Source organism: Oncorhynchus mykiss, chromosome 7, assembly GCF_013265735.2.
Source record: "Oncorhynchus mykiss isolate Arlee chromosome 7, USDA_OmykA_1.1, whole genome shotgun sequence".
Classification (NCBI taxonomy): Eukaryota; Metazoa; Chordata; class Actinopteri; order Salmoniformes; family Salmonidae; genus Oncorhynchus; species Oncorhynchus mykiss.
The window spans coordinates 50,454,088-50,598,266 of NC_048571.1; the positions used below are offsets into that span (position 1 = coordinate 50,454,088).

At 44.0% G+C, this 144,179-nt stretch overlaps 1 protein-coding gene and 1 pseudogene across 7 annotated transcripts in view; one reads left to right on the top strand and one right to left on the bottom strand.

Annotated features, from left to right (window-relative positions):
- Positions 1–55,385: 55,385 nt before the first annotated feature.
- Positions 55,386–86,498, bottom strand: LOC110528963 (annotated as a pseudogene).
- Positions 86,499–143,104: 56,606 nt separating this feature from the next.
- Positions 143,105–144,179, top strand: part of magi1b (membrane associated guanylate kinase, WW and PDZ domain containing 1b) — a 201,436-nt gene continuing 200,361 nt past the window's right edge. For all 7 annotated transcript variants that reach the window (XM_036983448.1, XM_036983452.1, XM_036983450.1 and 4 more), the window contains exon 1: positions 143,105–143,946. In XM_036983448.1, coding sequence (XP_036839343.1) covers positions 143,649–143,946 — 298 coding nt within the window. In that variant the 5' untranslated portion in view covers positions 143,105–143,648. The remainder of the gene's footprint in view (positions 143,947–144,179) is intronic.

Sequence of the window (144,179 nt, forward strand, 5' to 3'; positions counted from 1 at the left end):
ATGCAGCACGCAACAGGATGTTTTGTGCTGGTCAAGGGCAGTCAAGTCTGGAGAACCAAGGGCTATATCTGTTATTAGTTCTAACTTCTTTGAATGGATGACCAAAAAGCTCAAATTTAGTCTCGTCTGACCAGAGTACCTTCTTCCATATGTCTGGGGAATCTCCCACATGCATTTCTGCAAACACCAAATGTGTTTACTTATTTCTTCTTTCAGCAATGGCTTTTTTCTGGCCACTCTTCCATAAAGCCCAGCTCTGTGGAGTGTACAGCTTAAAATGGTCCCATGGACAGATACTCCAATCTCCGCTGTGGAGCTTTGCAGCTCCTTCATGGTAATCTTTGGTCTCATGGTTGCCTCTCTGACTAACGCCCTCCTTGCCTGGTCCGTGAGTTTTGATGGCGGCCCTCTCTTGTCAGGTTTGTTGTGGTGCCGTATTCTTTAAATGTTTTATTAATGGATTTAATGGTGCTCTGTGGGATGTTCAAAGCTAAGGATATTTTTTTATTACCCAACCCTGATCTGTACTTCTCCACAACTTTGTCCCTGACCTGTTTGGAGAGCTCCTTGGTCTTCATAGTGTCGCTTGCTTGGTGGTGCCCCTTGCTTGGTGATGTTGCAGACTCTAGGGCCTTTCAGAACAGGACTTTATTAACTAATTATGTGAATTCTGAAGGTAATTGGTTGCACCAGATCTTATTTAGGGGCTTCATAGCAAAGGGGGTGAATACATATACACACACCACTTTTCTGTTTTTGAATTTTTTGAAACAATACATTTCTTAAATTTCAATTCACCAATTTGGACTATTTTGTGTATGTCCATTACATGAAATCCAAATAAAAAAATCTATTTAAATTACAGGTTGTAATGCAACAAAATAGGAAAAATGCCTAGGGGGATGAATACTTTTGCAAGGCACTGTATTTAACCCAATTTTTGGGGTAGGCACAAAACTAACGTCATACTTCAACAAAAAAACGGTACCGGATACCTTCAGACGAGTCCCATGACAGAAAAACATGAGTGTTCCCTTTGCTTGGTAAAGCTCCACCTTATCTCAGATCAATGGTCACCATAACAACACCCACCCGTAGCACGCGCTCTAGCAGGTATATCTCACTGGTCATCCCCAAAACCAACTCCTCCTTGGGCCGCCTTTTCTTCCAGTTCTCTGCTGCCAATGACTGGAACGAATTGCAAAAATCGCTGAAGTTGGAGACTTATATCTCCCTCACTAACTTTAAGCATCAGCTGAGCAGCTTACCGATCGCTGCAGCTGTACACAGCCCATCTGTAAATAGCCCATCCAATCTACCTACCTCATCCCCATCGTTTTAATGTACTTTTTTGCTCTTTTGCACACCTGTATTTCTACTTGCACATCATCTGCACATCTATCACTCCAGTGTTAATTTGCTAAATTGTAATTACTTCGCTACTATGGCCTATTTATTGCCTTACCTCCTCACGCCATTTTCACACACTGTATATAGACTTTTTCTGTTGTATTATTGACTGTATGTTTGTTTATTCCATGTGTAACTCTGTGTTGTTGTATGTGTCGCACTGCTTTGCTTTATCTTGGCCAGGTCACAGTTGTAAATGAGAACTTGTTCTCAACTAGCCTACTTGGTTAAATAAAGGGGAAATAAAATAAAATAAAAATTGGGCATGATTTTGAAAGAAACACACCTGCCTACATAAGGTCCCACAGTTGACAGTGCAAATCAGAGCAGAAACCATACAATGAAGTCCAAGGAAGTGTTCCTAGAACTCTGAGATATAATTGTGATGAGGCATATATCGGGGGAAAGGGTATAAAACAGTGTTGAACGTTTCCAAGAGCACAGTGGTCTCCGTCATTTGGAAATAAAAAAATGATGGAACTACTCAGACTCTGCCTAGAGCTGGCTGTCCGACCAAACTGTACAACCGGGAAAGAAGGACACATTGACTTCTCTGACCGAATTACAGAGTTCCTTCACTCAGATGGAAGAACCTGCCAGAAGGACAGCAGTCTCTACAGCACTTCACCATTCTGGGCTTTATGGGAGAGTAGCCTGACGGAAGCGATTCCTGAGAAATAGGCAGATGACAGCATGCCTGGAGGGACATGAAACATTTGAGAGCATAAGGCAAAATATTATGTGAGACAAAATGTTTACTCTTTGGCCTGAATGCAAAGCACTATGTCTAGAGAAAACCAGGCACAGCTCATCACCCATCTAACACCATCTCTACCGTGAAGCATGATGGTGGCACTATCATGCTATGGGATGCTTTTCAGTGGAAGGGACTGGGAGACTGGTAAAAATAGATGGAACAACGAATGGAGCCAAATACAGGCAAATCCTTGATGAGAACCTGCTTCAGAGTGCAAACGACCTTAGACTGGGGTTTACATTCCAACAGGACAATGACCCAAAGCATACAGCCAAAGCAACACTGGAATGGCTTCAGAACAGGAATGTGAAAGTCCTTGAGTGGTCCAGCCAAAGCCCAGACTTGAATCCCTCATCGGTGTGAATTTTCATGTACTGTAAATGAGATATTTCTGTATTTCATTTTCAATATATTTGCTAAAATATCAAAAACCATGTTGCTTTCACATTGTCATGATGGTATTGTGTGTAGATGGGTCAGATAAATGATATTTAATCCATTTTGAATTCAGGCTGTAACAACAAAATGTGGAATAAGTCAAGTGGTATGAATAGTTTCTGAAGGCTCTGTAGGTCATGAGAAGAGGAGTGGACTTGGTGAACTCAGGTTGCCATTCTTTTGTCTGTGTTTCGGCTTCATTCTGGTTGTGGTGGGGAGGTCCTGGCTGTTGTTGTGTTTTGGTTAGTGTGGTGAGGTTTGTAACATTGGTCTAACCCAGTTGTAAGGTACACAGGCAGGGCTCGACAGGGCTCTGGGGCACTGCAGACAGATGGAAGCACTTTATGGCTTCACTAGACTGCAATTGGGCCTATTACCATAATTATAGCTTTAAAGCCTCAGCAATTTGTAGCAGGCATGCTCCGGCGAAACTGCCAAGGCTTTTGCCCTATGGAATCACGGCCCTGCATTTCCCCCCTTCGGTTTTCCCAAAGAGACTGTGTATATCACTATCAGGGTAATGGATTTGTGGAATTCCTTCATGTTGTACGGATTATTGTGCTTGCTCCCTCAGCTGTACAGAAAACCTCCCACTGCAGATGGCTTATGAGTAAATTAAGATAATCAGTTGGAGGAGAAGGGAAGGAAAAAATACCAGAAAAAGATAAACAAAATATCAAAGAGGGGAAACATCAAAGAATAGTCTTTGAATTAGGGGTGGGTTGCCATGGCAGCTGGAAGGCTTAGGGTAGAGACTTTCCTACAGGGCATCCTTCTTGACTACTGGAAATCTGCTCTAGAGAAATATGGCGGCTTCATGAGCATCAGAAGAGCCATGCAGTGAGCCCACCCCATCCCTGATCTTCTCTCTCCCCAGCCGTGTGTGTTTAAGGAACCACCCTTGGGTTATTAAAAAGCCAGTTAATGTTGAATCAGAACCTCTTAACAACATAATTGCACTCTGATTAGATTCCATTACTACAGCCTATTAAAAATATATATTTGATAGTGCCTGAGAGAGGAGGGGAGAGAGAGAAGGAGAGAGAGGGAGAGAGTGTGTTTATGGCCCTGTCCCAAACCAAATCTGCTATTAACATCAAGGCCTGTAGATCTTAACTAAATGATGGCTGCTCATATACAAACTGGCCTATTATTCACAGGGCTGTTTGGTTTAGGGCTGGCAGCCCAGCACTCCCTCCTGACCTGGCCTTTTCTTTAGGAGAAGTCATAAACACATCACACATTCAGCTCCACACAAACCTTACCGTTGGCCCCACTAATGTCTTAATCAATAAGACTATTCAGACAAGTTATGTTTCTCGGAAAGCTCTTATTTCTCCTTTTTCAGGTTTCTTCTCTGGATTTATGTCCCCTCGCTAGTGTTCCTACCATCAGGCAAACCTGATTATGCAAGGAACGGTAGGACTTTAAATCAGATAATGCAAAGTCAGACATTTTTAACAGGCTAAGATAAATGGTTTATGAAATGAAAAACACATTTGTCATTCAGCAATAGAGACCCTTTTTGAAATGTGTGCATAGGAACAGAAGGCTCCACCAGCCGAGCTCTCAGGTTCCCCCAGAACGGCAGCGTGTGATGGGCCATACTCAACCTGTCAAGCCCCTACTCTTCCACACATCTAGCATCACCAGTGGAATGTTTCTACTCGCTACACTAGTCCCAGCCTGAGAGAGAGAGAACAGAGAAGGAGAGAGAGAGAGAAAGTGAGAGAGAGAATGAACAAATAGAGGTGTAATGATGGATGGATGGATATTCTTCTCCACTTTGTGCCACTTGGACAGACACCCTGTGTAGTTTCTCTCTTCCGCCTTCCCTTGTCTCTCTCGTCCCATCTTTACCTTCACTGACATCTGTGGCAGCACAGGTGACACCCATAACCAACCACCACCCCCCACCCACACCCCACCTGTTGCAGTTTTATGCCAGAGGTCTTGATTGGATTGGATTGGGTTGGGTGAGGAGTTGGGTGAAGAGTGGAGAGAGGCTGAGAAGTGGTTTTAACCGTGAGGAAGGGAAGGACTAGCGAGAGCAAAGAGGATGGAGGGAGTAAAGACAGGAGAGGAGTGTGTGTGTGATGTGTGTGTGTGATATGCCCAGCAGTAATAGTTTTGCCCCTAATTATTTGTGAAATCACAGGGGAATCCTGTGGATTCCTACATCTGATTTGTCTCATTCTCCCCTGTTTCTATTGGAGGGCCTGAGAAGAAACCCCTCTCTCCTTTACTTGTCCCACAAGTCTTCCTTTCCCTCGGCCACAGACAGCCCACTCAGAACAGGCCTTAGCTCTTATTCCCTCTGTCCTTTCCTCTGACTCACGTCCCCTCATTACATTTGTTACTAGGTGTATTTGCTGCATCTAGGGACCTGCTGTACACTCTTAGACAAAAGGGTTCTTCGACTGTCCCCATAGGATAACCCATTTTGGTTCCAGGTAGAGCTCTTTTTGGTTCCAGGTAGAACTATTTTGAGTTCCATGTAGAACCATCTGTGTAAAAGGTTCTACATGGAACTCAAAAGGGTTCTACCTGGAATCGAAAAGGGTTCTTCAAAGGGTTCTCCAATGGGGACAACCAAAGAACCCTTTTAGGTTCTAGATATAACCTTTATTTTCTAAGAGTGTACTGTAGCAGTGGGGTTCACTGCTGGATATGTACCATCTCTATGGCTTCTGTTGTTCCTCCCCTCCTCCAGTTCCCTTAACCCATGTAGTATACATAGACAGGTCAGTCAGACAGTTAGTCATGGGTGAAGGTGGGACCTGTTATAGCAGTAGGCTCCAGAGGCAGGGATGTGCCAGGCTCAGTCTGGGGACCTGTTATAGCAGTAGGCTCCAGAGGCAGGGATGTGCCAGGCTCAGACTGGGTGACCTATTATAGCAGTAGGCTCCAGAGGCAGGAATGTGCCAGGCTCAGACTGGGGACCTGTTATAGCAGTAGGCTCCAGAGGCAGGGATGTGCCAGGCTCAGACTGGGGACCTGTTAGAGCAGTAGGCTCCAGAGGCAGGGATGTGCCAGGCTCAGACTGGGGACCTGTTATAGCAGTAGCAGTGGGTACAGGTTTCAGTGGGCACAGTGCTATGTGTGCCAGGCTGTGGGCAGTGCAGCGTGGTAAGAGTCCTGTTCTGTGTTTTTACAGGTTCAGTTGGCCACTGAGGAATAGTCTGAGACTTCTCTCTGAGCCAGCATCCAGCAGGCCTACCCCTGTCCCAACCAACATTGCCCTGGCCTGGCCTTGGCTCTGCAAAACACAGCTCTTTCATTCTGCCAACCAACCAGCCACGGAAATAACTTTTCATCTACAACAGGAGGAAACTAATGTGACAAGCTCCAACACCGCCATATCCCATCAACACCACTCCTCCCCTCCTCCCCTACTTGTCTCTCCCCCCATGCCTCAGTCCTGTCTGGGCTTGTGCAACAGGCATGCAAGGCCAGGGTGAGGGAGAGAAGGGAAATGAACTACTTTGGGGGATCATATATGGCTTTTTATAGAGGCTATGAACATGCTACACTGTGTGTGTGTTTTAGCACTTGTCAGAAACATGCACGGGTCTAACAACCAGCTAATATTACATCAATGAAAGCCAAAGTGACCTCACCCCTAACTTTATAACCCCTGCTAAAACATGTTTATGGCAAATGTTATGACACATTATGCAGCATCTTCACACAAGAGCCACGTCAAACCAACTGAAGTGTTACAGAGTACAAAGTAGTACGGAACAGTCTGTCTTATCCAAGGACACAGAGGGGGCGGGGAGGCTGGGGGGTGCACCTGAACTCACAACACCCCCACTAACATGACACAGAGAGACACTAACCAGTCAGGGCAGTCAGACAAACACAGGAGCTAGCAGAGTAAACGCCTGGAGAGAAACCCAGGACAGGACAAGCAGAGCAGAGCCCAGCACACAGAGCCCAGCGCACAGAGCGCTAGGCTAACACAATGACACTAGCCTTCTGTTCCTGCTCTCTCGGAGAGAGATGAGAGGCCTGTCTGCTCTGTCCGATCCAATGGAAACTACTCTGGCCTGTCCAGATGTCTTACAGCTAACATTAAATTATCCACACAAACATGTCCACGGAACACTGTCCATTCAACACTGGGCTGTGGGGAACACAGAGGGAATGTGCGTGTCACCACTGTCCCCGAGTAACCCTACTCTGTTCCATTCTTCATGGGAGTGCATCTCTGCTGAGCTTTGACTACATTAAGGAACTGCAGTTCACTGTGGGGCTTTCCATCTGAGGCATCACTCAGTACAGACAGACAGACAGACAGACAGACAGACAGACAGACAGACAGACAGACAGACAGACAGACAGACAGACAGACAGACAGACAGACAGACAGACAGACAGACAGACAGACAGACAGACAGACAGACAGACAGACAGACAGACAGACAGACAGACAGACAGACAGACAGACAGACAGACAGACAGACAGACAGACAGACAGACACACACACACACACACACACACACACACACACACACGTGTCCAGGGGATTAGTGACGAACACTTCTATTCCAGCGCATAACTTACACACACATATACACAAAATGAGTGCACTGCAAACATTTCTGTTCTCTAATACATAAAAGCTCTCTTATGGCCTCCCTATGCAATATTACCAGAATTGACATCAATCTAATATTTGGCTACCTTTCATGATTCAATAGGATACATTGAGACTCTCAAAACATGTTTTTCCCCAATACAGGCCCATCCCCATTCCTGGACCAGATGCACTTCTCCTCCAGCTCCACTGTCACAATGAGGCCCACGCCTCACTAAACACACACTGTCTGTCTCAGTCTGTCAGTAGCACCCCTCTCCTCCCATCCGAGTTGTTACCCCACTCATCTCCCCCTCTACCCAAACCCAGGCCAAGTTGGAGGCCCTGTATGCTGAAGGTTCCAAGGATGTCCCCATTAAGAGGAGAGGAGGGGAGAAGAGTTGCAAAACCCCCTTAACCCCCTCAGTGTGCCTCTGTCTGACTGACTATCCTCCAGTCTACGCTAAATAGCAACTGGTGTCAGTTAACAGGGACATATGGGAAACTGAAGAGCAGTGAGGGAGAGGAGCTGACTGACGCTTGGCCATGTAAATGTCATGCATGTAAATGCTATAGGAGGTTTCCAATAACCGTTTCTGAATGCACGGGGACGTTCACCATTGTTTTAAGCACTGTATGGAGAATTAGTATGGATTTGACTAGCTGGGAGTGCGTTGCAGACTTCTTTGGCTTCATTTTCGCCAGTGTAAAGAAGCTTTATTTGCCCAACCCTCACCAAGGATACTGTAGACTCTATGTTAATAAAACATACTGGATACTACTTTATCCTCATGGTATCCATGCAAATCTGATACATTTGGGCTCTTGAACTGGCATAAAATCACATGAATGCACCCACATTACGATCAAGGTTAAATGCAAATCAGTCAATTAAAGTGAATTTAGCTCAACCCAACTTAGTAGTTTGGAAATGAAGCTGTCGTTTCAACAGGCGGGTCATAGGTAAGAGACAGTGCCATTATGGGTCTCTTACCCTTTAACACAAGTAGAGGAATTAACAGTACCAGTCAAAAGTTTGGACACACCTTCTCATTCAAGGGTTTTTCTTTATTTTCACTATTTTCTACATTGTAGAATAATAGTGAAGACATCAAAACTATGAAATAACACATATGGAATAACAATGTAGTAACCAAAAATGTGTTAAACAAGTCAAATATATTTTATATTTGAGATTCTACAAAGTAGCCACCCTTGGCCTTGATAACAGATTTACACACTATTGGCATTCTCTCCACCCGCTTCACGAGGTAGTCAACTGGAATGCATTTCAATTAACAGATGTTCTTTGTTAAAAGTTGATTTGTGAAATGTCTTTTTAATGCATTTGAGCCAATCAGTTGTGTTGTGACAGGGTAGGGGTGATATACAGAAGATATCCCTATTTGGTAAAAGACCAAGTCCATATTATGGCAAGAACAGTTCAAATAAGCAAAGAGAAACAACAGGCCATCATTACTTTAAGACATGAAGGTCAGTCATTCTGGAAAATTTCAAGAACTTTGAAAGTTTCTTCAAGTGCAGTCGCAAAAACCATCAAGCGCTATGATGAAACTGGCTCTCATGAGGACCGCCAAAGGAAAACAAGACCCAGAGTTACCTCTGCTGCAGAGGATAAGTTCATTAAAGTTAACTGCACCTCAGATTGCAGCCCAAATAAATGCTTCACAGAGTTCAAGTAACTGTTCAGAGCAGACTGTGTGAATCAGGCCGTCATGGTCGAATTGCTGCAAAGAAACCACTACTAAAGGACAACAATAATAAGAAGAGACTTGCTTGGGCCAAGAAACATGAGCAATGGACATTAGACCAGTGGAAATCTGTCCGTTGGTCTGATGAGTCCAAATGTGCGATTTTTGGTTCCAACCGCCGTGTCTTTGTGAGACACAGAGTAGGTGTGGTTCCCACCGTGAAGCTTGGAGGGGGAGATGTGATGGTGTGGGGGTACTTCACTGTCTGTGATTTATTTAGAATTCAAGGCATACTTAACCATCATGGCTACCACAGCATTCTGCAGCGTTATGCCATCCCATCTGGTTTGCTCATAGTGGGACTATCATTTGTTTTTCAACAGGACAATGACCCAACACACCTCCAGGCTATGTTAGGGCTACTTGACCAAGGAGAGTAATGGAGTGCTGCATCAGATGACCTGGCCTCCACAATCACCTGACCTCAACCCAATTGAGATGGTTTGGGATGAGTTGGACCGCAGAGTGAAGGAAAAGCAGCCAACAAGTGCTCAACCCCTTCAAGACTGTTGGAAGAGCATTCCTCCTGAAGCTGGTTGAAAAAATGCAAAGAGTGTACAAAGCTGTCTTCAAGGCAAATGGGGCTACTTTGAAGAATCTAAAATCTCTAATATATCATCATAATACATCATAGTTTTGATGTCTTCACCATTATTCTACAACGTAGAAAATAGTGAAAGAAAGAAAAACCCTTGAATGAGTAGGTGTGTCCAATCTTTTGACTGGTACTGTATGTTGACTGGAACACACATACTTTATAAGGCTTGATATTGGGAAGTGGACTGAAACCTGGGCATCCCACTTGGTCCTATGTCTGTTGTGCAGGGAAAACAACTCAACTCAGAGCTTGTGCTGTCTCCTCCTCTCTCATCCTGGCTTGCTCTCTCCTCTCTCCCCAATCTCCTTCTTTTCTACCTCCTCCTCTCCAGAGGTGGAAAAAGTACCATACTTGAGTAAAAGTATAGATACCCTAATAGAAAGTTATTCAAGTAAAAGTGTAAGTCAGCCGGTAAAGTACTACTTGAGCAAAAGTCTAAAAGTATTAGGTTTTAAATATACTTACATATCAAAGTAAATGTAATTGCTGAAATATACTTAAGTATCAAAAGTAAAAGTACAAGTATAAATAATAAAATAATCCTTATATTAAGCAAAGCAGATGGCACCATTTTCTTGTTTTTAAAATGTATGGACAGCCAGGGTCACACTCCCACACTCAGACATGACTTACAGATAGCCAGGGTCACACTCCCACACTCAGACATGACTTACAGATAGCCAGGGTCACACTCCCACACTCAGACATGACTTACAGATAGCCTGGGTCACACTCCCACACTCAGACATGACTTACAGATAGCCAGGGTCACACTCCCACACTCAGACATGACTTACAGATAGCCAGGGTCACACTCCCACACTCAGACATGACTTACAGATAGCCAGGGTCACACTCCCACACTCAGACATGACTTACAGATAGCCAGGGTCACACTCCCACACTCAGACATGACTTACAGATAGCCAGGGTCACACTCCCACACTCAGACATGACTTACAGATAGCCAGGGTCACACTCCCACACTCAGACATGACTTACAGATAGCCAGGGTCACACTCCCACACTCAGACATGACTTACAGATAGCCAGGGTCACACTCCCACACTCAGACATAACTTACAGATAGCCAGGGTCACACTCCCACACTCAGACATGACTTACAGATAGCCAGGGTCACACTCCCACACTCAGACATGACTTACAGATAGCCAGGGTCACACTCCCACACTCAGACATGACTTACAGATAGCCAGGGTCACACTCCCACACTCAGACATGACTTACAGATAGCCAGGGTCACACTCCCACACTCAGACATGACTTACAGATAGCCAGGGTCACACTCCCACACTCAGACATGACTTACAGATAGCCAGGGTCACACTCCCACACTCAGACATAACTTACAGATAGCCAGGGTCACACTCCCACACTCAGACATGACTTACAGATAGCCAGGGTCACACTCCCACACTCAAGACACTATTTACAAAAGATGCCTTTGTGTTTAGTGAGTGCACCAGGCCAGAGGCAGTAGGGATGACCACGTGTTATCTTAATGTGTACTTGAATTGGATCATTTTCCTGTCCTGCTAAGAATTCAAAATGTAACTCGTACTTTTGGTTGTCAGGGAAAATCTATGTAAAAAATACAATATTGTATTTAGGAATGTAGTGAAGTTAAAGTAAAGGTTGTCAAAAATATAAATAGTAAAGTACAGATACCCCCCCCAAAAAACTGAAGTAGTACTTAAAAGTATGTTTACTTAAGTACTTTACACTACTGCTCCTCTCTTATTCCCTCTTTACTTCTGGCTTGCTCCTCGCCTCTCCCTCTACCCCCCTTATCCCCAGTGTGTGTTAGCACCAGGTGGGGTGGCTTATGTCCATGTCTCTGGTCCTCAGGGTGCAGTGTCCTCAGCCCCAACCCAACCCACAGCTCCCATCAATCTGCTTTCTGTCTGGCCTGTCACACATACCGGTGCTCAAGAGTTATGGCCCAACACTCTCTGTCTTTCTCTCTAACTCTCTGTGTCTGTCTCCCTCTTTGTATCTGTATCGGTCTCTCTCTCTGTTACTCATGCACTCTCTCACACTCTCCACCGCTCTCTCCCTCTCGTTTTCCCTCTTTCGTTCCACCTCCCTCTCTCTGCTACAGGCCTCACTGCTCAGGGGGTCAGACAGCTGCACAGGCACCAGTCCCAAGGGCAGGCCCTTCTCCCCCTCTCATGGTCTCTCCTCTCTTCTTCTCCTCCTCTCCTCCTGTCCTCTGGGCCCCTGATGCTCATCTGTTCTGAGACACAACACTGAAACCTAGCCTTGTAAGTGTGGAGCACTTACTGACGGTCTGAGTCAATCGACCAATAACTCTACCCCTATCTACAGCAAAAACAATCAATCAAACCAGTGCCTTATCTTTTTTCTACAGTTCTTTTATTTTCAGACCTGTGCCACAAGTGAAAGACTGTGCCAACTGAGGCAACCTGTGTGGAATTCTTCAGGAATGTGGCTTCAGTAAACTTTCTATATTCCTGGCCTTCTACCATCCAACCTCCCCTCCATCCCTCTCTCTCTGCCTTTCCCAAAGCAGCATATAATCCTCTGCACCTGCAAAAGCTCCACACACTGCAGCCTGCCAAAAAAAGGGTGTGTGACCTTGCCTCCATGACCACTGAGGCTGAGAGCGAGAGAGAAAGAGAGAGAGAGAGAGAGAGAGAGAGAGAAAGACAGCAAATGAAGGAGAAAGAGTTAAAGAGAGAGAGGGTTGGTTATAAGAGTTATCAGGCGCATTAAAAACATCTCAAACCTCATCGGAATCGGCCTGGGGCTGGGAACCAAACGGCGCAGCTATTTTTGTGTACTCTTCTCCGTCTTTGGAGTGATGTAATTCACTCTTTTCCCAAGCACATTACAGGACAAGAAAGAGAGGGGGAAGGAGAAAGGGGAAGACATGAAAAAAGTCCCAGAGACGAGGACTGCAGTAAAGGTCCCCAGAATTCCCCAGCTCAGCAGAAAAGGCCTGGCTGATGAAGTTATACTGTTCTCATAATATGAGAACATAATCATTTATTTGGAGAAGAGAAGCTAAGCACTTATATTATCATGTTAATGGATGTTAAGTCTCATCCAAGTCGAGAGGGAACAGAATGGAGCCAGCTGAAGAGAACTGTCTGGAGTCTATGCTATCTTGCCAGAGTTACGAAACAACATTTGTTCAATATTCACCATGGAGCTTATGGATTTGGATGAGCTCAGGCCTCTGTGTTCCATATTTCTGTGTTGATGCTCAAATAGTGTAACATGAGGCGCTAGCTGGGCCAACGGCCTATAAAACAGGTTGAACTGGAACCTAACTAATACCTCACCCCTAGCTAATTACACAATACCTCAACCCTAGCTAAGTACACAATACCTCACCCCTAGCTAATTACACAATACCTCAACCCTAGCTAATTACACAATACCTCACCCCTAGCTAATTACACAATACCTCACCCCTAGCTAATTACACAATACCTCACCCCTAGCTAATTAAACAATACCTCAACCCTAGCTAATTACACAATACCTCACCCCTAGCTAATTACACAATACCTCAACCCTAGCTAATTACACAATACCTCACCCCTAGCTAATTACACAATACCTCACCCCTAGCTAATTACACAATACCTCACCCCTAGCTAATTACACAATACCTCACCCCTAGCTAATTACACAATACCTCAACCCTAGCTAATTACACAATACCTCACCCCTAGCTAATTACACAATACCTCACCCCTAGCTAATTACACAATACCTCACCCTTAGCTAATTACACAATACCTCACCCCTAGCTAATTACACAATACCTCACCCCCAGCTAATTACGCAATACCTCACCCCTAGCTAATTACACAATACCTCACCCCTAGCTAATTATACAATACCTCACCTCTAGCTAATTACACAACCTATACTTGTCTTCTTTGGGGTTGCTGTAAAACAACAATCATTCCCTCCTCAAAACTGGTGGGCTGAATGCTGTTGGATTGTGTTGGATTCTGGTGTAGAGTTCTGGTTGTCGTTGGGCTGCAGGTTCTGCCCGAGGACAACAGCTAATTCCTGGTCCTTCTTGAAAACACATTGTGATAGTTTGGTTGCTCTAGAATAAATGAAGCAGGGATGATTGCTGCAATTGAGGAACAGCATGGAATAATTACAAATATGAATTTCCATGCAAACTTAATCTCTAGCATACATGTCCTCTTTATAACACGTACACACACACACACACACACACACACACACACACACACACACACACACACACACACACACACACACACACACATACACATACACATACACATACACATACACATACACATACACACACACATACACGCACACACACACACACACACACACACACACACACACACACACACACACACACACACACACACACACACACACACACACACACACACACACACACACGTACACACATACAGTACACACTCAAATCAAATACACACACAAGTACAGAAACCCCAAAACACCCTTTCACAGTGTGGAGAGCTGGGAGAGCTGTCAGGTACAGTATATGGTTGGCGTGCGTCATGTGTATTCCATTAGGTTGCAGATTAAACGGGATACTTTGTTTTTCACATCAAAGGCCTGTATGTGTGGTGGGAAGCCTCTCAACTCTCTCTCTTCTTCTTCATGAATAACGATTAGAGGTAAATCTGCCTGGTCATGGAGAAAATGGAGAATAGACCTACCTCATTCTCATTCTCCTCTATGTGTGTGTGTGAGTGTGCGCTCGTGTGCGTGTTAGACTTATGTGGTGTGTTTCAGTCTCATGGTTTTAGTAATGATTACATACTACGTCAGTGATAATAAGCTGTGTTGGTTTGGTGGGCCATGGGAGGAAGACACGACATGTGTGTGTTGGTGATTTTTTGGTGGTCAGAGGACATGCCGTGTGGGTTTGGTGATTGCTCTGGTTAATTTGTTGAGTGAATACGATTTACAGGGGGCTAAATCCTAACTTGGGAAATGTGTGCAAGTTTGACCGAAAATCATGCAATGATGTGAGATATTGACGTGAGATATTAGCATGAAAGTTTGAGTTGTGTGTACATTTCTCAGTATAGATTGATCCCAAAGTGTGAAAGTGGAATGAATCCCGGCTCTGCTGATCTGTACTGTGTGCTGGTTGGGTGATGTGTGAGGAGCTATTGGAGTCTGCTGACAGCTGTTCTGTGCTGGCTGTGCTGCTGGCTCCGTATGAAACAGAAATAAAAGGCTGTAACACAGCACATTTCTACCCCCGGAGCAGATGTGGAGCTCAGGGTGAGAATGCCACACACAGACACACACATAGAAACTCACATAGTCTCATGGCTCTCCCAACAGCCAAAAAATGCCTATAAATGTTAGCTAGCTATTCATTTTATTTTTCTTGAGTTTCACTCTATTGTCCACTCTACGTTTTTTGTGTTTTTTTTTTTTCAGGCCAGGGATCTCAAGGAGAGACTGCAATTTACCCATGCGGTTAGGGGAGAGGAGAGGGTGAGAGGCAAGAGGAGATAAGAGAGGATGGGAGAGGAGAGCGAAAAGGTGGAGAAGGGCCAGATTCCAGAGCTGGCCTGTCCAGTAGAACTCTTCCCTGACGACTGTGTGCAGATGGCCTGGAGTGCAGGCCTTTGAGAGGGTGACAAAGAGGGACTTGTGATACGTCTAACTCTGGAGGACTTCCGTCCCCTGCTCCCCCCACAGCTGTGTAGCCCACTGTCCCCCCTCCACCTCCTGATCCGTCCACGCTGTGCTGCCCGTTTGGGCCTAATGTTAACGGAACGTTCTGAAGCCCACACCCGGAGACATGATGTCACCCTCACTAATGCTGTCTTTTCAAAGAGAAATGGCTTTTGTGTGTCCAGGGCCAGACAATGGAGATGAGGAAGAGAGAGAGAGAGGGAGAGAGAGACGGTTGACCATGCTAGAAGTGGATGACTAATTACAGCTCCATTTGATTGTAGCCGTGGTGAACCCATTAAACGAGGGTGTAATTTCCTATTTTGTATTGTCCAGGAGATATGGCCTAGTAGGGCCGACTCAGCTGTAAATGTGTCAGAACATAAGCAGCCTATTCTGACTTTACTGCACCATCATTACAGGGACAAATTACAGCACAAAGAGAAAGAGAGGAGGATTACATACCTTTACACACTCCCAGTGGAGCTGGACCAGAGAGAATGGGATCGGAAAATAAAGAACAACAGAAATGTGATAAATACAGCCTGTCATTATCAATCAATATGTCATATTTATAACAACTCTTTCAGATCATCTGGAAGACAAGGAAATGTCAGACCAAAAGCCTATCAAACAACTTGGTAAGAATGACAAGACTATTCTTGTCAACTAAATGAACAATGTAGGTAGAGAGATGGAGGGGTAGAGAGATGGAGGGGTAGAGGGATAGAGGTAGGGTGGAGAGAGGTAGGGTGGATAGATGGAGGGGTAGAGAGATGGAGAGGTAGAGAGATGGAGGGGTAGAGAGATGGAGGGGTAGAGAGATGGAGAGGTAGAGAGATGGAGGGGTAGAGAGATGGAGGGGTAGAGAGATAGATGTAGGGTGGAGAGAGGTAGGGTGGATAGATGGAGGGGTAGAGAGATGGAGGGGTAGAGAGATAGAGGTAGGGTGGAGAGAGGTAGGGTGGATAGATGGAGGGGTAGGTAGAGAGATGGAGGGGTAGAGAGATGGAGGGGTAGAGAGATAGAGGTAGGGTGGATAGATGGAGGGGTAGAGAGATGGAGGGGTAGAGAGATAGATGTAGGGTGGAGAGAGGTAGGGTGGATAAATGGAGGGGTAAAGAGATAGAGGTAGGGTGGAGAGAGGTAGGGTGGATAGATGGAGGGGTGGAGATGGAGGGGTCGAGAGATGGAGGGGTAGAGAGATGGAGGGGTAGAGAGATGGAGGTAGGGTGGAGAGAGGTAGGGTGGATAGATGGATGGGTAGAGAGATGGAGGTAGGCTGGAGAGATGGAGGGGTAGAGAGATAGAAGTAGGGTGGATAGATGGAGGGGTGGAGATGGAGGGGTAGAGAGATGGAGGGGTAGAGAGATGTAGGGGTAGAGAGATGGATAGGTACAGAGATGGAGGGGTAGAGAGATGGATGGATAGATGGAGGGGTGGAGAGATTTCGTTATGGTGGAGATATAGAGGGGTGGAGAGATGGAGGTAGGGTGGAGGGAGGTAGGATGGATAGATGGAGGTAGGGTGGGGAGATGGAGGGGTAGAGAGACAGAGGGTTAGAGAGATGGAGGTAGGGTGGAGAGATGGAGGGGTAGAGAGATTTAGGGGTAGAGAGACGGAGGGTTAGAGAGATGGAGGTAGGGTGGAGAGATGGAGGGGTAGAGAGATGGAGGGGTAGAGAGATGGAGGGGTCGAGAGATGGAAGGGTAGAGAGATGGAAGGGTAGAGAAATGGAGGTAGGGTGGAGAGACGGAGGGGTAGAGAGATGGAGGTAGGGCTGTGAGATGGAGGGGTGGAGAGATGGAGGTAGGGTGGAGAGATGGAGGTAGAGTGGAGAGAGGGAGTGGGGGAGATGGAGGTAGGGTGGAGAGATGTTGGTAGGGTGGAGAGATGGAGTGGGGGAGATGGAGGTAGGATGGAGAGATGGAGGGGGGAGATGGAGGTAGGGTGGAGAGATGGAGGGGTAGATAGATGTAGGTAGAAAAAGTGTATAGCCAGTCCCTGGTTTCTGAGGATCCTCTACCATAATCCCTCTCTCATTCTCTCTTCTACTACTCCTCTTTCTCTCACATGCACACACACTCTCTCCCTCTATCTGCCGTTTCTCCCTCTGTAGCGATGATTCATAAATGAGAGCGCTGTGGTCTGGAGCTCAGGGATAGACTGATGAAAGAAGAGGAAAGTGACGGAGGGCTGCAACTGGAAGCGCACCATCAGCTAACACAGGAAGTTACAGGGAGAGGAAGTCACTGTCTACTGGACGGGGAGCGGACACTCTAAATTCCGCCCCCATTGATCCTAGCAACAACAGGAGCCTTCATTCAGTTGGCCTCACATGTCTCTGAAGCTCAATTACCAAGACAAACTCATCCTAACCTAATAGTGTCTGGGTCTGGGCAGACGTACACCAACCTAACCCTCCTCTGGTCCTGCTTCTGCTGCTTCTCTGGAGGACAGCCTCACTTAGCTCTTTACAGGCTACTTTTAGATACAAAACAGCTTAACCAAATCATAGGTTCTCTCTCTGTCAGGCAGCACTTTTCTCTCTCTCCATCGTTGCTTCCCTCTCAGCTTGGCAGACAGTGTTTGTTATGAGGAACATACTCACCCAAGCCGTGCTATGAGCTTCATGGCAAGCAGAGAGTGTTGGTGTCCAAGTTTAGAGGATCACTCTAACAGACTCCTGTCTTTTATTAGAGTTGAGATGAATTCAACCTTTTCAGACTGCTGCTAGAGAGATGGCTTCTGAGAAGCCCCTGATCCATCCACCGCTGATTTATGCATCAATTGTTTTACACCTCTGGCTGAGATGCAGCGTTTGTGTGTGTGTGTGTGTGTGTCAGTGCAACTGGCAGAGATGGAGTGCCTGAAAGCCACATATGGTCAGATTTATATTGATAAGCCATTTATAGTGATGGGAGGGCTGAGTGAGGAGATTTTTCACATACTACTGACACTCCTATGAGGGAGAGAGGGATTTTATGTGAGTGTGTGTGTGTGTGTGTGTGTGTGTGTGTGTGTGTGTGTGTGTGTGTGTGTGTGTGTGTGTGTGTGTGTGTGTGTGTGTGTGTGTGTGTGTGTGTGTGTGTGTGTCTCCAACGAATGCTGATATAGAGCCACATCCAGCTGTGTATCAGCCAAGGCTGATATAGGGGCAGATAGCTGAAGTGTGATGATAAGGAGGTAAACCCAGTGATTGAGAGGGGGTTAACTGATCTGAGTAGCGTGGCAGGTGACTGACTCAACTGAGATATGGCTCATAACTCATGATGCCATCGTATTGCATTGAACAGGTGTGCGGGTGACTAAGTTAACCCAAGAGAGAGAGAATTAGAGGGAAAGAGAGAGAGAATGAGAGAGAAAGAGAGAGAGAGATTGAGAAAGAGAGAGAAAGAGAGAGAGATTGAGAATGAGAGAGAAAGAGAGAGATTGAGAAAGAGAGAGAAAGAGAGAGAGATTGAGAAAGAGAGAGAAAGAGAGAGAGATTGAGAAAGAGAGAGAAAGAGAGAGAGATTGAGAAAGAGAGAGAAAGAGAGTGAGAATGAGAGAGAAAAAGAGAGAGATTGAGAAAGAGAGAGAAAGAGAGTGAGAATGTGAGAGAAAAAGAGAGAGATTGAGAAAGAGAGAGAAAGAGAGTGAGAATGAGAGAGAAAAAGAGAGAGATTGAGAAAGAGAGAGAAAGAGAGTGAGAATGAGAGAGAAAGAGAGAGCGATTGAGAAAGAGCAAGCAGTTATTTTCCTCCCTCTGTCTCAGACTGGTGCAGCAAGTCCTGTCCCCTCCAGGCAGCCATACTAATATTCCCAGAGTTCAGAGGGCCAAGCCACAAATCTGCTCGGCACATGGAAGGAGAGGCGCGCCAGCACGTATAAAAGGCACATACCTCCAGTGCTTACTCTGCCCCGCGGGCCCCCAGCTCCGGCCCCGCCTCATATAACGGCCCAGCAGAGAGAGAGCAGGGTGTTCAACTCCGTAAAGCCTGCCTGCCTCTGAGGCCAGTGGGCCGGGTCAGGTCAGACAGGGCCAGGGGGGACCAGACAGAGAGGACCAGAGACGGACCAGGCGTGTCACGACTCTGGCCATGCATGATAACACAACGCCACACAGCCAGTTCCAGTAAAACCACTGAGGAAGAGACAGGGGAAATGGCTGTATTGAGTAGGCCTGACACAGCCTGCTGCCCAGCACATAAAACAAGTGCTTAAACAAATAGGCTACCCAGCCATGAGCTAATTCAACACGTCAAATAGGGAGACGGGCAGAAGAGGGACTAGAGTATGGACCAGCAGACTGTGTGGTGAACAGAACACATTGTAGATTTAATAAGAGGATGTGATAAAGCAGCAGAGAGGCAGGCCTCTGTTGGACCTAGTGAAACATATTGAGGTGTTTTCTTCCACTGCCTGCCACAGTTTGTTTGGTTAAGTACACAAGGGGCATAAAGACATGAAACCATGGGAGAACTAAGCCACTGAGTCACAGTAAGACTAGTCTGACTAAGACAAAAATACATATTAACACGTTGTGTTTTGTGGTCTGCACTTGGAGGACAGATTCCAACGACCGGAGAGGTAGAGCGAGAGACAAGGAGAGAGTGAGAGGGATCAGCCTTGTTGACTCCTTTAAATGGTTTGCAACGCAAACACGTTTTCCATTCCTTTAATACATGCGAGTGACACCAGAGTAGGGGATATTTCCCCACCATCATTCCGTTTGCATGACAGCTCAGAGCCAACCTCTGCTCCCAGGCCCCACACACATCTGTGTCATTCAGCCTCGGGGGACACCAAACACATCACAATGAGTCACATGGCCCCGCTGGTGTGTGTGTGTGTGTGTGTGTGTGTGTGTGTGTGTGTGTGTGTGTGTGTGTGTGTGTGTGTGTGTGTGTGTGTGTGTGTGTGTGTGTGTGTGTGTGTGTGTGTGTGTGTGTGTGTGTGTGTGTGTGTGTGTGTGTGTGTGAAGACCGTAACATTACCATTTGGAGAGACTGTCAAGTACTTTATCATTGAGAGACAGAGATTCCCTTTCCTGTGTCACACTCCTTTGCACTCAAGGATGTGTGTGTGTGTGTGTGTGTATGTGTGTGTGTGTGTGTGTGTGTGTGTGTGTGTGTGTGTGTGTGTGTGTGTGTGTGTGTGTGTGTGTGTGTGTGTGTGTGTGTGTGTGTGTGTGTGTGTGTGTGTGTGTGTGTGTGTATGTGTGTGTGTGTGTGTGTGTGTGTGTGTGTGTGTGTGTGTGTATGTGTGTGTGTGTGTGTGTGTGTGTGTGTGTGTTGTCCTAAGTGTATTAGTATTCAGAGATGCTTCAGGCCGTCACAGGCCCTTAGCCACTCACTCGACGGCAGGAAAAACACATGTCAAAATACATTTAAATTGAGCCTGATTGCAGGGCCTGCAGTTGGCTGCATTTTGACAAACGACTTTAATAGGTCAGGCTTCAGTCCCTGCATACTGATGAGCATCTGGATAGCTGGAGAAAGAAAAGGGGGGAGAATCTAACTATCTCTGTCTACTACTGTACAGGACAGCAACAGCCAGCACTAACTACAGTCGCTAAGAGTAGACAAACTTCCAGAATTTGTAGGAAAACTATTTTTATTTGATTATGTTCTCTTTGCACGACGTCTTCTGCATTCTTTAGGACTCAGGCGATTCCGGTCTATTGGATCATACATTGATCAGACTTTGTAGATGACGCATGGGCTTTTTCCTCTCTTTCCTCAATCAGATTCAGACAGACACCTCTGGGCTCAGACAAAGCTGGAGGGTTGGTGATGGAGCACTCTCCCTTTTACACATTTTAACAACCTGTCGCCAGTCTGCAGAGCTGGGCCTTTTACGGCTCCATTCAAACTGAGGCCTGTCTCTGTTTCTGTCCATCTGTGCTCATCAGGCTGGATGGATGGGGAAAGGAACTGCTAGACGAGACAGGGAATCTGTGACATTTCAAGGAAGAGAGAAGAATCTCAAGGAGAGACAGGGACTCAAACGCATACTATAGTCAGGACAGGACAGGACAGAAGGCTGTGAGGTTCTTCACTTCCTGGTAAGAGGATAGGGCAGAACTTCAAAAGGTACTTGGTGTGAACAGGGCAGGTCCGTGCTGTTCTGCCGCCCTAGTAGAGACCATAAAATGCTGCCCCCCGCAAAACTAGAATAGTTCCAGTAAGCAAAATAACGTTGAAAAGACATCTAAAATACATATTTTCCCACAACGTTGAAAAGTTATATTTTCCAAATGTTGAAAAATACTTATTCAGGTACATTTTTGGTTCTGAATGAAAGTTGAAAAGACTAGGAGACAGAAGAGAGAATAGGAGACAGACTGTGGCTGGGGAGAGAGAGAGGCAGCAGGAACAGATGGGACTCCAATGGTTTAGTGATCAGCTTGGTCTCAATCAGTAGGAAGAGAGAGCAGAGCACCATGGGCCATGTGAAGACCTACTGTATGTGAGGACTGGAGAGAGAGAGCGAGAGAGAGAGAGAGAGACAGAGACAGAGAGAGACAGAGAGGGACAGAGACAGAGAGACAGAGAGAGAGAACGAGAGAGAGAGAGACAGTCCACATGTATTACTGGCTAATGCAACCAGACTGCACACTGGATCCACTGGCCACCAGCCACACCACATATACAGTAGGCTGTACACTACATACAACACACACACACACACACACACACACACACACACACACACACACACACACACACACACACACACACACACACACACACACACACATACACACACACACACACACACACACACACACACACACACACACACACACACACACACACACACACACACACACACACACACACACTTTGTTGTGTCAAATTTGTGGGTCTTGTCATGTAGGGCTCCCTTGAAAAAGAGACTTTGGTCTCAATGGGACTCCCTGCCTAAATAAAGTTAAATGTTGTTTTTTTTACACAAACAACAGCTATACACACGTGTACACACTAGACCTCCGCTGGCCTGGAGGAATAGCTACGCTAAACGTGGGGGCGTGGCCCACTCAAACCACATGCCTAAATAAAACAGGAACATAATACGTTGTTGTTTTTTCATGCATGTGGTCTTGTGTGGTCCACACCCCCATGTTTTGCATAAAAGTCTATGGATACACATTGGCAAGCACAGTTGCACACAACAATATGCCTCATGCAAATCAGCAGACTTCATGAGGAAACATTAGTGGCACGTCATAGGGAGTGATAGATATACCACTCTGTAACAAAGAGCCTTTAATTTGTTAGGGTATAAATCACTCCAGCAGGTAATTACGTTGGACATCTTTCACTTTTATCGTGCAAACAGATCAACCTCAATAAAACTTAGTGACAACCAAGTCAGACCAGTTTGTCTGTCGACTGATTCATGACCTTTTTAGATAGGCCTTACCGTGAGTCACTCTCTCTCTCTCTCTCTCTCTCTCTCTCTCGCTCTCTCTCTCTCTCTCTCTCTCTCTCTCTCTCTCTCTCTCGCTTACGTGTACATACACACATCACTGCACAGGCATGTTCCCCGCTAAGTGCCATTGTAATAGTGCATCATGAAGATAAGGGGGTCAATGTACACTGCCTTCCAAAGCACACACAATAGGCCAAGAACCTCTGAGTTTGAGTAGGGGCTATTTTCCTGAAATAACCCGAATCTGAATGATCTAGAGATTGGGAATATAAATGTTTGATATCAGGCTATGGCTGTAAAGTAGTCCATAAATGTTGTAACTGAATAGATTCATTTATTGAATATAAACAAAACTGCACAGTCAAAACCACATACCTGTACCTACCATTCACTACCAATGTAGGTCTATAGACCGAGGGGCTGTTGAGAATAATTCTGTCATCAACTCCTATCTATAAATAAATAAACAAACTCTTATATGTCACCAAACATCAAACAACTTCCTGTGTGCATGTATGTATGCTGTATGTAAATGTACATGACCTAATGTCACACCTCCATATGAGAGGAACAAGTCCGGGCTGAATCACCAAGCATTCTCCAGGCTGGCCAAACATATGAGCACATCGACCCAGGACCAGGAGAGCCTGCTAGAGCCTGGTCGTATAAGCACCCCTCAGGGACAGGGCCTCTAAATAAATTAAATACAGCCAATCAATAGGGGGAGTCTGATACCGGAGCTCTGGACACACAGGTGGCCTAACACTTCATAAGACAGAAGCCTGGGGGGGGGGAGAGGGCGAAGGCCGGAGGCAGATAGATAGAGACAGAGAGGAAGAGAGAGAGAGAGAGAAAGAGAGAGAGAGAGAGAAGGGGGTGGAGAGGGGGGGGGGGGGGGGGGGGGCTGCTCTCCTGACAGTAATATACTCAGTGGCTGGGAAGCCAAACCTGCTTGCTCTCTCTCTCTTTCTCTCTCTCCTACAGAAAACAGACGTCCATACACTCCGCTGTACAAACACACACCTTCTGTAGAACTGTGCTTGCACTACCACGCATACCTACCCACACACACACACACACACACACACACACACACAAAAGTGTGAATGCACTTCCTGAAGAATTCCACCCGACAGCCTTTGAATGGCACGGCCCGTCGGCACAGAGTGTGTGTGTTTAAACAAGCCAAACAAGGGCAAGCGCTCCAGCACACCGTGCTCCAACCAGACAATCACAAGCCAGCTGGCCCGGCATCCCATCAGCCAGAGTTAGTGGAGTTGGAGGACAATAATATTCCCAACAAATGAAGACTTGTTGTGAGCTCTGGCCAGGGGGAAGGAGGAGGGCTTGAATCAGCATGCTGGCAAACATTCAAGAGAGCAATTCTATCGACACGAGAGAAATTACTCCCAGAAACAGCCCATAATATTGACGTTGTGTGGCTCTTTGCCTGTCCGGTGTACTGAGGCGTTTGAGGGGACGCCTGATACACTACCAGAAGAAGGCAGAGAAAAGAGACAATCCACTCCCTTATCAACAAAGCACTTGCGTTTGAGGCTGTTGCTCCACAACCTCCAGTGAACCATGCAGTCAGCAGCAGGTTGTTGCTAATGTGAGACTTGGTGAAACACTCACATTCTGCATCTGATTGCACATGAGCTAAAAATGGATATTCCCATCTTTAAATGACAAAAATCCTCAACACAGGTGAAAAACTAGGTTACACACACTGACCTATAGAGTACGGTAATCAGTGGTTAAATTGGGATTTGGGGGGGGTGGGGGGGTTCCTAGTCCAAGGGCGCGCAAGCACATAGCAACACTGGATGGGAGACAAAAGACACATCTCCTTCAAATGTTGATATTTGGTTATGTTGACAACCAAACACAATTCAGTTACACTTTTGTTAACTTGTCGACAAGTTAACAAATGATACGTTTGATTCACGTCTCCACCTAAACCGAAAAAGTTAAAGAACAGGTTTAAGCCAGTGGCTCACATGAAACTATCCAAGCATTATATATCCTTTAAATGTTGATATTTGGTTGCGTTGTCAACCAGGCAACAATTCAATAATACTTTTCTCATAGAGTAAATAGCCTAAAGTTAAGACTATCTTACAAACTGATTAAACAGTATTTATTCAGCTTTAAAATGAGTAGCACAACCATGGGCACATTTTGAGGTTAGCCTCATGTAACCATAAATGTCTTCTTACGGAATCATAGAAAGTGTGCATGTTCAAGACAGCACGCAGAGGTCGCAGGTCTGTGGAGAGCTTCACAATTGCTGCGCAGAATCTCGAACAGCAATGATCACTTGCACTTTGTACTTTCAATGTGATCTCATCTGCAATCCAGGTCATTTGGTTGTGCTATTAGATGAAGCACAGTGATAACACATTATGTTGTTGTACTCTATAAATACAAAAATATTTGACATTGTATTCCCATCTTTTAGATGGTGAAAAGCATAGTGATAACACATTTAGATGGTGAAAAGCATAGTGATAACACATTTGGTAATTCAACAAACTTCTGGCTGTTTTTTTGAGTGGCTGATTAAAGGATGAAATCGCCTTGATCTGCATCTCAAATATTAACCCCAAATCCCATGTTGGAATGACATGGTGTGTCCAGCGGGTAGCAACATATTGATAATGACTCGAATGTCCCCAAAGCAACGTTCCACTGGCACTCAGCCAACAAAGGATCATGCACTGTGAATATAATGCAGGTCTATCTGTTACACCTGACCAGTGTGAGCCTACATTTAGCCCCGGTCCTCCCCACACACTCAACCCCATCGGCGCCATAGACGAGCGCCAGCGAGCATAACTCACGCTGCTGCTAAACACTCCAGGTCTAATATTGTATATTTGACTCATTTCTTGGATTTGAGAGTTGAACGCTGCCTAGTTACACTAGAAAGCTCCGTGATCCTCCTCTTTCAGCAGTGGCCTAAAAACTGCTTTCAAATGTGTGCTTTCCCACTACTGCGTTACGAATGTTGCACAGTAACTGGGCATGTGGAGCATAATTCTCACCCTACGCGGCTCTCACCATTTGAATGCTCCTCGAGAGGAATTTTATGTTCTTGCATAAAATACTGCAGGCTAAACAACTGAATAGGTCAACTATTCTACTATGGGTTTGTCTTATTTAGCTGTTGCTTACTCTTGCTTTTGGCTGTGGAAAATGAAATGTGGACTACAATTTTTCATTAGATAATTCAAATAACCAAAGGTATTCAACGCTGCCTGACTCTCATTTTGGATCATGCCGGTACGGGTGTCGAACACGGCCCAATTTAACCCCTGACAGTAGTAACAGACAGTCAGCTCACACTCACTCAAAATTGAAGGGTTTTCTAGGCATGCAGGCAAAGCACCTTTCACTGCAGTGCCAATGATGTCAGAGGGAGTCTGTTAGGTAGCCAATTAATTATCCTGTGGTATGGCACACGATGCCCTCTGGGACAACCAATTAGGTGCTGACAGCTAGGAAGAGATCTACAGCCGCCTGAAGGCCTGGATGGGCTGGGGCAGCATGGAGGTGAGGATAGAGGGCTGGGGCTGCATGGAGGTGAGGATAGAGGGCTGGGGCTGCATGGAGGTGAGGATAGAGGGCTGTGGCTGCATGGAGGTGAGGATAGAGGGCTGGGGCTGCATGGAGGTGAGGATAGAGGGCTGGGGCTGCATGGAGGTGAGGATAGAGGGCTGTGGCTGCATGGAGGTGAGGATAGAGGGCTGAGGCTGCATGGAGGTGAGGATAGAGGGCTGGGGCTGCATGGAGGTGAGGATAGAGGGTTGGGGCTACATGACATTGAGGCTGGGTAAGGTTAAGAGCATTGAAGTAAGTAGGAAAGTAAGTAAGACAGGGGTTTAGGCGATAAGGTAGAGTGACCTAGGGGAAGAGTGAGAGGTTGGAGGGAGAGGGGGATGAGGGGCTGAATGAGAAGATATCAATGGAGGAATTGAAGGCCTGGAGACAAGGAGAGTAGGGAAAGTAGAAGGGTAGAGAGCTGAGAAAGAATCTCAGGGTTACACAGTAAAGGTGTGAGTGGTTATGAAGGAGAAGGGTTGGGGGAGAGGTGCCAGGTAGAGGGACACTGAGGTGAGGGGCCAGGGAGAGGGAAATTGAGGTGAGAGATTATACTGCTCAGTCCAGTAGAACAAGTAATTTCACCTCTGTCAACTTTACACAAAGACAGGCAGAGCCCTCTGGCTTGGCGCTTCCCCCTCAAACACACAGCAGAGTGCAATGTGGGAGCCAAGCCCAGAGCCATGACACACAGAGCAGAAACATTCTAACCCACAAATCACTACCTTCAGGGAGATCCAGCTGTTAGACACACACACACACTGCATCTCTTCCAGAGGTGTAAAACCTGTGCATAAATCAGCTGTGGGTCAGGGCTTCTCTGAAGTCATCTCTCTTACAGCGGTCTGGAAAGGTTGGGTTCATCTCAATGCTATTAAAGGACACGTATCTGTTATAGTGGTCATCTAAACGTTCTCTCCACTACAGTACAGAGCTTATGGGAATCAGATAAGCTCAGGACAGCTGGCAATAGCAGAGCTTCAGAAGGAGAGCTCAGGTCTGATTGGCAGTGACAGTATGAACCCACAAATTGCATGGACCTAATCACTCCTCAACAAGCCTGTTCAAAACTCCCTCAGAAACAGGCTGAAACAGCATGATGAAATCACTGACTGAATGGATGGATGGATAGATAGATAGATGGATACATGGATGGATGGATGGAAGGAAGGACAATGGATGGATGGATAGAGCAATCATTTACCTTTCAGTATTGAAGCAGATGCTCTACTAGCCTAGCTACAATGTTACAGGACACTATGAATGCTCCAGGGAAGAAGATGGAGTCAGCCTTTCACTGGTTCCACAGCCAGTGGGGTGTGGTGAGAAAGGCTGTGTTACTTACATAGTCAATGTTTTATTTTTTCTTCTCCATTCGACATAAAAATAATTACATCATTGTCTGACCCCTGACCCCTATGGGCTGTTCCAGATGTTTCCAGATGGCGGTCAGCTGTTAGCCGAGCTTTTAGCTGAGCTAAACTAAACAGACATGTCAGCAGTGCTTTGCTCTCCCAGGCCAGGCCAAGCTGGTGGGGGCCCACAGGGCCAGAGAAGAGGGACCAGGGCTCTCAGCCTGCAGCAGGTGCCACCATCTGGCCAATGTCACAGCACTATAGCCTCTAGAGAACAACTAGGCCAGGGGTTCTCATAGTGGGGCACGCAGAGGTTTAACAGATTAAACTCATTTTGGCCAAGGGATCCGTGGAACAAGTTTAGAGGGTATATTACAATACAATACAATGTAATATTATATACAATTTATGTTCTGAACACTGGGCAACATGGGCCTGGGAGGATCACTGGGATATTGGTATCCACAGTGCTCCACCAATTATACATTTTTCAACTTAATACTTATTGTATAGATTTTTTTGCATAAATGCACTGTAATTTAAAGCTAGAATCCTTAGTTGCTACATCCATTTTTGGTATGGAATAGCATGATACACCCAATGATTCGTAGAGAATATAACTTATGAGCATAGTTCAACTGTTATACCCCATCAGAACCCGAAATATAAGCTTGTTTTACGCCAATGTTTGTAAACAATGTAGATGGTTAAAACTATAATGTTGATATCATGGATGGTCAGTCCTTGCATCCATAGCTCTGTCTATGAATTTGAGAGTGGTTATTTCTCCAGGCTCATTCCTTCAGCTTTTTTAAAAACCAAAACAGAGGAGTGTGGAATTGCAGGAAATTAGCTTGAAAACTGCTACATTTTATCACTGACACCAAGAGGTGGGTCTTTAAAATGTTCCTTCCCAGGCCCTGAGACTTGGTTCCTCTGGCTATGCACTGCCGAAGTAAAACTCCTTCAATAATATTTCTATCTCACTCGAGTTATAAGGGGTCCCTGATGAATTTGCTATCACAAAGGTCTCCCTGGACACACAATGTTGGAGAACCCCTGAACTAGGTTACACATCCATGCTTCAGAAATACAGGAGCTTACTTCCAGAAAAGAATTTCAGAAAAATATTACCCTAACCCTAGACCTGACCTTAACCTTAACCTAACCCCTTATTCTAAACCTGAACCTAACAATAACCTTAGCAAGAAATTCCTTATCAACAGATAGTTTGTGGATAGTATGACCATCTGTAGAGTATCTACAGATGCACTATCCACACTATCTAAATAAAGTGTGACCTATTCTAGATTGGATTATTCTATGTTATTAATTTTCAAATCCATGCAGTAAAAATGTTCTTTGAACGGTGCCCAGGCAAGAACACACTGTTAATCAATTTGACATTGAATTGGCTGAAATTGAAACAGATGGCCATGTGATGATGAGAAGGATGAGAGCAAGCAGGATGATAGAGGGAGGAGAGAGGAGTGTAACTAAGCAGTTTCCCCTCATGAAAGAGTGGTTGCGCTGTTAAACGAGTGTGAGGTTAACCTCTAATTACAGGGTGCTCCCTCCCAACGTCTCTCTACAGTGATAGAGATTTACAGTATTTATCCTCTGCTCTCCCATCCCATCCCCCCATCCTCAGGTGATAAAGCCCTGGCATGGTGGAAATTGATTCCTTCAGCCTCTATGTCTGTATAGCTTATATGACCCGATTCAGAAAATTAGGTGTATGTTGCAAGTCACAAATTCACAGGAGAGCTGTTTGAACATAAAAAAATATTTTTTTTATCAAAATGCATTTTTTTGGCAGAAATGCCTCTTTGAACATGTGAACATTCATGTGCTTTAATATCACACTTGCCATCTGTAAATACGAATAAAATGGTTAAATTACGAGCCTAGTTGATTTAGCCGAAGAAAAAGTGAGCAACCTTCCCGCTAGCTATGATTGGCTGAGATAATGAGTGTGCTGGACATGCTGAGAGAGGAGTTTGGATTGGCCTACCATATAGCACGCGTCTGTCTATTGGAGCTGGTCAGTATGTTTAGGTAATCGTGTTTAACACGGCTTTTAAAAAAAAATGTATTGCGTAGTAAAACTGCATAAACCTAATGTCAAGTTGAAGTGTACTGTTAGCTAGCTAGCTAACGTTAGCTGGTTGGCTTGCTAACTAATGTTACGTAATGCGTTGGGATCCATTGTTTACCTATCTACCTACATTTTTTAACAAAAGACTCTCGTCTTAGTGTGCCAGAGCGCAGAAGAGCTGATGCCTTTTTGAACGCTCAACACACTCGTTGAATATGTCCGGTGTCAGTAAACATTGGCAACAAAGTGTAAATCAATTGTTGCCAGCAGCACAGGTACAGTCAGCAACTCTCTGGATAACGTGAAAAAGCCTAAGCAGCTCTGCTAGGGCAAGTGAACCGGTCAGATTGGGGTGTTCTCTCATTATGCGTCTGGAAGTAGCTAGCCAATGTTAGCTTGGGTGCTTGACTGTAGTTCAGAGCTTTCAGAACAACCCTACTTATTGGCCAACGCTCTAAACGCCAAACCACAGATAAAGCGATAGGGCGAGTAATGTTCAGTGAGCTGTTCTCTCTCTCTTAGAGTTAGACCAACCCTTAAAGAGATGGGTGGGGCTAAGGCTTAAAAGAGGGTGTGAACAATGCTGAATGGGTGTAGACAAAGAAGGGCTCTCCAATAGTAGTACCAAAACATTGAAAGACGGTTTTCTCAAAAGTGAGTTTACATGTTGATCAACTTTCAAAGGAAAATTACTTTCCCATTGTTTCCTCAACTGTAGTGTATGATATACCATTCTGTATCTCTGAGTCTCTAATTTTATCCAATGTAAAAAAACAGAAATTCAAATGTTACTACCTAAGACCGAATCCAGGTGGTGAGTCACATATTGCTTTCTTCTTTCTTGACCCCCCCCCTCCAGTCTCTCCTACTCTCCCCCCTCTCTCCTCTATATCCCCCACCACTCTCCTACCCTCTCCCCCTGTTCTCATTCTCTTGACCTCCCCCCTCCAGTCTCTCCTACTCTCCCCCCTCTCTCCTCTATATCCCCCACCACTCTCCTACCCTCTCCCCCTGTTCTCATTCTCTTGACCTCCCCCCTCCAGTCTCTCCTACTCTCCCCCCTCTCTCCTCTATATCCCCCACCACTCTCCTACCCTCTCCCCCTGTTCTCATTCTCTTGAACCCCTCCCCCCCCTCCAGTCTCTCCTACTCTCCCCCCTCTCTCCTCTATATCCCCCACCACTCTCCTACCCTCTCCCCCTGTTCTCATTCTCTTGACCGCACTCCAGTCTCTCCTACTCTCCCCCCTCTCTCCTCTATATCCCCCACCACTCTCCTACCCTCTCCCCCTGTTCTCATTCTCTTGACCGCACTCCAGTCTCTCCTACTCTCCCCCCTCTAGATCCCTCCCCCGCTCTCTGATTCTCTGGGTTCCTCACCAGGCCCACGGTCCTTATTGGAAACACATGTGTGGGGCCCGGATAGTTTTCTGCTTCGATTGAGCTAATCACGCAGAAAATTGTGGGAAGCAAACATAGCCCCGAGACCTGGAGAGATATGCTCATTACAGACCGCTAACGGCAGCCATGTTGGTCACATCCACACCACCGACCCTGACAACAATGATCAGCTCAAACATAACTGTCTCCTAGCCTTGGATAATAGAATAATAGATATAAAAAACCATGTCAGAGTGGGAGTATTTGTTGTGAATCCCTGTGTCCTGTGTGTGTCTGCTACAAACAGATTCCCTCTGGCCTAAAGGCCTGGGTCTGATGAACACTGACATCCAGCTAGGGTGTCCCTGCAGCTTCTCTGAAAGATCAAATGCCTGAGAAATCGTTCAGATCTGGGCAACAATCATAAATGGGTGAAAAGCAATAATCACTGCATTCTCTTTAGTTTGGGTTTAATACCCATCAATGGGTAGTAAGACACATAGTGCAGGCTAATGTAGAGTACATGTAAAGTACATAATTTTCTATGCTCTCATCGTGGTCAAATACAACTGTCATCTTTGAATGTCAATAAGCCTAAATAGAACACCGTGAACACTGCCAATGCACATAACTACAGCAGTGATGCAATAGGCACAAATATTAATCAGTGTTTGGTTATCCTAGCACATGAAGTACCTCTCTAGAAGGACAGCAACGTTGATCAAGTCAGTCCTCACACAATCACCCCACATAATTCACTAATACTGCTGATACTGAAGCAGGCCCAGCCCTTCAGAGAGTCCATTACATCAACACACGAGCACAAACACGTGTGACAGGCCCTGACCCAGTCTGGGACTGCTTTATGAATCACTTCCCTGATGGGGAATACTCTGCAGCAAAGTAAGAGACACATAACCATGAGATGTATGATCCATGGGTGCCTGTGGCTCAACCTCCTATGGATCATCATGCTCTTCTCCTCATCCAGCTGAACACAACCGTGTCCTGTCTCCCAGCCAATGATAAGACTCTGGGCCTTGGCCCTGTGTAAGGGGTGTCTGTCTGTCTCCATCCTGCCTGTGTACTCATCCAGAGTCCACCTCCTCATCCAAGTCTATTAGTCACCAGTACCTTTGCTTGTTGTTCTAGCGGAGGCCACAAGGCTTGTTCTCAGATATGCACCGGGAGCTGTAGAGGAGTACCTGCCAAACTGCATCCCACTGGGAGTGTGTGTGAGGGGAGTGTGTGTGTGTATGGCACATAGCACACAGACCCTCGTCCATAGTCCTGCCAAACACATTAACCAGAGAGATGAATGACAAAAAGAGAGAGAGATATGCCTACATAAACAGATATCATAAACTCTCATCTCTAACCATGGCAAAACTAGGCCAATAATATCCAATGTGAGGGGTCTGAGTGAGACAGGCACAATTAGCCCCATTCTACCACTCAGCTGGAGAGCAGTTTATGTGACTGTATCATGATGTGTGTTGTCATGTTAATAAATCACGTCCACTGATAGGGACGACTTCATGTTCATGACACAGAAAACCATTCAGGAGTTTAGCACAGACTTCTAGAGTCTGTTAATGGGTTAGGCTACCAACAGAACTCTGTTAATGGGTTAGGCTACCAACAGAACTATGTTAATGGGTTAGGCTAACGACAGAAGTCTGTTAATGGGTTAGGCTACTAACAGAACTCTGTTAATTAATGGGTTAGGCTATCAACAGAAGTCTGTTAAATGGGTTAGGCTACCAACAGAACTCTGTTAATGGGTTAGGCTACCAACAGAAGTCTGTTAATGGGTTAGGCTACCGACAGAAGTCTGTTAAATGGGTTAGGCTACCAACAGAACTCTGTTAATGGGTTAGGCTACCAACAGAAGTCTGTTAATGGGTTAGGCTACCGACAGAAGTCTGTTAAATGGGTTAGGCTACCAACAGAACTCTGTTAATGGGTTAGGCTACCAACAGAAGTCTGTTAATGGGTTAGGCTACCAACAGAACTCTGTTAATGGGTTAGGCTACCAACAGAAGTCTGTTAATGGGTTAGGCTACCGACACAACTCTGTTAATGGGTTAGGCTACCAACAGAAGTCTGTTAATGGGTTAGGCTACTGCCAGAACTCTGTTAATGGGTTAGGCTACTGACAGAAGTCTGTTAATTGGTTAGGCTACCAACAGAAGTCTGTTAATGGGTTAGGCTACCAACAGAAGTCTGTTAATGGGTTAGGCTACTGACAGAAGTCTGTTAATGGGTTAGGCTACCAACAGAAGACGAAAGGTTTCAACAAGACATCCTTTAATTGTTAAAACAAAATGAGTATTCCTGAGACCAGTTCATTTCAATGTGTACTACAGGCTATAACTTTCAGTCCAGAAAGTGAGTTAGTAAAGGCTTTGCAAATTCCATCATTCTGACCATGCAATTCCATTCTATGTTTTATCCAATGATGCCTTTTTATGATGTCTCTGATCTCATTCTATTTGCCTACTTAGTGTGGTTTCGGATGCTCTTTCAACATCGATAGCTTCATGTCTACTCCCTCAACAAATACATTGGTACACATGGTTAGTGGGTATAAACATGGGGTGCTAATCCAGGTGGTGATGGTGAGTCAGCTCAGGCAAACGGCTCCAGTGGGGGGTGGATTATCAGACAGAGCTGGTCCCAGCAGGGTGGAGGTTCTAAGGGAAATGAGGAGGTTGTAGTGTGAAGGTTGGTTCCTGCTTGCCTGGTAGGAGCAGCATGCAACAGCTGTGTCTCCTCTCCCTCAGCCTGTCTGCACGGGTAATACCAGCTCCAAATATGTGCTGACACCAGATACCTCCCCAAACACACATGGTCGCCTCACCCCACAAACACCCTACACCTCTACCATCCACACTCTCCTCTTTCTCTCTCTCTCTCTCTCTCTCTCTCTCTCTCTCTCACACACACACACACATCATACGCACACACAACACACTGACCTCTACACACACAGCCAGGTCAGGCCAAAGGTCAAGCACACAAAGGTCAACAGGGCCTATTAAATAGACCAGGCCTCCAACGCTAATTGATACCATTTTGTGACTAAACAGAGCAATGTACAAGCAGATGTGAAACCATAACACTCCATCTTCTAAACAACAACATCAAGTTACATTTCCCTACGGTTACATGTGTACCAGCCTCATCTCACTTTTTCGGACTGTAGATATTGACGTTAGTGAGGGGAACCCGGGACTAGATATACAGTCCAACCGTCCAGCAGTAAACAACAGCAAGTGCAGAGTAAATCTTCCCTGGCTCACATACTCTCTCCACATACTCTCTCTCACATACTCTCTCTTCGCTCTGTGCCAGCGAGTGCCAGATATGGATGAGGGTATATAAACACTAGCCCATATGGATCACTGAGCACAGGAACAGAAAACTGCATGATTGTCTCCTCTCTTTTCTTGTATTCTTCTCCTCACCTCTTTTCTCGAAATGTGCCACACGGACAAACATGGATTCTCTCCAAAGAGCCACAGAAGGGTCATGTCTGTCATACGCTTGTTTAGGGACTTCATTTCAATCATAACAAAAGTGGAAATATAACACCATTGTTAGTGTACCAAATCGGACACGCATACATAAGACATGCATCAGTACACACACACACACACTCACTACCATACGTTCCACCTGTTTGCAGCACAATCCAGTGTGACGAAGGCAGAGCAGGAAGGTAAACGACAGAGTAATTCAAACAAATTGGGCGTGGGTTTAGACCTGGGCCTCAGGGGCCAAAGGCCCTCTCATGTCAACAGTGTTTGAGGGAGAAAATGAGGGAGAGGGCTTGAGCAAAGGGGGGGAGCACGAGAGGGAAAAGAGAGGAGTTATTTCTGTAGTCAAAGTTACCCTTTTTACATGTTAAACTGTATTTACTTTGGTGACAACTTCTAGTTACATTTGAGTTATTTCAGAGAGACACAAGACGGAGAGAGGGGAACAGAACAGAGAGGAGTGGAGGTGTTTGTTAAGACTGGTTGCTCTCTCTGAGCTGGTTGCCAGCTCCTGTCTGCTGAGGCATAGAGAGAAAGAGAGCAAAAGAGAGAGAGAGGCTGGCTGTAGGTTGTCTGTCAGTTCAGTGCTTTCAGGCGGCTGTTCCAGCCCTGTGTTGTTGGGAGGAGGACCGTTGAAACATAAATCATCCCACTTTTGTTCCTGTCAGACAGACGCACCAAAGATAGGTCACTCACTCTCTCACTCTCTCTACAAATATTAGCTTTTTGGATCTCTCTCCCTTTCTCTCTGTCACTCTTTCTCTCCAACAGCAACTCTCTAGAGCAGAAGTAGACCCCACAGTGGGGTTAGAGATGTGGGGAGAGAAAGAGGGGGAAGAGAGAAAGAAAGAAGGAAAGAATGAAAGACAGAGACCGGGACAGCGAGTGAGCAAGAGAGAGAAAGAGAGGGAGAGAAGGGGAGAGGGAGAGAGAGAGAAAGAGTGTGGAGTTGTGCTTGATGGCTGGAGAGGATAACACAGCTCCGTCAATCCACCTTATCAGAGCAATGACTGTCTGCTTCACTTACACAGCCCTTCCTCAGCGCAAACTAGCAAATTACTAAATCACTATCAAATAACATAAGTGACGTTCATCACACAAAAATAAATTGAAGCAGTCTAGATCAACTCCTAGATCAAATATTACGCTTCAGGCCAAGAGTGTATGGGCACTCCATCCAAAATGTCCACTATTGTCATGCAGAAAAAAGTTTAGCAATTTCATTAGGATGATTGGTACTCATAATGTCATAAGCCAGTTCGGAGAGGAAAGAGAGGGCTTGTGTACAGAGCAGCAATACATAAATAGAAAATACATACATAACACTTGACTTTTCTGAGGAAAAATGTTCTAAGTTCAAATGTGATATAGGATTGTCTCACCTAGCTACCTTAAGATGAATACTCCAAATGTATATCGCTCTGGATAAGAGTGTCTGCTAAATAACTCAAATGTTCATGTAAAATGGAACAGAAGAGTCTGAGTGGAATACTCTCCGTCTAGTGATGAAGAGAAGCAGTACTCTGAACAGAGGTGGTGAAGAGAGAACATCAAAAACCACCCAAACTGAGGAACATGCCAAAGTACATAAACAAAAGACCAAAGCAAGGGCTTAATTAGAAGTATTTAGCACATACATTTACATGCTACTGACTGTGGTGATTTACTGGGCTTTACAATGAATCACTGATCTAAATGCACAACAAATGCACTTAACAGCCTACTGCATAGGAATCCTAAATAATGACTCACCACAACTTATATTTAGATGAAAGTAAGTGCTTTTTTTTTTGCACAGACAAATCAAAATCACTTTGCTTGAGCTGGATTTCTCATTGAAGGCTATTTCATACTGGATCTGTCTGAAACTTAAATGACACCTCAGCTTTACAAAGATAAACCATGTAATAGTTCATTAAGAAAGTATACATCAAATATACAGTGCCAGTCAAAAGTTTGGACACACCTACTCATTCAAGGGTTTTTTTTTATTGGACTATTTTCTACATTGTATGAAATAACACATATGGAATCATGTAGTAACCAAATAGGCAAAGAGGAAGGAGAGTCCATCATTACTTTAAGACATGAAGGTCAGTCAACCCAGAAAATGCCAAGGACTTTCAAGAAAGTTTCTTCAAGTGCAGTTGGAAAAAAACATTAAGAGCTATGATGAAACTGGCTCTCACGAAGACCGCATCAAGAAAGGAAGACTCAGAACTATCTCTGCTGCAGAGGATAAGTTCATTAGTGTCACGTCCTGACCTTAGTTCCTTTGTTATGTTTCTTGTTTAGGTTGGTCAGGGCGTGAGTTGGGGTGGGCATTCTATGTGTTGTTCTAGTTTTGGTTTTCTATGTGTTTGGCCTGGCTGTTACGGTGCGTGAATGAGGACCCAAAAGCGAATCAACTTAAACAGAGCTTCTTTAATTACCAAACATAGGTAGGCTCAGATGGACCGGCAGATTCCGACAGGACAGGACAAGGTTACAGCAAACATGACGACAGTCTGGTTCAGGCATGAATGACACAAACAAACAAGAATCCGACAAGGACAGGAGCAGAAACAGAGAGAGATATAGGGACCTAATCAGAGGGAAAAAGGGAACAGGTGGGGAACGGGGTGAATGGGTAGTTAGAGGAGACAAGGGACAGCTGGGGGAAAGCGGGGGAGAAAAGGTAACCTAACACGACCAGCAGAGGGAGACAGGGTGAAGGGAAAGGACAGAGACAAGACAACATGACAGTACATGACAGTACCCCCCCACTCACCGAGCGCCTCCTGGCGCACTCGAGGAGGAAACCTGGCGGCAATGGAGGAAATCATCAATCAGAGCACGGTCCAGCACGTCCCGAGAGGGAACCCAACTCCTCTCCTCAGGACCGTACCCCTCCCAGTCAACTAGGTACTGATGACCACGGCCCCGAGGACGCATGTCCAAGATTTTACGGACCCTGTAGATAGGTGCGCCCTCGACAAGGATGGGGGGGGGGGGGGGGAAGACGAGCGGGGGCGCGAAGAACGGGCTTAACACAGGAGACATGGAAGACCGGGTGGACGCGACGAAGATATCGCGGAAGAAGAAGTCGCACTGCGACAGGATTAATGACCTGAGAGATACGGAATGGACCAATGAACCGCGGGGTCAACTTGCGAGAAGCCGTCTTAAGGGGAAGGTTCTGAGTGGAGAGCCAAACTCTCTGACCGCGACAATATCTAGGGCTCTTAGTTCTACGCTTATTAGCAGCTCTCACCGTCTGCGCCCTATAACGGCAAAGTGCAGACCTGACCCTCTTCCAGGTGCGCTCGCAACGTTGGACAAAAGCCTGAGCGGAGGGGACGCTGGACTCGGCGAACTGAGATGAGAACAACGGAGGCTGGTACCCGAGGCTACTCTGAAAAGGAGATAGCCCGGTCGCAGACGAAGGAAGCGAGTTGTGGGCGTATTCTGCCCAGGGGAGCTGTTCTGACCAAGACGCAGGGTTGCGAAAAGAAAGACTGCGTAAGATGCGACCAATAGTCTGATTGGCCCGTTCTGCTTGACCGTTAGACTGGGGGTGAAAGCCGGAAGAGAGACTGACGGAAGCCCCAATCAAACGGCAAAACTCCCTCCAAAATTGAGACGTGAATTGCGGACCTCTGTCCGAAACGACGTCTGACGGAAGGCCATGAATTCTGAAAACATTCTCGATGATGATTTGTGCCGTCTCTTTAGCAGAAGGAAGCTTAGCAAGGGGAATGAAATGAGCCGCCTTAGAGAACCTATCGACAACCGTAAGAATAACAGTCTTCCCCGCTGACGAAGGCAGTCCGGTGACAAAATCTAAGGCGATGTGAGACCACGGTCGAGAGGGAATAGGAAGCGGCCTGAGACGGCCGGCAGGAGGAGAGTTACCGGACTTAGTCTGCGCGCAGACCGAACAAGCAGCCACGAAACGACGCGTGTCATGCTCCCGGGTGGGCCACCAGAAACGCTGGCGAATGGAAGCAAGCGTACCCCGAACGCCAGGGTGGCCGGCTAACTTGGCAGAGTGAGCCCACTGAAGAACGGCCAGACGAGTAGGAACGGGAACGAACAGAAGGTTCCTAGGACAAGCGCGCGGCGACGGAGTTTGAGTGAGTGCTTGCTTTACCTGCCTCTCAATTCCCCAGACAGTCAACCCGACAACACGCCCCTCAGGGAGAATCCCCTCGGGGTCAGTGGAGGCTACTGAAGAACTGAAGAGACGAGACAAAGCATCAGGCTTGGTGTTCTTAGAGCCCGGACGATAAGAAATCACGAACTCGAAACGAGCGAAAAACAGCGCCCAACGCGCCTGACGCGCATTAAGTCGTTTGGCAGAACGGATGTACTCAAGGTTCCTATGGTCAGTCCAAACGACAAAAGGAACGGTCGCCCCCTCCAACCACTGTCGCCATTCGCCTAGGGCTAACCGGATGGCGAGCAGTTCGCGGTTACCCACATCATAGTTACGTTCCGACGGCGACAGGCGATGAGAAAAATACGCGCATGGGTGGACCTTGTCGTCAGAGAGGGAGCGCTGAGAAAGGATGGCTCCCACTCCCACCTCTGACGCGTCAACCTCGACAACGAACTGTCTAGAGACGTCAGGTGTAACAAGGATAGGAGCGGATGTAAAACGATTCTTGAGGAGATCAAAAGCTCCCTGGGCGGAAACGGACCACTTAAAGCACGTCTTGACAGAAGTAAGGGCTGTGAGAGGAGCTGCCACCTGACCGAAATTACGGATGAAACGACGATAGAAGTTCGCGAAGCCGAGAAAGCGCTGCAGCTCGACGCGTGACTTAGGGACGGGCCAATCAATGACAGCTTGGACCTTAGCGGGATCCATCTTAATGCCTTCAGCGGAAATAACAGAACCGAGAAATGTGACGGAGGAGGCATGAAAAGTGCACTTCTCAGCCTTCACAAAAAGACAATTCTCTAAAAGGCGCTGGAGGACACGTCGAACGTGCTGAACATGAATCTGGAGTGACGGTGAAAAAATCAGGATATCGTCAAGGTAAACGAAAACAAAGATGTTCAGCATGTCTCTCAGGACATCATTGACTAATGCCTGAAAGACAGCTGGAGCGTTAGCGAGGCCGAAAGGAAGAACCCGGTATTCAAAGTGCCCTAACGGAGTGTTAAACGCCGTCTTCCACTCGTCCCCCTCCCTGATGCGCACGAGATGGTAAGCGTTACGAAGGTCCAACTTAGTGAAAAACCTGGCTCCCTGCAGGATCTCGAAGGCTGAAGACATAAGAGGAAGCGGATAACGATTCTTCACTGTTATGTCATTCAGCCCTCGATAATCTATGCAGGGGCGCAGAGACCCGTCCTTCTTCTTGACAAAAAAAAACCCCGCTCCGGCGGGAGAGGAGGAGGGGACTATGGTACCGGCGTCAAGAGCTACAGACAAATAATCTTCGAGAGCCTTACGTTCGGGAGCCGACAGAGAGTATAGTCTACCCCGGGGGGGGGTGGTTCCCGGAAGGAGATCAATACTACAATCATACGACCGGTGTGGAGGAAGAGAGGTGGCCCTGGACCGACTGAACACCGTGCGCAGATCGTGATATTCCTCCGGCACCCCTGTCAAATCACCAGGCTCCTCCTGTGAAGAAGAGACAGAGGAAACAGGAGGGATAGCAGACATTAAACATTTCACATGACAAGAGACGTTCCAGGAGAGGATAGAATTACTAGACCAATTAATGGAAGGATTATGACAAACTAGCCAGGGATGGCCCAAAACAACAGGTGTAAAAGGTGAACGAAAAATTAAAAAAGAAATGGTTTCACTATGATTACCAGAAACAGTGAGGGTTAAAGGTAGCGTCTCACGCTGAATCCTGGGGAGAGGACTACCATCCAGGGCGAACAAGGCCGTGGGCTCCTTTAACTGTCTGAGAGGAATGTCATGTTCCCGAGCCCAGGTCTCGTCCATAAAACAGCCCTCCGCCCCAGAGTCTATTAAGGCACTGCAGGAAGCTGACGAACCGGTCCAGCGTAGATGGACCGACAAGGTAGTGCAGGATCTTGAAGGAGAGACAGGAGTAGTAGCGCTCACCAGTAGCCCTCCGCTTACTGACGAGCTCTGGCCTTTTACTGGACATGAAGTGACAAAATGACCAGCGGAACCGCAATAGAGACAGAGGCGGTTGGTGATTCTCCGTTCCCTCTCCTCAGTCGAGATGCGGATACCTCCCAGCTGCATGGACTCAGCACCCGAGCCGGCAGAGGAAGATGGTAGTGATGCGGAGAGGGAGGCGACGGAGAGCGCGAGCTCCTTTCCACGAGCTCGGTGACGAAGATCAACCCGTCGCTCAATGCGAATAGCGAGTTCAATCAAGGAATCCACGCTGGAAGGAACCTCCCGGGAGAGAATCTCATCCTTTACCTCTGCGCGGAAACCCTCCAGAAGACGAGCGAGCAAGGCCGGCTCGTTCCAGCCACTGGAGACAGCAAGAGTGCGAAACTCAATAGAGTAGTCTGTTATGGATCGATTGCCTTGACATAGGGAAGACAGGGCCCTGGAAGCCTCCTCCCCAAAAACAGATCGATCAAAAACCCGTATCATCTCCTCCTTAAAGTCTTGATACTGGTTAGTACACTCAGCCCTTGCCTCCCAGATTGCCGTGCCCCACTCACGAGCCCGTCCAATAAGGAGAGATATGACGTAGGCGACACGAGCAGTGCTCCTGGAGTAAGTGTTGGGCTGGAGAGAAAACACAATATCACACTGGGTGAGGAACGAGCGGCATTCAGTGGGCTCCCCAGAGTAACACGGCGGGTTATTGATTCTGGGCTCCGGAGATTCGAAAGCCCTGGAAGTGGCCGGTGGATCGAGGCGGAGATGGTGAACCTGTTCTGTGAGGTTGGAGACTTGGGTGGCCAGGGTCTCAACGGCATGTCGAGCAGCAGACAATTCCTGCTTGTGTCTGCCTAGCATCGCTCCCTGGATCTCGACGGCTGAGTGGAGAGGATCCGAAGTCGCTGGGTCCATTCTTGGTCGGATTCTTCTGTTACGGTGCGTGAATGAGGACCCAAAAGCGAATCAACTTAAACAGAGCTTCTTTAATTACCAAACATAGGTAGGCTCAGATGGACCGGCAGATTCCGACAGGACAGGACAAGGTTACAGCAAACATGACGACAGTCTGGTTCAGGCATGAATGACACAAACAAACAAGAATCCGACAAGGACAGGAGCAGAAACAGAGAGAGATATAGGGACCTAATCAGAGGGAAAAAGGGAACAGGTGGGGAACGGGGTGAATGGGTAGTTAGAGGAGACAAGGGACAGCTGGGGGAAAGCGGGGGAGAAAAGGTAACCTAACACGACCAGCAGAGGGAGACAGGGTGAAGGGAAAGGACAGAGACAAGACAACATGACAGTACATGACACTGGCATGGTTCTCAATCAGAGGCAGCTGTCAATCGTTGTCTTTGATTGAGAATCATACTTAGGTAGTCTGTTTCTCCCCAGTTGATTTGTGGGTAGTTGTTTTGTGTGTTTGCACCTTACAGGACTGTTTCGTTCACTCTCTTTGTTGTTTTGTTATTCAGTGTTCAGTTGATTTATTAAATATTAACATGGACACCTACCACGCTGCGCATTGGTCCGATCTTGACTACTCTTCCTCAGATTAGAGTTAACTGCACCTCAGATTGCAGCCCAAATAAATGCTTCACAGAGTTCAAGTAACAGACACATCTCAACATCAACTTTTCAGAGGAGACTGCGTGAATCAGGCCTTCATGGTCAAATTGCTGCAAAGAAAACACTACTAAAGAACACCAATAAGAAGAAGAGACTTGCTTGGTCCATGAAACACGAGCAACGGACATTAGACATGTGGAAATCTGTCCAAATTTGAGATTTTTGGTTCCAACCTCCGTGTCTTTGTGAGGCGCAGAGTAGGTGAATGGATGATCTCTGCATGTGTGGTTCCCACCGTGAAGCATGGAGAAAGTGGTGTGATGGTGTAGTGGTGACACTGTCAGGGATTCATTTAGAATTCAAGGTACACTTAACCATCATGGCTACCACAGCATTCTGCAGCGTTATGCCATCCCATCTGGTTTGCGCTTAGTGGGACTGTCATTTGTTTTTCAACAGGACAATGACCCAACACACCTCCAGGCTGTATAAGGGCTTTTTGACCAAGGAGAGTAATGGAGTGCTGCATCAGATGACCTGGCCTCCACAATCACCTGACCTCAACCCAATTGAGATGGTTTGGGATGAGTTGGAACGCAGAGTGAAGGAAAAGCAGCCAACAAGTGCTCAGCATAAGTGGGAACTCCTTCAAGACTGTTGGAAAAGCATTCTTCCTGAAGCTGGTTGAAAGAATGCAAAGAGTGGGCAAAGCTGTCTTCAAGGCAAATGGGGCTACTTTGAAGAACCTAAAATCTAGAATATATTTAGATTTGTTTAAAACTTTTTTAGTTACTACATGATGTGTTATTTCATAGTTTTAATGTCTTCACTATTATTCTACAATGTAGAACATAGTAAAAATAAAGAAAAACCCTAGAATGAGTAGGTCCATACTTTTGACTGGTACTGTATATATATAATATATAAATAAGAAAGCTGATGTGCTACCTAACATAATCATGCCAGTTGTGAATCAGTTCTCCACCACTCCTTATTTGTGTAACCCCTCATCCTGGACACGGCCACACTCCCTTCCTGCCGTAACCTGTGAGATCTTTGCTATCAGAAATCCCTTCTGAAGGATCCTTAATGAATCTACATCATAGAGAGGACCCCTAGATGGCAGTGCTGGGGGAGCGCCGCTCAAGCTAAATAAAGTTATCTTGACAGGGTCGCCGAGCAGGATGAGACAGCGGATAGCCGGCTGAGAAAATGAATTACCTTCCTGACACACGTCAAAGCCAATCGCGAGGAGGATCCTAGGCGCTCCTCTGCCTCTCTCCCCGCCTGTTTCATCTGGCCCTTAGTATGCACAGAGGCCGGGCACCAGCCTCCAAATGTATTCATTTATTCACATCCCCTTGGAGAAATCAGAGAGCCTTGTTGTCCTTTTTTCCCTCCCTGTCCAGATGGAATTTGTGTGAATAACATCGGTTTAGTGAGGCAGAAAATAAGAACAGGCTAGCACAGCAGTAGGGGACTATATTACCCCAAAAAAGAGACAGAAAAAACGAGTGTCACCTTCATATACAACTTTTCTTCCCTCTCTCTGTTTCTTTCTCAATCTATTGAAAATGAGAAAGAAGAAGAAAGAAAACCTGTGGTGGAGATAAATGCGAGGTGTGCAACGTGCCTGAATCCAGGAGACATTACCTCTGCAGGGGCAATTAACCAGCAGATAATGAATCAAAGAGCGAGAGGGAGCAGAGTGGGCACTCCATTACAAAGGTGAGCCTTCATCAAGGGGACTGCTTCAATGTTCAATCTCTGCTTTTTTTCTCCTCATTTTGTTTTGCATTTATAACATCTCTAATTACTTGAATTAATCAAGCGATTCAAACAGATGGAACTGGTCTCGGTTAAGTAATTGTGCAAAATGAAACAGAGAAAAAAACAAGAGTTCAGTGTTTCCATCCACTTCCCTCTCTGCCCAGGGGGATTTAGAACACTTTCAGACGAATAATGGGAGAAAATAAAACCATCTTTCACGCAGTTATCATGAATGAATCAATTCTGAATAGTCTCATTCTACAAGTACAGTACCTGACATGTTATGGTGGTATTGGCTGCATACATACAAGCATACTGGTACACCTGCCAAAGAACATATCAAGAGGAGTCCATGATCTTGCCAATGATGTTTGATGGAGGCTAATGCAACGTGAAAGCTTTGATGCACTTTTGTTCAAGTCAGTGTAGAAGGGAAGGTGTGTGTGGTAGAATAGACCTACCTCTCTGTGTACCGCACTCCCGTAGCCCCTGGACAAGCCTCTGTACAGAGACAAGATAGGTGTTATATCTACTTAGGACACACGCGCACACCCACAAACACTGTCTGGATACACACACACATGCATGGAACACATGGAGAGAATGGAAAAAGAAATGTGCTGGCGTTGATGGGTCGTGGTGTAGACTAACCTCTTCTCTGAGGGTGGCCAGCAGCACCTGGGAGGTGTTGGAGGACAGCAAGGCCTGAGTCCTCTGCTTCACCTCCTCAGTAGGCACCCTGATCAGACATGGGACCTAGAGGAGGAACATAGGACATCACAACACCCAGAACAGATCATACACACAAAAACACACACACACAAAAACACACACACATGTAACGAACAGTTAAACTCATAAGACAACAGATGAGAAATGCAATTGTTATCTATTCCCCTGCACTGTATGTTTGATTTAGATTAAGAGAAAACTGTTCAACAGTAAGCTACCAGACAGCAAAGGGGAATAGACTACCTGGTGTTTGTGTTAGTATAGGCCTGCTGCTCCTTTGAAACATTTTAATGACCCAGCCCTGACCTGTGTGACTGACAAACCAACTCTTAATCACATGACACCTGAGCAGCAGGTAAACAGGTCACTGTCACTGCCTCATTTCCCATCTGTGTCCCTCTGCAAAACACACATACCCCTTCGGCCCACCACCCCTCATACCTCCAGATACAAATGCCAACACAGACCCCATGTGTCAACAGAAATATGGAGTGCAAACAACTTCTCAAAATGGACATGAATATTTATGGCTGCTGCCTCCTGCTCGGTTAAGGCTGGGCTCCTCCGATTGATTTCCCATTAATGCTGCATGGGGCGGAAATACTGGGGAGCACCGGTAACAGGAAGCAATCTCCCAGACTGAGGGAGGTGAGGAGCCCCCCGCACCGTACCCCTGACTCCCCTGGATGCGAGACGGCTGTCGTTACCATCACCGAGGCAATCTCACTCCGCAGAGGGGAATGTGGCACTGAGGTGGCAGTGGCACCCTGGAGATTACTGGTAGGCTGGTAGGACATCCTCAACTCTAAGCCCTGTCAGCCCTCTCTGGTCTAGGACAGGCTCTACCTGGGATAGAGCACAGCAGCACCTTGGGACACATCCCTGGTCTTCTGCCCTCTTCGTGGCACACTGACTGTGAGCACACACACACTGCTGCTCTATATTCCACCTCCCCACTCCACCCCTCTGCCAGAGCAGGTCATTACATGTAATGTATGTATAGACTAGACATGGGGGATGGAGAGTAGAGAGAGGGTGACCACCGGTGTCTGAGAGATGGAGAATTCAGTTTGTCTGGGAACAAATCTCGTTGCACAGCTAGTCATTTTACTGTTCCTGTGGAATGAATTGAGACCAGTAGTTGCCAACTTGTCTAAGATGATTTTCAAGGTCACCCAAATATGTGAGACCAGCATGTGGTAAAGTTTGGTTAAGATATCATTCTAACAGGTCCTGGTGAACTAACTATTTCACTTAATCTGAATCTTAGATCGAGGTTAGAAGGATAATGCCTATGGCTCTGAAATGTTATTCCAAACAAGACACAAACCAACAAACCATTGTTCCAGATCCTAACTACACAGAAATAACCTAGGTGTCTAATTGTGAATGTGGCCTTTGTCTACTGTAGGGGTGTTACCCTCCTGCAGGTTTTCGCTCCAACCCCAGTTGTAACTAACCTAGTTCAGCTTATCAACCAGATAATTATTAGAAGTAAGTGTCCTAGATTAGGGTTGGAGTGAAAACCTACAGGACGGTAGCTCTCCAGGAACAGGGCTGGAGAGCCCTGGACAGTACGCAGAGGGAAGTTTCTCTGTTCTCCATCCAAAGCATGGTGCAACAGTGCCACCCAGTGGTGAGATAGAGCACCAGCCACCATTTGTCTGCTATCCAACCTGACAGGATCCATTTCCAAGATTTAATTTACTCTCCCTTTGGCTGGGTTAACATTTATCATACATTGTACATCATGTTTCCCCCACGTAATTCTCCAAAGGATCAGAATTATGCTGCTAAATGGATACAAAAGTGGCTATGACAAGTAATTCCTGATTTAATTGAATCGGGGGCTGGGAATGGTGGCGGGCACTCTCTCACATCAGCTCACGGGAGGCTGCGGAATGAGACAAAGATGATACCAAATCAATTAGGGACAATGTTAATTTGGGAGTAATTTAAGAACTGCTATAGGGAGAGGTGTGGAGAGGAGAGGAGGAGAGGGCGAGTGCATGGACCAGACGATTTCAGAGGATGGGTTTGTGAAAGCACTATCTGAGACCAGACCCATGAGTGATGGGGGAGGGACAGCGGAGGCAGATTTAGGTGTCACCCACTGGGTTGTTTAGGACTGGCTTGTTACCTCATGTTTAGAGGGAGGAGCGTGGGCATGTGATAGACATGTGTTCCCCCTCCCCACCTCACTCCCCATCTCCCTCAGACTGGCTTGTTAGGCTAATTGTATGATAAATCCAATGTCAGCATCTTTTACACTCCCTGCGCCATTTATCTTTATTTACAAGCAATTTGGAGTGTGTGGCCGTAATAAGAGTCAGCATGTGATCGGAACCCGTGTTTCCTCTGGCCTCCCTGACTGTCTCCCTGCCTTACTGGCTGCCTGCCTGCCTGCCTGGTTGCCTGCTGTTGTAAATCCTAATGACAACTGCTTTCAGTTCCACTCTGCCGCCAAACAATAACAGAGCCCACACTCAATCACAGGGAAATGGTTGCGGAAGGAACAGGGGACATTAACGCAGTTTCACGGCACCAATCAGCACACAGGCAAATCAATCCAGGACTCCATTTGTTAACTCCCTCCATCCCCCCGTCTCTTCCTCTATCTCTCCGGCTCCCTGCCAGTTAATCCCCTGCCCACTGTCCTGTGGCCAATCAAGATTACTGACACACGCCACAAAGAGCCACAGGTAGAATAACTGAGGGCTTAGACAATGGGAATGGGCAAGACTCCAGAGAGCAGATAAGAACTATTTCATTAATTTGTAATTCAACATTTTTGGCATTGCCACCTCTAAAAGACAATCCTCAACCTCACAGAGAGAGAACTGGCTAGAAAGCAAAAGGGCTGAGTCAACACATATGGAGCAGCCTCAGGCCTGAGCAAAGAGACAGGCTTAATGTGATGTGGGATGAAATAACAAACAGATGGAATAACTAAACAGGCCCATCTAAAAGGTACATTTTGCAGCACTAGGGATCTTGCAGAAAAAAACACACCATAACAGTGACCATCTGGCCAGTGAAAGACATGAGTACAGTGCCTTCAGAAAGTGTTCACACCCCTTGAATTGTTCCACATTCTGTTGTCTTACAAAGTGGGGAATAAAATGGATTGAATTGTATTTTTTTTTTTGTCCGTGACCTTCACAAAATACTCTGTAATGTCAACATGGAAGAATATATATTTTTCTATGAATGATTAGATAAGTATTCAACCCCTGAGTCAATACATGTTAGAATCACCTTTGACACTGTTTCAGCTGTGAGGCTTTCTGGGTAAGGCTTGCACACCTGGATTGTACAACATTTGCATTAATTATTCAATTATTCAAGCTGTCAAGTTGGTTGTTGATCATTGCCAGACAGCCATTTTCAAGTCTTGCCTTAGATGTCCTAGCCAAATTAAGTCAAAACTGTAACTTGGCCACTCAGGAACATTCAATGTCATCTTGGTAAGCAACTTCAATGTATATTTGGCCTTGTGTTTTAAGTTATTGTCCTGCTATTATTAAGTTATTGTCCTGCTGAAAAGTGAATTTGTCTCCCAGTGTCTGAACCAGGTTTTCCTCTAGGATTTTGCCTGTGCTTAACTCTATTCCGTTTCTTTTTTATCCTAAAAAACTCCCTAGTCCTTGCTGATGACAAGCATTCCCATAACATGATGTAGCCACCACCATACTTTAAAATATGAACAGTGGTACTCAGTGAAGTGTTGTGTTGGATTTGCTCCAAACATAACGCTTTCTTTGGCATTTTTTTTGTTGCAGTTTTACTTTAGTGCCTTATTGCAAACAGGATGCATGTTTTGGAATATTTGTATTCTGTACAGGCTTCCTTCTTTTCACTCTGACAATTAGGTTAGTATTGTGGAGTAACTACAATGCTGTTGATCCATCCTTAGTTTTCCCCAATCACACAGCTGCTTTAAAGTCACCATTGGCCTCATGGTGAAATCCCTAAGTGGTTTCCTTCCTCTCCGGCACCTGAGTTAGAAAGGATGCCTTTATCTGTGTAGTGACTGGGTGTATTGATACACCACCTGAAGTGTAATTAATTACTTCACCATGCACCTATCTACCAATAGGTGCCCTTCTTTGCGAGGCATTGGAAAACCTCCCTGGTCTTTGTGGTTGAATCTGTGTTTGAAATTCACTGCTTGACTGAGGGACATTATAGATAATTGGATTTAGTGGGGTACAAAGATGAGGCAGTAATTAAAAAATCATGTTAAACACTATTATTGCACACAGAGTGAGTCCATGCAAGTTTTTATGTGACTTGTTAAGCACATTTTTCCCTGAACGTATTTAGGCTTGTCATAACAAAGGGGTTGAATAAAATGTCAAAAAACCTATTTCCACTTTGACATCATTGTGTGTAGGCCAGTGACACAACATCTCAATGTAATAGATGTTTATTTCAGGCTGTAACACAACCAAATGTACAAAAGGTCAAGGGGTGTGAACACTTTCTGAAGGCTCTGTAATTCAGTAGGCCATAAAGGGCAACTTATCTTCTTCCATACTCTCACTTTAGCCATCCCCAAATACACATTTCAGTCTAATTTTCATAAGACCATCACTGGCAATCCACACAAAAAATTGAAATTATTTTAGAATCAGGAAGACAACCAAAAGAACATTCCGGAGCATCCCTGATCACCTCAACTGCCCAGCAGTGCATCCAACAGGAAGTCAGAAATCTACCAGAATATCCATCATAGCCCATCTCCTATGGGTAGTAATACCTGTGCCTGCATAAAAAAACACATCTCGGTTCTGAAATTCTGCAGATCTGTTTTCTTTTGAACCTGTGAGGGGGCTCCTGCCTCTTGGGAGCAGTCCTGCAGAAACACATCAGTAAGAGACGGCACTGGGCAATTTCTACACAGGACGACCAACAGGCATAGGCTGGGTGGTCATATTACAAATGGCTGAGCCAATCTCCTTCTGACACCACGCATTTTGATCATACGTCCAATTTGAAGCACAACTCCATTTGATGCTAGGTGAGGCGAGGTGAGGAGGGAGGGAGGGCGAGGAAGAGGAGGGAGAGATGAGGGTGATGCGATACAAAGTTGTAGTTAAAGACCCCCAATAAATCACAGGCTCCCGCCTCTTCTCTTTTGTGAGGCGATGCATGGATTATTCCAGGCCGTGCCAGCCAGATGCCAGTACCACCCCGTCCCGAACCCCTTGCATGGCACACTGTATTTTCCAGTACATCCTCCAGGAGACAGGGTTTATAAATGCAAGTAAGCCGCTCCCTCCGCTTGACAAATGAGCTTTCAGGGCATGTGTCTGGCGAATGGGAATGAAGATAAATGTGATATAATGGCTGGATAACAACCTGCTAGTCCCTGACAGACACCATCAGCTCCACCATTCTTTATAGGAAGGACAGTCACGCTGCAGTCACTAAAACAATGGACCTGGAGCTTCTCCTCTCCCCCTCTCACATTCTCTCCTTCCTCCTTTCTGTCTTTGACCTATTCTTTCTTTGCTTCCTACCTTTTTCTGATACAAAGGTTGCGAGAAGGCCTAGTGTGTAGCGTGTTTGTGGTAATTCGGAACAAACCTCAGGAAAACATGGCCACTCATGATTCCCCCATGATGACGTGGATCGCAAAACTTGAACTACAGAACAATCTTCTGTGGCAAATCGTGATTGAATTCTGATTGTGTCAAATGAAGCATGATATTCACAGAGAGAGTATTATTCACATTGTGAGGTTAGAGGCTCATCATTGCTTTACACCTGTGCAGAGCCTCTGGTCCAAAATATTTCAACCTGAGTCCCCTGGGGTTTGACTGGGACCAAATGACACCTAATTTCTGGCGTTTGTGAAAGGTCCCGTGGTCAGGCCATACCTGCGGCCAGCTGCTCACAGAGAATCAGTAAGCAGGAGCGAGAGAGGAAAAGAGAGCCAAAGAGCAAAAGAAAGAGAGAGCAAAAGAGACAGCAAAAGAGAGAGTGAAAGAGAGAGAGAGAAAATGCAAGAAACTGGCATCTGTGCCTGCCTGACACCAGACAGGAGTAAAGGAAGGTTAAGGTAATGTGGATAAGGGGGGGAGAACATAATGGCATTCTGGTGTTTTCATTTGTGGTGACGAGGCGGGCCTGATTTGTATTCACACACTGCAGGTAGAGGGAGACACAGAAGATGGGCAGAGATGGGGCCTGATGACCTGTCACTCTGTGTGTGTGTGTGTGTGTGTGTGTGTGTGTGTGTGTGTGTGTGTGTGTGTGTGTGTGTGTGTGTGTGTGTGTGTGTGTGTGTGTGTGTGTGTGTGTGTGCGTGCGTGTGTGTGTGTGTGTGTGTGTGTGTGTGTGTGCGTGCGTGTGCGTGGACATGTTTAACTATACCAGAAGTCCCCACAAGAATAGCAAACAAACAACATTTTGACCAACTGGGGACATTTTGTTAGTCCCCACAAGGTCAAATTCCATTTCTAGGGGGTTTCGGGTTAAGGTTAGAATTAGTTTTAGGCTTAGGGTTATGAGTTAGGGTTAGCTTTTAAGGTTAGGGTAAGAGTACGGGTTAGGGGTTAGGGATTAGGGAAAATAGGATTTTGAATGGGACTGAATTGTGTCCCCCCACAATGTTAGTTGTATGAGACTGTGTGTGTCTGTGATCTATTTTCGGGTGGTGTTAAGGCGGTGTTAGTGTCAAACGCATGTTAGTTTGTAATTTCGTCATGTAAACTGCACTCTGGCATTTTCCAGCCCTAACGCCTGGTTTTAGTGGTAATGCAGTTAGTTATGGCGGACAGTGGAAACGCAGCCTATCCAACAGTGACGCACACTGACCATGTGCGCATGGATCAAGAGTAGCCTAATGTGCATTTGGTATCTGTATACTTCGCATTTAGAAACATAAAATGTTATGTTTTTCCCCCATAGCCTCCCTTCCTCTCAATTATGGCTTTTTTTGTCTGCCCAATGCAATGGCGAAGTAGTCAAGACTGTCGATAAAAGGGTTTGGCTCCTGATACAGCTTGGAAATAAACATTATTTATCAAATGAACTAACTATGTTTAATTCTTTCCCGATTGAATGAATTATCATCTTCGTGTTGAGATTCAAAGTTTCAACCACTTTAAGACGTCTTTCTGGTCTGATGTGTTCATTCTTAACCCATCATTTTATACAGTTCATTCAAATGGGAGGTTCCCTCATGCTGACACGCTCTCTGACCTTACTCAAGGGGGAGGTGACTACTTACTTGTACTAAGTTATAGAAACAATTTCCTCATATAGGTTCTAAAATCACATCCCACTCTTAACAGAAACACTTTCATCATTTTTTATATTTCATGGGCAAAGCATCGGATGGACACTTCACACACACAGTGTATTTACAGGACGTTTTACAGTAAATGACATCACAAAATAACAACCAAACCGACATCTTTTTGGTCACCTCTGCCCATTCTCCACGTTCTATGTTAGAAATATTTTTCCAGTATGTTAGAGTTCTGGTGGGAAAATGTCAAAGGCACATTTCTTGGGTGAATTAGGAGAGGGAGATAGCTGAATGTTCTGTCCCTGATTTAAAACAGGGTGTGAGCTGTCAACCCCCTCTGAGGGTGAGAGTCTGGTTGAAGATAATTATTGCAAAGCTGATCTGACCTATTCAGCCTTATCCTCCCAGGACAGTCATGACAGTTTAGTTTAGAATTAGATTAGAATTATTTGTTCCTTTTTAGTGCTTATCAATCATTAATTTAATCTTGCTTATTGACCATGTTTGACATGTCCATGCTCAGCCATAATGTAATTTACAGTAGGCCTAGCCCCTATATCAGTGTAAATGTTATTGAAGCCATGCAATTACACCGAACAATGTGGACACAAATGGCTTCAAGTTAATGTATGTAGCAATGATAGGTCTACATTTTGTTATTTGTATCTGTAATCCATTTAGCAAACTATAGTTTACTAGCATTGGAATTGGAATTGATTCCAAGGCAATAGATAAAAGAGTGTAAATACACAAACTGAAGCAACCATGGAGCACGTTCTGATTGGTCAGTCAGGGGCCAAGCCTCGACACACACATAACTTTTACTTGTTTATTCATCAAAACCCAGCCCTTTCGCACCAGGGCATGCGCCGATAACTGTGCGCCGATAACTGTGATAGTGAAAATAGCAAAACTATTTCTGACACACCAATGATCCTATAGTGCTACCGCCTGGCTTAGATTTAACATTGTGTTAGGTTTGTTAAAATAGAGCCCATAGTGACCTATTTGTGGGTGGATTGAAGGTGTGGAGTTATTATAGTGGGTTAGTGGGCTAGAGTAATAGGATATTGTCACAAGCCATTTAATGTGTTTCCAAGCTCTCTAAATGTTTTAGTTTGAACATTCTGAAAATTCTGTGGCAGTGATTTCAGTTTAAAATGTTGAAGTCAGAATTTCATGAATAAGTTCATTTGTTTATAAAGTATGAATGGTATCAAAAAGCTGTGTTGAAGCAATCTACAGTGCCTTGCAAAGTATTCATCCCCCTGGGCAATTTTCCTATTTTGTTGCATTACAACCTGTAATTTAAATGAATTTATTTGGATTTCATGTAATGGACATACACAAAATAGTCCACATTTGTGAAGTGAGATTTAAAAATTACTTGTTTAAAAAAATGTTTAAAAAATAAATCGGAAAAGTGGTGTGTATATATGTATTCACCCCCTTTGCTATGAAGCCCCTAAATAAGATCTGGTGCAAACAATTACCTTCAGAAGTCACATAATTAGTTAAATAAAGTCCACCAGTGTGCAATCTAAGTGTGAAAGGATCTGTCGCATGATCTCAGCATATATACACACCTGTTCTGAAAGGCCACAGAGTCTGCAACACTACTAAGCAAGGGGCACCACCAAGCAAGCGGCACCAAGAAGAATAAGGAGCTATCCAAACAGTTCAGGGACAAAGTTGTGGTGAAGTACAAATCAGGGTTGGGTTATGAAAAAATATCTGTAAACATCCCACGGAGCACCATTAAATCCATTATTAAAATATTGAAAGAATATGGCACCACAACAAACCTGTCAAGAGAGGGCCGCCCACCAAAACTCATGGACCCGGCATGCAGGGCATTGATCAGAGAGACAACGAAGGGAAGAAAGATAACCCTGAAGGAGCTGCAAAGCTCCAGAGCAGAGATTGGAGTATCTGTCCATAGGACTACTTTAAGCAGTACACTCCACAGAGCTGGGCTTTACGGAAGAGTGGCCAGAAAAAAAGCCATTGCTTAAAGAAAAAAATAAGCAAACATGTTTGGTGTTCGCCGAAAGGCATGTGGGAGTCTCCCCAAACATATGGAAGAAGGTGCTCTGGTCACCTTCCAGCAGGACAATTATCCTAAGCATACTGCTAAAGCAACACTCAAGTGGTTTAAGGGGAAACATTTAAATGTCTTGGAATGGCCTAGTCAAAGCCCACTCCAATTGAGAATCTGTGGTATGACTTAAATATTGCTGTACACCAGTGGAACCTATCCAACTTGAAGGAGCTGGAGCTGTTTTGCCTTGAAGAATGGACAAAAATCCCAGTGGCTAGATGTTCCAAGCTTATAGAGACATACCCCAAGACTTGCGGCTGTAATTGCTGCAAAAGGCGGCTCTTCAAAGTATTGACTTTGGGGTGAGGGTGAATAGTTATGCACGCTCAAGTTTTCAGTTTTTTTTGTCTTATTTCTTCTTTGCATCACAATAACAAATATTTTGCATCTTCAAAGTGGTAGGCATGTTGTGTAAATCAAATGATACAACCCCCCCCCCCCCCCCCCCCAAAATCTATTTTAATTCCAGGTTGTAAGGCAACAAAATAGGAAAAATGGGGGTGAATACTTTCGCAAGCCACTGTACGTTGAGTCAGACTGCACATTTCAACGTTGGGTTGGTGTTTGTAGCTGTAACGGATCATTAGCAGTGGTGATTCCACAATTTGCCTTTGATGTCTATGGAGCTTTTATGCAAATGTAAATGGTTATAGCTCAAAAAGTACAAATATCATATGTTTTTTGACAAACAATCTAAGTTGAGTCAGTCTGTTTCAGCTACACTCAGCTACACTCAGATTTATGTTAATTTTTTTATTTCTCCAAATGGTTTTATTATGCACAATGCACAGTGTACATAATTAACTGGTCATTTTCTGGCAGAATATATTCCAAGTGGTCACACTCTAACTATATTTGTTGTGTTCAAATGAGTTATAATAGGGCACAGTGAGTAGCTTACTGACTGCCTGCTGTACGTTTGGTGAACACAAATAACTTGGATTGCAATGTTACGAAAATGGAAATATAACAAAACAAGAAGAGAAACTAGACAGGGCAACCGAAGGTCGTGATCTGGTTGAGAAACTCCTCTATAGACAGAAACTCCTCCTAGACAGACTTCTCTGTCGTCTCTGGACTGGCAGTCTGATTGTGAGGGCCAGTCCTCTATCCATGTCTGTTTTCCTAGATCGTATTTGTACTGCAGCAGTCCGTGTTCACCCACTCTTTCTTCTGCATACTGCAGCACTCTTCAGCACACATACACGTCTCCGAGAGACAGTCTGCTCGGGGTACCGTCCTCCCTCTGTAGGTGGTAGAACTTCACACAGTCCTTCTGATTGTAGTACTCGTATACAGAGACGGCAGCTGGCTTTAGAACTGTGGATCTCAAAATATATTTTGTCTGCTAGCTTATGGGATACCTTACTCCAGATATAGGATGAGAGTGGCACACCCTGATCTGTTTCACCTGTCCTTGTCATTGTCTTCACCCCCAACAGGTGTCGCTTATTTCCCCTGTTGTATTTATCCCTGTGTTTCCTGTCTCTCTGTGCCTGTTCGTCTTGTCAAGTCAACCAGTGTGTTTTTCCCGTGCTTCTGCTTTTTCTTATCTCTTTTGCTAGTCCTCCCGGTTTTGACCATACTGCCTGCCCTGACTCTGAACCCGCCTGCCTGACCATACTGCCTGCCTGACCACCAGCCTGCCGGGCACTCTGTACCTACTGGACTCTGACCTTGTCATGATCTTTTTGCCTGTCCATGACCATTCTCTTGCCTGCCCCTTGGATGCTAATACATATAAGAGACTCTGCCTCCTGTGTCTGCCTGTAGGTCCATCTGCCTCCTGTGTCTGCCTGTAGGTCTCACCCTGTGCCCTTATAGAGAGAGCCTCTTTCAGACAGAACTTTATCCCTCTCAAATGTATCTACGTAGTGCATCCTCCCCTCTGGCAACTTTTTCAGATTGTCTGCATCTACAATGAAGCCTGTCAGCATGCCGATGTCCAGGACAGAAAATGTTGCGTCTCTCCAAGTTACGATGAACCATCTGAATAGTGAGCATGAACAACTCGCTGGCATCCTCGTTGGCTTGTTTTGTCCATCTTAGTGAGGGTGAGAGAGAGGTCACTGCCCTTTTCCTCTGGCTGGGCATTGTACAGCTTCACCACCGACACAGTCGCCTCAATATTTCCTGAGGCTTTTTACTGTCAGGTTCTTGTCTATGGCGTTGACCTTGTCATTATGACTGAGGATCTGGTTCTTGTTGTTAATGGCCCACCTGGCAACTGATGCTCTGTCGGCCACTTCTATGTGGATGTTCAGGTCAATGTCCTTTCGTTCCTTCACGTTGCTCCAATACTCAGTCACAGCCTGGAACACCATGATGGTGGACTGTGTGGATCCGTATCCCCTCCCACCTTATTCTGCGTGTTGAGCCACTTGACAATGTGGCCGGCCTCTTCGATAGCCTTCACCTTGAACAAGGCCAGCGTACAATGTGGCCTCCAGCGTGTACTGATTACCATCAGGTACTGGCCAGTGGTCCAGCTGTGGAGATGCAAACTTCAGTAGGGTCTCCTTGTTGAGTTTTCCTGCATTTGCCAGAGCATAGGAGGTCATAGCTACAGCATAGGGGTTATTTAGGGTGGCCAGATGCCTCTCCAGGTACGTTACTGCCTTAATCATACTGACTGGAAGGCTGTTGACAGACTGCTCACACAGTGAGCGTGCCTCTTGCATGGCGATGAGAACGAAGGCTGTCATTGAGGTGTCAATGTCCGACCCCCTCATGTTACCTGTTATCTCTGCATGAATGACCGGAGCAAACTCACTGAAGATGCCATCAGGCTGTTGTGTGTGCAGGATCAGCCACTTGGCTGTACTACAGAGCACTTTCTCCAGAACACTGATCAGAGTACTGGACATGGCAAACACCTTTTCTACATACACTGTCAGCCAGGTGCTGCTCTTTCTGCTGACCCAGGCAGTGTAGGGGCCATTATATTTACGGTATGGCAGCTCTATGTTGATGTACTTGATGGTTGTGCTTAATTTGTCCAAGCCAATTTCCTCCCACTTTTTGGTGTTGTACAGGTAGTGTGTAGCAATGACAGGCAGGGTCATGCATATCATGATCTCTTCCCCACTCCCGACTGGCTGAACTATCAGATTGCCCAGTTAGTCTCCACTGATGGCCTGCTCCACCAGCACACTGATCAGTGTGACAGCATCAGAGTTTGGCACCTGGTTCCTAGGCACTCCACTGGGTATGTGTGCCGTCTGCTCCCCACCATGTTTAGCAGGGTTCAGGAGTATGATGGTTTCCTTCTTGACTAGCAACCCCTCAGCCACAATGCGAAGGTCCCTCTTAACCCCATTGTCATTGTTGTAGGAGTGTTTCACAGAAGCCTTGACGTCGATGGAGTGCAGGCCTAGCTTAACAGGGATAATGGCAAGGGACGACCCGGCTGGACATGTTCACTTCCTGACTGTATCCTTCCACATAAAGCTCTCAGGGAACACACGTCTAGACTGTGCCTTTAAAGAGCTTGGAAAATTCCAGAAAATTATGTCATGGCTTTAGAAGCTTCTGTTAGGCTAATTGACATCATTTGAGTCAATTGGAGGTGTACCTGTTGATGTATTTCAAGGCCTCACTTCAAACTCAATGCTTCTTTGCTTGACATCATGGGAAAATGAAAAGAAATCAGCCAAGACCTCAGAAAAAAATTTTGTAGACCTCCACAAGTCTGGTTCATCCTTGAGAGCAATTTCCAAATGCCTGAAGGTACCACGTCCATCTGTACAAACAATAGTACGCAAGTATAAACACCATGGGACCACACAGCTGTCATACAGCTCAGGAAGGGGACGCCTTCTGTCTCCTAGAGATGAATGTACTTTGGTGCGAAAATTGCAAATCAATCCCAGAACGCAAAAAACCTTGTGAAGATGCACGTACAAAAGTGTCTACATCCACAGTAAAATGAGTCCTATAAAACCGGAAAGGCCGCTCAGCAAAGAAGAAGCCACTGCTCTAAAACTGCCATTAAAAAAGCCAGACTACGGTTTGCAACTGCACATGGGGACAAAGATTGTACTTTTTTGGAGAAATGTCCTCTGGTCTGATGAAACAAAAATAGAACTGTTTGGCCAAAATAACCATCGTTATGTTTGGAGGAAAAAGGGGGAGGCTTGCAAGCCGGAGAACACCATCCAAACCGTGAAGCACGGGGGTTGCAGGATCATGTTGTGGGGGTGCTTTGCTGCAGGAGGGACTGGTGCACTTCACAAAATAGATGACATCATGAGGAAGGACAATTAGGTGGATATATTGAAGCAACATCATAAGACATCAGTCAGGAAGTTAAAGCTTGCTCGCAAATGGGTCTTCCAAATGGACAATGACCCCAAGCATACTTCCAAAGTTGTGGCAAAATGGCTTAAGGACAGCAAAGTCAAGGTATTGGAGTGGCCATCACAAAGCCCTACTTCAATCCTTTAGAGAATTTTCGGGCAGAACTGAAAAAGCGTGTGCGAGCACTGAGGCCTACAAACCTGACTCAGTTGCACCAGCTCTGTCAGGAGGAATGGGCCAAAATTCACCCAACTTATTGTGGGGAAGCTTGTGGAAGGCTACCTGAGATGTTTGACCCAAGTTAAACTATTTAAAGGCAATGCTACTAAATACTAATTGAGTGCATGTAAACGTCTGACCCACTGGGAATGTGATGAAAGAAATAAAAGCTGAAATAATTTATTCCCTCTACTATTATTCGGACATTTCACATTCTTAAAATAAAGTGGTGATCCTAACTGACCAAAAACAGGGAAGTGTTACTAGGATTAAATGTCAGGAATTTTGAAAAACGGAGTTTAAATGTATTTGGATAAGGTGTATGTAAACTTCCGACTGTACACAGTTGGTTTCAAGACAGGTCAGCAGCTCATGATATAGTCACTGTCAAAACAACAGCTAAACCCTAAACGCCATTTAGAACTCTGTGTACTGTATCTCACAATGAGTCTCACAATTGATGGAAATTGATGTAAAATATATCACTAGCCACTTTAAACAATGCTACTTAATATAATGTTTACATACCCTACATTACTCATCTCATATGTATATGTATATACTGTACTCTATATCATCTACTGCATCTTTATGTAATACATGCATCACTAGCCACTTTAAACTATTTGTAAAACGTATTTGTAGGCATATCATTGGAAGATTGACCATTTTACACTACATCTACCAGGTGGTCGCTTGGTGTCCTCCGTCGCAATTATTGCGTAATCTCCAGCTCCAGTATTTTTCCGTTTGCTTCCGAGGAGAAACCCAACTGCCACGAATGATTTATCATCGAATAGATATGTGAAAAACACCCTGAGGATTGATTCTAAACAATGTTTGCCATGTTTCTGTCGATATTATGGAGTTAATTTGGGAAAAAGTTCAGCGTTGTAGAAAAAAAACGGAGCGATTTCTCCTACACAAGTAATCTTTTTGGGAAAAATGAACATTTGCTATCTAACTGAGAGTCTCGTCATTGAAAACATCCGAAGTTCTTCAAAGGTAAATTATTTTATTTGAATGCTTTTCTTGTTTTTGTGAAAATCTTGCCTGCTGAATGCTAGGCTTAATGCTATGCTAGGCTATCAATACTCTTACACAAATGCTTGTGTAGCTATGGTTGAAAAGCATATTTTTAAAATCTGAGATGACAGTGTTGTTAACAAAAGGCTAAGCTTGTGAGTGAATATATTTCTTTCATTTCATTTGCGATTTTCATGAATAGTTAACGTTGCGTTATGGTAATGAGCTTGAGGCTATGATTACGCTCCCGGATACGGGTTTGATAGTCACAAGAAGTTAAACAATCCTGCACAGGAACCATAGGACAGGGATGAGGTAGCTACACCCTTGATCAGAGCAAGTAAGTGCGGACCAGAGCTAGACCAGAGCTAGTGCAGACCAGAACTAGCTCGCTACGAGCTATGCCCTGGACCAGAGCTGAACCAGAGCTTGTGCAGATCAGAGCTAGCAAGCTACTAGCTACGCCCTGGACCAGAGCAAGACAACAGTTTACTAGCTATGCCCTGGACCAGAGTTGGACCAGAGCTAGATCACAGCTAGGCCAGAGTGAGCTAGCTAATAGCTAAGCCCTGGACAAGAGCAAGACCAGTGCTAAAGTCCAGGGCGAAGCTAGTAGCTAGCTCTGGTCTGCACTAGCTCTGGTCTAGCTCTCGTCTCCACTAACTATCTCTGGTCCAGGACATAACTAGTAGCTAGCTAGTAGAAGTCTGACTAGCTCTGGTCTAGCTCTGGTCTGCACTAGCAGTTTTTGGCCGGGGTAAGCCGTCATTGTGAATAAGAATTTGTTCATAACTGACTTGCCCAGTTAAATAAAGGTTAAACCTTTTTTTTTTTAAGCTATGGTCCAGATCTTGTCCAGAGAGCTTACTTATCTAACTAGCTAGCTAGTAGTTATTTCCTATTGAAGATTTTGGTGCTTTTATGCACATTTAAAGGGGTTATTGTTAAAAAAAAGCACAAATAGTAATAATCTTTTAATGAGTAAGTAAGTTAAGTCGGTCTGTACATATCAATGTAGGGATGTCCTTGTCCCATTGCGACTCCTGTGGCGGGCCGGGCACAGTGCACGCTGACATGGTCGCCAGGTGTATGGTGTAGCTGGCTTCTGGGTTAAGTGGGGTTTGTGTCAAGAACCAGTGCGGCTTTGTTGGGTTGTGTTTCAGAGGATGCACGGCTCTAGACCTTCGCCTCTCCCGAGTCCGCTCGGGAATTGCAGCGATGAGACAAGACTGTAACTAACAATTGGATTGTGGAGAAAACAGGGAATTTAGAAAAATTGAAAATAACTATAATGAGGCTATACACAGGGTGTACCGGTACCGAGTCAGTATGCGGGGGTACAGGTTAGTTGGGGTAATTTGTACATGTAGGCAGGGGTGACATGACTATGCATAGATAATAAACAGCGAGTAGCAGCAATGTACAAGACAAATAGAGGGGAGGGGGGTTGAATGTAATAGTGTGGTGGCCATTTGATTCATTGTTCAGCAGTCTTATGGCTTGGGGGTAAATCCCTGTTTGGGATAGGGGGCAGAATTTTCACATTCGGATGAAAAACGTGCCCAGAGTAAACTGCCTGCTACTCAGGCCCAGAAGCTAAGATATGCATATTATTAGTATATGTGGATAGGAAACACTCTTTAGTTTCTAAAGCTGTTTGAATGATGTCTGTGAGTATAACAGAACTCATATGGCAGGCAAAATCTGAGGAAAAATCCAACCAGGAAGTGGGAAATCTGAGGTTTGTAGTTTTCCAACTCATTGCCTATCCAATATACAGTGTCTATTGCACTTCCTAAGGCTTCCACTAGATATCAACAGTCTTTAGAATGTTGTTTCAGGCTTCTACTGTGAAGGGGGAGGAAATAAGAGCTGTTTCAATCAGGTGTCTGGCAGAAGGCCATGAGCTGGTCACGCGCGTGGCTGTGAGAGCGACCTGCGTTCCATTGCATTTCTAAAGACAAAGGAATTGTCCGGTTGAAACATGATTGAAGATTTATGATAAAAACATCCTAAAGATTGATTCTATACATCGTTTGACATGTTTCTACGAACTGTAATATCACTTTTTGGACTTTTCGTCTGAACTTTTGCCTGGACGTGCCCGCACCTCATGATTTGTGAACTAAACGCACAAACAAAAGGAGGTATTTGGACATAAATTATGGACTTTATCGAACAAAACAAACATTTATTGTGGAACTGGGATTCCTGTGAGTGCATTCTGATGAAGATCATCAAAGGTAAGTGTTATTTTGTTATTGACCAAATACTAATTTTCCACCATAATTTGCAAATAAATTAATTAAAAATCCTACAATGTGATTTTCTGGATTATTTTCCTCATTTTGTCTGTCATAGTTGAAGTGTACCTATGATTAAAATTACAGGCCTCTCTCATATTTTTAAGTGGGAGAACTTGCACAATTCGTGGCTGACTAAATACTTTTTTGCCCCACTGTATATCTCTCCGGATAGAAAGTCCCCTTCCATACAGCCAGCTGGGTTCCCAGTACATTGACAGAAATAAAGAACTCTCCACGGGCAGAAGAAAGGCAGAGGTTTATGTTTCATGATTAACTACTCATGGTATGATTGTGATAAAGTCCTTTTGTTCACCTGCCCTAGAGTACCTCACAATCAAATGCCGACCGTATTACCTCACAAGATAATTCTCCGGTTATAGTCACAGCCGTGTATATTCCCCCTCAAGCTGATACCAAGACGGCCCTCAAAGAACTTCACTGGACTTTATGCAAACTCGAAACCATATATCCTGAGACCGCATTTATTGCAGCTGGGGATTTTAACAAAGCAAATTTGAGGAAAATTCAACTGAAGTTCTATCAACACATTGACTGCAGTACTCGCACTGCTAAAACATTCGACCACTGCTACTCCAACTTCTGGGATGCCTATAAGGCCCCCCCCCCCCCCCCCACCCTCCATTCGGCAAAACAGATCACGACTCCATTCTGCTCCTCCCTTCCTATAGACAGGAACTCAAACATGAAGTATCCGTGCTAAAATCTATTCAACGCTGGTCTGATCTATCAGAATCCATGCTTCAAGATTGTTTTGATCACGCTGACTGGGAAATGTTCCAGGTTGCCTCTGAGAATAACATTGACGTATACAGTCATGGCCAAAAGTTTTGAGAATGACACAAATATACATTTTCACAAAGTTTGCTGCTTCAGTGTCTTTAGATATTTTTGTCATATGTTACTATGGAATACTGAAGTATAATTACAAGCATTTCATAAGTGTCAAAGGCTTTTATTGACAATTACATGAAGTTGATGCAAAGAGTCAATATTTGCAGAGTTGACTCTTCTTTTTCAAGACCTCTGCAATCCGCCCTGGCATGCTGTCAATTAACTTCTGGGCCACATCCTGATTGATGGCAGCCCATTATTGCATATTGTTTGTCCACCTGCCTCTTGAGGATTGACCACAAGTTCTCAATGGGATTAAGGTCTGGGGAGTTTCCTGGCCATGGACCCAAAATATCAATGTTTTGTTCCCCGAGCAACTTAGTTATCACTTTTGCTTTATGGCAAGGTGCATTGTGCGTCACCAAACTGTTCATGGATGGTTGGGAGAAGTTGCTCTCGGAGGATGTGTTGGTACCGTTCTTTATTCATGGCTGTGTTCTTAGGAAAAAATTGTGTGTGAGCCCACTCCCTTGGCTGAGAAGCAACCCCACACATGAATGGTCTCAGAATGCTTTACTGTTGGCATGACACAGGACTGATGGTAGCGCTCACCTTGTCTTCTCCGGATGCCCCAAACAATCGGAAAGGGGATTCATCAGAGAAAATGACTTAATCCTGGTCCTCAGCAGTCCAATCCCTGGACCTTTTGCAGAATATCAGTCTGTCCCTGATGTTTTTCCTGTGAAGTGGCTTATTTGTTGCCCTTCTTGACATCAGGCCATCCTCCAAAAGTCTTTGCCTCACTGTGTGTGCAGATTCACTCACACCTGCCTGCTGCCATTCCTGAGCAAGCTCTGTACTGGTGGTGCCCCGATCCCGCAGCTGAATCAACTTTAGGAGACGGTCCTGGCGCTTGCTGGACTTTCTTGGGTGCCCTTAAGCCTTCTTCACAACAATTGAACCGCTCTCCTTGAAGTTCTTGGTGATCTGATAAATGGTTGATTTAGGTGCAATCTTACTGGCAGCAATATCCTTGCCTGTGAAGCCCTTTTATGTGCAAAGCAATGATGGCGGCACGTGTTTCCTTGCAGGTAACCGTGGTTGACAGAGGAAGACAAATGATTCCAAGCACTACCCTCCTTTTGAAGCTTCCAGTCTGTTATTCAAACTCAATCAGCATGACAGAGGGATCTCCAGCCTGGTCCTCGTCAACACTCACACCTGTGTTAATGAGAGAATCACTGACATGATGTCAGCTGGTCCTTTTGTGACAGGGCTGAAATGCAGTGGAAATGTTTTTTGGGGATTCAGTTCATTTGCATGGCAAAGAGGGACTTTGCAATTAATTGCAATTCATCTGATCACTCTTTATAACATTCTAGTGTATATGCAAATTGCCATCATACAAACTGAGGCAGCAGACTATGTGAAAATTAATATTTGTGTCATTCTCAAAACTTTTGGCCACGACTGTACATGGACAAGGAGACTGAGTTCATCAGGAATTGTATAGGGGATGTTGTTCCCACTGTGGCTATTAATAAAACCTACCCTAACCAAAACCGTGGACAGATTTCAGTATTAGCGCAAAACTGAAAGTGCGAACCATCGCATTTAACCACGGCAAGGTGACTGGGAATAAGGTTAAATACAAACAGTGCAGTTATGCACTCTGTAAGGCAATAAAAGTTGATTTGATGCAGAAACAAAGTGGAGTCGCAATTCAACTGCTCAAGCACGAGACATTTGTGGCAGGGACTCCGGACAATCATGGATTACAAAGGGAAAACCAGCCACGTTGCCGTCACCGACTTCTTAGTCCCGGACAAGCTAAACACCTTCTTCACCCGCTTTGAAGATAACACAGTGTTTCCAAAGTGTTGCTGTGGGCTCTCGTTCTCCGTGGCCGATGTGAGAGAGACACTTAAGCGTGTTAACAGTCGCAAGACTGCCGGCCCAGACAGCATCGCTAGCCGCGTCCTCAGAGCATGCACAGACCAGCTGGCTGGAGCGTTTACGGGCATATTCAATCTCTCCCTCTACCAGTCTGCTATTCCCACTTTCCTCAAGATGTCCACCACTGTTCCTGTAACCAAGAAATCAAAGGTAACTGAACTAAATAACTATCGCCCTGAAGTATTCACTTCTGTTGTCATTAAGTTCTTTGAGGGGCTAGTTAAGGATCATATCACCTCCACCTTAAATGACACCCTAGACCCCCTTCAATTTGCATACAGCTCCCAATAGATCCACAGACGATGCAATCACCATCACACTGCACACTGCCCTATTCCATCTGGACAAGAGGAATATCTACGGTGTCTGCGGAAAGTATTCAGACCCCTTGAATTTTCACATTTTGTTACGTTACCGTCTTATTCTAAAATTAATTTAATAGTTTTCCCCCTCATCAATCTACACACAATATCCCATAATAACAAAGCAAAAACAGGTTTTTAGACATTTTTGGTAATTTATTAAAACAAAAAAACAGAAATATCACATTTACTTAAGTCTTCAGACCCTTGACTCAGTACTTTGTTGAAGCACCTTTAGCAGCAAATACAGCATCAAGTCTTCTTGGGTATAACGCTACAAGCTTGGCACACTTGTACTTGGGGAGATTTTTCCATTATTCTATGCAGATCCTCTCAAGGTCTGTCAGATTGGATAGGGAGCAATGCTGCACAGCTATTTTCAGGTCTCTCCACAGATGTTCGATCAGGTTCAAGTCCGGGCTCTGGCTGGGCCACTCTAGGACATTCAGAGATTTGTCCCGAAGCCACTCCTGCGTTGTCTAGGCTGTGTGCTTAGGCTCGTTGTCCTGTTGGAAGGTAAACCTTCGCCCCAGTCTGAGGTCCTGAGCGCTCTGGAAGGTTTTCATCAAGTATCTCTCTGTACTTTGCTTTGCTTATCTTTGCATCAATTCTGACAAGTTTCCCAGTCCCTACCGCTGAAAACATGCCACCACCATGCTTCACCGTAGGGATGGTGCCAAGTTTCCTCCAGACGTGATGCTTGGCATTCAGGCCAAAGAGTTCCATATTGGTTTCATCAGATCAGAGAACTTGTTTCTCATGGTCTGGGAGTTTTTAGGTGCGTTTTGGCAATCTCCAAGCGGGCTGTCATTGACCTTTTACTGAAGAGTGGCTTCCGTCTGGCCATAAAGGCCTTATTGGTGGATTGCTGCAGAGATGGTTGTCGTTCTGGAAGGTTCTCCCATCTCCACAGAGGAACTCTAGAGCTCTGTCAGAGTGACCATCGAGTTCTTGGTCACCTCCCTGACCAAGGCTCTTCTCCCCCTATTGCTCAGTTTGGCCAGGCAGCCAGCTCTAGGAAGTCTTTTATTATTATTATTATTATTACTTTTCATTATTTATTACAAAAAAACACAAGGAAGGTGTAACATTAAAGTATTGGAACATGAAGGACAAACAATACAGCATCAAGTCACTATCAAACATGTATCAGTCTTTCCGCAACAGAGCCATCCTTATGTGTGAGGGTGCGTGTGCATGATAATGATATAAAATACAAGTCATAGTTTCCTTTTTTCCCCCTTTTTTTCCTTTTTTTTCCCTTTTTCATGATCAGAATCTTGTGAAACCCGAACCCTCCAAGATCCCCCCACTGTTCCCCAATAGCTGTCCCTCAACCATCATTCTCTCTCTCCACAGCAACTCCACTCCCACTTGTCTCCAATTCCACATACCAACCATCAGCTTCCTAATTATTTCCAAACTTCTTCCATTTAAGAATGATGCCACTGTGAGGCCACTGTGTTCTTGGGGACCTTCAATGCTGCAGACATTTTTTTGTACCCTTCCCCAGATCTGTGCCTCGACACAATCCTGTCTCTGAGCTCTACGGACAATTCCTTCCACCTCATGGCTTAGTTTTTGCTCTGACATCCACTGTCAACTGTGGGACCTTATATAGACAGGTGTGTGCCTTTCCAAATAATTTCCAATCAATTGAATTTACCACTAGTGGACTCCAATCAAGTTGTAGAAACATCAAGGATGATTAATGGAAACAGGATGCACCTGAGCTCAATTTCGAGTCTCATAGAAAAGGGTCTGAAATACTTATGTAAACAAGGTATTTCATTTTTATTTGTAATAAATTTCAAAAACCTGTTTTCACATGTCATGTTGGAGTATTGTGTGTAGGTTGATGAGGATGATTTAAAAAAAATACATTTCAGAAAAAGGCTGTAATGTCATAAAATGTGGAAAAAGTCAAATGGTCTGAATACTTTCCGAATGCACTGTACTTCAGTCTAAGTCTGCCGTCATTGCTATAGATTGTGATAACATCAACATGAGGGGTGTTGTACAAAGCAAAGTAATCAGCGATTGGATCATCTCTAACCAATCAGAGTAGCAAAGCCAATGATGCATTTTCAAACCTCCGCTTTACCCACGTGTATTCAGGCTTTGACCCTGAAGAATGCACAGTGATGTCGAAACATTGGTGGTTTACCCAATAAATTACTGGGAGCTTGTATCTAGAGTGTGTGACTCTCTTTATTTATTTTATAGCCTACAGTTTACACACCATTAGTCATTACCTCGACCAGCTTTTGGGGGTGTGCGTCAGCTCATGCTTTTTATTAGACTGGCTCTGGCCCAACGCATAGGTTTCTGGGACCAATCAGAACGTTTAGAATGTTTTTCCATTCTAGAGATTGTTGTGGAGGTACTCATGTCCAGACTCATTGAAGAAACTAACAAAGAAACTAACGTCTGTGGGCGTGACGTTTGACCGGAGCAAGGAGTTCAGGTAGCCAGGCAAACTGATCAGTGGTTGTCTGGATGTTTGAAAGATGTTTTGGTGTTGGTAGCTTTTACAGTTTTGGCAGTAGAGGTTCCATAATAATAATAATAATAATAATAATAATATGAACAGTTTCTAAAGTTGTGCTTTGCTTTTTAAGGCAGCCACATCTTTTTTTAATTCAGACATATCCTCTGTCAAAGGGCACAGGGTTACCTGTCAGGTGGGATGAGGGGTGGAGACAGGACTCAAAGACAGGATGAAGCAGTGCATTTAATTATCTCCTTAAAGCAGAACTGAACTCGAAAACCAACTCTTCTCATTGAAAACGACATATGTGACCGATATTAGCAAGTAGGTTAATGTTGGTCATAAAGTCAGAATTCTGTGAGATTTGAGTACAAGGCCTACTTGAGGTTTGGGCTTTGATTTTGACAATACTCACTTGCCTACTAATACGGGATAAACAGCTGCACTCTATCCAATCATACTGCAGAACACACAGACAGTGAGACAGCAGCCCAGCAGATCGGACTTTGTTTACTTAAGACAACACATCGCACATTTTATTACTTGAGAAATACTGCACCAAACACCTTTGTTAGATGTAAAATTGTGTGACTAAAACCTTCTTAAATTATTTTAGATTAATTCAGACTATTTTGAGGAAGTGATACTGGCTTCGTTCCTATAAACCCCTTTCTGTGTTTGCAAACATTGCTGCACGAGGGCAAAGACCGCAAGTTGGTGCCAGAACACGGGGGAGTTCTTATAGAAAAAAAGCCTCTATTTACATGTTGCATATGAGTGCATTTCACGCTACTTTTGGATTAAAATTGGATTGTAACGCTCGCATGAATTGCATGCTTAATATAATGTTTGTGTCGTCATTGCAAATCAACTGCATTATACTTTTAAAAAACACTTACATTTCAACCAGTAAAATGTCTCTTTGGCTAGCTTTTGCTACAGCAAATATGAGCGTTAGCATTCTAGCTAACACCGGCTGCATCCAAAATTATCATTTTGCAACGATCACAATCAAACATAATCTCAGCAACCGTTCAAGCAAGAATCAAAACATCCTTGTAAGCATATGAAAACCCCCAAAACGTCAATCTAGGTATGTTGAAGGGTGCAGATGGCGATTGCTTTCTTACTGCAGTCAGGAGTCGCTCGCATCTGTCCATGACGTCAGTGTTTCATGTACTGGAATGGGGTTAATGGTGTCTCCTGGGGGACAAATGTCCGTAACTGTCACATTAAACCACACCCCCAAGATTGAAATAAAAAAAAATCTTAATGAGCAACAGAAAAACACGCAGCATTGGTATGTTCAGTCGCTCTTTAATGATGACTGCACAGGTCACAAAGAACCTCAGATATAACTGAACCTTCCAACACCTCTATTAATTTAGGGCAGACAAACAGGCACTGAAAGGGCACTGAAAATGTGACTTAAAGTCAAAGTCAACTTTAAGTTTTGAGTTTACCATTATCTAATTCCTAAGATCATTTATAGAAAACATATCATTTCTATCTGTAATCACTCCTAATATGTATCGTGGGAAGAAGACAGAATGAAATAGCCTATGTTGAAACGGTTGCGTAATCTGTAAGATGTTTTTGTCTTCTCTGTGTATCTCTAAGCTGCCCTGGGGTATGTCTTTTATGACTAACCTGGGAGATTACACCCTTTGAATCACATAACGCTTACCCAGAATGCAGAAGGCCACTGCCCTTGCTCTGCTCCACGGATCCCCCTTTTGAAGTGCTCTAATCCCTGGCAGCGGGTAAAGGGTTAAAGGCGGCGCTGACCTCACTCTCAACTCTCCAAACTATTGTCAGAGAGACGTCAGAGACTCTCATCCACAACATCAGGCCCAGAAAAGCTAAGTAAGGCCCGCTGGAAAAATACTGTGAAGCTGATTCAACAGAGTTGACTATGAACCAAGAAGAAAATATGGGGAGAAAAATACACACCAACTGCACGATAGTTTGTAGCTCAGTTGGTAGAGCATGGCACATGCAACGCCAGGGTACTGGGTTCGATTCCTGGGGACCACCAATATGAAAATTGCATGCGTGCATGACTGTAAGTTGCGATTGACAAAAGTGTCTTCTATGGCTTTATTTTAAGGCTATTCAACTTCTGTGCATATGATGTTTGATATGCCTTACATTTCTTATTCTCTTCTGACTGAACAAAAAGGCAACAGAAAATACTTAGTGTTTCACAATACAGTGAGAACAGCCATTTTATAAACATGTTAAACTTGGCATAAAAAGCCAGGAACACTAAGGACCAGTATTAGCAGGATGACGGAGGTTGTTGCAGGAGGCAGGAGAAGGCAGGAGAACCTGCTAAAGTGAAGAGCCAGCCCCAGAGAGACGGATTCTTTAGCGGAGAGCGATTAGTACTAGACCAATAGAAGACATTGTGTCTCTCTCCTCATGGCTTTGCTGGGAAAACAGCTAAGTCAATAACCAGTAATGAGATTTTATTTACCCAGCTGGTGGTGAAATGTTAAGACGCCCAGGGACCTAAAGTCATCCAACTGGGCTCGAGGCCCACAGCTAAAACCACATTCTAACCCTGTGCATATTTGTCTGTGAAATTTTCACACAATTATGTAAACAAGCATGCTGAATTGTTCTTTTGGACTGTGACGCAAAGAGAGAGAGAGCGAGAGAGGGGAGAGGGGGGAGATAGAGAGAGGGAGAGCGAGAGGTTGGAGAGAAAGAAATCAAGAAAAAATAAGCTGGGAGACATGCTATTTCTCCCAGGAAGTCTTGGTGACTGACAGGTACCTTGTACGGGGCTGAGAGGGCTCTGTGGGCTCCGAGCAGGGTCTTGATGCTTTCATAAGTGACAAAGAACGTTTAGGGAGTCAGAGTTTAGGGACCATTAGTCAACCAGCATACAGCATTTAATGACACTGACTAAGGGGGTGGGGCGGGGTGGAGAGTGAGAACAGTGAAGGAAAAGGGGGAGTCGGGTAGGACTGGCAATTGCCGAGGGCCTCATGAAACGATATTATCACAATACTTATGTGCCAATTCGATATGTATATGTATTGGGATTCTCACGATTCTATATGTATTGGGATTCCATACTGTGATTTCATTGCAAATCGATATATATTACTGCTGCAGAGGGACAAGAGAGAGCCCTAAGAAAATTAGTTTTGATCAGTCATGGAAATAAAAGTGCAACCAAAAAAATTGCATCCCCATTTAAGGAGGAGATGCAGTACAAACTATGAAGGAAAAATACCGGAATTGCGGTGCAGGCATATCAAACTAGTGCAAAATAATATTGCGATATTGTCAAAACAATAGTGAGTGAGTAGGTAGAGTGAGTAGAATGAGAGAAAAGTGCTTACTTCATTAAGGCAGCAGTGTAAAAATCACAACCCATTAAGAATGGAGAATTCAGGTCTCATTGTAGCCTTTTCAAATGATGCCCACCTGACCCAGATTGCGATTTATAATGGACTGTTTTTGGATTCCGTGAACCACAACAGTAATTGTGTGATGGCGGGGATTCAGGGCTGTGTTCCAAACAAAATAACGACAAACTTTGTGTGCTTGTTCTAGTTCCTCAATGGCACAACTAGGAGAGCTCAAAAAAGCCCCTTAGTAGCTAGGTTTCTCAAATCAAATCAAATGTATTTGTCACATACACATGGTTAGCAGGTGTTAATGCAAGTGTAGCGAAATGCTTGTGCTTCTAATTCCGACCATGCAGTAATATCTAGCAAGTAATATAACCTAACAATTTCACAACAACTAGGTTATACACAAAGTGTAAAGGAATTAATACAAATATGTACATACAAATATATAAATGAGTGATGGTACAGAACGGCATAGGCAAGATTAAGTAGATGGTATAGAGTACAGTATATACATATGAGATCAGTAATGTAGGGTATTAAAACATTATATAAAGCGGCATTGTTTAAAGTGACTAGTGATACATTACATCAAGATGGCAAGATGCAGTAGATGGTATAGAGTACAGAATATACATATGAGATGAGTAATGTAGGGTATGAGAACATGATATAAAGTGGCTAGTGATAAATTGATTACATCAATTTTTCCATTATTAAAGTCGCTGGAGTTAAGTAAGTATGTTGGCATCAGCCACTCAATGTTAGCGATGGCTGTTTAACAGTCAGATGGCCTTGAGATAGAAGCTGTTTTTCAGGCTCTCTGTCCCCGCTTTGAAGCACCTGTACTGATCTCGCCTTCTGGATGTTAGCAGGGTGAACAGGCAGTGGCTCGGGTGGTTGTTGTCCTTGAGGATCTTTTTGGCCTTCCTGTGACATCGGGTGGTGTAGGTGTCCTGGAGGGCAGGTAGTTTGCACCCGGTGATGCGTTGTGCAGACCTCACTTTCCTCTGGAGAGCCTTCCGGTTTTAGGCGGAGCAGCTGCCGTACCAGGCGGTGCTACAGCCCGACAGGATGCTCTCAATTGTGCATCTGTAAAAGTTTGAGTGTTTTTGGTGACAAGCCGAATTTCTTCAGCCTCCTGAGTTTGAAGAGGCACTGCTGCGCCTTCTTCACCACGCTGTCTGTGTGGGTGGACCATTTCAGTTTGTCCGTGATGTGTACGCAGAGGAACTTAAAACTCTCCACCCTCTCCACTACTGTCCCGTCAATGTAGATAGGGGGCTGCTCCCTCTGCTGTTTCCTGAAGTCCACAATCATTTCCTTTGTTTTGTTGACATTGAGTATGAGGTTATTTTCCTGACACCACACTCCTCCTTGTAGGCCGTCTTGTCGTTGTTGGTAATCAAGCCTACCACTGTAGTGTCGTCTGCAAACTTGATGATTGAGTTGGAGGCGTGCATGGCCACGCAGTCGTGGGTGAACAGGGAGTACAGGAGAGGGCTGAGAAGGCACCCTTGTGGGGACCCAGTGTTGAGGATCAGCGGGGTGGAGATGTTGTTACCTACCCTCACCACCTGTGGGCGGCCCGTCAGGAAGTCGGGTACCCAGTTGCACAGGGCGGGGTCGAGACCCAGGGTCTCAAGCTTAATGACGAGTTTGGAGGGTACTATGGTGTTAAATGCTGAGCTGTAATCGATGAACAGCATTCTTACATACAGTAGGTATTCCTCTTGTCCAGATAGATGGGTTAGGGCAGTGTGCAGTGTGATGGCGACTGCGTTTTGTCTGTGGACCTATTGGGGCGGTAAGCAAATTGGAGTGGGTCTAGGGTGTCAGGTAGGGTGGAGGTGATATGATCCTTGACTAGTCTCTCAAAGCACTTCATGATGATGGAAGTGAGTGCTACAGCGCGGTAGTCATTTAGCTCAGTTACCTTAGCTTTCTTGGGAACAGGAACAATGTTGGCCCTCTTGAAGCATGTGGGAACAGCAGACTGGGATAAGGATGGATTGAATATGTCTGTAAACACACCAGCCAGCTGGTATGCGCATGCCCTGAGGACGCGGCTGGGGATGCCGTCTGGGCCTGCAGCCCTGCGAGGGTTAACACGTTTAAATGTTTTACTCACATTGGCCACAGTGAAGGAGAGCCCGCAGGTTTTGGTAGCGGGCCCTGTCAGTGGCACTGTATTGTCCTCAAAGCGAGCAAAAAAGTTGTTTAGTCTGTCTGGGAGCAAGGCGTCGTGTGTCTGGGAGCAAGGCGTCGTGATCCGCTGCGGGGCTGGTTTTTCTTTTGTAGTCTGTGATTGACTGTAGACTCTGCCACATACCTCTCGTGTCTGAGCCGTTGAATTGCGACTCCACTTTGTCTCTGTACTGACGCTTAGCTTGTTTGATTGCCTTGATATCCAATTGGCGACAGATTTTCATGTGAAAGTTCTAAAATCTGTATCAAGACAATATGCGCATTTTCCCACCAGAGATGTATTTCCATCATATTGACTTGTTGTGGATAAAAGACTGTGCATGATGATTGTGCAAAGTAAAAATAACTTTTGTGGATAAATTCCCCATGTACCGTATAAAAAATAAAAGTGAAATGGGTTTCCATTGCATTTTAAACTCTACTGATGGTTTTGTCACAACAAATGTTGCGTTATGGACGACTGTGTTATCTCGCTCTCTGTGGCTGATGTGTGTTATCTCGCTCTCTGTGGCTGATGTGAGTAAGACTGCAGCTGGGCCAGACATTTAGGAGGCCGCGGGGCCAGACAGATTACCAGGACATGTACTCAGAGCATACTGTGACATACTGTGACGGCCCTGAATTTGTCTGAACCGTCTGTGCTTCTCCTTCCAATAGTGCGCTTCCCCTTTAATTCCCAATTAAATAGCCAGCATCAGCTGCGCAATAGAGGGTTGTGATGGTGGTGCGAATGAGGAGTGTTCAACTCTTTTGTTGTATTTAAAAGTCAGCTTTGTAGCCTTGTCTCAAGTTTAACCAGGATCAGATCCACTAATTTCTTCCTTTGGACTACACATCTCAGTTGGTCTCAGCTGTTTCGTTGTGGTCTTCCTCAGCAGGAGATCTGTTGGCGGATTGGATTGCCTGACAGACCACAACTTTTTTGCATACGGTATTTCATTTGTTTGAATGTGATTTATACCGTGCTGATTTGTGGTCAGTTGTAGTTAAAGACTACTGAGATTTGATACTCTTTATGGTTGTATGGTTGGGTTTAAGCTACACTCCTTTACCGGGCTGGACTCTTTTAGGCCCGAGGTACAGACATTTTCTTGAGGAACCAAAGCTTATGTTTATTTATGTTGGTAATACAACCTACACAAAATAACAGTTGTTTTGAAGTTATTGCCAATGTTTTAAAGGTTTATGAAAAGTGTATTTCCATACTGACTTTTAAATGAGTCCTTTGTATTGGTGTAGACTTGATGGACCAGACAGGACTCATTCCCTCAAACAAAAAGGAGAAATCAATATTTTCTCTGGTAGGCACAACCTACCTGGCACCCCTATAAATAATAACCTCAAGTCAAAACCGTTACAATGCACTGAGCAGCTGGCAAGTCCTGTGTGACTCAGTTAATAGAGCATGGCACTTACAACTCCAGGGATGTGGGTTTGACTCTCATGGGGGACCAGTACGAACAAATATGAAAATGTTTTACTCACTATTGTAAGTCAATTGTACTTTATTTAACTAGGCAAGCCAGTTACAAACAAATTAGTATTTTACAATGACGGCCTACCCCAGACAACGCTGGGACAATTATGCACCACCCTATTGGACTCCCAATTAAAGCCTGGAATTGAACCAGGGTCTGTAGTGACACCTCTAGCACTGAAATACATAGCCTTAGACTGCTGCGCCACTCGAGAGCCTGCTTGGTCAAGCTGGATAAGTGCATCTGTTAAATGACTAAAATGAATGCATCTTGAAAACCACTCCCTGACCCAGTCTGTAATACCTACATGTTTCAAGCAGACCACCATAGTCCCTGTGCCCAATAACGTGAAGGTAACCCATCTAAATGACTATCGCCCATAGCACTCACATTTGTAGCCATGAAATGCTTTGATAGGCTGGTCATGGCTCACATCAGCCTAGACACACTGGACTCACCCATTCACATACCGCCACAACAGATCCACAGATGACGCAATCTCTATTGCACTCCACACTTCCCTTCTGGACAACAGGAACATCTATGCTTTTCATTGACTACAGCTCAGTATTCAATACCATAGTGCCCTCCAACATCATCACTAAGTTCAGGACCCTGGGACTGAACACCTTCCACTGCAACTGGATCTTGGACTTCCTGTCGGGCTGCTCCCAAAAATACCTTTTACCCCCAAGCAATGAGACTGCTGATGAATAGTTATTTAAATAGTTAACCAGATAGACCTTTTTTTCACTAACTTTTTGACTCATCTCATATGTGGCTGCTACTGTTTTAGCTATCCTGTTGCCTAGTCACTTTATCCCTAGTTAGTATGCACATGCTGTATCTACCTCAATCAACTCGTACCCCTGCACATCGACGCAATACTAGTACCCAGTGTATTTCGCCGAGTTATTGTTACTCATTGTGTATTTATTACTCATGTTATTACTTTTCTATTATTTCTCAAATTCTTGACGGTCTAACTGTTGTCTTCAAAGTGTGCACAGTTCCTAAGTAATTTCAATGCACTTTTAGGACTGTCAAGTCTACTCCCACTCCCCTTCCAGGTGAGTCTGATGAGGCGATGGTGTGAGTAAGGATGGTGACAGGTGTGCGTAATAATGAGCAGCCTGGTGACCTCGAGCGCCGGGACCGATGTGGGGCTCCAGGCGCAGGACTCTGACCAGAGGGACGGTCCTGGCAGCCAGGCCAATCGCTTCTGCTGAGGCGCAGGAACACCAGTTGCGACACCCGGACCCGACATCACCTACACTAACAAAACAACAAAAAAACACTCCCTGATGCTTCCCTTTGGTCAGGAGTTATTCTGTAACGTGTCTGCTGGGAGTCGGGAAGCAAGTTCAGGGAGCGTAGTTAATAAATAAATTAACATAGAACAACACAAGAAACACGGGTAGTTTACAGCCATGAACAGAAACAATAACGCCTAGAGAAAGAACCACAGGGAGTGACATATATATATATATATATATATATATATATATATATATATATATATATGAAAGGTAATCAAGCAGGTGATGGAGTCTGGTGAGGCGCTGGTGCACGTAACGATAGTGACAGGTGTGCGTAATAATGAGCAGCCTGTTGACCTCGAGTGCCGGAGAGGGAGTATACGTGACATGTATTTGTCATGTTATTTCATTACCAGATCATGTTGTGAATAAGCCCACTAGGCTATGTCATTTGTAATTATATACAGAATAATTAATAGGAATAGCATTGGGTGTTGCACAATGGTTCATCCAACACAACTGTGCACAGTCGACTCTGTGTCCAATCCGAGGCACAAAAACATATGAAAACATGAACTCAGTACCTTAGTGAGTTCTCTGTTAAATCTAACGAGGCCCTGGTGTAAATCAAGCAGACAACAACAGATGATCAACATCAATTCACCAGGGATATTAAATCCAAAGTGGATCCAGGCACAACTCTCTTCAGGAGCGTAATGAACGAGACACCAAAATATTCTTGACATTCCTCTCGAATACCTTTTTCCCAGAATTTGGGCTGTTGTTGCATGGCATGCGCTATCACAACAGCTGTTCGTCACTTGACTGTCATTCGGTAAATTCCTTCCTGGATCCGGTGATGATGTGTGAAAATATCATGGCATAATTTATCAGCTGGACACCAAATCAAATGCTCATCCAACAAGTATTATGCATAATTATTGAAGAACCACGTTAATGACAGTATCGATTTAGGTTTTAAGTATCAAAGTAAGGTGACTCTTTCGGTTAGAAGCATTCGATTTTGCAATCACATCATTTGGGATTTGTGTGCCCATTAACTGTTTACCCCATAACATAAGGACTGTCCAACAACTATTATGCATGATATAATATGATGCCATTATATAACATTTATCCAAGGCATTACTTCATGTTGTTACTGTGGAACCTAGAACATTGATACTAATTGAGTACTGTGCCTGCACATGAATGTTCTATGTTTTAACTTTAGTTTGAACGAGTCATGTAAAACTTCTCTGTTCCAAGTATCATTATTACTGTTTGTGTAGTAGTAAGAACCCAAAAATGGCTAGATCCAGGATTCTTACAGGGTTCAAGTTCAATGTCTAATTGAAATGAATAATGCTTAATGTATGATATAACGAAAACTTACACTGCCATAAATGCAAGGACAGAAAAGTAATGTTTTATGTCACACAATGTTGGACAAATCCATCAAGAGATACCAACTATGATAAAGGGTTAAACATAGGTTTGACATCTACTCGTGAATTTTATTGAATATAGCTCTGATCCTCCTTACACTGTAAATGCACGGAATGAGCAGCAGTACAGGGGAATCCATGACAGACCCCTTCCCTTTTTCCACATTTTGTTATGTTACAGCCTTATAAAAATACACACAATACCCCATAATGGCAAAATGTAAACAGGTTTTTAAAAATGTTTGCAAATGTATTAAAGATTTTTTTAAATAATTTATTTACACAAGTATTCAGGCCCTTTGATATGAGACTCGAAATTGAGCTCAGGTTTATCCAGTTTCCATTTATGATCCTTGAGATGTTTTTACAACTTGATTGGAGTCCACCTGTGGTAAATTCAATTGATTGGAGTCCACCTGTGGTAAATTCAATTGATTGGAGTCCACCTGTGGTAAATTCAATTGATTGGAGTCCACCTGTGGTAAATTCAATTGATTGGACATGATTTGGAAAGGCACACACTTGTTATATACGGTCCCACAAGTTGACTGTGCATGTCAGAGAATTTGACAGAATTTGAACAAATTACACTTGAAACATTAATAAACTTTCCCATCAGACGCTCTCCATGCTGGGTAGGCTATTCTAGTTTGTCAACAGGTAGCTTATGTCTGTGGTGTCTTATTGGTGCCAGAGACTCATAATGAGTGACTCATCATTGGGGAAAGAGCCGATGGCAGCTGATGAGACCCCTGCATAGATGCCCCGGAAACTCCCAACCTTTGCGAAGCCCTGCTGTCACTGCATTCTGGTCTTAATGGTGTCCAGGGGGAAGAAGGTGAGGTCCACATATCCCAGCACAGCCCCCACCTAGCATGTAGGCAATTCAGGCAATTCAAAAGCAATTCAGGCAATTCAAAAGCACTGCATAGACCCACACCTAGCAGAGAGCGATGACACACAGAGACAAAAGCTAATCTGCTAAACTCAAGACTCAAGACAGGTCATGCCTAGATGATGGTTAGTTTCTGAGTGTTTTGAAACTTTGCATTTTCCATTGAACATCCTGTTTCAGAGAATCTTGCATGTACAGTTTGGTGTTGGTTTTCCTCCATTTGAAGGGGTAGGTGAGCCAACCTCAGATGCACATCTTTCTGATGGGCCTCCACACTTTCACTTCGTTTGCGAACGGCATTCTCCTGCATTTTCAAACTGTTAATGGTGTGTCTCGATTGTTGTTCCATTTGTCCAGTGAGCTCAGACAACTGTCCCAGTCTGTCTGGGCAGGGTAAAAGGAAGAGGTTGAGGGGAGGGTAATGGTGGAGAGGTTATAGGCGAGCCAGAAGCCTGGGGATGAGGCACAGTGCTCTCCAACTCCATTACACAATCGAGTCCGTCCACAATGAAAGAATTCCGGTCACAAATTCCAGTGTCCACATTGACACATTATGGGGTTCCAAATTAAATACATGACTCAACAACTTTGCGTGTGTGGTGTATTCATGGGTGCTTTTCTCCATAGGTCCCTGTTCGGGTGCCAGTTCTGTAGTGGTGTTTTTAGAGAGGGGTAAAGATGAAGATTTTTGTTTGGGGCGCCAGGTGGGTGGCAGTGAACAGAGTAGGAGAGTAGGAGAGAGCTTCCAGACACACATCAGCAGAAGAGACTCCCTCGAGTGTAACCTGTTTGCCAGATAACCAGTGGAAAGAATGGATATGACACACCATGTAAACACAAGTCACAGCACTGGGGTAACCAACCAATATTTCTCATACAATAAAAATGATTAGAGCAACTCAGTGGCAACTTCATAGAGGCAACAGACAAAGAACCCAGTTATCATTAGATGATTTGCAAATATCTGTGTTTCTTCACAGAGTGAGTTGGGTACATTAGTGTGTGTGTGTGTGGTCCAAAACATAAAAGCCCTTTAAATGTCCCAAAGCCAATACACAATACATCAATTCAGTTCCAAAAAGAGAATAAAAATAATAAGCAACATGTGACCGACCACTTCTTTTTGGTCTTGTTGCAAAATTTGAAATTGTGTTTTCTACATTGGATAAAAGTACTGACTCAGAGCTTCAATAATATATACAATGCAGTGCAGTTGAGGGAAAATGAGAAAGTAATGCTGCTTTGAAATTTGATAAACTTGTAACCTCACTTTTGAGAAAATGCCCCTTGAATGTTTTGGTACACCTACTGTACTAAAGAGCTCTTCTTTGTTCACAACTATTCAGCATTGTTCACACCCTCTTAAGCCCCATCCATCTCTTTGAGGATTTACATGTGAGGCAATGTGCCATGTTCTAAACATAGTGATTGTAGCTGAGCTTTCGGTCCATTGACCTTCATCAGAGCATCTAAAAGTGGTAAAAGTAGTAGCCACAAATATGAAAAACTCCAGGTAAAATACACTTTATGATGTTCTATATCCTAATCTGACTTTGGTGCAGGTCATGTTTTCACATTACTGTCTCTGGTAAACACACACTATATATATCAAATGAAAGTTTATTTGTTACATGCACAGGATTTCTGCATCTAATTCATGTGTGTTACTTGCTTTCATTGTATTATTCAAATTATTGAATCAATCAACAGTATGGGCAAACAGGCTATTCGTACAGGGAAAAGGCTGACAATTAAATGTTTTTTTTAATGTTTTTATTTATTGTAGCAGTTATTTGAACAAATTACACTTCAAACATTAATAAACTTGCCCATCAGATGCTCTCCATGCTGGGTAGGCTATTATGGTTTGTCAACAGGTAGCCTATGTCTGTGGTGTCTTAGTGGTGCTAGAGACTCATAATGAGTCGCAGGGGTCCCATCCGAAGGTGTAAATGGTACAGTGAAATGATTACTTGCAAATTTGCAGATAAGTAAGTAGGTAGCCTTGCACAAGCCTTGGCTTGTCCGAGCCAGAGTGGCTCATAGGGCAGGATCCTATCTCCTGTTTCTGTAGGGCGAGGCAGCTTGATGTACAAATACATCCCGTGGACAGGACACTAGTCTATCACAGAACATTACCCCCAATCTATCTCCTTAATGCTGAATGCCAAGCAGAGATGCATCAGGTCTGATTTTTACAGTCTTAAAAATATTTTATAATCACTATTGTCTAGACACGTACACATGTTCATGAAATAAACAGATGGCCGTAATCACCCCCAGACACACCTTTCTAACTTGATGAGTCATGTAAAAGATAGGTTATAACCACCCCCACGTCCATGCCAATCTAAGTGTATGGGTCTTTACAGAAGTAGCAGCAACGTGTGTGGTGTATGTGTGTGCGAGGATAGAGTCATGTGAATGTACATAGAGGCAGTGCAGATAGGGAATCTATATTCAGAGAGACAGTTTCTGTTACTTCTACTTCATGTGAAGTCTATGGCCTCTTTGTTGCAAAACTTCTACATGCAGACCATCTTTGGGAGGAAGGACTTCAGCTTCGTGCAGCAGCTGAAACTTGTCCGAACCCTCCGTGGTGACAACAACACCAGGTTCCAGAGCATCAAAGCTGTAAAACAGGAAATTAGACAAAACATTTAAGAGACAGTACAACCTTGCATAACATCAATTCACCTTCCAAGTTCAGATAATAAGAATAAGCCTATACAATGCAATGTTCACCTGAAGTGCTGGTACTGCTTGATCTGTGGCAGAGGCCTGAAGTACAGGTGTTATTGCCAGCCATAGCTTTCCATCACCACCGTATCATCCTCCAGTCCAACCAGCTGTGGAATTCTGACCCCTGTCACAGTGCTGTCCTTCACCACACCAGCAATCTCTGTTCACTCTGGTCTTTCTGAAGAGTTTCTGATCAGCCCGAAGCACCAGTCAGGGGTAAACTTGGTGTGGCCTGTGATCAAGAAGTGAAGGTCCCGACTGTGGTGAAGCCTGTGCATGATCCTCCAGGCACAACACCAGAGCACAAACTTGTTCTTGTTTTGGCCACTGCAGTTGTCACAATTCAGGTCCACAGTTGTTTCCCCAACTCCATAGATGGTAAATAAATGGTGTATGTAGTGGATGACAGCACAGCTGCCTTTGCTGAATGACATGCCTTCATCAATCAAGTAGTTGACTTGTTGTGGTATTCCTTCACTTCAGAGATCAAACAACCATACTTGCGACAACTGTAGTGAAAATGGAGATGGGTCCTGGTTACATATGGTCAGAAGGATAGTGCACTTAAAATGTTTTTAATTTAATCCAAAACATACAATATACTTTCAGTGAAGCCACTCAAAAACTACATCACACCAGTCATCCAGCAGACTCACATTCAGAGCGACACACAGAAGTATCCAGGGTCAATGCCCTACTCAAGGGCATGTCGACAGATCTCCTACAAGGTCAAAAACGGGGACCTGAACTCTCCAAGATCCTCCCCACAGCTCCCCAATAGCTGCCCCTCAACTATCCGAGACACCTCCCACAGTCTCCCCCCAAGAAAAAATAATACAATTAATTCCATTCCCCACCCCCAAGAACCCCCTGTCACGGATGTCGTCGTGGAAATGACCGGACCAAGGTGCAGCGTCGTGAGCGTACATTTTCCTTTATTTATGTAAATGTCGCCAACAAAACAAGAAACAAAGACCCCGACCGTGACGCTTACTAGGTCTATAGTGCCACTAACATAGTCAAGTACCCACAAAATACAAAGGAAAAAAGGATGCCTAAGTATGATTCCCAATTAGAGACAATGATAGACAGCTGTCCCTGATTGAGAACCATACTCAGTCAAAACATAGAAACAAAAAACATAGAAATAAAGAAACTAGAATGCCCACCCTGGCCTACCCAAAATAGAGTGCCCACAGGCTAATTGATTGTTAGAAAACACTTTTGCAATTATGTTAGCACTGCTGAAAACTGTTGTCCTGATTAAAGAAGCAATAAAACTGCCCTTCTTTAGACTAGTTGAGTATCTGGAGCATCAGCATTTGTGGGTTCACTTACAAGTTCAAACTGGCCAGAAACAAAGACCTTTCTTCTGAAACTCGTCAGTCTATTCTTGTTCTGGAGAAATGAACATGTGAGAAATTGCCAAGAAACTGAAGATCTCGTACAACACTGTGTACTACTCCCTTCACAGAACAGCGCAAGCTAGCTCTAACCAGAATAGAATGAGGAGTGGGAGGCCCCAATGCACAACTAAGCAAGAGCACAAATACATTAGTGTCTAGTTTGAGAAACAGATGCCTCACAAGTCCTCAACTGGCAACTTTTATTAAATAGTACCCGCAAAACATCAGTCTCAATGTCAACAGTGAAAAGGCGACTCCGGGATGTTGGCCTCTTCACCTCATGATGTCATCTATTTTGTGAAGTGCACCAGTCCCTCCTGCAGCACAACACCCCCACAACATGATACTACCACCCCTGTGCTTCACAGTTGGGATGGTGTTCTTCAGCTTGCAAGCCTCCCCCTTTTTCCTCCAAACATAATGATGGTCATTATGGCCAAACAGTTATATTTTTGTTTCATCAGACCAGAGGACATTTCTCCAAAAAGTACAATCTTTGTCCCCATGTGCAGTTGCAAACTATAGTCTGGCTTTGTTATGGCGGTTTTGGAGCAGTGGCTTCTTCCTTGCTGAGCGGCCTTTCAGGTTATGTCGATATACAGTAGGACTCATTTTACTGTGGATATAGATACTTTTGTACCTGTTTCCTCCAGCATCTTCACAGGGTCATTTGCTGTTGTTCTGGGATTAATTTGCACTTTTCACACCAAAGTACGTTCATCTCTAGGAGACAGAATGCGTCTCCTTACTGAGCGGTATGATGGCTGTGTCGTCCCATGGTGTTTATACTTGCATACTATTGTTCATACAGTTGAACGTGGTACCTTTAGGCGTTTGGAAATTGCTGCCAAGGATTTACCAGACGTGTTGTCTACAAACATTTTTCTGAGGTCTTGGCTGATTTCTTTTGTATCCAATGTCAAGCAAAGAGGGACTGAGTTTGAAGGTAGGCCTTGAAATACATCCACAGGTACACATCCAATTGACTCAAATGTCAAATAGCCTATCAGAAACTTCTAAAGCCATGACATCATTTTCTGGAATTTCCCAAGCTGTATAAAGGCACAGTCAACTTGACCCACTGGAATTGTGATAGTGAATTATGTGAAATAGTCTGTAAATGGTTGGAAAAATTACTTGTGTCATGCACAAAGTAGATGTCCTAACCAACTTGCCAAAACTATAGTTTAAATTGTTATGGCTGCAATCCCGCTAACGGGATCGATATGACAACTACCAGTGAAAATAGAGGGCACCAAATTCAAACCACAGAAATCTCAATTACAATTCCTAAAACATACATGTGTTTTATAACATTTTAAAGTTAATCTTGTTGTTAATCCCACCAAAGTGTCCGATTTCAAATATGCTTTTCAGCGAAAGCACTACAAACGATTATGTTAGGTCTCCACCAAACCACAATAAGCACAGCCATTTTCCAGCGAAATATAGCATTCACAAAAAGCAGAAATAGAGAAAATCAATCACTAACCTTGAATTATCTTCATCAGATGACACTCATAAGACTTCATGTTACACAATACATGCATGTTTTGTTTGATAAAGTTCAAATTTATATTTAAAAAATCTGAGTTTACATTGGCGTATTAGATTCACTAGTTTCAAAAACATCAAGTGATTTTGCATAGCCACATCGTTTCAACAGAAATACCCATCATAAATGTAGATGATAATACAAGTTATACACATGGAATTATAGATATACCTCTCCTTAATGCAACCGCTGTGTCAGATTTCAAAAAAAGTTTACGGAAAAAGCAACCCATGCAATAATCTGAGACGGAGCTCAGAACAGTAGCCAAATTAGCCGCCATGTTGTAGTCAACAGAAACCAGAAAATACGTAAATGTTTCCTTACCTTTGACGAACTTCATCAGAATGCAGTCCTAGGAATCCCAGGTCCACAATAAATGCTTGATTTGTTTGAAAATGTCCGTTATGTCCAATTAGCTACTTTGGTTAGCGTGTTTGGTAAACAATTCCAAAGTCAAAGCGCGTCCACTATAACGTGACGAAATGTCCAAAAGTTCCGTAACAGTCAGTAGAAACATGTCAAACGATGTACTGAATCAATCTTTAAAATGTTGTTTACATATATCTTGAATAACGTTCCAACTGGAGAATTAGAATGACTTCAGATGACCGGTGGAACGCAGGTCCTTCCCCTGTGAACGCGCATGGTGAAAGCATGGTCAACTCGTGGCAGTGGTGACTATTTCCTGTCTCATTCGACCCCCTTTACTTTGGGAACGTTATTTTTCCAAACATAAAAATAGTGCCCCCTAGCTTCAAGAGTTAGCTAGCATGTTGATGGCCATAACAAATAAACAAGGGTGTCAGCTGTCACTATATCTAACTCCTCTTGACAATTCAAAACTCTCAGGAGTATCAGGAATCAAGGTAAGACCCAAGTGCAGACTGTGTGAAGTACTCATGTTTATTGTAACCACAGGGGCAGGCAAACCACAGATCCAGGCAAGCAGGGGTCGATAATCCAGAGCAGATGCCAAGGTACAGGACGGCAGGAAGGATCAGGTCAGGCAGAGGTCGATAATCCAGAGGTGGAGCAAAGGTACAAGATGGCAGGCAGTCCCAGAGTCAGAGACAGGCAGTGGTCAGGCGGGTGGGTACAGGGTCAGGACACGCAAATGTCAAAAACCATGGATAATGCTGGTAGGCTTGAATAAACCTGACGAACAGACAAAACACAGATATAAATACACGTGGGATAATGGGGAAGATGGGTGACACCTGAAGGGGTCTCGGCTTCGGAGATAGTAGCCGTGGCATGCCAGCACCTCAGGCTTGACCTCCTTGGATACTGGTCGGTGCAGCGGAAGCGAAGTGGCCCGGGTCTTACTGAACTCCTCCCGGAGGTCCTGGTACTTTGCATGCAGAGCAGGTGGAAAGGTCCGGGCAATTTCCAAGCCCCAGGAAGATGTCCTGGGGTAGGCAGAGCTGACATAAGGCAATGAGTGTGGCAGGATTGGCTACAGCCCACGATGGCACCAGTAGCCCAGTCAATGGAGAGATTGTGTCACTGGAGCCAAGAGAATCCTGGAACCTGCGGAAACTCAACTAGCAGGAATTGGATCGTCTCACTGTGGTTCCCCGACACTCGTAGGTTTACGGGGGTGGTCTGGTGGGTGACCTGGCCTATAGAGCGCACATCCAGCGCTCTAACACCCATGGGAATGGAGAGGCGTTGAGTGGGGATGCCTGGCCCCCCGAGTCGATGAGTACCTGGAGAGACTTGGACTAGTCGCCCCACAGCAGGCTGGCATGGAGGGGGGGGCGATTAAGGGGAGAACAACAATTATCTTTAAGACCCACCAGAGTACTCACTCCAACAATTGAGCTGGGTCTCTTGAAGGGACAGGTAGACACATGTAGTACTGCAATACAGACAACCCTGGGTGTTCAGTCTGCGTACGCGTTCAGCTGGAGACAGCCTAGCCCTGCATCGGCTTGAGAAGAGGCAATTGTCTTCGGAGGCTCATGGAGGAACTTGGGTAAGCTCGGATCCTCTCTGGGACTTCCGGAGTTTATCAGATGCAAGATGGGATCCTTGAGTGAGCGATTGGGACCGCAATCAGACCTCTTCCCCCTCTTAGGTTCCCGTAACCGTCCATCGATCCGGATAGTTAAGGCAATGAGTAAGTCGAGATCTATCGGTAGTTCAAGGGCTGCAAGCTTTTCTTTACCCCCGCCGATAATCCGTGCAGAAATGTGTCGAACAGCGCTTCCGGATTCCAGGTACCCTCTGCTGCCAGCATGCGGAACTCCACCGCATAGTCTTCCACAATGAGGGAGCCTGCCAAAGCTGGAGTAACTTCCGGGCAGCCTCTCTCCCAGACACTGCAGCCTCAAAAAACCTCTCATCTCCGCCATGAATACCTCCAGATTGAGGCAGACGGTGGATTGTTGCTCCCACACCGCCGTGGCCCAGGGGAGTGCCCTCCCGGACATCAGCGTAATAATGTACAATATCTTCGAGCGGTCCGATGGGAACGGAGAAGGCTGCAGCTCGAAGACGAGGGAGCACTGGGAGAGAAAGGCCCGGCAGGTTCTGGAATCTCTAATTCTGAGTGCTATGCATTTTGCTACTATTTTTGTATTACAACAATGAGTGTAAGGGGCCTCCGGTGTTTTAGATAGACTGGATCTTTATATTTGCCATCTGGGTCTTGTTTAAATAATAGTGAAATCAGACCTTCCTGTTGAGTACCTGACAGAGTGCCATTTCTATAGGAGTAGTTAAAACAATCTAACAATGGAGATTTTAGTATATCAAAAAAGGCTTGATATACCTCTACCGGTATGCCATCAAGCCCTGGGGTTTCTCTAGACTGAAAGGATTGAATAGCCTCAAAAAGATCTTCCTCTGTAATTTGGTGTTTACACTGACCCTTCTGTACATTTATTAATTTTCCATTTTCATTATTATTTGGAAAGAATTCCTTACCGTAATCTTCATTCAGTGGGAGAGGATGAGACGGAAAAGAGAACATCTGTTTAAATATATTTTGTAAATCATTTGGAGAATCATAGATGACTCTGCCTTCAGTAACAAGTTTCTGCAAATTATTTTTGTTAGCGTTCCTGTGTTGGAGATTCAGGAAGAATTTTTGCATTTTTCTCCATATTCCATCTAGTTTGCTTTATTTTTGTATAAGTCTTGAATAAGTCCCTTTAGTTATTTTTGAAATAGATTACATTAGATCGTTCTGGAATAAGTCCCTCTAGTTATTTTTGTAATAGATTAGATTAATCGTTCTTGAATAAATCCCTCTAGTTATTTCTATAAGAGATTACATTGGAGCGTTCTTCAATAAGTCCCTCTATACATTTTTGTAATAGTTTACATTAGAGTGTTCTGGAGTAAGTCCCTCTAGTTCTTTTTGTTTTTCCTCTAACTTATTTTGTATCTCTGTAGTATCGTTTTTATTGCTATCTACCTGTACTAGTAGTTCATGTATTTCCCTTGTTAGTCTTGTCTCTTTAGCCAGAAACTGTCATTTTATTATTGACAAATATTTAATAGAATGACCTCTGAAGGTACACTTAAAGGTATCCCAAACAACAAGGGGATTTGCTGAATCTATATTATACTGGAAAAATTATGTTATAAATTATTTGTCTTAGTTAAAAATAAGTTGTCCTCCAGTAAACTTTGATTAAATTTCCAATATCCCCATCCACGTGGAAAGAGTTGGCCAATTAGATGATGATCCGATCGCATTCGGTCTCATATTAAAACTTTTTTTTATATATATATTTTATTTTTGCATTTTCCAATTAAGAACATTCAAAACAAAAGTGAAAAGATATTAGACAACAATAGGACAAAGTGACAGTAACTGACAAGCGTAGCAAAAAAATAAAAAATAATACTAATTATATATACAAACATACAATAAGAAAAAAATAATAACGAGACATTGGATCACCTGCCGTAGGCTACATATTATACATTACGTGTGAAACGTGTGAGGATTACATATACAGTGCCTTGCGAAAGGATTCGGCCCCCTTGAACTTTGCGACCTTTTGCCACATTTCAGGCTTCAAACATAAAGATATAAAACTGTATTTTTTTGTGAAGAATCAACAACAAATGGGACACAATCATGAAGTGGAACGACATTTATTGGATATTTCAAACTTTTTTAACAAATCAAAAACTGAAAAATTGGCCGTGCAAAATTATTCAGCCCCCTTAAGTTAATACTTTGTACCGCCACCTTTTGCTGTGATTACAGCTGTAAGTCGCTTGGGGTATGTCTCTATCAGTTTTGCACATCGAGAGACTGAAATTTTTTCCCATTCCTCCTTGCAAAACAGCTCGAGCTCAGTGAGGTTGGATGGAGAGCATTTGTGAACAGCAGTTTTCAGTTCTTTCCACAGATTCTCGATTGGATTCAGGTCTGGACTTTGACTTGGCCATTCTAACACCTGGATATGTTTATTTTTGAACCATTCCAATGTAGATTTTGGTCAGCGGATAGGGAAAGATTGAAACGGATATAGAAATCTGGGCAGGACATTCATTTTAATTACATTGATTCTACCCAGTAGAGTGAGAGGTAAGTCCATCCATTTACAAAGGTCAAGCTCTACCTTTTGCAACAAACTGGCCAGATTGAGTTTATAGAGGTTGTTCAGATTACCATCCACCATTATGCCCAAATATGTGAAGCCCATAGGCGACCATCTAAAAGGAAACTTGTGCTTGATGGTATGATGGTCAAAGACAGACAACAGTAAGATTTTGCTTTTATCAAAATTGACCTTATATCCAGAGAAAGAACTATAACACTGTAGTAGGATCTGCAAGTGAGAGAGGGAGTGTTCTGGATTTGTTAGAAATAAGATAAGGTCTTCCGCAAAGAGTGATCATTTATGGGTGTGGGGGCCCACCTCGAAGCCATGTATGTCAGGGCACGTTCTAATAGCCTCAGCCAACGGTTCGATGGCGAGGGCAAAGAGGTGGGGCTAATTGGGCAACCTTGTCTGTTCCCCCTATAAAGAGGGAAAGAGGAGGAAGTAATCCCATTGGTAGCAATCCTAGCTTTAGGAGATTTGTAGAGTGATTTTATCAAATTTACAAACACGGTACCTAAACCGAACTTTTCCAAGACGCCAAAGAGGTATGGCCATTCAACCCTATCAAAGGCCTTTTTGGGGGAAGACATGACTCCAGTCTCTTAGATAGCGTCTTGGTGACCAGCTTACAATCTTTGTTAAGGAGAGAGAGTGGTCTATAGGAGGCGCACTTTAGCGGGTTTTTCCCTTTCTTGTGGATTACAGTAATCACTGCTTGAGAGAAGGACTGGAAAGCAGTTGTCTTCTCTGGCTTTTTTAAGTACCTCCATAAGGTAGGGGACCAACAGCTCCCTAAATTCTTTATAGAACTCTGGAGGGAAGCCATCCTCCCCAGGAGATTTATTAGAATGTAAGGATTTAATGGCCTCCAACAATTCAGGAACTGAGAAGTGTTCACTCAGGCGCTCGCTGTCTTCCCCTGACAGGCATGGGAGGTTGAGAGAGGAGAGAAAGGAGTTGATCTCTGATAGATCATCGCTTGATTGGGAAGTGTAGAGGTCTTCATAGTATTTCTTTAAAGTATTATTAATTTCAGTAGGGTCCTCTTACTTTCCTCTGCTTTCAGTTGCCATGCCAATACTTTGTGAGCTTTCTCTCCAAGCTCGTAATAACGCTGTTTTGATTTAGTGATGGCCCTCTCAGCTTGTTATGTGTTCAGAATATTATATTTAAGTTTTTTCTTTACCAAAAGCCTGTATAGATCTTTAGTCGGGCCTCTTTGGTAGGTTTTCTCTAGCTCGGAGATTTCAGATTCAAGGGCACTCAGTTCCGCACCGTGTTTTCTCTTCAGCCCTTTAGTATAGGAAATAATCTGTCCCCTCAGATAGAACTTCGATGTGTCCCAAAGAATGAAGCTGTCAGGAGCAGAGGGTTTGTTTGTCAAAGTAAAAATATTGATCTGCTCTTTGATGAATGCACAAAATTCAGGTTGCTTTAGGAGTGTAGAATTTAGTCTCCATCTATATGCTCCATTTACCTTGGTAGGAATGGAGATTGATAATACCAGAGGAGAATGGTCACTAAGCAATATGGGGAGATACTCGACATCTAACACTCTATGAAACAGTTGTGTCGAAAGTAAAAAGTTATCTATGCATGTGTGTGTCTTGTGTGGGTGTGAATAGAAAGAGTAGTCCCTATCCTGTGGGTGCAACTGTCTCCAGATGTCTAGTAAATTGAGATCTTTCATGAATGACATGGTGAGCTTGCCGGCTTTGGTAAGAAGTGAGGGTTTATCAGAAGACCTTTCAAGAACTGTATCTAAGCACAAATTAAAATCTCCTCCAACCAGTAGCCATCCTGGTGGTGCTTGAGCAACCTGAAGGAAGACATTCTGAATAAACATATGGTCATTGAAGTTAGGAGCAAAAATATTCAATAGGGTCCAAGACTCTGAAAACATATGCCCCTGCACCAAAACAAACCTGCCAGAGGGATCAGAGATGGTGTTGTTGACGCAGAAGGGGATGTGTCTACTTATCAACATTGCAGTTCCTCTTGCTTTGGAGTTAAAAGAGGATGCAAAAACTTGTCCTACCCATTCCCTCTTCAATTTCTTGTGTTCACTGGCTGTAAGATGTGTTTCTTGTAAAAACACAATGTCAGCCTTTAATTTCTTAAGACTCTTTAGACTCTTTTCCTTTTAATCGGGCTGTTAAGACCTTTTACGTTGAATGTGACATATTTTAGTGGATTAAGCATAGGTTGGGTTTCTAATATGTAACTGAATATAAATCTATCATATACAGATAATTAGGAAATGTTTCAACTTTGGTTTGAGCACAAAAGTGACCTGTGTGTCTCTTTAGGAAGGAAACAATAAACATAGAAAAAAGGAAGAAAAAAATAATAAAAATCCCACCCACTCAGACTAAAACAACAATCCCAATAATCAAACATGAATACACTTGTAGAGATACGTTGCTGCTCGCTTTCCATCTTGCTCTTACTAGCTAAACCTTGGCGTAAACTAAAACCTGCGAGCTCTCTAAGTTGAAAACAAACGTTGTGAATAGATATTTATGGCCGAATATTTACTGCCCACGGTAAGGGATGCTTGAGTCTCTTTTCGAAAGATTAACATAAATGAGGGGGAAAGCAGTGGGCCTAAGCCCACTTATTGCTTCGCCCAGTAGATATGGACTAAAGAAAAATATACTCTCCTGTAAATGTAATAGAACTCACCCCGGAAAGATACGGTTAGTTGAAAATGTACAAATCAATTATAGTGACCGGGAGATACCAGCAGTTCAATCCGGATAAGAGAAAACAAACGAACTGCATTTCATCCCCCAGAGAGACCGTCCTGGCTCAGACGTTGCTCAGTTCTTTGAGAAAAGTGTGCACTTCTCCCGGTGTGTTGAAGAGATGGCTTCGGCCTTTGTACTGAACTTTCATCCGCGCAGGTTGGATGAGGTAGCCGGTGATGTTCTTCTCCTTCAGTGCTTTGGCGGCAGGTCTGAACTGCTTGCAGCGTCTGGCGAGATAAGCGCTCATATCTGGGAAAAGCCTGACCCTCTTTCCATCCATGGTGATGTCCCCTTTGGCTCTTGCGAGTTGCAGTATCTTCTCTCTGTCTTGGAAACGGAGGAACCTGATCAGGACGGCCCGTGGGTGTTCATCTGGCCGGGGTTTCGGCGCTGATGTTCTGTGGGTGCGTTCGATTTCCAGCGGCTTGGTGAAGTTGATTATGCCTAGGACCTCCGGGATCCATTGAGTGAAGAAACGGACCGTGTCACGGCCCTCGCTGTCCTCTTTCAATCCCACCACACGGATATTACTACGTCTACTCTGGTTCTCCATCTGGTCTACCTTGTTTTGAGGTAGGCATTGTCCTTCTGCAGTTGTATCAGAACCTGGTCATGTCGAGCGATGGTATCTTCAACTGTGCTAATGCGCAACTCAGCCTCAGTCGTTCTCAAAAGGAGATCATTCATGGAGGATTTCAGGTCGTCAATGGAAGAATGGAGTTCAGCCGATTTCTCATCAATTTTCATAGAAAGACCTCTGTTACCATCCTGAATTTCCCGGAGGAGAGTAGCCAGCATGTCGGCAGGCTCGCAAGAGGCGATTGGAACCATACCAGGCCAAACACATAGAAATATAAACACAAGAACAAAACAGAATGCCCACCTCAACTCACGCCCTGACCAACCTAAAATAGAAACATACAAAAGGAACTAAGGTCAGGACGTGACAAAAGTAGTCAAGACAAATATCTTGATTAAGTCTCCTCCATGTATATCTCACTAGGTCGGTGTTTTTTAGTCTCCAAATATCCACTATTTCTAATGTGTCCATAATATTTGTAATTTCCTTAACGATAGTTTGTAGAGTGATTTCCTTTACGGGCCATTGATGTACTTAACACTGTGTTATAGTCTCCCACCCACAATGATTTGACCATTTGTTTCCTGTAAGTTCAATAAATGTGTATAAATATTTTCGAAGAAGTATGGATCATCATGATTTGGACCATATATATTAATGAGCCAAATCTCTTTTTCGTCCACTTTCATATTCAAAAGGATCCACCTTCCTTGCAAATCATTCCTGACTATTTGCACATTCAGATCTACATTTTTGTAAATTAATTTCATCACACCTTTTGAGTTCCTTTGTCCATGACAGAAAATAATTTCACCACTCCATTCCCTTTTCCACGCAACTTCATCTAAGGATGTAGAGTGAGTTTCCTGTAAACAGTATATGTTACATTCCTTTTCTTTTAGCCATGTAAAGACTGGTCTTCTTTTTTGATCTACTAAACCATGACAATTATTACTGGCTATACTTATTTCACCCCTTACCATAACTAGATACTATTCTCAGTCTTAATTTACCATAATTAGTGCTTGTAAAGTTACTGCCATCAGAGGTATTATGACGGTCAAAATTAGAGCTTTCAAATGTCTGATATTTAGAATTCAAGAAGTAGGATCCCTCCATTTTACAGGATTTTCAAACCTCACACCCAGACAAGCCGGGTAATGCACATGTAATGCGCATAATGCACACGTATGTAGAGGGGGGGTACTGTCACATCTGCTCCTGCTACACCCTCTGGTAATCATCCGGTGTCTTCTAGACCTGCAGTTACTCCACCTGTACACTCTCTCCCTCTCTGTGATTGTGGTTGGAGACAGGGGTGCTGGAGTCAGAGGAAATCCCTACCAGCTGCAACTCGTTCCATAATCAAGACCTCTACAAATACTCAGTCCTGCTACTTCCACTCTGCCAGATCGTAATCTCTGCTCAGTCAATTCATGATTCTAGCCATTTATGATTATTCAAGATGCTGTGCCTTTCCCTGCCTGACACCGTTTCTCCTCTCATTACAGTTACCACTCTGTCTCTGGCTCCTGTCTCCTGGTCCACATCTCACCACCCAACAACCTTGCTCTGGATTTTACACACCACCACTACCTTGGATTCCCCTCAGGACCTGTTTACCCTGTTCTACTCAGCCAACTCCAACCTCAGTCTCCACATCTAGTTTTTCTGTAACTCATCCAAGCTTCCCCAGATCTGCACTCCATATCTCCCTGTGTAACAATAAATATGTGGTTCATTCATCCCTGTCTCCTCATCTGAGTCTGCTCTTGGGTTCCCCTGTGCCGCTCCGCGTAACAGTAGGTTCTAGCAATATTTGTTTTATTCCGTTGCCTGTGAGCCAATGCCACAGATGTTAGAAAATTGAGACAAGATATTATGTGTGAGGTAAATCTGAGTAGGTTGATGTGTATGATATTGGATGTAATTTAGTGAGGGTGTGTACAATGTCTGTATAAGAGTAAGACTAATGTGTGATGTCCAAATAAATAATATCCCCACCAATTTGCATGGTTGAGTGTCTGTGTGTAACATGTAGTGCGTACAGCCTTAATATTCATGATGATAATTGTAATTCATATATCACCATCGTTGCATCACAATTACCTTTAACATCATTGAAAATCACATCCCAGCCTTTCCATAGCAATTGACATTTCACATGATCATGAAAGAGACCTTGCATTACTCTACAGACGGCTTCACTACAGTACAAATGTATCCCGTACAATATGTTATTATTCCCCAATGTCCCAATTCTGACATCTCCCCCTTGCTTGTTACATATAAACATGTAAAAAAAGACAGAAAAGATAGACAAACAAATTAAATTATAGAACAGTTCTCGACAATAGAGAGAGGGAGAGAAGAAAGCGAGATCAAGTGTGTGTGTGTATGTATAAGTCCGTCTGTGTAAGCAAGCATGTAATTGAGTACATGTGTGTTCATATCCACTACATAGTGTTCAGATATTTTTACAGTTCCCATACTTTCTTTTTTTTGTAACCTGAAGTCCCTGTAGAATTTAGTACAGCCACGGTGTTATGGCGCTGTCTCGGAATAGCTGTCCATCTATAAAGAGTTTGTCCACGACTAGAAAGAACACACCTGCAAACAACAAGAAAGAACATGTGATAAATGAAAATGTATTGTTAAGTCCCTGTCAGTCTGTCTTTACACATGCCTGCTTCCCATTTAGCTGTTGAGCAAAATAGTAATAAATCCTGATGTCTGCTACGCTACAGGACTGTTTTTCTAGCACAGACTGAAATACGTTCCGTGATTCGTTCAATGGCATTGAGGAGTATACCATTTCAGTCACCAGCTTCATCAATAAGTGCATCAATGACTTCGTCCCCACAGTGACCTGTACGTACATATCCCAACCAGAAGCCATGGATTACAGGCAACATCCACACTGAGCTAAAGGCTAGAGCTGCCGCTTTCAAGGAGAGGGACACTAATATGGAAGCTTATAAGAAATCCCTCTATGCCCTCAGACAAACCATCAAACGGGAAACGCATCAATACAGGACTAAGATTGAACACTACTACAATTTTGGGGGGGTATTTAAAAAAAAAACATTTAACCTTTATTTAACTAGGAAAGTCAGTTAAGAACAAATTCTTATTTACAATGACGAACTACACCGGCCAAACCCAGATGATGCTGGGCCAATTGTGCGCCGCTCTATGGTACTCCCATTCACAGCCGGTTGTGATACAGCCTAGATTCAAACCAGAGTGTCTGTAGTGACGCCTCTAGCACTGAGATGCAGTGTCTTAGACCGCTGGGCAACTCGCAGGCCTTGCAAACTATTACAGACTGCAAAGGGAAACCCATCCACGAGCTGCCCAGTGACGCAAGCCTACCAGAAGAGCAACACTGAAGCATGCAGGAGAGCACCAGCTGTTCCGGGCGACTGTGTGATCATGCTCTCCATAGCAGATGTGATTAAGACCTTTAAACAGGTCAACATTCACAAGGCCACGGGGCCAGACTGATTACCAGAGAGCAAGTGTCTTCACTGACATTTTCAACCACTCCCTGACCGACTCTGTAATCCCTACATGCTTCAAGTAGACCACCATAGTCCCTGTGCCCAGGAATGCGCAGGTAACCTTCCTCAAATCAAATGTATTTGTCACATACACATGGTTAGCAGATGTTAATGTGAGTATAGCGAAATGCTTGTGCTTCTAGTTCCGACAATGCAGTAATAACCAACGAGTAATCTAACCTAACAATTCCAAAACTACTACCTTACAAGTGTAAAGGGATAAAGAATATGTACATAAAGATATATGAATGAGTGATGTTACAGAACGGCATAGGCAAGATGGAGTTGATGGTATAGAGTACAGTATATACATATGAGATGAGTAATGTAGGGTATGTAAACAAAGTGGCATAGTTTAAAGTGGCTAGTGATACATGTTTTACATAAAGATGCAGTAGATGATATAGAGTACAGTACAGTGCCTTGCGAAAGTATTCGGCCCCCTTGAACTTTGCGACCTTTTGCCACATTTCAGGCTTCAAACGTAAAGATATAAAACTGTATTTTTTTGTGAAGAATCAACAACAAGTGGGACACAATCATGAAGTGGAACGACATTTATTGGATATTTCAAACTTTTTTAACAAATCAAAAACTGAAAAAGAAGTTCAGTGAGGATCTCTGAATGATCCAATGTTGACCTAAATGACTAATGATGATAAATACAATCCACCTGTGTGTAATCAAGTCTCCGTATAAATGCACCTGCACTGTGATAGTCTCAGAAGTCCGTTAAAAGCACAGAGAGCATCATGAAGAACAAGGAACACACCAGGCAGGTCCGAGATACTGTTGTGAAGAAGTTTAAAGCCGGATTTGGATACAAAAAGATTTCCCAAGCTTTAATCATCCCAAGGAGCACTGTGCAAGCGATAATATTGAAATGGAAGGAGTATCAGACCACTGCAAATCTACCAAGACCTGGCCGTCCCTCTAAACTTTCAGCTCATACAAGGAGAAGACTGATCAGAGATGCAGCCAAGAGGCCTATGATCACTCTGGATGAACTGCAGAGATCTACAGCTGAGGTGGGAGACTCTGTCCATAGGACAACAATCAGTCGTATATTGCACAAATCTGGCCTTTATGGAAGAGTGGCAAGAAGAAAGACATTTCTTAAAGATATCCATAAAAAGTGTTGTTTAAAGTTTGCCACAAGCCACCTGGGAGACACACCAAACATGTGGAAGAAGGTGCTCTGGTCAGATGAAACCAAAATTGAACTTTTTGGCAACAATGCAAAACGTTATGTTTGGCGTAAAAGCAACACAGCTGAACACACCATCCCCACTGTCAAACATGGTGGTGGCAGCATCATGGTTTGGGCCTGCTTTTCTTCAGCAGGGACAGGGAAGATGGTGAAAATTGATGGGAAGATGGATGGAGCCAAATACAGGACCATTCTGGAAGAAAACCTGATGGGGTCAAAAGACCTGAGACTGGAACGGAGATTTGTCTTCCAACAAGACAATGATCCAAAACATAAAGCAAAATCTACAATGGAATGGTTCAAAAATAAACATATCCAGGTGTTAGAATGGCCATGTCAAAGTCCAGACCTGAATCCAATCGAGAATCTGTGGAAAGAACTGAAAACTGCTGTTCACAAATGCTCTCCATCCAACCTCACTGAGCTCGAGCTGTTTTGCAAGGAGGAATGAGAAAAAATTTCAGTCTCTCGATGTACAAAACTGATAGAGACATACCCCAAGCGACTTACAGCTGTAATCGCAGCAAAAGGTGGCGCTACAAAGTATTAACTTAAGGGGGCTGAATAATTTTGCACGCCCAATTTTTCAGTTTTTGATTTGTTAAAAAAGTTTGAAATATCCAATAAATGTCGTTCCACTTCATGATTGTGTCCCACTTGTTGTTGATTCTTCACAAAAAAATACAGTTTTATATCTTTATGTTTGAAGCCTGAAATGTGGCAAAAGGTCGCAAAGTTCAAGGGGGCCGAATACTTTCGCAAGGCACTGTACCTCTTGTGTCTGAGCCGTTGAATTGCGACTCTACTTTGTCTCTATACTGAAGCTTAGCTTGTTTGATTGCCTTACGGAGGGAATAGCTACACTGTTTGTATTCGGTCATGTTTCCGGTCACCTTGCCCTGGTTAAAAGCAGTGGTTTGCGCTTTCAGTTTCACGCGAATGCTGCCATCAATACACGGTTTCTGGTTTGGGAATGTTATCGTTGCTATGGGTCTGACATCGTCAATGCACTTTCTAATGAACTCTCTCACCGAATCAGCGTATTCGTCAATGTTGTTGTTGGATGCAATGCGGAACATATCCCAATCCACGTGATCGAAGCAGTCTTGAAGCATGGAATCAGATTGGTCGGACCAGCGTTGAACAGACCTGAGTGCGGGAGCCTCTTGTTTTAGTTTCTGTCTGTAGGCTGGGAGCAACAAAATGGAGTCGTGGTCAGCTTTTCCAAAAGGAGGGCGGGGGAGGGCCTTATATGCGTCGCGGAAGTTAGAATAACAATGATCTAGTGTTTTACCAGCCCTGGTTGCGCAATCGATATGCTGATACAATTTAGGGAGTCTTGTATTCAGATTAGCCTTGTTAAAATCCCCAGCTACAATGAATGCAGCCTCAGGATATGTGGTTTCCAGTTTGCATAGAGTCAAATAAAGTTGGTTCAGGGTCATCGATGTGTCTGCATGGGGGGGAATATATACAGCTGTGATTATAATCGAAGAGAATTCCCTTGGTAGATAATGCGGTCGACATTTGATTGTGAGGAATTCTAAGTTAGGTGAACAGAAGGACTTGAATTCCTGTATGTTGTTATGATCACACCACGTCTCGTTAATCATAAGGCATACCCCCCCCGCCCCTCTTCTTACCAGAAAGATGGTTGTTTCTGTCCTAAATGACTACCGCCCGTAACACTCACATCTGTAACCTTGAAGTGATTTGAAAGGCTGGTCATTGCTCACATCAACACCATCTTACCGGAAACCCCAGACCCACTCCAATTCGCATTCCGCCCCAACAAATCCACAGATAACGCAATCTCAATCACACTCCACACTGCCCTTTCCCACCCGGACAAAAGGAACACCTATGTGAGAATGTTTTTCATTGACTACAGTTCAGCGTTCAACACCATAGTGCCCACAAAGTTCATGACTAGCTAAGTACCCTGGGACTAAACACCTCCCTCTGCAACTGGTTCCTGGACTTCCTGACGGGCCGCCCCCAGAAGGTAAGGGTGGGCAACAACATCTGCAACGCTGATCCTCAACACCAGGGCCCCTCAGGGGTGTGTGCTTTGTCCCCTCCTGTACTCCCCACGACTGCGTGGCCACGCACGACTCCAACACCATCATTATGTTTGCTGATGACACAACAGTGGTAAGCCTGATCACCGACAACAATGAGACAGCCTATAGGGAGGAAGTCAGAGACCTGGCAGTGTGTTGCCAGGACAACAACCTCTCCCTCAATGTGATAAAGATCAAGGAGATGATCGTGGACTACAGGAAAAGGAGGGCCGAACAGGCCCACATTAACATCGACAGGGCTGTAGTGGAGCGGGTCGAGAGTTTCAAGTTCCTTGGTGTCCACATCACCAACAAACTATCATGGAACAAACACACCAATACAGTCGTGAAGAGGGCACGACAACACCTTTTCCCCCTCAGGAGGTTTGGCATGGATCCCCAGATCCTCAAAAAGTTATACAGCTCCATCATCGAGAGCATCCTGACCAGTTGCATCACTGCCTGGTATGGCAACTGCTCAGCATCCATAAGGTCCTACAGATGGTACTGCGTACGACACAATTCATCACTGGGGCCAAGCTTCCTGCCATCCAGGACGTCTATACCAGGCAGTGTCAAAAGAAGGCCCAAATAATTGTCAAAGACTCCAGTCACTCAAGCCATAGACTCTTCTATCTGCTACCACACGGCAAGCGGTAACAGAGCGCTAAGTCTAGGTCCAAAAGGCTCCTTAATGGCTTCTACCCCAAGCCATAAGACTACTGAACAATTAATCAAATGGCCACCTGTACTATTTACATTCAGACCCCTTCACTTTTTCCACATTTTGTTACGTTATAGCCTTATTCTAAAATTGAAGCCACTCCTGCCTTGTCTTGGTTGTGTACTTAGAGTCGTTTTCTGTTGGAAGGTGAACCTTCGCCCCAGTGCTTCTACACCTGCATTGCTTGCTGTTTGGGGTTTTAGGCTGGGTTTCTGTACAGCACTTTGAGATATCAGCTGATGTACGAAGGGTTATATAAATCAATTTGATTTTGAATTCCTTCTCCCTGATGGCTTGGTTTTTGCTCTGACATGCGCTGTCAACTGTGGGACCTATATAGACTGGTGTGGGCCCTTCCAAATCATGTCTAATCAATTGGATTTACCACAGGTAGACTCCAATCAAGTTGTAGAAACATCTCAAAGATAATTAATGGAAACAGGAGTCTCATTGCAAAGGGTCTGAATACTTGTGGAAATAAGGTATTTCTGTTTTTAATTTGTAATACATTTGCAAAAATGTCTACAAATCTGTTTTTGCTTTGTCATTATGGGGTATTGTGTGTAGATGAGTGAGAAAAATACATCATTTAATACATTTTAGAGTAAAGATGTAACATAACAAAATGTGAAAAAGGGAAGGGGTCTGAATACTTTCAGAATGCAGTGTAGTTGTTGATGAAGTTCACAACTCGCTGCAAATCCTCATGCTTCAGGTGTAACCTGTGCTTAGTTGGGTCGGCTCTCTTTTTAATGGGAGGAATTAGACCATTCTCCTTATATGTCTGGCGGAGGAGAGTAAAGCGTGTTCTGCTGATGCTGAAAGAAACAGTCCAGATAAAAAGTATTTGGTCATTCATAGATGAGGCTTACCCAGACACACTAGTCTAAATTGATGGGTCATGTGAAAGAGAGGCTAAAACCATCCCCCAGCAACACCTAGCTAAGTGGATGGGTCTCTATTGTCTAGACCTGTTCACACGTTTATGAAATACAATTGATGGCCGTAATCACCCCCAAACACACCTGACTAAGTTGACTGGTCATGTAATCATCTAGCGAAGTGGAGTCTTTTGTAACTTAAACATGTATCTTGCTAGCTAGTTGAACAAAGGACAATAATCCCAACCCATACATTAGCAATACACATGGATTGTCATAGCTAGCCACCATGCATTATGTAGTATGAATATGCCGGTAGCTTAAGCTAACCAACTAGGTTCAATGTTAACTAGCTAGTAGGAGCCTGTAACTAGCAATGAAACAGATTTCTAAGATATGAATAATATTACTTCATAAAGCATACACGTAGCTAACGTGCCAGCCAGCTAACAGTACTCTTTAACTTGTAATTAAAATGACTTTCTGACAAAATTAAAGCCGTATAATATCTGAAAATGTAGCTAGACTCTTAACCGTATACGTGGATGAACGCTCCAGGACAGACTGGAACCCCGATGTCCTTTTGTTGTTTGCGTTTTGTTTGTACATCTTGCTTGGGCCGTTGTGTCAAGTCACTCCGGTTCACACTGACTGTGTGCAATGCCATAAGAATCATCAGATTCTTCTCCCTCTCTGTCACGGATGTCATGATTGCTCTTAGTATGAAGATTTTGATACAACATCCTTCTGTGTTCTCTTTTCGACTCCCTCCACATTTGCAACCAAACGTCTGAAATGTCTTTATCTTGTTCTCATACTCCAATTTCAGTAGGTTTTCCAATTATTTTAAAACTCGGTCAACTTCTTCCGTGACAACAAACTATTGATGTTAGTTTTTTCCCCCCACCAATGTCATCAGAAGACTCTACAATGTCTGTTTTAATTCAAATGTTTTTATTTACGTCAGGGATTTTTTCATCATCTGAGTCATTCCAGGAAGTAGTCCATCAACTTTTTCCCATTGATCTTTGTCGATAGTGCCTGCTAAACTCAGGGCAGCAATGTTGTTGAGAGCTGTAGCAACACTTTTGCAGTTCTCCATGGCTATATCTTTCAAAAAAGCTGAGGAAGACTAGACTACATGGCATGCTACATGTCACGGTTTTCTGTATGTGAAAGAGAGTCAGACCAAAATGCGGCGTGGCTATTGCGATCCATGTTTAATGAAGTTGAAGCAACACGAATCCAATACAAAACAATAAACGTAATGAAAACCGAAACAGCCTAATACTGGTGCACATACACACGACAGAAAAAGGACACTAAGGACAATCACCCATAAAACCCAACACCAAACAGGCTACCTAAATATGGTTCCCAATCAGAGACAATGACGAACACCTGCCTCTGATTGAGAACCATATCAGGCCAAACATAGAACTAGACAAACTAGACATGTAACATAGAATGCCCACCCAGCTCACACCCTGACCAACCAAAACATAGAAATATACAAAGTAAACTATGGTCAGGGTGTGACACTACATGGCAGACCAACTCATCTCTCGTCATGTCCAGCCCATCCATTATCTCAGCCAATCATGGCTAGCGGGAAGATTCCTATCTTTTTCTGTGGCTAAACCAAATAGGCAAGTAATTTAACAATTGTATTTGTATTTACAGATTGCATACAAGTTTGTTATTAATGCACACGAAAGTTCATGTTCAAGAAGGAATTTCTGCAAAAAAATGAATTTTGATGATTAACATTACCCTGGTTTCAAGCTAAATAAGACTAAGAGCAGTATGATATAACATGGAGGAAAATAAATGATTTACTACTAGCGAAGTGTTGAATTCTCTTTTTTCCATGTTAGCTGTTCAAAGTCTTCTATTGTCAGCGTTCACGCCGCCGTTCTCAGTATGAATGACTAAAGAGCACGTTTGATGCTTCACTGCAGTCAAAACATACTTATCAAGGATGCTGCCATCTTTGTTGAATGTATTTCGGTGTGACACAAAATTGCTCGACATCTCGTGAAGTGATTTATTTGAGGACCCAGATGGTCCATGCTAAACCATGGATCCTGCGGTTGCCATAGCAGTCTGCTGTGCTGATGCGTGTCCATGTCCGGGTGAGTGCGTTCCTTTGGCACACCAGCTTAGTTATTTATGGGCTCCTGTCACCCAGGCAGCACTGCCTATTAGATGGGGGCAGGAGAAGGGCTACAACCCTTTACTCAGCCTGGAACCAATGATGTCTACAATGACTGTGCCCGGCACGCTCGGTTTGAATCTCCATACCCCCCATCCATTTTCTTGATGTATTGCTTAGAGTGATTCCATTGGGCGAGAGCCCAAGGAATGAACTTGGATCTGTAATAGGCCTGAGGACAGAAGCCGTTCTGATATTTTTTATTTCCCTCTCTCTTTCATGCTATTCATTAGATGGAGAAGGGGTTTAGATACACTCTTAGCTGGTCGAAACAGGGTTGTTTAGGGACAGTTTGAAATTATTTTTTTGGGGGGGGGCTGGTCCAACTCAAGGTATCATAACAAAAATGCACCCCCCTCAAAAACATACAAAAATATTTTTATGACATATTGTAAAAATATGTATATTTTGTAACATATTATACTTTTTGCAAATTCATATGAAATGGGTGATAGACATCCTCAAATTAATACATACCAAATGGAATGTCTCAGATTTACGTGCAGAAAAATACGAAATGCTCTGAGACCAGGTTGAAAATACATATACAATTACATATACAGACACATTGCAGAGATACAGACAAAAACTGTTCACATTAGCAAGCTTCTGACATTCTTTTCAAAAAGAGGTTATGGTTGGTATGGCTTTGAGTTGCTGTGGTAGTTTGTACCACTCAACAACATTGGTATATAAAAATGTGTTCTTACCAGATAGACTCTTATATTTAAAACAGTGAATATTAGAATCTATGGCTCTGGTATTATGCTGGTGGACATCTTTAACAAATGAAAAATACAGTGCATTCAGGAAAGTATTCAGACCCCTTGACTTTTTCCACATTTTGTTACATTACACCCTGATCAAATTGTTTTTTCAAGAACATTCAGAGAATTGTCCCAAAGCCACTCCTGCGTTCCCTTGGCTGTGTGCTTAGGGTTGTTGTCCTGTTGGAAGGTGAACCTTTGAATCAAATCAAATCAAATTTTATCAGTCACATGCGTAGTATACAACAGGTGTAGTAGACCTTATAGTGAAATGCTTAATTATGAGCCCCTAACCAACAATGCAGTTTTTAAAAATACGGATAAGAATAAGAAATAAAAGTAACAAGTACAGTGCCTTGCGAAATTATTCGGCCCCCTTGAACTTTGCGACCTTTTGCCACATTTCAGGCTTCAAACATAAAGATATAAAACTGTATTTTTTTGTGAAGAATCAACAACAAGTGGGACACAATCATGAAGTGGAACAACATTTATTGGATATTTCAAACTTTTTTAACAAATCAATAACTGAAAAATTGGGCGTGCAAAATTATTCAGACCCTTTACTTTCAGTGCAGCATACTCTCTCCAGAAGTTCAGTGAGGATCTCTGAATGATCCAATGTTGACCTAAATGACTAATGATGATAAATACAATCCACCTGTGTGTAATCAAGTCTCCGTATAAATGCACCTGCACTGTGATAGTCTCAGAGGTCCGTTAAAAGCACAGAGAGCATCATGAAGAACAAGGAACACACCAGGCAGGTCCGAGATACTGTTGTGAAGAAGTTTAAAGCCGGATTTGGATACAAAAAGATTTCCCAAGCTTTAAACATCCCAAGGAGCACTGTGCAAGCGATAATATTGAAATGGAAGGAGTATCAGACCACTGCAAATCTACCAAGACCTGGCCGTCCCTCTAAACTTTCAGCTCATACAAGGAGAAGACTGATCAGAGATGCAGCCAAGAGGCCCATGATCACTCTGGATGAACTGCAGAGATCTACAGCTGAGGTGGGAGACTCTGTCCATAGGACAACAATCCTAGTCGTATATTGCACAAATCTGGCCTTTATGGAAGAGTGGCAAGAAGAAAGCCATTTCTTAAAGATATCCATAAAAAGTGTTGTTTAAAGTTTGCCACAAGCCACCTGGGAGACACACCAAACATGTGGAAGAAGGTGCTCTGGTCAGATGAAACCAAAATTGAACTTTTTGGCAACAATGCAAAACGTTATGTTTGGCGTAAAAGCAACACAGCTGAACACACCATCCCCACTGTCAAACATGGTGGTGGCAGCATCATGGTTTGGGCCTGCTTTTCTTCAGCAGGGACAGGGAAGATGGTTAAAATTGATGGGAAGATGGATGGAGCCAAATACAGGACCATTCTGGAAGAAAACCTGATGGAGTCTGCAAAAGACCTGAGACTGGGACGGAGATTTGTCTTCCAACAAGACAATGATCCGAAACATAAAGCAAAATCTACAATGGAATGTTTCAAAAATAAACATATTCAGGTGTTAGAATGGCCAAGTCAAAGTCCAGACCTGAATCCAATCGAGAATCTGTGGAAAGAACTGAAAACTGCTGTTCACAAATGCTCTCCATCTAACCTCACTGAGCTCAAGCTGTTTTGCTAGGAGGAATGGGAAAAAATGTCAGTCTCTCGATGTGCAAAACTGATAGAGACATACCCCAAGCGACTTACAGCTGTAATCGCAGCAAAAGGTGGCGCTACAAAGTATTAACTTAAGGGGGCTGAATAATTTTGCACGCCCAATTTTTCAGTTTTTGATTTGTTAAAAAAGTTTGAAATATCCAATAAATGTCGTTCCACTTCATGATTGTGTCCCACTTGTTGTTGAGTCTTCACAAAAAAATACAGTTTTATATCTTTATGTTTGAAGCCTGAAATGTGGCAAAAGGTCGCAAAGTTCAAGGGGGCCAAATACTTTCGCAAGGCACTGTAATTAAAGAGCAGCAGTAAAATAACAATAGCGAGACTATATACAGGGGGGTGCCGGTACAGATTCAATGGGCAGGGGCACCGGTTAGTTGAGGTAATATGTACATGTAGGTGGAGTTATTAAAGTGACTATGGGTAGATGATAACAACATAAAGTAGCAGTGGTCTGAGGTCCTGCTCTGGAGCAGGTTTTCATCAAGGATCTCGCGGTACTTTTCTCTGTTAATCTTTCCCTTGATCCTGACTAGTCTCCCAGTCCCAGCTGCTGAAAAAAAATCCACACAGCATGATGTTGCCACCACCATGCTTCACCATAGGGATGGTGCCAGACGGGATGCTTGGCATTCAGGCCAAAGAGTTCAATCTTATCTTTCTTTCATCAGACCAGAGAATCTTGTTTCTCATGGTCTAAGAGTCCCTTTAAGTATCTTTTGGCAAACTCCAAGCGGGCTGTCATGTTCCTTTTACTGAGGAGTGGCTTCCGTCTGGCTCTCTACCGTAAAGGCCTGATTGGTGGAGGGCTGCAGAGATGGCTGTCCTTCTGGAAGGTTCACCCATCACCACAGACGAACTCTGAAGCTCTGTCAGAGTGACCATCGGGTTCTTGGTCACCTCCCTGACCAAGGCACTTCTCCCCCAATTGCTCAGTTTGGCTGGTCGGCCAGCTCTAGGAAGAGTCTTGGTGCTTCCAAACTTCTTCCATTTAAGAATGATGGGCCACTGTGTTCTTGGGGACCTTCAATGCTGCAGAAATCTTTTGGTACCCTTGCCCAGATATGTGCCTCGACAAAATCCTGTCTTGGAGTTCTACGGACAATTCCTTCGACCTCATGGCTTGGTTCTTGCTCTGATATGCACAGTCAACTGTGGGACCTTATATAGACAGATGTGTGCCTTTCCAAATCATGTCCAATCAATTGACTTTACCACAGGTGGACTCCAATCATGTTATAGAAATATCTCAAGGATGATCAATGGAAACAATTTTGAGTCTCATAGCAAAGGGTCTGAATAATTATGTAAATATGGTATTTTTGTTTTTTATTACGGGATATTGTGTGTGTATGTTGATGAAGGTTATTGAATCAATTTTAGAATAAGGTTGTAATGTAGCAAAATGTGGACAAAGTGAAGGGGTCTGAACACCTTCCTTATGTGTGATAATTCTGTGGACCACATCAAGTTGAATTAATATATTTTTAAAATTCCACAGATAGCCAGCCTAGATGTTTAAAATGTTGGACATCCAGATGTGTGTGAGGGGGGAGTACAATTCTGACAAGCTTGTTGTGGCTGGTCTGTAGCTTATTCTTTTGATGTTTGCGGCTGCTGGTGAACCATGATGTGCAGGCCTAATCAAAGTGACACTGGACTAATGCACTTTTTTATTTTTACCTTTATTTAACTAGGCAAGTCAGTTAAGAACAAATTCTTATTTTCAATGATGGCCTAGGAACAGTGGGTTAACTGCCTTGTTCAGGGGCAGAACAACAGATTTGTACCTTGTCAGCTCGGGGGTTTGAACTTGCAACCTTCCGGTTACTAACCACTAGGCTACCCTGCCGCCCCAGAGTCTTAGGGTGTATAGGTAGGTTTCCATCCAATTGGAGACAGATTTTCATGCTAGTATTCTAAAATCTGCATAAAAAAGGGAAACACAAACAAATATTTGCAATTACAATGGGGATACAAAGAACTCGCAATCGGCGGGAGGTAAGCCTAGGGGACACTCGCCTAGTGCCTCTTACCCACTCAAACAAACACCTTTATGGTTTACTTGGGCTACTGCACATAGTTTTTTAAGCCTACTGCAAACCTGCCACCAACATCACCTGCTAGACTCTGAAATGGAACCCCCTGGGAAAAAGGAACAGAGGGAGACCCAGAAAACTTGTTGGATTGGCATCCAGGCAGAGATGACTGAGAGCGGCCTGCCTAAACTGGTGTGATCTGGAAAAACTTGCCCCAAACCGAGTGAGGTGGACATTTGTCAATGGCCTGTGCTCCTTATAGGAGGCAAGGGCTAAAGTCAAGCAACTTGCACATTGTGCCATCATTATTCACTGATTTTACTCCACACCATTTCCTTTTCTAGTAGTAAAGCCTAGGCCTATCAGATGCCTTAAAGGCTTTCATTGAAATATTTCATATTGATAAACAATAGTTTTAGTTGTTTTGGGAGGAAGGGTAGCATGTTATAATGCAGTCATGAAACCGTTTTAGCCTATTTAAGACTGTATTCCTCTCTCAGGACTAGGGTTTTGTTTCTCAGCTCAGTCAATATAAGGTGCATTAATTTGGCCTGTATTGATTTCTGTGGCTGTGCGGTTCAGAGTTGTTTGCATTATCCTGTCTGATTCCTCATGTGAAGTAATGTATCACCCTGTCATGCATTGTCCTTGTCTTTGGCTACATCCTTGTAGTTTGTTTAGTTTCTTCCCCCTAAGCAGACCCAGAAAATTATGTTCCCCAGGCCCAGACTAGGCTATCTTCATTGGATAGGACATTTCCCTGGATAGGAAGGATACAAAAACTGAATGTAGAGACTAAATAGACTTTATAGCAATGCAACACAGTTTGTAAAGTAACTTTCCAAGGCCTCTGAAAAAAATGTCACCTGAGCTAACCTGGGTTATGTTGAGTACAACAGAACAGTGTGCAACGTTGAATTCAACGGAAACGCTAGGCCTACTGTACTGAATGACCAGATGAAAGGTGTTGTGATTATGGGGGCCCAGAGGGCGATTACCATATGGTTTGCTGCACGAGTTTTGAGGTTTCAGATTGTCACACCCATATTGATCAGGCCACACCCACCAAACGTGAGTAAATGTACCTCGAAGGCTATTGAAGAACGATGAGCATCGTTTTGGGGAAACGTGTTGTTCAGTAGCCTACAAACCATCATGCAATATAAGAAACGTTGAAGCAAACGGTACTCACCCCTGATCATTCCTGTCATGTTTTGCTCACATAGTATTGTACATCTCCATATCATAGCCTATATTCAGTAGTGTTATATTGCTGTCAGAATCTCACTGTGTTTCAATCTGAGCTGGCACACTCAACTACAAACTACCACCACAATCATACCTGGACCAGAACCTGAAACTTTGAATAAAACTGTTGGAGGGAATATGTGAATGTGCAGATTGACATGGCTGAGTAGTAGAGCTGGAGTGTGTTTCCCCGTGTTCAGGTCAATCAGAGGCATCTCGACTAAGGGCAGATTTGCAGGGAGCAGCATTGATCTTGACCTGCTCTGAGTATGATCTCAGAGATAAAAGGCAGGAGACGAGAAGGGAACTTATTCCCTGTCAGCCTCCAGTCAGCAGAGGGCAATTCTGCCCTGCAGGCTGTCTTTGAAAAAGTGAAGGGCAAAGCACGGAGGATTAAGGCAGGCAGGGGAGATACACGGGCAGAAGAACTGTTTATTGCAATAACGTTAAGTCGTTTTCTATATGGTGGAGGCGTCGTTATTGAGCGTCAGCCAGGGTGCACCTCCTGGTCAAAAGGTTACCGAGGTAACACCTTAGCTATCCAAGTGAAGAGATGAAAGGCCGCTCAGAGTGCTGCCAAAGTTTTCAAGATCTCAAATAGTTTCCCCCACCCCTGACTTTGTGTTGTTGTGTTGTCGTTAAAGGCCAGATTGTTGGTGAATTTTTTTCCCCCCAGTTTGAATTGACTTTTATTATTCTCTGGTTTTGAGATAGCTCCTCTGGACAGAGTCACTGTACGTGGGTCATTAACATCCCGCTTGTTTTTTTCTTCTTCTGCGGAACAGGCAATTAGAGAGAGCACCATCTGTAATGGCCATTAATTGTGAGCTGAGAGGAACACACATCTCCGCTCGGTGACACACACTCAGATTATTCATGAGACAGGGGGTCGAGTTGTGCTCTAACTTCAGCTAAAACATAATTTCTGTTCATTAACTTTGCTAACATTTGCATCACCAGGACAGAGAAACAGCAGTGGAGGGTGGGGTGACTAAGGGGCTTTCACATAGCTTGTTGGTTGTTTACATTCTGTTGGACAATACAAGTGCATGTGTGTGTTTGGGGAGAGAGAAAAAAAATGAGAGATAGGTAATGAGATCAAAAACTGCAGTATTATAATTTAGTACCTTTTGACCTCGAAATTGTAATTCAGTCAGTCGACAAGTTACAGTATATGACTGGCAGGCAAACAAGTTTCTTGTGAAACTATGATACAGTATCAGTAGCAGGCTATCACACCTGGGCCATCATCGCGTCCTTTAAACTTTTCTTTCCATCAAGGCCTCTGCACCTGCCTGTCTGTTTTTTGCGCATGACAGCCCCCCGTCCATGTCATCTCCCTTTCCTTGTCCCTGGTCCCTGGTCGATGCCTGGCTGAAATATGAGTTGCCTGTAGCATATTGATCCCTTTCCTCACCCCTGCCTAAATATAGATATATCACAGGCAGAGCAATGTTCTCCAGATAGCTCCTCTGCATCCGTGCCAATGGGCTAGTGGCTGCTATCGATTGTCATGATGAATTTCACTTCTACAGACGCTGATGGATTTTCTGCTCCCATTCTTTTTATGTCATTGTTTTCTTGGTGCGATCGGGTCGGCTAAGGAAAGAGGTGTTACTGACCAGGTTCTGATGGCTATCGATTGGTTGAGAGGTTTGTAATCACTGTAGTCTTGTAGCTGTCGAGGCCAGAGTGCCCCGTCTGGAGCACACACTCCACACTCAGATGAGCATCCAACAAGACCTCATAGAATTAGAGGATAATGTAGTGTACTGTAGGACTACATTGAATATGTGCCTTATCTGATTCATCTCAATACCATGAAAATAGTTTTCCCATACAGTAGAATCATCCTTTATTTTGGCTTGCTTGGTGCACACGGAGGAAAACCTTTATTTTAATTTCATAAACATTGTATTGTGTTTATGTATAAATCTTTCATTATTGAATATTTAGAGGAAATTAAGAAGTGTCCATGCAAGTGTGAATACTAGTGATCCAAACCAGGAAGAAACCAACATTGACTGGCCAGAGGAGTGAGGCTGACCGGTGCCATCAGAGGTCAAAAACACAGTCACCGTCACCTGAGCTGGAGTGACTTTCACATTGTTTATCAGAAAGGAGAGAGTATCTATTCATCACAACTAGCCTGGGTGACTTCCCTCTCCTGGAATATTTAATTGAGTTGCTTTTTTATTCCATTGCCTCACATTCGGAGATGGCAGTTGCATTTGTCATGCTCTTCAAGGATGGACTGCAGGCAATGTCTCCTCACAAAGTGCCTGTGAATGAATCATAAAAACACTGCTGCTACATTCCGTACTTGCTGATAAATCATTCCACCAAGGCACTTACATGAATAGGTAACCTATGGTAGGTCTTTTTATCATTCTAAACAAAGAAAAACAGAAAATATCCTTTATATACCACATTCAGGCATTTTACTTTTGTATTTGTGAAGACCTCAGTTCTCAGTCCACTCCACAGAGTGTAATATCATACTTGGCTCTGGTTCGTTACAGCGCTTCAGTAATTGGCCGTGTGTCTACAGAATGTTAACATGTAAATTACTTAGTAAGGCATGATAGCTAGAAATGAAGATAGATTTCCACCCAGTACTAAGTGGTGGGCACACACAGAACTGCGCACTCAGCCAATCAAATCCCCTCATGACCCCTGTTTATACCCAAATAAGCCATTGGGTACAGTGAACACTGCAAGAGATGAAATCTAAGCTATCTTAAATGACTTATATTGAGTTATAATTATCAACAAGCTATATTATCTGATGTCATTGCCAGATAATTTCCCTTATTTCAACCTAAAAAAAAAACTTAATACAAGTAATGTATCTTATTTCAAGATATTTAGAAGATGAGCTGTGTCGGATGTTTCTCTGCTCTTCCATACCTCCGGCCTACTAAATATTTCAGCTTTTGTTTTTATTTTCATTGTTGTTGTTTTTTTTTTGTTTTTTTTGGGGGGGGGGGGTTCCTGTGAAGCACATTACGTTGCATTCCATGTCTGAAATGTGCTGTATAAATAAAGCTTGATTTGATGATACTCTCTGTACTGTATAACACCATACGGCACCAGACACACAGTTCCTGTTGTGCTGCATCATCTTTCAGTGCCTCCCCTGAGCTGTCAGTCAGTCAAGCAGAAATGAGGATGCATGGATGCATGGATATGTGTTCTATGGCTGTCTATGTGTATCCCCCAAGCCCTAGCTGATCTTGTTTAACTGAGCTGAGCCTCGCTCATCCTGGACTACAGCAACATATCACTGTCTGTCTCTGCCACCATGGTGACAAATCTGCCTGCCAATCTATATTCCAAGCCTGATTGCCTTCTAGCAGGTGATGCTCCACCACTTTAACACTCCACCAAACCTTGAGCAATACCTTCTACAGAGAAAATACTTCTCAAATTTGCTCACAGTTAGCAGTGTCTGCTATTCCTTTACAGATCATTCTAGAGATCCTGTGTTAGGAGGTGGATGATCAAAGCTAAGGTGACTGACCTATATCAGCACTGCAGCTCGGTGTGTTTTATTTATGGACCACACAGAGCTATACTGTACAGCCTGGCCTGAGGCTTCTAATGCTACTATCTTCAGAGATTATATTTTTTATATCACTGGACAGGAGTCAGTCAATGAGTAGCCTTGCTCGCCAAGCTTACAGCTTACCACATACATGCACGGACACGGCTGCAGCGTGGCGGCAAGTCAATGTTCTATGCTGACAGTGGCCACAGCCTGCAGAAAGGGACCACATGTGTAAAAGGAGATTTAATCCACCCTCCAGTCAACCCCCCCTCCCCAGTCAGTTCCTACACATAGATCAATAGCAGGAGTCCCTGTCTTGGTGAGAATGAATTGTCTTTGAGTGGTTCTCATGGCAAAGCTATACAGATCGATGTGGCTCTGCTACAGACACTCCTCAAGCAGGGGAGAGAGAGAAGAGAGCCACTGCTGCTCTCCTGGGGGGATGTCACTGACTGTCATCGACTGTATGGGTCAATAAAGATGGAAAACCCTGTATTTCTGTGAAATATGCACAAACATGCCTTGCAATACAATCCTCTTTTTGGTGTCGGTCAGTCTTAATAGGAATATGGACTATCTGAGATTCCTCTCACAGGGTCATGTGACACAGCCCTCTGTAACGTGAGTCTCAGCATAACACACATACTTGCAAATTAGTCTTTGTACAAGTATAGCAATAATATAACATTGTATTTGATAGTAGGCTATTTGATTAAATAGTGATTTAATCTGTCAAATTGAAATGTTCCTTGTTGCTAACATAATATTCAGTACTGTATAAACTTGTCTTTTTTCCATGCTGGATAATGCAGGTATGATATTAGAGTACAGGTGACTTTGGTGAGACAGTGTTACTGTACACGATAAGATTGAGATACGATTACACTGCCCCCATGTGGACGCAGAGCTACAAGGATTTGATCGTCAGTTACTGTACAATTATTACATCTCAGCATGAAAAAATTGTCAATTTTTTACACCAAATACAGTTTACAATGTCCCACTTGCTGGACAGGATAATATGTTATTTAAGCCTTGCTAGGCTAATGATGACATAACGACCTTGCAGATTGCAAAGACTCAGAGCAGAGCTAAGGGAGAAATCGACTTTTAGATTTAAAAAAAAAAAAATGAAATTATTTGAACCATTCATGATCTTATATTGCCATCTAGTGGCATGGAACACACAGGGAAATTGTACTAATTGTACTAAATAAAGCATTTTCTATAGTGACATTGGGAGCCCCAATCAATTTACAGGTGTTCTCAATCAGAGATTGTTCAAAGGAAACTATGTTCTTTGAAACTGTTAATAATAACATAGAATTTACACACAGAGAGAAAGATAACAGATGATGTGGTCTGCAACAGACTGTGTGGTTAAAGGATTGGCCACAACAATAGAGGAAGTCAGCATCGGATACAATGGAAGTGTGTGTGTGTGTGTGTGTGTGTGTGTGTGTGTGTGTGTGTGTGTGTGTGTGTGTGTGTGTGTGTGTGTGTGTGTGTGTGTGTGTGTGTGTGTGTGTGTGTGTGTGTGAGTGTGTGTGTACATGGCTGGGAAAAGACATTCATTGTCCAGTTGTTATAACATAATAAAAAATCAATCATCCCATATACTGCATCAACTGTAACAAATTAACAAGTTGTCTGTTGACCTTCAACAAAAGACACAGGTAAAGCTGTGTCTTTAAAACCCAAGTGACTCATGTGCTTTCCTTGTGATAATAACCCATTTGTGTGCTAATTTCACAAGTTTTTTACGATACTTGCCTCCATAAATATAAATAGAGACGTCACGGCTCTCATTCACAAATCACAATAGTACAGTTCTCTCAGCTTATTCTAGCCTTCTGATAGAGTGATATCTCTCTGTACAATAAGCTGCATAATGACTTACCATAATGTCATGCAGATCAGGGTGATTTAGCCTACCTTTTTACTCATGCCATAGATACTTATTCTCACGCCATTGTTGACATTCTGTCATTCTGTCTGTATCTTATGACATTGTTGACGATATTGCTCACATCAAAGGATCGTAACCTGAACTTTTGCAGAAATCCTACATTGCCTGATGGTGTACAGGCCTCTCAGACATCTCAAGTCAGATTTACCTGGTTGCCGTCTCTGTTAAACTATAACGTTCCACTCCTTCAAATAACCGTCATAACCGTTTAACATTGTTTTGAAGGAACAGCTGACTGAAGATAGAATGGCTGGGGATTTGTGCGGTTGAGTCAGTTTCTGCTGTATAATGGACTCTTATTGCTCCTTGCAAAGGAGTCTTCGGTTGCCTAGGCACAATGCAGCAGCACAGCAGCACGCATAGAAATAGAATGAATAGAATGGGCTTGGAACTTCTTACCCTGGCAGTATGATTGGTAAACTCATGGGTACACTCGCAATGGTATTGTGATGCAATCATTTCCATGGTAATGTAGATTGTTCAAATGATGTTAACTGATGTGGATCATGCAGTGAGATCTATTTTTCTTGAAGTCAGTTGAGTTGAATTAACAAATCACAGCACATATTTTAGCATGTATTTTACTGCCTGCTTTGCTTCTGTGGGTACATTCGCAATGGCCACCATTATGCCATAATTGACTTGAATGGGGACGCCCGTTTTATTCATTCTATTTCTATGGCAGCACATGGAGTCGGGAGCGGGGGAGAGGAGAATATATGCCCCCCTCAAATAAAATGGTGAGAAAGTTATAGAGAGTTAAAGATCATACCCCTCCAACCTCGTATCATTATCGATAACAGGGGAGGTTAGTACAAGGTGTGAATTACGGGGGTGTCGGGGGGACTTACATTGAATGCAACAAAAGTACAACTTTGAGGGGTGTCACTAATTTGTATACTATTTGCCTAAAATGTAGTAGTGAATGTTTTACAGTGGTAAATATGAAAATAATAGCTTTCAAATAAAACAAACACCCCTACATCTCTATCATGGTCTAAACCATTTATTTCTATGTGGCGGCACTGTCCACTCAGTAGTGCTGAGTTTCCTTGATAAAAAATGTCCTTTATTCCAATGCATTAGTTTCATCTGTTGACTTATCATTGCTTGCTTTTGTCAGTCAGCTGTTTCGAGCGCTCATTGCTTTGTTTTCAGGTACAGGTACTGGTGACTGGTGTCCCTGCCATCCATGGCCAGAGGTAGTAGACCATTTATTCAGCCCCCTTAAGTTAATACTTTGTAGCGCCACCTTTTGCTGCGATTACAGCTGTAAGTCGCTTGGGGTATGTCTCTATCAGTTTTGCACATCGAGAGACTGACATTTTTTGGATTCAGGTCTGGACTTTGACTTGGCCATTCTAACACCTGGATATGTTTATTTTTGAACCATTCCATTGTAGATTTTGCTTTATGTTTTGGATCATTGTCTTGTTGGAAGACAAATCTCCGTCCCAGTCTCAGGTCTTTTGCAGACTCCATCAGGTTTTCTTCCAGAATGGTCCTGTATTTGGCTCCATCCATCTTCCCATCAATTTTAACCATCTTCCCTGTCCCTGCTGAAGAAAAGCAGGCCCAAACCATGATGCTGCCACCACCATGTTTGACAGTGGGCATGGTGTGTTCAGCTGTGTTGCTTTTACGCCAAACATAACGTTTTGCATTGTTGCCAAAAAGTTCAATTTTGGTTTCATCTGACCAGAGCACCTTCTTCCACATGTTTGGTGTGTCTCCCAGGTGGCTTGTGGCAAACTTTAAACAACACTTTTTATGGATATCTTTAAGAAATGGCTTTCTTCTTGCCACTCTTCCATAAAGGCCAGATTTGTGCAATATACGACTAGGATTGTTGTCCTATGGACAGAGTCTCCCACCTCAGCTGTAGATCTCTGCAGTTCATCCAGAGTGATCATGGGCCTCTTGGCTGCATCTCTGATCAGTCTTCTCCTTGTATGAGCTGAAAGTTTAGAGGGACGGCCAGGTCTTGGTAGATTTGCAGTGGTCTGATACTCCTTCCATTTCAATATTATCGCTTGCACAGTGCTCCTTGGGATGTTTAAAGCTTGGGAAATATTTTTGTATCCAAATCCGGCTTTAAACTTCTTCACAACAGTATCTCGGACCTGCCTGGTGTGTTCCTTGTTCTTCATGATGCTCTCTGCGCTTTTAACGGATCTCTGAGACTATCACAGTGCAGGTGCATTTATACGGAGACTTGATTACACACAGGTGGATTGTATTTATCATCAATAGTCATTTAGGTCAACATTGGATCATTCAGAGATCCTCACTGAACTTCTGGAGCGAGTTTGCTGCACTGAAAGTAAAGGGGCTGAATAATTTTGCTTCGGCTGAGAGAGTAGGCTACCAGCAGTGGAGGGTAAGCACAAGTAAACACTATTTACCCACCTTTATCAGAAAAATACATTAAAAGGGAGCATTCATTTTCTTTTTTACTGTGATCTTCAGAGTTTACCCACCAATTATTTTGACCATTACATCACTGGCTACCGGTAGGCCTATTAGAAGTTCATGGTAATACACATTTTAGCCTAGTCTAGTAAGTTGTCCATGTGTGTTAAGGTGACCATCCCATTTTCCCCAGGACACTTTCAGAACTATTTCAGGTGCCCCAACTTTTCAGGCTACAAATAAAGTCAATTAGTCAGCAAGACGCATCAAGCAATGTAGGCCTAATCAATGGCAATGGCTGAATGTCATGAGGCACACTGTTTGGTGTTTTGTAACAGATGTCTATTTCCATTCATCAAATGGCACTTGTATAGGCTACATGCAGTTTGGATGCTGGAATTATTTTGGAGTGGACGAACATGCACAGGTAGCCTACTTTTTGAAGTGATTTGTTTAACAATCAGATTGTAATGGAGACGCAGGGAGTCAGGAACCAGGTGCAGTTGGTGAATTCAATAGGAACAAACATGGAGTGAATACAAAAACAGGAGTAGTGTCTAAACATGAAAACAGGAAACAATACAACGTAATGGATGATACAATGGAGCGCTAGATAAAGGGGAAGTAATCACGGTGTGATGAAGTCCATGTTTGCCTCATGACGGGGCGCAGGTGTGTGTAATGATGGTTGCCAGGTAGGTGTAATGATGGGTTGCCGGTGATGTCGAGCACCGGAACAGGAAAAGACTTGATAGTACCCCCTGCCCCCCACGGCTCCAGACACAGGACGACACCGGCCAGGGGAACCGCCCTGAGGGCGAAGAGCATGCCAGTCCGGTCAGCGAATGTGGAAATCTCAGATGATGTTGGGATCTAGAATGTTGTCCACCGGAACCCAACACCGCTCCTCTGGACCATACCCCTCCCAGTCCACCAGGTACTGGAGCCGACACCCACAACGTCGGGAGTCCAGGAGGGATCTGACAGGATAGGCGGGGCTTCCCTAGATGGCCAGGGGAGGTGGAGGGGTGTCGTGAGGTTCGGCACCAGGGGACCAGGAAGTACCAGCCTGAGGAGGGAAATGTGAAAAGAGGGTGAGATCCAGTAGTTAGTGGGAAGCTGTAATTGGTATGTTACCTCATTGAAATCATAGTAATTTCAGATATAGACTGTGATAAACAAAAGGTTATTTTATTTGCCCAGCTATCCACCTTCTTGACAATTCCCTGTCAGAAGAAGTGTAGGTTGATTTTGGCAATCATGCACTTCCCTCCAAAATGGCCAGCATGCATCTCGGTCAGCACAGCCTGCTTCTCCTCATTAGAAAAAAATCACCCTCCTGTGTGGCTGGCCATCCTTCCTCCATAGGTACATGTGCTTGCCTAACAAGTTGGAAGAGAAGAGTTGTTGAAATACTCAAGTCTAAGTACGTAGGCCATCATTGTAAATAAAACAATTGTTCTTAAAACCTATTGTGACTAGGGGGCAGTATTTTCATTTTTTGAAAAATAACGTTCCCGTAGTAAACGGGATATTTTGTCAGGACAAGATGCTAGAATATGCATATAATTGACAGCTTAGGATAGAAAACACTAAAGTTTCCAAAACTGTAAAAAATATTGTCTGTGAGTATAACAGAACTGATGTTGCAGGCGAAAGCCTGAGAAAAATCCAATCCGGAAGTGCCTCATGTTTTGAAAGTGTTGTGTTCCAATGCGTCCCTATTGAGCAGTGAATGGGCTATCAACAAGATTACTCTTTCTCCGTATTCCCGAAGGTGTCTACAGCATTGTGACGTAGTTTTACCCATTTATGTTGAAGAATACCCGTAAGCGGCTACATTGAGCAAGTGGTCACCTGATGGCTCCCAGAGTGACTCTCGGTAAAATACAGAGGTAGCCATTATTCCAATCGGTCCTACTGAAAAACGAATTGTCCCAACGGATATATTATCGAATAGATATTTGAAAAACACCTTGAGGATTGATTATAAACAACGTTTGCCATGTTTCTGTCAATATTATGGAGCTAATTTGGAATATTTTTCGGCGTTTTTGTGACTGCAATGTCCGGGCGATTTCTCAGCCAAACGTGAAGAACAAACGGAGCTATTTCGCCAACAAAAATAATATTTTTGGAAAAAAGGAACATTTGCTATCTAACTGGGAGTCTCGTGAGTGAAAACATCCGAAGCTCATCAAAGGTAAACAATTTAACTTGATTGCTTTTCTGATTTCCGTGACCAAGTTACCTGCTGCTAGCTGGACAAAATGCTATGCTAAGCTATCGATAAACTTACACAAATGCTTGTCTAGCTTTGGCTGTAAAGCATATTTTGAAAATCTGAGATAACAGGGTGATTGACAAAAGGCTAAGCTGTGTCTCAATATATTTAATTTGTGATTTTCATGAATAGGAATATTTTCTAGGAATATTTATGTCCGTTGCGTTATGCTAATTTGTGTCAGTCGATGATTACGCTCCCGCATGCGGGATGGGTAGTCACTAGATTAACTGACTTGCCTAGTTAAATAAAAATAAAATACATTTGCACTGCTGTCTTTCTCTGTTTCTCTCTCTCTGTCTGCCACTCTCTTCCCACCTCTTCCACTTTCAACCCCCGCCCCCAACCTCCGTGTCTGTTTAGACACCTAGTTAAGGGCATTTGGAATTACCATAATTGCTTACACCTATCCATTTGATTAATCAGGTTTAATTTACAGCTAGATACCTCCATATGACAGGCATATAACTATATCAGCAGTGCTGGGCAGCCTGGCACCCTCGAGCACCAGGTAGGGAGAGCGGGAGCAGGCGTGACAGTAACACCCTCCTCTAGGGGCGCCACCCAGCGTCCCACCAGGGCGAGCCTGACGGGCCGGCCCGAAGCATCGGTGCTGGACAAGCCGGCTGGGGCGTAGAAGCCCGACGAACCGGCAGAGGCTTGGAAGCCTGGCGAATCAGCTAAGGCGTGGGAGCCTGACGATCCGGTTGAGGCGTGAAAGCCTGATGATCTCGCTGAGGCGTGGGAGCCTGATGATCTGGCTGAAGCGTAAAACCCTGACGATCCGGCAGAGGCCTACCATGGGATGGAAGCCTGCTGAGCCAACCGGGGCAAGGAAACCCCTACCGCTCTGAAGTGGGGAACAGAGCTGGGGAACAGACAGATATAGGGGAGTTAATAACACAGGTGATTGAGTCCAGGTGAGTCCAATGAATCGCAGATGCGCGTGACGAGGGAAACAGGTGTGCGTAATGATGGTGACAGGAGTGCGTAGTGCTGTGCAGCCTGGTGTCCTCGAGCGCCAGGGGGGAAGAGCGGGAGCAGGCATGACATTAAGGCGTGACATTAAGTGTCCCTGCGTAAGATTTTCCACAACACTAGTCTAATAAACTGTCTCCTGTAGAAAATAACTATGTCGTTGGTGATCGGGAGCTCCTGGTGGTGAAGTTGGCATTAGAAGAGTGGAGACTCTGGCTGGAGGGCGCCATTTACCTGTTTCTCATCCTCACCAACCATTGGAACCTGGAGTACATATGGACAGTGAGGCGGCTGAACCTGTACCATGCAAGGTGAGCACTTTCCTTTACCAGATTCAACTGAACATCAAAGCCTATGCCCTGTCCCGTCTCCACGATTCGGGAGAGGTTCCGGTCCTGAGTGTGCCCATCATACCGCTCTCCTGAATTGTGCCCCTGTGCTTTGGGACATACGCCAGGCTCTGGAGAGGGAACCCGTTGCATGTCCATGTTGCATGTCCATTCCTAGTTAAATGTCAACTCCCCGTTCCTGCTTCTCTTCTGCAGCTTCGTTCCTTACACTTAATATGAATCTTTGTTTATTTGTCAGCGCGTGGAGAGGTTCCAACCAACTCAATGCACCATAGTACACATGTCAATCAGGAGCTCTGCTTGGGAAGTCCCAGCAGTCTTGCATATTGCTATACACAGACAAGTTATATTTGCATGATTTAGGATAATTCATGAATCATTAACATTTTGTTTCATAACATGTGACAGACCAATACCTCACAAGGCTTCTTCTCTCTAAGCTGAGACCTTGAAACTGAGATATCTTTCATTCTCAAAACAAGGCTACTTCCAAATTGCAGATACTGATGAGGATGAGGACAGTCAGTCACTTGCACGAACACAGAAATTGGTTTATAGAACAGCACATGAACAGAACACAGACATTAGTTATAAGAAAACCACAAACATAAAAATTCCCATTACAGTGGTATGCACATGGATACATGTGCATACTGTGTTAGGGTTTTGTGGATTACCTTGACGTTGTGACAGGATGGCCCTCACAGCCACTTCTGAGGCGTCCACCTACACCATGAAGAGCAGTGTAGGATCTGGGTGTTTCAGCAAAATGGCAGAGGTGAAAAGCCCCTTCAGTAGACGGAAGGCCTCATCGGCTGCAGGATTCCACACCAACATATGGGGACTACCTTTGAGAAGAGAGAGGAGAGGCAATGGAACTTAAGTTTCTAATGAAGCAGCGCTAGAAGTTGGCAAACTCCAAAAAACGTTGTAGTCCCTTTATGGTGGTTGGGACTGGCCATGACCTGACTGCATCTACCTTCCTCTCCTCCAGAACCACTCCCTGTGGGCTGATCCGATATCCCAAGAAGGAGACAGCAGCTTGATGGAACTGGTACTTCTCCGCTTTGAAGTACAACTGGTTCTCCAGGAGGCGTTCCAGGACTACCCGGACATGGGTGATGTGATCCACCAAGGTGGCCTAGTAGATCAGGATGTTGACGATATATACACGACCACCTGTCCTGAAACACCTTGTTCACGAATGCCTGGAACCCTGATGGAGCATTGGCTAATCAATAAGGCATCCCCAAGTATTCGTAGTGCCCAGACACTGTGCTGAAGGCAGTCTTCCATTCATCCCACTCCCGGATGAGGATCATATAGTAGCAATCCACAGGACCACGCGGGGCTGTTCAATGGCGGCCGGCACCAACGGAAGGGGTAGTGGTACTTGGTGGTGATGGCATTAAGACCTATGTAGTCAATACATGGACGAAGACCCCCCTCCTTCTTGGCCACGAAGAAGAAACCTGCTGACGCAGGGGAAATGGATGAGCGGATGAAATCCTGTTGGGAGAGCCTCCTGGATGTACTCCTCCAGGAGGCTGTACGGTGAGTGATGCTGTGATGTGTGTGACTGTCCCAGATTCCAATGGTTTGTTATCCAGTGCTTGAACGGAGAGGAGAGCGGGTATGATGTTATGTTCAGGGAGGCGTCAAGGGCCTGGTCAATAAAATTCCCTACGACACCAGAGTCCACAAGAGCTGTAGAAACAACAGATGAGCGACAGACAACTAGTGTAATCGGTACTAGAAAGGGTTTGGTGGAGAATGATGATGAGGGAATAGTCACACCTACCTCGGATGAACACGAATGATTACAGGGCAGTCCCTCTGCTCTAGTGGCTCCTGGGTTGGGACGTAGAGGGAACCATTGAAGCTCGTGCCCCTCTTGACCACAATAAGCTGGATGCTGCCACTGTACAGAAGGTGAGGGTGTACTCTGCAGTGGTCTGGTCCTCCTGCCGTAGTTAGAGTAGACCCCCCCCCCCCCCCCCCCCCCACCCCCTCAGAGCCATGAACCTCCCATAGGAACCCAGTTCCTCCGCTCTTCTCTCCCAGACAGCCGTAGCCCACTCCAACACCCGGAGAATAACCGGAGTAACCTTGGACCTCTCAGTGGTGGGGGCTCCCGTTTGATGAGCAAAATAGAGGGAGCACTGGAGGAGGAATCCACGGCATTTGTATGGAGTCCCGTCACATTTGTTTCGGAAGGGAGAAAGGGTCATCGCTGACCTGGGCAGACACTGAAATGGGCTGGGGTGCTGGCTCACTGGGTAGACTCGTGGTAGAAGAACTACCGCTCGTTGGGGGTGATGCCCCTTGAGGAAGATCTAGATGTTGAAGAATGCAGAGGACCTCACCCATCATCCCCAGTTGCGCCAGCTCGTTGTGTTGTTGGCAAAGTAGGTACCCCTGTTTGCCGACCATCTGAGAGATTTCTCAGTTGGCTGCTGCCTTCATTCTGTGAGGTAGTGTTCTGTAACGGAGACACAGGGAGTCAGGAAGCAGGTGCAGTCGGTGAGTTTAATTGGAATGAACTTGGCTTGAATACAAAAACAGGAGTAGTGTCTAAACATGAATACAGGAAACAAAACTACATAATGGGTGATACAATGGAGCGCTAGATAAAGGGGAAGTAATCACAGAGTGATGAAGTCCATCTGTGCCTCATGCTGAGGCGCAGGTGTGCGTCATGATGGTTGCCAGGTGTTCGTAATGATGGTTGCCAGGTAGGTGTAATGATGGGTTGCCAGGACCGGTGGTTAGTAGACCAGTGACGTTCAGTACCTGAGCAGGGGAGCGGGAGTAGACGTAATACAGATAGAAATACAACGACTGGTTATGTTCATGCTGCATTAAAAGCCAATTCATTTTTACCGTTTAAATGATGTTCATTCATATATTCATATATTGTGCCCAAGGCCTGAGAAAATGGAAGTTCAATATAGGTAGATATGGAAGGATAATGTTAACTAGCTAACGTTGCCAATGAAAGGAAGTTAGGCTAGCTAGCAAGCATGTTAGCCAGGACAACAACAAAATAAAAGTGTATACTGTATGACAGAGTGATAGACCGTTTCGTCAACATGAAAGAGGTAGGCGTTGGCATTTCTCTACATGTAGGTGGAGTCAACATGTTTCTCTACATGCACGAGCACACACACACACACACACACACACACACACACACACACACACACACACACACACACACACACAGCAATCAGAAACTTGCTTGACCATGCTGTAGACCATGTTTGTTACATGCAATATGCTTTGTGGTCTTCACCAGACAGAGGTTGCTCTCCGGTTTTCTGATAAACAAAGGTGTGGTTGAATTTATTCTGCCACTGTGTCTTCTTATTGTCTCTGCCTTTAGGCATATATATCACGGTTGCAAGGCATATGAACTAGCAGGTTATAGAGCAAACAATGTAATTATCACAACACATGGGTTGTAATATAGCCTTTTCTTTTCTAGCTTGGCTTCCCCGGTTATTTTAACCAAGCACCTCTACTGAAGTGTAAACATGGTATAATCCATGGATGAGAATATTTCAGTTTGACCCTAATACACCCTAGTACATTACCTCCTAGTGTAATACTGAGGTAATTGAATTGGTCTCCATTTTGCTCCTCACCTCCGAGAGAGAGAGAGAGAGAGAGAGAGAGAGAGAGAGAGAGAGAGAGAGAGAGAGAGAGAGAGAGAGAGAGAGAGAGAGAGAGAGAGAGAGAGAGAGAGAGAGAGAGAGAGAGAGAGAGAGAGAGAGAGACAGAGACAGAGACAGAGACAGAGACAGAGAGAGAGAGAGAAGGATTTCACTGGAATAGGCCTGGAAAAAGTTGATCTGTTTAATGTTGAGAGTGAGACATCATTGCCAGCTTGACAGTTACTAATGAACTTGTTGAGGTTTATGCATTTCAAAAACTTAATGTATAGTTTATATCTGCCATTTTACATGTAAAGTTAGTAAAGTTAAGACGGCAGATGCAGGGCGGCGTCAGATTCTGATTAAATTCTCATGCTCAAAACATTGCTTCAAGTGATCAATTTTCAACATTTCCCAGAAAATAAAAGTGCCAGTGTGTGGGAGAATAATTATTACTTGCAAATGTGCAATTTTTTCCCCATCTGCCTAGCTGCATCAGCTCCTTCTCTGCTCTGGAAAATGAGTTTCTATTGATCTGAGATTAGATTGTTTACCCAGCAGCAGAGTGAAAATCTACAGTGCATTCAGAAAGTATTCAGACCCCTTGACTTTTTCAACATTTTGTTACATTACAGCCTTATTATAAAATGTAATAAATCTTTTTTTTACTCATTAATCTACACACAATACCCCATAATGAATAAATTAATGAATAAAACAGTTTATTTTATAAAAAGAAAATGTAAAAAAATACCTTATGTACATACTGGAAGTATTCAGAACCTTTGCTATTGAGCTCAGGTGCATCCTGTTTCCAGCGATCATCCTTGAGATGTTTCTACAACTTCATTGGAATACACCTGTGCTAAATTCAATTGATTGGACATGATTTGGAAAGGCACACACTTACCTATATAAGGTCCCACAGTTGACAGTGCAGGTCAGAGCAAGGTCGAAGAAATTGTCTGTAGAGCTCCGAGACAGGATTGTGTCAACGCACAGATCTGGGGAAGGGTGCCAAAAAATGTCTGCACCATTGAAGGTTCCCAAGAACACAGTGGCCTCCGTCATTCTTAAATGGAAGAAGATTGGAACCACCAAGACTCTTCCTAGAGCTGGGCGCACGGCCAAACTGAGCAATCGGGGGAGAAGGGTCAGGAAAGTGACCAGAAACCCGATGTTCACTCTGACAGAGTTCCAGAGTTCCTCTGTGGAGATGGGAGAACCTTCCAGAAGGACAACATTCTCTGCAGCACTTCACCAATCAGGTCTTTAAGGTAGAGTGGCCAGACGGAAGCCACTCTAAAGTAAAAGGCACATGACAACCCTCTTGGTGTTTGCCAAAATGAACCTAAACATTCTCAGACCATGAGAAACAATGGTCTGAGGAAACCAAGATTGAACTATTTGGCCTGAAGGCCAAGTGTCACGTCTGGAGGAAACCTGGCATCATCCCAACGGTGAAGCATGGTGGTGACAGCATCATGCTGTGGGGATGTTTTTCAGCGGCAGGGACTGGGAAACTAGTCAGGATCAAGGGAAAAATGAACAGAGCAAAATATAGAGAGATCCTTGATGAAAACCTGCTCCAGAGCGCTCAGACCTCAGACTGAGGTTCACCTTCCAGCAGGACAACGACTCTAAACACAGAGCCAAGACAACGCAGGAGTTGCTTTGGGACAAGTCTCTGAATGCCCATCATAGCCCGGACTTGAACCCGATCGAACATCTCCGTAGAAAACTGGAATAAGCTGTGCAGCAACGCTCCCCATCCAACCTGCCAGAGCTTGAGAGGATCTGCAGAGAGGAATGGGAGAAACTCCCCAAACACACGTGTGCCAAACTTGTAGCGTCATACCCAAGAAGACTCGAGGCTGTAATCGCTGCCGAAGGTGCTTCACCAAAGTACTGAGTAAAGGGTCTGAATACTTATGTAAATGTCCTATTTCGTTGTTGTTTATATATATATATATATATACACATTTGCCAAATGTTCTAAAAATCTCTGTTTGCTTTGTCATTATGGGGTATTGTGTTTAGATTCATGAGGGGGAAAACACAATTGAATCCACCATAGATTAATGCTCTAGCGTAACAAAATGTGGAAAAAGTCAAGGGGTCTGAATACTTTCTGAATACACTGTATATGGGTGTCCCAAAGGGGATCTGTTGCCCCCCCGTACCCTAGTGTTCCCTCCCATTTGCATGATCCCAACTCTTCTTTCAATATTCAAAATAACGTGTTGGTGAAGACTTCATCATGCTCTGTTGACATATGGTACGCCTCACTTCATTTTAGGCTTTAGACAAACACACAGACCCAGGAGGTGGCATGTTAAGTCTGCATCACGGGGCCATCGGCCACCTTTGAGAATGGGCAGGTCCAGCTTTACATCCAACCCAGTGAGGTACATTGCAGCTGATCTTACTGAACTAGCTCCATCGTGGGGAAATACAATGGCACCATTCCCTCGTCTCATGTTGGTCTCCTTCACTGTCTTATGTGTAATGTGGTCTTAAAAATGTTTTTTTTCAAGGCCAACGAGAGTCAAAATTATTCTATGAGTTAGAATAACAGAAATGTTTATCAGGAGCCATGTTCTACAGTTACGGAGACCCACAATATGTAGATCTGTATTATAGTCAGCAGATGGCAGCATGTTGATTGTATTGTAGCATGGCTTCTGTATATTCCCATATGAGAAAATGAGTGCTTGCTATTCTGCAGCAAATTGTATCTCCCCCTCAAGCCCACCTTAAGTGATCTGGAACGATTATGTCTATTTTTGCTGATTGTTTGATGGACATTGATAGATGCATCAATTGAGCATTTGTCTATACCGTATTTTAAGTGTCAGTTGTAATGTCCATCCGCTCCTGATCTTTGGATTGACTGGTTTCACTGGGATTGTGTTCGTGTGTATTTCGTTCCTTGAAAGTTGTGAGAACATAATATTTTGGTTTCACATTGGTTCTGGGAATGAAGCCATAAGATTCCAGATGGGTTTTTTTACATTCTAAGAACGTGAGTGAAAATTTCGCCTGTTCTGGGAACTTACATTTTTAGGTTGCAAGGAGGTTCTGAGAACATTTTACTATGGTAGTTTTCATGCAGATTTTAATGGTCTGAGAATGGAAATTCAAAGTTATTTGAATGTAATTAAATAACATTCTGAGAACATTCTCTAAAATGTTGTAAATGTTCTGAACAAAATTCGGTTATTTGGAGGTTTTTAAATATCTTCCTTAAAACTTTCACTGAATGTTTCAATAAGATTTTTAATAACATTGCTAGCTTAGTTTGGGTTAATTGTTTTAAATTGCAAGCACAGATAGGACACATGGAAATTCAAGCATTAAACATCCAAACACATTTATTTTTTCATACCTATGAACTTCTGTGCTCTTTCTATGGAATTAGTCCACTGTGCCACCAGGATGGAGCTAGCATGCCATGTTTTTTTAAACTCATACAAAGCTGTTGATTCAAACAGACCCCATTTCAAAGGAAACAAGCACTCATCAAGTTTAGGTCAAGGGTAGGCCCCTTTTTTTTCAATTTTTGCCAAAAATGACCTACCCAAATCTAACTGCCTGTAGCTCAGGACCTGAAGCAAGGATATGCATATTCTTGATAACCATTTGAAAGGAAACACTTTGAAGATTGTGGAAATGTGAAAGGAATGTAGGAGAATATAACACATTAGATCTGGTAAAAGATAATACAAAGAAAAAAAATGTTTTGTTGTTGCCTTTTTTTGTATCATCATCTTTGAAATGCAACAGAAAGGCCGTAATGTGTGATTCCAAATTTAGATTTTGGCCACCAGGTGACAGCAGTGTTTGTGCAAACTTTAGACTGATCCAATGGACAATTTAATTACTGTTCAAAATGTTGTATCACGACTGCACAAATGTGCCTAATTGGTTTATTAATAACTTTTCACGTTTTTAATTATTTTTATTTCACCTTTATTTAACCAGGTAGGCAAGTTGAGATAAGTTCTCATTTACAATTGTGTTAATAACGGTTAATAACTGCACTCTCCTCAAACCAAAGCATGGTATTCTTTCACTGTAATAGCTACTGCATATTAGACAGTGCAGTTAGATTAACAAGAATGTAAGCTTTCTGCCAATATCAGATATGTCTATGTCCTGGGAAATTCTTGTTACTTACCACCTCATGCTAATCGCATTAGCCTACGTTAGCTCAACCGTTCCGTGGGGGACCCACCGATCCTGTAGAGGTTTTAATGGGCGATGCCAACACACCTGAACAAACTTAACAAGATATATGATAGAGAGAGTTTTGTTGACGCTGAGAACAGAATGTATATGTTTTTAAATAGCATTCTTAGAACATTTTTTTTTACATCACTAATGTTTTCTTGTTGTTTTTATTTGTCTTAATGTTCTGATTTTAAATAGAACAATGAAGAAACCTGCAGAAAATGTTTTGCTGAAGTACTGAAATTCCCACAGAAGAACGTTGTTTCTTAACGTTCTCTGAACTTTCTGAAAACATTACTTTAAATAGAACTGTGAGGAATTCTGCAGAATACATTATGCTGAAGTACCCAAAATCACACAGAAGAACACAGAAGAACACAGAAGAACACAGAAGAACACAAGAACACATTGTTTCTTAACATTTTCTGAACTTTTTAAGAACATCCCCTATGTCAAACTAGTTGGAGAACATTCCTAGAACATTACTAACATTTAAATTAAATGTAACCATGTTTGAAATTTTAGGAGACGTTCTATTATAGTAATGAAATACTAAGATTTTTTAGTTTTTTTTGTCAAGTTCATTAAATGTGCTGAATATTCCAAAGCCAAGCAACTGTCCTGCACCATTACCAGAAAGTTGTGGGAAGGTTGTATGCAAAATGACCATAGGACAACCAAGCTTTAAGAAACAAATGGTTCTCAGAACGTTATGTGTTAGCTGGGATGACTGTCATTTCTCTTTCCCACCCTCGACTCTGTGTCCTTACTCTGTTGTTCTTCCACTGTTAAAAGGGCATAGACAAATAATTGTGACGGAGAAAGAGCATCCATCCATCCAGGAGGCACCTTGAGTGTGATGGAGTGAGGAAGGAAGGGGGTGAGAGAGAGAGAGAGAGAGAGAGAGAGAGAGAGAGAGAGAGAGAGAGAGAGAGAGAGAGAGAGAGAGAGAGAGAGAGAGAGAGGAAGGGTGGCTTAAGAAAGGAGCAGTAAAAGAGTAAAGAAGCAATCTGAGTGTGGCTATCGACCGCTCTGCTGAGGATAGAGAGGCAGGGGGGGGGGGGAGAAAGAGAGAGAGAGAGAAATGGGAGAGAAAGAGACAGATTGCAAGCGAGAGGGAGAGCGAGCAGCTGTATAGGTTTTCAGATAAAAACCTGAGATCCTCGGTCCTGGCTCCCAGGCCTTGTCGAAACCTCATGCCAAACAGTGTTAAGGTCAGTTTATGAGAACACGTAAGTGGAATGGTTTTCAGCGGTGGCACTGCGCAAGACTGAGGACAAAAGCATCATGGAAATGTTCTGTATGTTTTGTAAAATTCGTTCTGTGAAAGGTTACGTATGATGTAACCCTCTACATCCATACTCCGTCAAAGCATTGAAGTCGGCACTTTAATCTCTGCCGAAGTTTAGTAGTCTTCCTGTATCTTTCTATGACTGTCAAAATATATTCCTGACTAGATGGCTTCCCAGAGAGCTCAAAAACAGTCTCAGTGAAAGTGATATTTGAAGGAGAGATTAGGAAGCTGTCGGCATAACTACATGAATTGAGTTTCCCTGCAGGACGGGGTAATACAGTCTTTCATATTGCCATGGTGATAAGCCCTGACCAAGTCAAAACTCAGACGTATCGCAGTGGGCTCAGCTTCTCAACTTTACTTTCCACTTTTCAATCTACACACATGCACACGCACGTGCACACATACGCACATGCACGCACACACACACACACACACACTCACACACACTCATACTTCAAGAATACGTCTGAGTCAGGCATAGCAAGTGTGCCATTGGCAATAGAGTGTGAGCCAGACGGCAGAACACAGACCACAGCATGTCACATCATAGCTCAGAGTCAGCACAGCACGGTACTGCATAGTGACAGAGGACTACGAGAACAAAGTATGACACCCCAAAAAGAAATAGAGTTTTTCCCAACCTACAGAGGCATAGCTCATTCGGCGTTTATGCTTAACTGACTGCTAACTGAGTTGGATCATTTTGTTTCCGGAGTTATATAAAGGTATAATGGCAGGAGTGTGTGTGTGTGTGTGTGTGTGTGTGTGTGTGTGTGTGTGTGTGTGTGTGTGTGTGTGTGTGTGTGTGTGTGTGTGTGTGTGTGTGTGTGTGTGTGTGTGTGTGTGTGTGTGTGTGTGTGTGTGTGTGTGTGTGCGTGCGTGCGTGCGTGCGTGCGTGCGTGCGTGCGTGCGTGCGTGCGTGTGCGCGCGTGTGTGTGTGTGTCTTCTGGTGAGGATGTTTGTTGGAGCACCATGGAGTTTAACATTTAGAAAAATACTCCAGCATAAAATATTCAGCCACAGCTGCACCAGTGGGTTAACACACTCCTCTCCTTTTATAAATACATGCCTTTGTTATGCCAAAACATTACTCAAGTCATACAGTAGGCTCTCTGACCACAAATGAACTTTTACAAGCAAGGCTGATGATATACCAGAATTATTATTCAGAAATCATTCATTGGAGACTCATGTTCTGTTCAAGTAGCCAAAAGTGATGGCTGTTCGACATACTGTAGAAAACAAGTCTCAAGAGCAACCAAATATTGTCCAAAGGCAGAGCCTGCAGCCTATCTATCATGGTGAAGGGAGATGAATATTGCATGCCACAATGGTGTTGTTGCCAATTAATAAAAACTGACAACAAACTATTTTCACAACAGCTGACCTGTAACATACTCTCTCTTGTGTATATGAAAGTAATTGCTTTTGATACTGATAACCAGCTACAACAAGGCTGGAGTGTACGGGACCGTATGGAAGGCCTGTACATGAATGTTGCTTTATCAAGTACAGCCTAGGGCGACAATTTTACTCAGCTTGACAGAAATGCGCACATCGCATAGACATACTGTTCAGTGTTCAAATCTACATGAATCACTGGACTGTAGTAAGGACAGTTCTTACATATAAGTTCAACTGTGGTAGTTTCTGGGAATGTTAGCACATTTGCTGTCAACATTTCACCCTTACTCACTATTGTCATCAGAATACTGTACTTGAACATCATTAAAACAGATATGCCAGAGGTCTGAGACATTATCACCACCAACCGTGCTTCTAATGTGTGCTGCTGCACATTTTACACCGAACCCGTGGTTGATATATGATATGCTCTAAACCATTTGAAGGCCTTTTGTTGAGGACTGTTTTGAATTATTGTTCACTTCCTGACTCACTCTCCTGTTTAAGACCTGTGCTCACTATACAGACTCCTATGTGAAACTCTATCCAGCTCGGAGACAGGGAACTGAACTGGGGAATACTAACCGGCTGGCCCTCCCTGGGCTGTGGCCTTCACCCTACCTGCTGAGAGACCCCTCACTCTTACTCTGACCCTCCCTGGGCCGTGGCCTTCACCCTGCCTGCTGAGAGACCCCTCAATCTTACTCTGACCCTCCCTGGGCCGTGGCCTTCACCCTGCCTGCTGAGAGACCCCTCACTCTTACTCTGACCCTCCCTGGGCCGTGGCCTTCATCCTGTCTGCTGAGAGACCCCTCACTCTTACTCTGACCCTCCCTGGGCCGTGGCCTTCACCCTGACTGCTGAGAGACCCCTCACTCTTACTCTGACCCTCCCTGGGCCGTGGCCTTCACCCTGACTGCTGAGAGACCCCTCACTCTTACTCTGACCCTCCCTGGGCCGTGGCCTTCACCCTGTCTGCTGAGAGACCACTCACTCTTACTCTGACCCTCCCTGGGCCGTGGCCTTCACCCTGCCTGCTGAGAGACCCCTCACTCTTACTCTGACCCTCCCTGGGCCGTGGCCTTCATCCTGTCTGCTGAGAGACCCCTCACTCTTACTCTGACCCTCCCTGGGCTGTGGCCTTCACCCTACCTGCTGAGAGACCCCTCACTCTTACTCTGACCCTACCTGGGCTGTGGCCTTCACCCTACCTGCTGAGAGACCCCTCACTCTTACTTTGACCCTACCTGGGCTGTGGCCTTCACCCTACCTGCTGAGAGACCCCTCACTCTTACTTTGACCCTCCCTGGGCTGTGGCCTTCACCCTGCCTGCTGAGAGACCTCTCACTCTTACTCTGACCCTCCCTGGGTCGTGGCCTTCACCCTGCCTGCTGAGAGATTCCTCACTCTTACTGCGCCCTCCTGGCGCAGAGCCAGAGGCATTATTCAACACTACTCCAGAAAAGAGACCTAAGATTCAGTGCCTTAGAGAATCTCAAGGAGCACATGAACACGAAAAGAGAAATTAGCATACATTAAAGTGCTAGCGTGTGTCATCTTAACTGTGTGGGAGGGATGATGTATATCTAAGACTGGCTTAAGACTGGGTTGGTGCTAGTGGAGATGATTGAAAAGGATCGGTTGCTGTATTATGAACTGAACAATGGAAATGAAATATGCTCCATTTAGAGAAATGAAAATAAGAATAAATACTGGGCTATCTTTAATGCTACTTGTTTGCATTATACAACATTGTTCTTTTGGATACGGATACAAGAAGGATTAAGGAATCCCTTATACGATTACGTCTCCATGCAACAACAACAAAAAACACCACACAACAACAACTGCCCAGACAGTGAGCGCATGACTAGCATCCCCTTGCTATGGCAACCAGATCCTCTAATCACTCCACAGTTCAGAACACAATGACAGGCTCTGTGCAGCGTTGCAGTCTTTCAATTGCTGGAATACCACAGTGTTCAGTCAGATGAGTTGTTTTAGAGATGGGTTCATGCCTACCTCTCCTCTCCTCTCCTCTCCTCTCCTCTCCTCTCCTCTCCTCTCCTCTCCTCTCCTCTCCTCTCTTCTCTTCTCTTCTCTTCTCTTCTCTTCTCCTCTCCTCTCCTCTCCTCTCCTCTCCTCTCCTCTCCTCTCCTCTCCTCTCCTCTCCTCTCCTCTCCTCTCTTCTCCTCTCTTCTCTTCTCTTATCCTCTCTTCTCTTCTCTTATCCTCTCTTCTCTTCTCTTCTCCTCTCCTCTCCTCCCCTCCCCTCTCCTGCATGCTTTCACCATTACGCACATTGTATACACCAAGTATGATATTGACAACAGGCATTTATGACCCATGACCTCCTCCCCTCTCCTCCTCTCGCCTTTCCTCATTCTTTCTCTCTCTTTTGCTCACAATCTATCTTTCCTCACTCTGTCCCTTTCTCCTTGCTCTTTTGTTTTCCTATTTTTCTCTTGCTCTCTCTGCTCTTCTCCTCTCCTCTCTCTCCCTCTCTCTGCTCCTCTCTCTCTCCCCGTCTCACTCTCTCCTCTCCTCCTCTCCTCTCCTCTCCTCTCCTCTCCTCTCCTCTCCTCTCCTCTCCTCTCCGCTCCTCTCCTCTCCTCTCCTCGCCTCTCCTCTCCTCTCCTCTCCTCTCTTCTGCATGCTTTCACCATTACGCACATTGTATACACCAAGTATGATATTGTAATTCACAGGTCATGATCAGTCTCTACCACATCAAGGCCACTATCCCCCTTGATTGCTATAAATCTAGTGAGTTTAAGAATGAAGTGCAGAACAGATGTAACACAGTATCAGTTTCAGCAGCATTACAATAATGACCTTTGTTCTGAAGGAGTCCATTCCCCTCAGAGCAGAGTGGGCTCTGAGAAGAGAAACAGAGAGAGGAACCACCTGCACCTCGCTTAGAAAGAGAGGATCATATGCTGCCCGCCCTGGACTGACTTTTATACATAGGGAAGTCTAGCATGTGTCAGGTTTCCACACATAACAGGACAAATGTGTTCCATTAGTGTTCCCCTCCTCTTTCCTCCAAACAGCCCATTCACACTCTCTCTCTACGAGCCAAGGGTTTCCACTTCCCATGCTAGAGGCCCATATACTCACAGGGCTTCCCTCGCTGGCTGCTTTATAGGTGGTGCGTTATGAAAACAGAATGATTTTAGTCATGTTTTATCTTTTAGATTGATCATATCAGTGTTGGGATTTAAAACAGGGATCCCTTTAAACGCCTGCCCAAGGCCTCATGGTCTAACTCATAAGAAACGGCAGTTAGTGCCATATAAATAGCTATTGGGACCACTCTGTTTGGTGTGTTTGGATAGCGTCCATACTCCGCTGGTTTCCCCATGCACTCCAGAGGGAGGTGGAGAAGCCGTGTGTGTGCCTTCTCTGCTTGACTAAACATGGAACAGTGGTCCACTGGACAGGAGAGAGAAAAAACGTGAGACTTTGGAATGTTGAGAACAGGTCATTTTAGTAGAAACAGAAACATTTTAAGCGTTGTACATCAAAACAAACACCAGCAACTAACACAGAGTAAACTTACAATGAGTCGTGTACCCCAGAAATTGACAGAGTAGCCTACACCTACAATAAGCTGTGTTTCCCATTCCTCTCCAAAATCAGACGATCCAAACAAACAGTCATCAAGAAAATGCTGGCTCGCTGCAGTGAAGTGTATACCAATCAGAACAGTGTTGTGGTGGGGGATGAGGTCATGCTTGGTAGGGTAAGGAATGCACCAAGGCCACTGTGTCTCCCCCCATTGTGTACTTTGGCAGTTGTCATGCCACTCCAAACAGTAAGGTCAAGCAAACAAAAGAGCACCTGGACAAAGAGTCAAACAATGGTTTCCTTTTTAAATCCACTGTGAATCAGGTATTTCAAGGTTGACAGAGAGAGCAGCACAGAGAGAGAGACCGAGAGAGAAGAGAATAGACAAGGAGACTTATAGTAAAGTCATACCTCTCTCACAGTATGGCATCTGTCTGGGTAATCTAGCACAGTCTGGTTTGTATGTCATAAGGAACACAAAAGCTCCTTGTGCTAGCTACATTTAGAATGTCTCTAACACATATGCACATACTGTAATGTTGAAAAGAACTCTGAAGTCACAACATGGTGGATTTCATTATTCCAACTCAAAAACAGCTTCACTTTCCATAGAGTATGCCTATACATTTCACATTCTTCAGAATGAAACAATTACCAATCCACCATTGTGATTTAATGGAACAAAACTCGAATCATTAAATGTGTATATGTCGCATGTCAGGCCACTCTCTACTGGGCTATTCTTCTGTGAGCTGTTTGGTGCAGCTGTCCCACTGTCAGAGTTGGAAGCATGCCATGGAGCACGGAGAGTGGCCCGTCTTGCATGTGGTCAGGGAAAGCATCTTTAATTAATCCCATCTGAAATCGGAGCGACTGGGAGGACTCATTTACAGTAGCCCTACCTCTGACACAAACAATCAGGTCAGACACAATCTGCCTCTGTCTCACTGTCTCACCTCTATCTTCATTTTGTTTTACATTGTGTTTGTGTGGACCCAAAGTAAATGAGGATTCAAATAAACACACAGAAATAATTCCATCGACATCAGTGCATGAAAAGGTTCGAGACAGACGCACTGTATACTGTAGTATATCTCCAGTTAGGATTTCTAGAGATGTGGAATGAAATAATTTAAGGGTGAAATCCTAACTTGATATATTCTACAGTATACAGTATGTCTGGTTTAGAGTTTTGGTTAACTTATTTCTTGCTTATTCTTCTCTTATTTCTGGAATTTTACAACCAGGATTTCTGTAGAAAAAAATATCTGGAATTTTGGGAAAGTTAGCAGAATTTTTCAACCTTATCTTAGACACAATTTGTTGGCAATGCATCTTCATATTTGTGGTAGTTTGCTGAGGCTGGCTGAGTGGGCGAGTTGAGCACTCAGGATCCTGAACCAGCAAGCCATCCTGTGCTCTCTTCTCTCTATCTCCTCTTTCTTTCTTTCCTCTTATTTTCTTTTCCTTCCTGTTCATCTCTCTCTCTCTCTCTCTCAATTTCCGACACACAAATGGTTTGCATTTTAACCTCCTGGCTTTTGGCATATTTTAGAGGACAGTGTGGTCTTAATTCCCTGTAACCTAATAACCCTTTTCATATAAAATATCACTTCCAACATTCAGTGATTCTACAGAAGGAATATATTTTATTGCTTTGGGGATTAGCCAGGATTTTAATTGTGCTGATATGATTTGGGATTGTTCAATATGCTGTGTACAGCGTTTTCTTTGACTGCATTTCCAATCTGGTCTCTGGCACTGTTTTAACTTCATGTTGCTCTGGTTATTGTTTCATACAATTCAGGCCAAAACATAACCTACATACTGGTGACCTGCACTGAACTGCAGAATAGTATATTGGTAAAGAAAAAAAGAAGACCATCAATGACATAGCCTCTCATCGCCGATGGTATGACAGAAATCCTAAATATGGGAGATAATCTGATGGCCTTTTTGAGAGAGCCATTCATCTGTAATCTGGCAGGGTAACACTGAACTTTGCAGCTCTACTTTAGTTAAAACTAAGGATGTCTCTCTCTCTCTCTCTCTCTCTCTCTGAGGATATTATAATGAGTAAGTCTTTATCGGGTCATAGAGGAAAAGAAGATTAAAAAGACATGTAAGCATAAAACAGACCTCTTTTACAGAGCCCCTATAAAGTGCTTAGCACAGAAACATTATGGTTACAGTAGGTCGGTGAATATCTGTCAGACTAGTTGGGAGTGTGTTACAGTACAGGGGCTTAATGGTTACAGTAGGTCGGTGAATATCTGTCAGACTAGTTGGGAGTGTGTTACAATACAGGGGCTTAATGGTTACAGTAGGTCGGTGAATATCTGTCAGACTCGTTGGGAGTGTGTTACAGTACAGGGGCTTAATGGTTACAGTAGGTCGGTGAATATCTGTCAGACTCGTTGGGAGTGTGTTACAATACAGGGGCTTAATGGTTACAGTAGGTCGGTGAATATCTGTCAGACTCGTTGGGAGTGTGTTACAGTACAGGGGCTTAATGGTTACAGTAGGTCGGTGAATATCTGTCAGACTCGTTGGGAGTGTGTTACAATACAGGGGCTTAATGGTTACAGTAGGTCGGTGAATATCTGTCAGACTAGTTGGGAGTGTGTTACAATACAGGGGCTTAATGGTTATAGTGACACTATTCTAGAGAAAAACAGATAATCCAGCCACAGAAGGAAGACAGTGTAAGGATATACAGATTGTGTTATTCAGACCCATCTCTGCTGCAGGGACGTATCACACAGCTATAACACCGTTGTGATTAGGAGGCCATCCCTGGGCAGTGCACTATAGCCTCCATAATATGAAAGTATTTTATGTGATTTCACTAAACTACTGTCACCTTCCCTCCGTCATTCTATAAAGCACTCCAATGAAACACTTTTTTTTTTTATTGCTACAAACTTGAATGAAACAGCTGCTGGTGGAAGAGTATGGCCAAATGCATTCATGAAGGTTACTTGTCATGATCTGTAGCTATACTGTTTTGTAGCCTACTGTGCATGATCTTAAACAGACTATTTGGTGACCAGTTTGTGTCATTAGAATACCAGCATAAGCTGAGCATGTGAGAAAGTGAAAACCTGATATTACTGTGAAGGAGACAGGTTGTCTTTAAGATGGATCCGGTGAAAGGTCAAACACTACTTCTTTCGGCAGCAATGGGCCATTATCACACAATCGTCCTCTCTTTCTCTCCCCTGCTTCACCTCTAATTAAAATAGTTATCCTACTTTCTCCTACTTTCTCTCGCTCTATTTTTCTCTCTCACTCTCTTCCCTCCTCCCAGGCCCTGCCATCCAACTTTAACAGCACATTAAGGTATGTTCAGAAGGGTGTGGACTAAGAGAGAGATGAGGAGGAGGAACAATGCACCTACACTACACCCAGAGAGAGCCCTACAGTATGCTGTTGATGGCTCACTAAAACACTGCTGCAATGACAGTTGTCCCCACTGGGCACTTTACAGATGAGCTGTGGTCATAATTTCCTTGACTGAGTATGATGTCTTAATGACGGATGGGTCTGTTGCTGTCTACAGTGAATATGTAAATTGCTACTGGGTTGTTCCACGAAATGAGTGCCTTTTGCCTCCCTTTGATATTTTAAGTATAAATTGTGTACCAATATTGAATTTTAAGTGCCCTTCAAAATAGGCCACATGGATAATTCAATAAATATATATTTTTTTATATGAACAAAGGCTTGCTAAAGTGCCAAAATTCTGCATTTTGACATGAGTAGCTGTTTCTACACTTTATGGCAATTTCCTGCTGTTTTGTGGTGGAAAACTGTGTGGGTCGAGCTGCTACTGCCTTATCTATCCTGTTGCCTAGTCACTTTACCATGAAATCTCCATAGATTAACTTTGGCAGTAAAAGGGCCTTACTGAAGAGCTCAGTGACTTTCAACGTGGCACCGTCTTAAAAGATGCCACCTTTCCAACAAGTCAGTTCGTCAAATTTCTGTCCTGCTAGAGCTACCCCAGTCAACTGCAAGTGCTGTCAAACTGTAAGTGCTGTGAAGTGGAAATGTCTAGGAGCAACAACGGTTCAGCCGTGAAGTGGTAGGCCACACAAGCTCACAGAACGGGACCGCCGAGTGCTAAAGTTCGTAATGCTTAAAAATCATCCGTCCTCGGTTGCAACACTCACTACCGAGTTCCAAACTGCCTCTGGAAGCAACGTCAGCACAATAACTGTTAGTCGGGAGCTTCATGAAATGAGTTTCCATGGCCGAGCAGTCGCACACAAGCCTAAGATCACTATGTGCAATGCTAAGCGTCGGCTGGAGTGGTGTAAAGCTCGCCACCATTGGACTCTGGAACAGTGGAAACGCGTTCTCTGGAGTGACGAATCACGTGTCACCATCTGGCAGTCCAATGGACGAATCTGGGTTTGGCAGATGCGAGGAGAACGCTACCTGCCCAAATGCATAGCTCCAACTGTAAAGTTTGGTGGAGGAGGAATAATGGTCTGGGACTGTTCTTCGTGGTTCAGGCTAGGACCAGTGAAGGGAAATCTTAATGCTACAACATACAGTGGAATTCTATACAATTCTGTGCTTCCAACTCTGTGGCAACAGTTTGGAGAAGGCCCTTTCCTTTTCCAGCATGACAATGCCCCAGTGCACAAAGCGAGGTCCATACAGAAATGGTTTGTTCGAGATCGAACTTGACTGGCCTCCATAGAGCTCTGACTTCAACCCGAACGAACACCTTTGGGATGTATTGGAACGCCGACTGCGAGCCAGGCCTAATCGTCCAACATCAGTGTCCGACTTCACTAATGCTCTTGTGGCTGAATGGAAGCAAGTCCCAGGAGCAATGTTCCAACATCTAGTGGAACGGTTTCCCAGAATAGTAAAGGCTGTTATAGTAGCAAAGGGGGGGATCAACTTCATATTAATGCCCATGACTTTGGAATGAGATGTTCGACAAGCAGGTGTCCACATACTTTAGGTCAGGTAGTGTATCATTGCTTATTGCAGTATATCATTACGAGTCAAAGTATGTTACCTAAACATTATTCATAGTCAGGAAAAAACATTACTATCTTAGACAAAATGGCAGACATATTGCTGAGAGAGAGAGAGAGAGAGAGAGAGAGAGAGAGAGAAGGATTTCACTGGAAGGCTGAGGCACAGCTCAGGAATAGGCCTGGAAAAAGTTGATCTGTTTAATGTTGAGAGTGAGACATCATTGCCAGCTTGACAGTTAGTAATGAACTTGTTGAGGTTTATACATTTCAAAAACTTAATGTATAGTTTATATCTGCCATTTTACATGTAAAGTTAGTAAAGTTAAGACGGCAGATGCAGGGCGGCGTCAGATTCTGATTAAGTTCTCATGCTCAAAACATTGCTTCAAGTGATCAATTTTCAACATTTCCCAGAAAATAAAAGTGATGGATATAGAGGAGGAAATAAAACTTGGGAGTATGGCCCTGCTGTCTGTTTGATTTGAGTGACACAATGTGACAGGAAGCATGCACTGGCTCTGCCTGACCCCTACTAGAGGTCACAGTACATCTGACTGGCAGTGGCACACCAGCTAGGCCTACAAACAGTATAGTATGTCACATCAAATCTACTCTTAAGGGACAAAGCAAACTGCACCGATTGTCTGTCTGCCCTTCATTTAGCGTTTATCTTCCATTCATTCTCTGCGGTGTGCCACTGGAGACTGAATTGCCACATTCTCTGATGTTTCTGCATGGTGAATCGGTATGCCATCGGTAAAGAGCGATTTCTACTCTGAACCAATCAGAGAGCATGAGTGGGGAGCCAAAAGGCAACCAACAAGTAGAAAAAAATAGGTCACTTTTACCGGTGACATTATCCACTCTTTTGCAGCTTGCTAAATGAGCTTCACATGCAATGTATAGGATCATGGTAGCTAGCTAAGTGTACAGACACAATCCTCAAAACACTAAATGATTCCTCAAAGCAAGCTTGACACCAAGCCCAGAGCCCTGGGTTTAAACACCACCCTCTACAACTGGATCCTGGACTTCCTGAAAGGCAGACCACAGGCTGTGAGGATTGGCAACAACACCTCCTCCACACTGACTGCTAACACATCGGCCCCCCTGGGGTGTGTCCTCAGCCCTCTGCTCTACTCCCTGTTCACCCATGACAGTGTGCCTTTGCACGACACCAACTTCATCATCAAGTTGATTACACCACAGTTGTAGGCCTGATAACCAACAATGATGAGTCAGCCTATAGGGAGGAGGTAAGTGAAGTGGCATTGTGGTGCCAGGACAAAAACCTCTCCCTCAACGTCAGAAAAAAAAGGAGTTGATCGTTGACTTCAAGAAGCAGAGGAGGGAACATGCCCTGATCCACATCAACAGGACTACCATAAAGAGTCCGCAGTTTCAAGTTCCTCGAGGACCACATCACTGAGGACTTGACATGTACCAACAACACCGCCACTCTTGTCAAGAGGGAGCAACAGCATCTCTACTTCCTAAGGCAGCTGAAAAGATTCTGCATGCCACTCGGGTCATCTCCAAATACTACCGCTGCACCATCGAGAGCGTCCTGACCGGTTGTATCGCGGCCTGGTATGGGAATTGCTCTGTCTACGTCCGCAAAGCCCTCCAGCAGGTGGTGAAGATGGCCCAGTACATCACTGGGACCGTGCTCCCACCCATCCAAGACATCTACTCGAAACGGTGCCTGAGGAAGGCCCGCAGCATCATCAAGGACTTTACACACCCCAGCACCAGCTGTTAACTCCCTTACCGTCGGGCAGACAGTATTGGATCATGAGATCTGATACCAACAGGCTCAGAGACAGTTTCTATCTACAACCCACCAGACTGATGAACACTTGAACTGGACTGAGTACCTGCTCTGATTCTCCACACCTTAACACACACCTTAACACACACACACACACACACACACACACACACACACACACACACACACACACACACACACACACACACACACACACACACACACACACACACACACACACACACACCTCAACTGCTGCTACCAGACTCGTATTATGCTTGCTAAATACTACACAATTTAAACACTTGTCCCACAATCATCCTTTCCCCAAAACAAGTGTAAGTATTTTACTCTAAATTGCCTTCTTGTATTATACGTATGTTAAGGTATAATACATGTTTATTATATTCTACTGAGACATTTATTTAATGTTAGTATTCTTGATTATTTGATTATTTGATTATTTCTTATTGTGGGACTCCTCTCCTCCTGTCCTCTCCCTAATGACCATGGAACTGACTGGTGAGGTGATAACAACATCACTTACAGCATATGATGAGGACTATCATCTATCTAGATCAGGGGTCACCAAGGAGAGGCATTGAGGATGACCACATTACAGTCATGTAATGGGTCACTTATTATTGCCATCTGCTTACCTCTATATGATCATCACTCTGAAAGTAGGTATAAAAGCAATAGGAAGTGAAACATAGCTGATGTATTGGTAGGCTGTACGGCATCAGTGATGCTGCATCGAACAACATCCGGTTGACGTAACACTATTTAGATAAATTCAGAGTGGGAATGTATTGTTTAACTCTATGGCCCTGGGCTTAATAAACTGTTCCTGCGTGTGATTGGTTGATCTGAGAAGAAGTTACAAGATTTGGGCTTAAAAACACTCATTCTGTTACCCAGTCCCATCCAGGCCAATGGTTTGCCTCCTATGGGACAAAGAATACTTTGAATGTTATTTTTAGGTTTGGAAAAGCTCATCGGCTTTTCCCTAGGTGAGAGGCAGCCCATCTGATCCCATCAAACAGCATGCTCCCTTTCCCTGTGCCTCAGCCCAGCTGTCTAATGCTCTCTCTCTCTCTCTCTCTCTCTCTCTCTCTCTCTCTCTCTCTCTCTCTCTCTCTCTCTCTCTCTCTCTCTCTCTCTCTCTCTCTCTCTCTCTCTCTCTCTCTCTCTCTCTCTCTCTCTCTCTCTCTCTCTCTCTCTCTCTCTCTCTCTCTCTCTCTCTCTCTCTCTCTCTCTCTCTCTCTCTCTCTCTCTCTCTCTCTCTCTCTCTCTCTCTCTCTCTCTCTCTCTCTCTCGGCATGGGAAACATGTTAACATTGCCAAAGCAAGTGAGGTAGATAATATACAAAAGTGAAATAAACAATAAAAATTAACAGTAACCATTACAAATACAGACGTTTCAAAACAATAAAGACATCACAAATGCCATATATATATATATATATATATATATATACAGTGTTGTAACAATGTACAAATGGGAAAATAATATCTCTCTCTCGCCTATGATGAGAGGGGGGAAGAGGGATGTGAGTGATGATGATGATGGTGTGGTGGTGATGAAAAAAACTGATGACGTGGACAGTTAGCACAATTATGTTAAATATAGGCTATCGTAACATATTGTTGAAGGTCCTGTAATTGAGCGAGTACTATGTGTTTTAAACATCTGTGTGTGTTCGACTCACATGAAGGACTACACATACCAGAGCTCCATATTAGCAGGGCACAGAGGGGAGTGCCTGTCTGTCTAGTGGTTTGAGGGGAAGTTCCAGTGAGAATGAAGAATGTGCTACAGAAAGAACCCAAACTATTAGAATCCAAAAAATTAATACATATATTTCACCTGGCAAAGTGGCAAGTTTTAATCTGATCTGCATTCCATTGAAAACCAGTAAAAGACAATTAAAAACCGGGCCCAGAGTGGAGGTGTAGCGTAATGATTTAAAGGTGTAGAGACTAAAGAAAGATTGACTGAATGATAAATATAATATTTATTACATTTGCTTCATGCTTCGATTTAGATATGGCAGCTTATTTCCTCCTCATTGGTATCAATTTATTGAAATGCAATTAAACCTAAGAATATGATTTTTAAACAATAGTTCTGGTCAAAGTCAATATTATCTGTTTATCTTATTATCTTATTACTGTGTTTTCAAATAGCATGTTAGTCGTTGACGGTCGCGGCACTAGGACCCTGTAATAGGTGCAGCAGGATATCCCTCTGGACTCCGTAGGGAAACCGGACGCATGCGCTCATTTTACTAGCAGCACCTCTCGATCCGTACAGCACGCGGAGTGGGATAAAATATAACAAAACGTTGTACCTGCTTAAAGGAGCCGTGGTCTGTGTGGGACCACCAACCAACTCACCGCGTTTTCAAAGAAAACCTCCATTGCTTGGATCTTGAACGGAAAATATTGAAAGTGTTTTTTATAAAGAAGGAACTGAGAAACGACTTTAACAAGTGGATACTGTAGGTTAGTGGTACTTTGGCAGACGCCGAAGAGATATATAAACGAGATTACTCGGCAAGGAAGATGAGAAAAACAATACCTGCAAATTAGGACCAGCTGCTCAGGACTTCTACAGAAGTGGTCCATTGGACAAGAATGGCTTGATTTTTTTTTGCGTGAATGATGGGCAGATTTTGACAGCAGCACTCATGCTTCACGGAAAGAAAAAGAAAGTTTGTTGCGTCTGATTTGGATATTATATTCTGAGACACGTTGTGTTGTCTATATTGCTATAAATCGGCGAGACCACCTGTTTGGTGTCGGATATTCATCATGTCCAAAGTGATCCAAAAGAAGAATCACTGGACCACTAAAGTTAACGAGTGCGCGGTCCTCAAAGACGCTCGCGGTGACTTAAATGTGCAATTGCTCGGTGGTGCGGAGAACGGAGAGTTCGCCTACATCGGACAAGTTAACGATGGTATCGTGGTTTACAAAAATGGAAAATTAACAGAGGGGGCGTTGATATTGGAAGTAGAGAACCTCTCGATCTCTGGGTTGCCCCTGTATGATGTACAGACAGTGATAAAGAATTGCAGTGGTCCCATCAGATTGAGAACGGTCAGACAAGGTAAGAGATGACACTGAAGCAGCAGCAGCAGAGCGTCCCAGAGCGCCTCATTCGTCCACACTGAGTGATGTATGAAAGTGGACAAGGCACTAAAATGTTATGTAATAAATATGTACTAAATCATTTCCCACTTTTCAGAATCCCATTCAAGGTTTTAGTTCCGTCAGATATATAAATACTCATACATTGTGAGTGATTTATGTATGTTGAATTGCCCTTTTCCCCTTAAAACA